A 144,179-nucleotide genomic window follows, 5' to 3' on the forward strand; every position below is an offset into this window, starting at 1 on the left:
AGGCGATTGCCACAAGCATCTTTCTTTCTCACCTGTTTTTCCTTGCTTGTGGCCTTCTTCGGAGTGCTTTCCTTCTTCCTCACTGTTCGAGACTTGTATAGGTTGGAGCGCGAGTCTTCGGGTTCCATCGTGAGGTAGTCGGCTGCCTAAGCCGGGAAGCGTTCAGTATCCAGGAATGCTAACAATGGATCCAGGAAGGAGGTGGACGAGCGTCCGATGCTCGGAAGTGCCGGTAAGAATGCGGCACCGAACACAAGACAGGATCCGGGAAGAAGGGATAAAGGTTAGCGGAGGGTTGCGGAATCAGGAGAGGGTTCTAGGATGGAAGAAAAAAGGGTAAAGAGTTGGAGACAATAGGATACATGGACTCAAACACACGCCTAACAACTCCAAGCAGTTGCGTTGAGACGCGCAGAGCCGCGGGGGCGTGCCTGTTTTCTAGGAAGCCGGGTGTTGTGTGCAAAGGCTAGAGCACAGCATTTCTGGCCCGTCAGTCATGTTGGAAGGATCACTGAGTTCATGCCCCGGTGCATCATGGACCATGAAGTCCAGAAGGGGCGAATTTGGTGGTTCATGACAGTATGCCTCCTCCTAAAGCCGGAACCACCGGGTTTGCCTTGGTGGACTTGATGAAATCTTTGTATTAGACGGGGGGCATTCATGTTTGAGACTGGTTCCCAGGTACGCCCACTGGGGGGATATCCTTTCCATTCTACCAGATATTGGAGCTGACCCCGTCTATATCTGGAATCACATATCCTGGAGACTTCGAACTCAATCTGGTCATTGATGATTACAGGGTTAGGTCTAGAAGTAGTTCTGGTGGAGTGTACATAGGGTTTCAATAAGGAACTGTGGAAGACCGGATGTATTCTTTTCCAGGATTCTGGAAGCTGGAGCCAGAAGGCCACTGGATTAATGATTTCCTTAATGGAGAATGGTCCATAATACTTGGAAGCCAGTTTATTAGGCCGCAGATGTCGAGGAAGAAGTTTTTAGGATAGCCAAACCTTATCCCCGACTGCATATGAAGGGCTCGGTCTCCACTTGGTATCAGCATATCGTTTGACTTCTATCCTGGCTTTTTCCAGTTGTTCCTTAACATCTTTGTGTACGTTTTCCAGTGTTTCAATCCAGGAATTAACTGCAGGGAGCGGTGTAGGATGTGGTAGAACAGGTGGTAGAACTGAAGGATGAAATCCCTAACTGCAAAAGAATGGACTTGTCTTGATGGCCGAATGATCGGAATAGTTGTAAGTGAATTCAGCCACGGGGATCAAAAGCGACCAATTATCCTGGATCTTGGTTGCAAAACAGCAGAGGTACTGTTCTAGGGTCTGGTTAACTTGTTCTGTTGCCCCATTAGTCTGCGGATGATATCCCGAAGATAATGCACGTTGGATGCCTAATATTTGGCATAGTTGTTTCCAGAACTGGGATATATACGGGCGTCCTCTGTCAGAAATGATCTTGGAAGGTAATCCATGAAGTCTAAATATGTGTTTTAGGAATATTCCAGCCAAATCAAACGAGGATGGTAGTTTGACAAAGGGTGTGAAGTGAGCCATATGGGTAAACAGATTGATGGTAACCGTTATGGTTGTATATCCTCTGGATGGGGGTAATTCCACGATAAAGTCAGTGGCGATGATGTCCCAAGGCCGTGTTGGTAATGCGGGTTGATGAAGGAGACCTGCAGGTTTTCTGTTATCATGTTTGTTCTGATTGCACACTGCGCAAGATTGGATGCAGGTTCTTATGTCAGCTATCATTTTTTCGGCCACCAGAATTGCCTCTGTATGAGACGGAGGGTGGTAGTGATGCCTCGATGTCCCGGATGGAAGGTGTCATGGCAGAAATTCATGATTTTGTCCCTCAGTTTTTGTGTGGGTATTCCCAGCCGTTTGTCCTTGAAAAGATAGTCGTCATTTGTTACTAAGTTCCATTGATTATTCCTGATGAATTCCTTCCAGAGATCGGAAGAAGGCGTTCTTGCACGGATGTCTTCCAGGAGAGAAATGGCTTGTGCCACAAACACGGTATTAGGAAACATCTTCGGAAAGGTCCGGACTTCGACAGGCTCATAATCAGGACGCCTAAATAAGGCATCTGCAATAATGTTATTCATTCCAGGAAAGTGATGAATTTGGAATTGATATTGAGCAAAAAAGAAGACCCAACAGGCTTGACGACTGTTTCTGCATTCTAGGGACTGTAGGACTTGCAAGTTTTGATGATCTGTTCGTACTTGTACTGGATGTTTAGCACCCAAGAGAAGATGGCACCAGTCGGTGAAGGCTTGTCGGATGGCCAATAACTCCTTCTCCAGGACGGAGTAATGGCTTTCACTGGGAGTCAAGGTGCGGGATAGGTAAGCATTAGGATGTTCCATCTTGTCTTGGAATTCTTGTTTTAAGACCGCTCCAATGGCGCAGTCTGAAGCGTCTGTTTCCACCAAAAAGGGCCGATATATGTTGGGTTGGGCTAGGATTGAAGCTTGAGTAAATTCTTGTTTCAGTTGCTGAAAGGCCGTCTCTTGAGCAGGAGACCATTTAAACGGAATATCCTTCTTTAGGAGTGTTACAATGGATGCACTATGTCAGAAAATGCGGGAATTAATTTTCTGTAGAAATTAGCAAGTCCCAGGAAGGATTGAATCTGTTTCATAGTGGTGGGTGCTGGCCAAGACAGTATGGAGCCGACCTTGGAAGGATCATTTCCGATTCCTTTGGAGCTTAGAACAAATCCAAGATAATGAACGGTTTGGACATGAAAGGGACATTTTTCTGGTTTGGCTAGGAGTGTGTGTTCACTTAAACATTCTAAGACTGCTTTTACATGTTCTTGATGGATCTGGGGGTCATTGGAGTAAATCAGTATATCATCCAGGTACAATGACGAAAAGGAACAGCATATCAGAGAAAACTCTATCCATGAACCGTTGAAAAACCGGGGGGGCGTTGGCGAGACCAAAGGGAATTGCCAGATACTCAAAGTGGCCAAAGGGAGTTCTGAAGGCCGTCTTCCATTCATCACCTTCCTTTATTCGGATGAGATTGTAAGCACCCCTAAAATCGAGATAAGTGAAGATGACAGCACCTCGAACTGCTTCCAGGATGTCAGAAATTAGTGGTAGCGGGTAGCGGTCTTTGAGAGTACATTGGTTGAGACCATGGTAGTCCAAGCAGGGTCGAAGTTCTTTGGTGTCTTTCTTAGGAACGAAGAATAGGGAAGCACCGGCTGGAGATTTCGAAGGACGGATAGTTCCATTTGCCAGGTTGGTATCCAGGTGTTCTCGTAGGGCCCTTTTTTCGGGTTCGGACAATATGAACGTCCTCCCGAATGGAATCACTGATGAAGCATCTGTGTCAATGGCACAATCTTAAGGTCTATGGGGTGAAAGAGCTTGAACAATGGCTGTTGAAAACACATCCGAGTATGTTTGGTAGATCTCTGGTACTTGGATTATGTTGGATACACTTAAGGATGACTGTTGGTGATTCTGGGATTTCACAGCAGGGTTTCGCAATGTGTCTAGAGACAAGCAATGGGACATACAAAATTCAGGAATAGGGATCCGGCTGTCCAGTTGATGTAAGGATTGTGTTTCTAAAGCCAGGGCATGCCTAGAACCATGGGGTAGTGAGTTGTCTTTATGATGTCGAAACGGAGCCTTTCCTGATGGTTGTTAATCAAGAGTAGTAACTCCTTGGTTTGATGAGTAATGGGTCCGGAAGACAATGGTCTGCCGTCAATTCCTTCAACGGGTTGTATTACTTCTTTGGGTTCTCGAGGAATGTTATGACTGACAGCCCAGTCGTGGTCTATGAAAACCCCCATAGCACCGCAGTCCACCAAGGCCAGGCTGGGGAAGGATTCTTTCTCCGAAGGTGACGAGATTGTCTGGAGAATCACTAAAGTGTTCTGTCCTGGAGTATTCAAGGAAGGAATGGATGCAGAGCAGGCATCTTTCTCCCAAAGCTGTGCTCTGCTTAGGATCGGGAGCTGGCATTTCCCGAATGTCGGGGTGGCGCTATTGGGCATTCTCTCACAAGATGTTTATCAGAGGCACAGTACATACAAAGTCCTATATTTATACTACGGATCCTTTCTTGTGGAGAAATTGGTCAACGAAAGGCACACAATTGCATAGGTTCTGGATCTGAGGAACGTGGAGCGGGTGCTTCTTTGGGACAAGGATATTCCATAGTTGTCTTCGGGGGTGTTGTCTTTGTTTTTCTTTTCTCTGCTTTTCTCTCCGGGATTCTGAAGTCTATTTGTAAGGAAAGGTCCATCAGGGCCTGGAAGGATCTCGGGCGGGCAACTCTGGCTAGCTCGTCTTTTACTTCATCATTCAATCCCCTTCAGAATAGAGTGAAACTGGCTTCTTGCGACCAATCGGCTTCTTTAGCTAGCTGTTTGAAGCGAGTCACAAAAGTAAGCATGTCCTGGCCCCCTTGCTGGAATTCAAGAAGTCTTTCTTGTGCACGTAAGACAAGTTCTGGTCGATCAAACATAGCCTTAAAGGCTTCCACAAACCCATCGTAATCATCCAAGAGTGGGTCTCCCGAATTGACTAGGGGAATCGCCCACGTTAGGGCGTTGCCCGTGAGATGAGAAATTATAAATCCAACCTTAGCTCGTGGCGTAGAAAAAGAATAGGGTTTGAAAGAGAAGTGTACTAGGCAGGAATCAAGGAAGGAACGCAGGGATTTGGAAGATCCATAATATTTGTCCACTACACCCCCTACGAGGGCGCTTTCTTTGACCGCGGAATCCCAGGACAAGACTAGCTGTTTCAATGCTGCATTTTCTGCCTTGAGGTTTTGAACCTCAGTAGTTAATTCTTGCATACCTCTCATGAGGTCTTGAACTGCGGCTTCCATGTCTACTTCTATATCCGTTTTTGGGCGTCTCAATCTGTCACAAGCGTCTTTATTTCTCGCCTGTTTTTCCTTGCTTGTGGCCTTCTTGGGAGTGCTTTCCTCCTTCCTCACTGTTCGAGACTTGTATAGGTTGGAGCGCGAGTGGGTTCCAGCGTGAGGTAGTCGGCTGCCTTAGCCGGGAAGCATTCAGTATCCAGGAATGCTAACAATGGATCCAGGAAGGAGGTGGACGAGCATCCGATGCTCGGAAGTGCCGGAAAGAATGCGGCACCGAACACAAGACGGGATCCGGGAAGAAGGGATAAAGGTTAGCAGAGGGTTGCGGAATCAGGAGAGGGTTCCAGGATGGAAGAAAAAAGGGTTAAGAGTTGGAGATAATACGATACACGGACTCGCACACGCCTAACAACTCCAAGCAGTTGCTTTGAGATGCGCAAAGCCGCAAGGGCGTGTCTGTTTTCTAGGAAGCCGGGTGTTGCACGCAAAGGCTAGAGCACAGCGTTTCTGGCCCGTCGGCCATGTTGGAAGGATCACTGAGTTCATGCCGCGGTGCATCATGGACTATGAAGTCCAGAAGGGGTGAATTAGGTGGTTCATGACAGTGATGGCTTGTAGATAACTGGAGGTCATTTTGGCAATTTTACAACACCTTTTCTAGAATGCAGAGACAAACTGAGTTCCTCGGTCTGATATCAATATTGATGGGAACCCATGTAGTCGGACAATCTGTTACAAAAACACGGTAGCCAGAGTAGAAGCAGTTGGGAGACCTTTCAGGGGAATAAAGTGGGCCATTTTGGAAAACAGATCTACGACGACTAAGATGGTATTGTTTCCATTACAGGAGGGAAGATCTGTATTAGAATCCATTGATAGCGTATGCCAAGGTGTTGGGGGTACTTCTAAAGGACGTAGCAGACGTAGTATACACAAAATTCTTGTGATGAAATGAAGATTCAAGCTCTACGCGTTTTCGGGGAACATCCCCTTCCTCAGGAGCAAAGTGATCTATAAACATACATATATATGAAGAATCCATCAGTTGAATATTCAAATGTTATTTTCCAAAAAACACAGAAATCACTAAACATATTTAGCAAACATGGATATTAAGAAAACATGCCGGAGCTGTCAACACATACTATCATCATTTCATCACAAGAATTTTGTATATACATATTCCTTTGTTTTATGATGGCCGTTTAGACCTTCTTTTGTTTATATACATGGAAATGTTAACCTAATGTTTTTGGATATAATGAGTTTTGTTCATCTTTCTTTGTGTACAATTTTATTACATAACTGTAAAAAATTCAGATATTGTCTTGACTGATTTCTTATCAGCTTTAAAGGTGTGCAGGGGACGGGAGTGTCTTTAGAATTAGACACTTTTTTTCTTGTTTTTGAATAGCTCAAAAACAGAGCTCATGCTAGTCGGGACTGAACCAAGATTGGCTAAACTTGATCCATCATACAAAGACTTCATTCTAGACAATTGTACGATCAAGGTTATGACGAAAATCAAGATGCTGGGCGTCTACTTACAAGAATCTGGCCATGAAGGCCCAGGTCAATAGTTAGTCTCATCATTGTCATATTTCATTAAACTGCTAAGGCACCTTCACCCATTCATCTCAGAGAAGAATGCACAGACTCTGGCTAGATCCATTATTGGCTCTAAACTGGAGTATGGTTGTTGCCTCTTCGTGGGCATCGCATAGAGTGACCTCCACCGTCTCCGGGTTAATCAGAACGGAGCGGTGAGAGCAGTGGAAGAACTTGGGTGTAGGGATCATATCTCAGATGCCAGAAGAAGCCTCCATTGGCTTCCAGTGCAGGCACATGTACGCTTCAGGTTGATTGTCTTCACTCATAAATGCCTTAAAGGTCAAATGCCTTTATATCTAATGGAAGCAATTAAAAAGAAACAGCACACTAGATCACTCAGATCAGATAATAGGAATGTTTTAATTATCCCTTGTTGCAAGTTGGCTAAAACTCAAAATGGAGCATTCAATGCCGCTGCTCCAGCAGCATGGAATGCCTTGCTGCCAGATATTAAAACCATTGATTCTACCGAGGCCTTTAAGAAAAAATTGAAAATCCTACTATTCCACTTGTTTACGTTGCCCAGTGCCCTGTAACTCACCCGTGTGACTGCCTGGTCCCTCAGAATAATTAGGGCTCTGTTATGCATCTGTAATGTTGTACACCTCAGTAAAGCGCTCTGTTATGTATCTGTATTGGTGTATACCTCTGTAAAGCGCTCCGTTGCTTCTCAAAGCTGGGTCCAAGCTCAATAAATACAATAATAATAATAATAATAAAATGTCTTTTGGCTCCGGCCTTGCAGCTCAACTGTACAGTTCCCAAATAAAAGTTCATGAACAATGTAGAAAAGCAAAAAAAAGTTCCAAAAGTCTTGGCTGTTGATTTCCTTTACCCAGAGCCTTTTCAGTGTTTCATCAAAGTAGGTTTCTTTATAGGTTCAAATCCGGCATAGTTAAACAAACACAATTTCCACAAAGCTTGGGGGTTGACTACCTTCCCCCAGAGCCTTTCAGGTATTGGCGCGGTGTGCTCACAGTGTGTTTTGAGGCTAAGAGGCGACCAGACGTGTTTTTTTGCAGCTCTGTTAATCCACAGTGGAACTTTGCCTGAAGACTTCCAGTAGTCCACTTTCTAATGCTCCCAATTGAACAACCTGCTTTCTTATATACACTGCACATGCGCGCAGCGCTGCGTGGTGTGCTCGCATTGTGTTTAGTGTTCTGTGAGCGGTGTAGGTGCTGGTGTCATGACCAGTAAGATTACATCCTTGTGGCGCTCTATATTCATTGTACCAGCCTGGGATACAAGTAAGAGTAAAGACAGCCTTTAATGCCCTGTGTGTAATCAGAAAGAAATCCTCTTTGTGACTCATTTCACACTGCGTTGACTGGCAATAATAGCTAAGCCATGATTCTTTTCCATTTGTTTCAGCGCGGGAGTGATCACCCATGATTCTAACATTGCTGCTGACTCTTGGAATGGTTTGGGCTGTTAACTTTTGTGCAATCTACTTTGCTGTGTGAAACCCTGATAAAGTCTCATACGTGTTTTCTGGTGGAACTAATCTGGAACTGTTGCGGTATGTCTACTCTTGTGGATCTTCTAAGCTCTTCAGCTGTATTGATAACTATGGCGTCATATCGCTAATTCATCTGAGGGACACTATGATATATGACATATATGCCAGCTTGCTGATTGTGAGCTTGTGTGTGTACTGACCCACTTTCCTGTTGGGGATAAGAATAGCTATCTACCAAAGAGATCATTCACCATTTCTGCTAGCGTTGGCAAGAAGAAAAAAAGACCTATAAATAGAAGCAGGCTTTTGGAGATCCTCAGCTCTCTTTTAGCTTTGAGGATAATTAAAAGTGGAGATTTTAAATATGTTGAGCAGCGTGCAAGCTTCACAACTAAGGTTCACTGTTTCGCTGAAGCGGTGGTTGCTCTTATTAGGGGCTCGGGTTCCGATCTTAATAGGAGGACCTTTGAACTGGATGTGAGATGCGGTATGAATTGTGATGGGAGAGCTGATATTAAAAGAAAAGAAGAGGCGGTACAACAGGCTGGAGCTAAAACTCCTGCTGTGAATAATGCCACAGTTAAATCACACTGGGAGTGCGTATGCTTGTTTCTACCACCAATGGCCATCTCTTTGGGCCTAAGGGATCATTTAGTCTCCTAAATAAGGCAGAAATTACATTTTTACAGGAGACCAGCAGCCAGTTCAGTTTGATGGTTATACATCTTATTTTAATCTTGCAAGAAGAGGAGATAAGGGTAGGCCTTATGGTGGATTAGCTATCTTGGTCGATAATGACATGCACTATAAATATCTGGGATATGAGGTGTCTGCAGGAAAAACAAGAGCGAACGAGATTGTACAGCAAAATAAGAGAGTTAAAGTTCTGGCCACCGTGGCTGCAGTCTTGTCCTTTTCTAAACATACTGCTGGATAACTTGGTATTCTTACTATCTATAAACAGAAACTCTCTGCATCATTCCTCCATGCATTTGAAACATCTTATTCAGATTGGCCTTCCTGGTCCAATCAACTAGAAGGTCTTATTTGGAGAAGAATATTGGGAATAACCAATAACCAACTATACACACATAAAATCAATAAGACCTAAGATGGGTCTAATCTCCCCGGCGGCTACTATTAGGTACAACAGAGGTAAGCTGTACATAAATATCAGATATTCTGGCTCTAGCTCTCTCTTGTTTATTCTCAAAATCTCTTTTTGCAAAAATTGGCTGGACACCCAAATGGGAGCATGGAGAAGGGGTATTGCTTAAATATTTGAAAAACAGTGTTGAAAAATGGGACTGGTGTTAAGTCACTATAACATTTCTAATCTGAGGTCCCTGAAATCCTTCTCCAGGTTGTGTTTCACATATAAAAAGCTGCAAGTCTATCTAAAACTATTGCCCTCCTTGGCCACGCATAGAATATTTCTTAATATTAGGCTCAACCGCATTGATATATTAGAGATTAAAGGGCCCGGTTGGGCATGCCATTAGAGGAAAGGACTTGCAGAATTTGCCTTGCCACTCAGATAGTGGAATCAGCTAGGAACATACTGACCTGTTGTTCGGCTATGAGACCTATATATTAATGTTACTTGAGTAATTATACTGAACATCTGGAAAGCATTAGTAGTGAATTATTCTGGATGAGATGTATGTCAGGCCATAGCCACGGTCTAACAATTGCCATTACCCAGGACTGGAAAAGTGTCAATAAGTACCTTAAAAAATGTGAAGAGGAGGTAAAATTGTTATTTGACCTTTAAGAAAATTGGTACCAGACTCTAATGCCATATTCCACATTTAAACTAAATAAGGCCACTCTAATCCTTTCCTTCTCTTTGTGGTATTAGCCTGGAAATGTAAAATGCTTCATTTGTGATATAGAAATTGGATGCAGTGGAATTAGGATTTTTATTGAAAATGAAAGTGTGTTCTTCCTCTCTTTTTTTCCTTTTTCTCCCTTTTTTCCTTAATCCTTAGTAGGTGTGAGATATTAGATATAAATTATGTATAGGAATGGATTATGTAACAGTGTGTATTCTTTGGTATTGTTTTGTATTTTATCTGAGTAAAATATGTGTTTATTTTCTCTATTTTGTGTTAAAGTTTTAGAACTAAAAATACTATTTAAAAAAAAGTATTGGACAATGTAGGTTTCTGTGTGGGTTCAAAACCAGTGTACGGAAGCAAACAAAAGAACTATAAGGCTTGGGGTTTGATTCTCCTTTTCCCAAAGCCTTACCAGTTGAATCATGATTGTTCTTTGTGAATAGGCGCAGTAATACCCCAAAAGATTGAGGAAGAAAAAAAAAGACTGACTCCCAAAAACCTGAATTTGGGATGCCCAATTTGATGGTATATATACGTGGGTGGGAAGGGAAATGTAATAAAAAATGTTCAGGAGAAAGGGGGGCATGCAGGTGATCTCCCCCCGCATATAAATGTGGTCAAAGGGGGAGAAAAAATAACAATTCAGTCTTTTGCCAATTGATGGTAAACCAACAGGCCCCGCCTTCCAGGGCTGTGATGAAACAAAATAGCTGTAACTCTTCTCCTCACTTGTTGTGGGTCCCAGACCCTTTTTACGACACCCCTCTTCTTGACCCACTCTTTTGCAAAGTGGGGTACACAAGCTTCTTCACTTCCTAGTTCTGATTCTCTGCACTCATGTTTACCCACAGCCTTGGTTTACTCTCCAGCCAAGGTTCCTGAGTGTTATTAACACGTACACAGTTTGTATTCCTGTTGAATGTAGTTTGGGGAAAAGTGTTCTGCACACATGTTCCCTGCTCACTGCACGACTAATGCATAGTCACGTGTACTCTGGGACTATGCCTACAGGCGCAGTCCTCCCCTGTCATGTTCAGCTGGAATGTGACCGCCACGGCTACATGAAAGCATCTCAAGAAGGGGGAAGGCGACCCCTTCCTCCGGCCATGGCCAGCCTAATTAAAATTTCATACACTCCATGGATTATCCTTCCTATTGTCTAAACTGCTGGTGGCAGTGCATACAAATAGGAGTTATTTTGAACAGTCCTGTGACAGGCTTGATCGCAGAATGGACAAGAGGAAGGTAGAACTAACACCTCTTGATATGCAATATGTTAACTTGAAGCTAGTTCCCACCGCTCTATATGAAGGACAGTGAATGGCATGTCTGGGTCCACTATTTACCGTGGGCCGTGGGCAGAGTGGCCCATTTTCAGATGGACGAAGTATGGGATTGTGGGGGGCAAAAGTCTGCTCTCACCACAAACTTCAGGGGACACCTGCGGTTTGATCAAGAGCCACAGAGGGCTGAGTTAACCAGAGAGACACTTTGATCTACAACAGACAGGAAGATGGGTCCTGACCTCAAGCATAAAAGAAGATTGTTGGTAGGGACTGTGAGAAACCTGAAGGTGTCTCCCTGACTAGTCCTGGGGCATCTGTCATCCAGATGGCCAGGACACGGCCATCACTATTGGATCCAGTTCCTGGGGGTGGACCAGTGAGGGATGATCACCTGGATGGTGTGTGCTCGGGAATGGAAGTGGGACACCGAAGGTTGAGACACAGTATCCCCCTTCTACTGACACTTTTTCCCAATCTACCACGTAGGATATGCAAACACTCTACCCTCCCCTTTCCGGCGCAAACACTTTTGTATATCACAAAGGACGACAGATTAACACCGAGCCATTTACCTGATATGTCCCAACACAAGGGTCAGGCAAAGTCAGACAATTGATCAGAATCACACACACACCTGCCGGTCCTTTCCCTTCCCCACAGGGATAAAAGGTGGAGCACAAGAGCACAATACGAGCAAGGCAGACTGCACATCAAGAGAGCTAACTCAGTACTGCAGTTCAAGAGGAGGAGAAAGACGGCACCAACCAGGAGGGTGACAAGGAGAGAAGCGACCTTGCCCTTTCCAACCAAAGCCCGTGAAACCTCTGCAGAAGGAATCGTAAAACCACGAACAATAGCCAGGGTGTGTTGCAGCAAATGTCAACAGTACACAGGATCCTCCTCCGCTGATAACCAAGCCTGGGAGAGACGCTTGTCTCTGTGGTACCAACCTTGACTCCAAAGAGAAGAAGAGCCAAGCGGTTCATCACAGCCGGTGAGTCGAGGGGAGAGCTGATAAGAAACCGAACTGTGTTGAACGAAAACTAGCAAACGGCTAATTGAACTGTGAAAGCGTAAAGAACTATTGATACTAAAAAAAGGGGGAAAACCAGCAACAGAGGAGTCCGTCACCACGTGGATGATCACTCAAGAAACTCTGGCCGATTACTTGATTGTGGAAACTACCATTACCGGAAGGCCAAAAGGCAAGAAAGGGGGTCATAGTGGTCATCCAGGGGTCCAGCAGAATCCTCTGTAGTCCAATGTATTTGACCGACAGATGATTGTGAAGCTAAGGGAAGTGAATACTGCCTCGTAAAACTGATGACGAAGTTGGCAAGAGTGAACCCGAAGGAGGGATGCCGATAAACAAGGGGCGAAGTCTAAAGTCCCAATATACAGTGTGTTGACAAGAGTGAACACGGCCGAGGGATGTCCACAGTGAACTGTTTAAAAAGACATTAAGATTCGTGAATGTCACAGACAAAATTGCATTGAAAGCCAAAGTGGCCCGACGAAAGGAGCAAACATTTGCGAATGGTCTGAGCCCGAAAGTGGGGGATCCAGTGGTGGAAAAGGCATCACCCAACACATGGACCAAAAAGAACTTTTGTTTATTATTTTGAAGCCCATCAGCATGTGCTGGGAAATGTTGAGCGTGTGCTGTGCTCCAGACTCCTACCTTATCCCATGCTTAAAGCTTGGGGAAGAGACACCCCAACTACTGCATCCCGATTTATTATCTGTGAACACTTCCTTCTTTCCTATGAACATTATCCCACACTTCTTTTGTATTTAGCGTAAGGATTGCCAATAGGTTTTTCTTAGTATAGGCTCTTTTATTTGACAAGACGCCACTAGGACTGACTTATTATTGTTTGATGGTCGAAGCTTGCTCCCATCTTAGATTTAGGTTTAATTTAGGCGTTTTTCCAACCTAACTATACAGTTTAATAACCACCCTTGAACTGTTATCACTTGTGTCTGTCTTTACTTTTGCCATCATGTGTTCCTTAAATATGGCCTCACAGTGGGATGTGACTCAATTGAAACAAATTGGGGAGCCCTACAGTTTAAATAACTTAGTCAGAGACCCTCTAACCCTTCCATCGCCACCAACGAATCAATAGGGTTTGATATGTGCAATAGGGAAGCTATTATCACTCTGGGGAAAAAAGGAATGATTCCTATGGACTTGGTCCTGATACCCCCCGACCCCAGAGTGTTACATACGATTGACCCCAAAATCTGGCCTAGCGTGGAAGTTCGGGATAGACGTCTTAGTGGGCGTTATTGATCCCAACTTCCGGGTTGATGTAATGGTTCTCTTACAGAATCATGGTGCGATCCCTTTTGAGATACGTCGAGGGGATCAAATTGCCTCCCTAGTAAAGGGAATTTTAGAAAGAGGATTATTCCCTCAGTTTAAAGAAAGTGAACCAGATAAAACAGACAGGGGAAACTTAGGCTATGGGGAAGCTGATAAATCTCTTAATATCGAAGAGAAACAAGGAGAACTCACCATCTATCCCAACCTAGCCTTCGCGCAGCAAAATGATCCAGCTCTCGCTGAAGCTTTTCTACAAGCAATCCCAGAAGGAGAAGACTTAGAAAAGGGGAGTCCCTTTTTCTTCTTAAAACAAGGATTGCTTTATAGAATAGAGACATTCACGAAAGATCTAGTAAAAACACAATTGGTAATACCCAAGAGCAGGGGTGCACAACTGATTTTGACAGAGGGCCGAAAATACCTTACATGAGGGCTATAGTGGGCCGAAAAGTAAATGTGGGCGGGGCGGTAGGCGGGGCAGGAGGCTTTTTAAACCCCCAATTTGTACTAAACACATGGAAAAATAATGTTTTTGAGGGGTAACGATTTTTATTTGCATTTCAAACTTACATTTTGTACTACACATTTTCCATTGTTATAATTTATTTCTAGTTAGTTATTGTATCTCGCCTGTTTAATTAACTTATATATATTTTATTGACCCTAGATTGGACATGCCGTTATTTTGGACTGCTACAGTTTGCTATTTGGGTTGCCCAAGAGGAGTATGGCCTTCGTTGAGTCAGGTTTCCTCAAAAAGCCAAATATGAACATCTCCTAACTGTGCCTGTTTTAGCTTTATTATTGGGTTCACTCTTGGAGTGCAACACTATGCCCCATGGCCCCCTCACCCCCAACCAAACACTATGCCCCATGTCCCTCACCCCCAACCAAACACAATGCCCCATGGCCCCTCACCCCCAACCAAACATTATGCCCCATGTCCCTCACCCCCAACCAAACACTATGCCCCATGGCCCCCTCACACCCAACCAAACACTATGCCCCATGGCCCCCTCACACCCAACCAAACACTATGCCCCATGGCCCCCTCACCCCCAACCAAACACTATGCCCAGGGCCCTCACCCCCAACCAAACACTATGCCCCATGGCCCCCTTACACCCAACCAAACATTATGCCCCATGGCCCCCTCACCCCCAGCCAAACACTATGCCCCATGGCACCCTCACCCCAACCAAACACTAGGCCCCAGGGCCCCCTCACCCCCAACCAAACACTATGACCCATGGCCCCCTCACCCCAACCAAACACTAGGCCCCAGGGCCCCCTCACCCCCAACCAAACACTATGCCCCATGGCCCCCTCACCCCCAACCAAACACTATGCCCCATGGCACCCTCACCCCCAACCAAACACTATGCCCCAGGGCCCCCTCACCCCCAACCAAACACTATGCCCCATGGCACCCTCACCCCCAACCAAACACTAGGCCCCAGGGCCCCCTTACCCCAACCAAACACTATGCCCCATGGCCCCCTCACCCCCAACCAAACACTATGCCCCCCCATGGCCCCCTCACACCCAACAAACACAATGCCCTATGGCCCCCTCACCCCCAACCAAACACTATGCCCCATGGCCCCCTCACCCCAACCAAACACTATGCCCCATGTCCCTCACCCCCAACCAAACACAATGCCCCATGTCCCTCACCCCCAACCAAACACAATGCCCCATGGCCCCCTCACCCCCAACCAAACATTATGCCCCATGTCCCTCACCCCCAACCAAACACTATGCCCCATGGCCCCCTCACACCCAACCAAACACTATGCCCCATGGCCCCCTCACACCCAACCAAACACTATGCCCCATGGCCCCCTTACACCCAACCAAACATTATGCCCCATGGCACCCTCACCCCCAACCAAACACTATGCCCCATGTCCCTCACCCCCAACCAAACACTATGCCCCATGGCCCCCTCACACCCAACCAAACACTATGCCCCATGGCCCCCTTACACCCAACCAAACATTATGCCCATGGCACCCTCACCCCCAACCAAACACTATGCCCCATGGCCCCCTCACACCCAACCAAACACTATGCCCCATGGCCCCCTTAAACCCAACCAAACATTATGCCCCATGGCACCCTCACCCCCAACCAAACACTGTGCCCCATGGCCCCCTCACCCCCAACCAAACACTATGCCCCATGGGTCCCTCACCCCAACCAAACATAATGCCCCATGGCCCCCTCACCCCCAACCAAACATTATGCCCCATGTCCCTCACCCCCAACCAAACACTATGCCCCATGGCCCCCTTACACCCAACCAAACACTATGCCCCATGGCCCCCTCACCCCCAACCAAACACTATGCCCCATGTCCCTCACCCCCAACCAAACACTATGCCCCATGGCCCCCTTACACCAAACCAAACATTATGCCCCATGGCACCCTCACCCCCAACCAAACACTATGCCCCATGGCCCCCTCACCCCCAACCAAACACTATGCCCCATGGCACCCTCACCCCCAACCAAACACTATGCCCCAGGGCCCCCTTGCCCCCAACCAAACACTATGCCCCATGGCCCCCTCACCTCCAACCAAACACTATGCCCCATGGCCCCCTCCCACCCAACCAAACACTATGCCCCATGGCCCCCTCACCCCCAACCAAACACTATGCCCCATGTCCCTCACCCCCAACCAAACACTATGCCCCATGGCCCCTTACACCAAACCAAACATTATGCCCCATGGCACCCTCACCCCCAACCAAACACTATGCCCCATGGCCCCCTCACCCCCAACCAAACACTATTCCCCATGTCCCTCACCCCCAACCAAACACTATGCCCCATGGCCCCCTTACACCCAACCAAACATTATGCCCCATGGCACCCTCACCCCCAACCAAACACTATGCCCCATGGCACCCTCACCCCCAACCAAACACTATGCCCCAGGGCCCCCTTACCCAGGGCCCCCTTACCCCCAACCAAACACTATGCCCCTCACCCCCAACCAAACACTATGCCCCATGGCACCCTCACCCCCAACCAAACACTATGCCCCAGGTCCCCCTCACCCCCAACCAAACACTATGCCCCATGGCACCCTCACCCCCAACCAAACACTATGCCCCAGGGCCCCTTCACCCCCAACCAAACACTATGCCCCATGCCCCCCTCACACCCAACCAACACAATGCCTTCCGGCATCAAGCCTTATGGACCACGCCAGCCGTAGTGCTGGCCCTCCATTGGTGCAGCACACACGCATTACGTGGCTCGTAGGAGCGACGTGGTGCGTGTGTGTGCTGAGCCAATGAGGGCCAGTGTTTTGTCCGGCCCGGAAGACAGCAAAGACTTTCCTAATGGAGGGCGGCCGCGGGCCGCCCTCCATTAGGAAAGTCTTTGTGCCTCGCGGGCCGGACAAAAGAGCATGGCGGGCCGCAACTTGCCCGCGAGCCGTATGTTGTGCACCCATGCCCAAGAGACACCGAAAGGTTGTGCTGGAAAGTGCGCATTCACACCTTACAAGGGGGCATTTAGAACAATCTAAAACCCAGGCGCATATTATTGGGAAGGTTTCTTGGACGGGTATCAAGGCAGACATCAAAACATTCATCCAAACATGCAAAATCTGTCAAAAGACCAGCCCACACATCCCATTGCCTGCCCCTCTGATCCCATTACCAATCATAGAAATCCCCTTTTCAAGAATTGGCATGGACATAATTGGTCCTCTAGAGGCATCCCAATTAGGCAATAAATATGTCCTTGTGATTGTGGATTATGCAACCAGATATTCCGAAGCCTTCCTGATGCGAAATAACACTACACAGCAGATCCTCAAACATTGTCTACTGTGTTTCTCCAGAGTCGATTTTCCCAAGGAAATACTACCAGACCAGAGTTCTAATTTTATGAATAAACTTATGGCCGAAGTCAAAGAGCTACTCCACATTACTACCTTACAACTTCTGTGTACCATCCCCAAACCGATGGCTTGGTAGGAAGATTCAATAAGACCCTGAAACTGATTTTACGAAAATTGGTAGACAGGGCCAGGAAAGACTGGGATCGAATGATCCTATGGGCACTATTTGCAGTGAGGAAATCCCCCAAGCTTCACTGGGTTCTCCCCCTTCAAACTACTCTATGGTAGAGAGCCCAGAGATGTCCTAGACGTGCTCTGGAAAACCTGGGAAGAACAAGAGGAGGCTCCCATTCCCATCTCGTAGACGGCCACCATAATGAGAGAACATATGAAACTGGTCCGAGACTTGGTTTGCACCCATATGGAAACGGCCCAGAGCCAAGAAAAATCTGCTTATGACAAAAAAGTGAATTAAGATAATTTTCTATAGGACAGAAAGTAAAGTACTATCCTGTCTGGTTCCCGAAGAGATAGATAACTTTGAATTAAGCCCTCCTGATCTATCGATCCAACAACAACAAGATTTAAAAGACGTGGTAAACTAATTTCCTGATCGATTCTCAGAAAAACCAGGCAGAGTAAAAGGCACATATAACTATATTAGAACACCTAAAGGTAAAGTGGTTAATTTAAAACTGCATTGACTCCCAGTAGCCCGTAAGCAGATAGTGATTGAGGAAGTCAACAAAATGTTAAGAGCCAATATTATTGAACCATCTTCAAGTCCATGGTCCTCTCCTATCGTGTGGGTCACTAAACGTGACCATTCCTGGAGATTCTGCATAGACTTCTGTCAAGGTAATGCAATTTCAGACTTCGATGCATATCCCATGCCTCGCATTGATGACCTAATTCATAAGCTCGGAGCAGTCACCTTTCTATCTATCCTAGATATAACCAAAGGGTACTGGCAAGGCCCCATATACGGGCCAGACAAGGTAATAAACGTGTTTTCAACATCTCTATGACTATTTCAATTTAAAGACCTGCCTTTTGGCTTACACAGTGCGTCAGCCACTTTCCAATGCCTCATAGATCAAATTTTACAACCCTACTCTGATTTCTGTGGAGCTTACATTGACGATATCATCATTTATAGTAAGACCTGGGAGGATCATTTCTTCCATCTTTATACCATCATGAAAGTTCTCAGAAAAGCTGGCCTAACTGCAAACCCAGCTGGCCCAATCATCCGTAAAACACCTAGGCTTCAATGTAGGGAATGGGAATGTACAACCCCAACATGAGAAGGTGAAAGCTGTCTTGGTTACACCAACTCCCAAGACCAAAAGAGATTTTAGAGCTTTTCCTGGGTTAATAGGATTTTACTGTAGGTTTATCCCCAACTTTTCGGATAGAACAGCCCGACTAACAGATAAACTTAAGAATGCCGAACCCCAAAAACTCCATTGGAATGAGGAGGATGAGATTTGTTACAACACCCTGAAACAAACTCTGTGCCAGAACCCGATCCTAAAGGTAGTCAATTTTTCTAAAGAATTAAACTTGCAAGCAGATGCAGTCCTATCTCAGATTTACGATGGATTGGAACACCCCATATTACTCACCAGTCGCAAATTGTTTCCACAGGAAAAACGTATTCTGTGTTAGAGCTAGAGGCCCTAGCCATAAATGGGCCATAATCCATCTTAGATACTACCTCTTAGGATGAAAATTCACACTCCTCATAGATCACTCACCCCTAGTATGGATTAGCCAACGCAAAGACTCTAACCCTCGGGTCATGCAATGATTTCTAGACTTACAACCCTATTGTCTCACTGTGGAACACAGAAAAGGAAAAGATCAGGGAACTGTAGATTCTCTTTCCCGGTTCTCCTGTGAAACAAATGTGGCTAAATCGCATGGAGGAAGGGTATGTAAAAAACATGAAGGTGTCTCCCTGACTAGTCCCTGCAGATCTGTTGTCCAGGTGGCCAGGACACAGCCATCGCTATTGAATCCAGTTCCTGGGGGTGGACCAGTGAGGGAGGATCACCTGGATGGGGGGTACTTGGGGAGTGGAAGTGGGACACTGATGAGGAAGATGCGGTATCCCCCTTCTATTGACACCTTTTCCCCAACCTACCACGTAGGATACACAAACACTCTTAACCCCCACCCTTTTCCGACACGAACACTTTTGCATTTCACGAAGGACGATGAACTAACACCTGAACCATTTACCTGATATGTCCCAACACAAGGGTCAGGCAAATTCAGGCAATTGACCAGAATCACACACATCTGATGGCCCTTTCCCTTCCCCAAAGGGATAAATGATGGAGCACGAGAGCACAATACGAGCAAGTCCGACCGCACGTCGAGAGAGCTAACTCAGCACGGCACTTCAAGAGGAGGAGAAAGACAGCACCGACTAAGAGCGTGAAAGGGAGTGAAGCGACCTTGCCCTTTTCCGACCAAGAAAAGAGAGAAGTGGACAGTTATAGCACACCCTAGTCGTGAAGGTTTTCTGACCAAGGCCAGTGAAACCTCAGAGGAAGGAATCGTTTGACTGTGAACAATAGCCAGCGTGTGTTGTAGCAGATGTCAACGGTACACAGGACCATCCTCCTCTGACAACCAAGCCGGGGAGAGACGCTTGTCTCTGTGGTACCAACCTTGACTCCAAAGAGAAGAAGAGCCGAGCGGTTCATCACAGCAAACGGCTAATTGAACTGTGAAAGCATAAAGAACTATTGATACTAAAAAGGGGGAAACCCAGCAACAGAGGAGTGCGGCACCACGTGAGTTCTCACTCAGGAAACTCAGGGCGATTACCCAATTGTAGAAACTACCATTACCAGAAGGCCTTGAGAAAGGGGGTCAAAGTGGTCATACAGGGGTCCAGTAAAATCCTCTGTGCAGTCGAAAGTCTTTGACCGACAGATTATTGTGCAGCTAGGGGAAGTGAATCCTGCCTCGTAAAACTGATGACAAAGTTGGCAAGGGTAAACCCGAAGGAGGGATGCCAATAAGCAAAGGGCGAAGTCTAAAGTCCCAATATACAGTGTGTTCACAAGAGTGAACCCGGCTGAGGGATGCCCACAGTGAACAGTTTAAAATGATTTGTGAATGTCACAGACAAAATTGCATTGAAAGCCACAGTGAGCCCGACGAAGGGAAGCAAGCATTCATGAATGGTCTGAGCCCGAAAGAGGCGGATGCAGGGGTGGAAAAGGCATCACACAACGTATGTACCAAAAGGAACTTTTGTTTATTATTTTGAAACCCATCAGATTCTCAGAGGCAAGAGACTTTTTATAGAAAAGAGACTTAACCACCGAAGGCCATGATTGCTGAGTGCGGCACTGTTGGCTCGTGCTGGGAAAGCTCGAGCATGTGCTGTGCTTCAGCATCCTGTGTTATCCCATGCTTAAAATGTGGGGAAGGAAGACCCCAACTACTGCATCCCGATTTATTATCTGTGAACACTTCCTTCTTTCCTATGAACATTATCCCACACTTCTTTTGTATTTAGCGTAAGGACTGCCAATAGGTTTTTCTTAGTATAGGCACTTTTATTTGACAAGACGCCACTAGGACTGAGTTATTATTGTTTGATGGTCGAAGCTTGCTCCCATCTTAGATTTAGGTTTAGTTTAGGTGTTTTTCCAACCTACCTATACAGTTTAATAAACACCCTTGAACTGGGATCACGTGTGTCTGTCTTTACTTTTGCCACCATGAGTTCCTTACAGGACCCAGGATTGGTTCATTAAGGTAGGCGTAGCCTACACCACTCAATGGGACCCATTTGGCTTTAAAAGAGGGCTGAGCTCCTCACTTAGCAGATCATCTGACGACTTCAAAAGGAGTAAGAAGAAGGACTAATTTGGACCCTGGCTGAAGGTACAGTCTGCCTTACATCTTCTACCAGAGAAGGAAGGGCAGGATTTTCAAGAGGGAAGCAAGATCCATCCCATAAACATCTCCCAAGGAACAAAGGGAGATACCAGACTCAGAGGACCCATCCAGCAGCTCCAAAACCAGTACCCAGCCAGCAGACACCATGCCCTGCTAGGTTTTGCCAGCAAGCTTCCAAGGTGGGAAGTGCCAGAGAGTCTCTGAACATAGGACAAGGGTGTAACCTGCAAACACTCTCTTCATCTTTGGGCCGTCCGCCTTGAAGGACGACACGAGCCCTGCGAAGAAACTAGGAGGAGTGCCACAATAAGCATCAACCAGCATCCATCTTTTAAGGACATTTCGAGGCAATCGAGCCTTCGAACCATGACCGGCTGCACCACTGTTGTCCCGCTGCAGTCACTAAAGCCATCCATGATGCCTCGACCAGCATTCCAGATCCGCCAACGACCACAGAGACAATGAATCTTGACCCTGAGCCCACGTGTAGGCCAGCCTGCAACCATATGTTCAGCCTCGCTTGCCTGCAGCTGTGTCCCATCTTGAACTCTGACGCATGAACTGAAAAGTGTCCTGAAACCGACTCAAAGCTGTCGAGAATCAAGATCATCTCAAGCACCAGGTACATTGTGGTTCTGTCCCCCTGGTCCTTCTCCAAACGCCCCTAGTGGCATTCACGACCCCTTGCTCCCTTGGTGCTGAATAACCATGAACAGTTAAGACTGATTGCTTTACCGACTACCCCCCTGTCAGTATCTATAGTGTTTCCCTTTCCTTCGTGAAACTGTCTGTTGTCCTCTGTGTTCCTTTACATGGTGGATTGTATTCTGTAGTGTGTTAGAAATGTCTGTTGTAATAATAATAAAGTAGATATCTTCATACAACCTTGACTGGGCAGTCCCTTTTATCATTGGGTAATAATTGTATTTTCACTGTGTGCAAATAACCAACGATCCACGACCTTGCAGAGATAAGTCTGCCGTTCCATCCACGTTACCACAAATTGGACAAGGAGGTTTATAATGTTCCAATCTGTGTTGATCCCTTCTGGTGTAATAGAGGTGTGGGGCTGATGGATGGTTTAGAAACCCATATTCATCCCTGGACCACTGGTGCCCCGGAAGTTGATTTGTCACACTCGGTTGCCCACAGATCGGCCTTCTCTATGCATGTTGTCGGCTTCTCCCTGCTGATTGTCCTTTTCTTCGTCCCAGTACTGCCCTTAGATATGTAAGTGTATTTTTCCTCAATGGGTTCTACTAGGGAGGCATTACAATAGTACATTGTGGTACTTGGTGGAGGGTACAGAGAAGGGGCTTGAGTAAAGGTGGGAGGGTTGAAAGGGTACTGCGTTCTCCCTATGTGCTCACTGCACCAGATGGGCTCCTCCCTCTCCATGAGGTTCTCCCGCTAACCTGCTAAGTGCCACCCCCAAAGGCACTATCCGATACTGGCCTCACCACCCTGACCTCATTGGGGCAGGTGGCCGGGGGGCTTACCCATCCAAAGCAGTGATGAATCCTTGGGATTTGTCACAGAACATAATATAAAAACCAGCTGGTGAGGTTTCAGAGGATGAACAAGCGAGGCTTTATTCACGATTCTTGCAAGAAATAGACAGCACCCCCTTTTGACCCATAGCACCACTAACCCATTCGGACCCCATAACTCCCCTCCCCTAATGCCTCCGCAGATCCTCAACCCCAGTAATACCTAAGTGGCTTCCGGCTCGCTATTCATGACTTCCTGAAACAATAAACTCCTCTGTATTCCTGACATAATCCATCATCTATTTTCAGCACTCATTGATCATCACATGACCTTATACATCCAGTTAGTCTCACTTCCATCTGCAACCTCTGGATTTCTACTCCTCAGGCGAGGGGTGGCCCACTACCCCTGGATGCACATCTACTCGCAAAGAAGCTCCATTGGGAGGACTGGATATAACCGGTAGAGTCCAAAGATGGCGGCTGTGTGGCCTTCACCCAGTGCCCTGAGCATCCCAAAAGTGCTGAGCATAGCACTCCCTTATGGTGCATGCTCCACCCTTGACTTTTCAAACAAGCATTGGCAAGTGCCAACGGTTCAAGGGATACCCTCAGCTAGAATCTGCTAGGATTTAAAGAAAAAGACTCGGGTTCATAATGAAATGTGTGTCAACGAGGCATCATAACATAGAAAATACCTTTAAAAAATCAATTGGAATCCTTCCTAATATATCCATTTCACTCCCCACCACCCCGCAAGCCCGGTGAAACAAGAAAATAATACCATGTTTACCATCCTACCCAGAGGGCATCACCACTGACAGTGCACACCCAGATTCGGGTCTGCGTCACTCGTGCAGGAGCCGACGGCAGCAAAGGGATTGAGGGATTATGTATGCTTGTTACCATGTTAGCCAAGTTGGGCATTGTCGTTGATGTTATCCAGAGCACTGCGTGCTGTGCCTGTAAATGCTGTAGCTGCTTCTGTTATCCAGAACTATGTGTTGATGTATCCACAATCCCTGCTCCAAAAGCAATACCGACTCTCTGTCCTCACCAAGAAAAGAGTACACATTCAAGCCCGTGTCTCGGCGGCTTCTAACAATTCAAGCAAACTCTTTAAAATGTGCAAGGAGCTGGCCAACCCTGCTGCAGTCTCTACCCCTCCTGTTGCCTCCCAGGCTCTTTGCAGTGCCCTTGCCTCTCACTTTATCTCAAAAACCCAGGACATCCTGTCCACCCTCTCCTCCCGTTCCCCTCCTCCTCCCTCTCCATCTGTGATTGCTGACCCTCCCTCAGCCACTCCCCAGCCCCCTTCTCATCCTTTCCTCTTTTCTCCCCGATGACGTCACTAGACAAGTCCAATCTATGAAAGCCTAGTCAAAACAGGTTCATCCGTGTTCCTCTAAAACCATCAAGGACCACATTGACACCCTGGCTCCGGCCCTTGCCTATTTCTGCAACCACTCCTTTGCCTCAGGATCCTTCCCCTCCCCTCCGAAGCACTCCCTTGTGCATCTTCTTCTCAAGAAACCCACAGCTGATCCTTCCTGTTCAGCCAACTATCGCCCAATTTCAATTACTCCCTTTCTGGGCAAACTACTGGAAAAGCTGGCCATCTTGCAGCTTAACCTTCATTCCAATTCTGTTGGCTGTCTCCATGACTATCAGTCTGGATTCAGAGCTGCTAGAAGCAAGGAAACTGCTCCCCTGCACATCCATGAAGATCTGCTCTCCAACCTTGACTCTAATATCCCCTCTGTCTTCATCCTCCTCGACCCAGTCAATCATCTCATCCTGCTTAACCGTCTCTGCGATAACCTGGATATCATCGATCAGGCTCTGGCCTGGCTGACCTCTTTCCTCTCTGATCGACCCTCCCAGGTCATACTGCAGTCCTTCCTATCATCTATCTCCCTCTCTACCTGTGGTGTTCCCCAAGGGTCTAACCTCTCGCCCTGGCTTTTCAACCAATACCTAGCAACTCTCGCCCACTGCATTGCCATTTTCTGCTAAAATTTCCAGTGCTACGTTGACGACACAACTCATTTTCAGGTTGCCCTCTGCCATCTCCTCTACCTCTCTTATCTCTGATTTCCTTACACCATTCAAGATTGGTGTTTTGCCAATGATCTTTGTCTGAATGCCAGCAAGCCTGAGATCCTCCTCATTGGCACGCCTTCTCGATCTTTTCCCCTCACTCTGTGGCCGGCCTCCCTTGGCCTTGCTCCTACCACCACCTGCGAGGCTAAGAACCTCTGGGTCATCTTTGACTCCACACTTTCCTTCTCTGCTCACATCTCGGATGTCTCTAAAACGTCAAACGTCCTACTGCACCTCCTCAGAGGTACTCTGCCTTTCCTCTCCTTCCCTCAGAGGCTCACTGTCTCCCAAGCTCTGGTTCTCTCTAGGTTGTACTATTGTAACAGCCTCTTTCTAAATCTACCTGCCTCTACTCTCCGCCCTCTGCAACTAATCCAGAACAGGACTGCGAGACTTGTCCTTGGCCTCAAGCCCTGGGATCGTATCTCTCCAGCTCTGAAATCACACCATTGGCTCCCAGTGGATGCAAGGATTAAATTCAAAACCCTCTGCATTGTCCACAAGGCTATCTGGGGCTTGGGTCCAAAATACCTTCAGCTATCCCTGCGCAAATACCTCCCCTCTCGAGCTCTTCGCTCCTCTATCTCGAACTCTTTCAGGGTCAGTCGTTTTTTAAAGAACCGAGCTGGGGGGAGATCTCTGTCTTCGGCTGGGTCCTCCCTCTGGAACAGCCTCCCTGCCACTCTAAAACTTGAGGAGAACCATCTCCAGTTCCGGAAGCACCTCAAGACCTTCCACTTTGCCCCCCCTCTCCTCTGCTGATCTATTCTCTCTTGGCACCGTGCACCCGGCCACCCTCTTTCCCTCAGGCCCAGGTTCCTGCTCATCCTGCCACCCTCCCGCACTGCCTCTGGGCCATCTTTTACACTGGGGTCTGTATCTGTACCCATACAGTCCCCGCCCCCCCCCTTTTTTTCTTCCTGCACTTATCTGACCTACCCTGTCTGGTGCCTTAAACTGGTATCAGGTAATAATATCGCCACATATATGGTCGTCGTAAATAATATCGCCAGAAAAATGTCGTGGCGATATTATTTGGGTGACCATATATATGGCGACAGGGGCAAAAAAAAAAACCACAATTTTTCGGCGATATTTATGGCGATATTTTTGTGGCAACATTATTACATGGAACCCTTAAACCCAGCACTTGCCACTTTCTGGCTGCACTACCATTTTTGTTGCTTTTATTATTTATTTATGTATTATTATTTATTCTGTTTTCCTTTAGCTCCGCACTTTCCACTTCTCCCCCTTCCTTGCACCTTTCCCCTACCACTCCCCCATGCACTTGCGCGTTCTCAATGTCACTGGGCCTAGTAAGACCGTTGTTTTGTTCTCCCCTGTTCCCCTCCCTTGCCTTGTCGTGCTCTGAAACACTTGTGTATGAGTGCAAAAGAAATAAAATATCAATTCAATTCAATTCACAATTGCAGTACGTGTTCAGTTTATATATTAGCTGTTGTAGATTGCCTTCTAAGAGGGGAGTTGTAGTTGCAGTTATTCAGAACAATGAGTTGTTGTATCCACATTTACTACTCGACCTCTCGGCCGCTTTCAACACAGTAGACCACCAGGTGCTTTCAGACACCGTACATCGGCGCATGGAGATCAGCAACCTTGTCCTATGTGGGTTTAAGTCATACCTCGCCAACCGCTAGCAGTTTGTTCAGGTGGACTCCTCTAGATCGCCAATGCTACCTGTCACCTGTGGAGTCCTGAAGGATTCCATCCTCTCCCCAGTGATTGTCAATCTATACATGGATCCGCTGGGAGCTGTCCAAGCCACACACAACATCCACATCCACCAATACCCCGACGTCACACAGCTATACCTCAAGATCGACTCCATCAAGGACATCTTTAGGCTCAAAACATGCCTCTCGCTGATCCAGTATTGGGTGTCCAGTGCATACTTGAAGCTCAATCCCTCCAAGAATGAATTCCTACTCCTCACCAACAACGAACACCCAGACATACAGGCCTGGATATCAACCATGAACTATGAGGGCTTCACACCTGAGCTCACCTCCTGCACCAAGTCCCTCGGGTTCCACATCAACAAACCCTTCTCCATCAAGACACGCATGGCTAAAAAAACAGAGAGCTTGGTATCAGCTCTCCCTCCTGCGAAAAGTCAAGCCCTTCCTCTGTCCGGACAGCTTTAGATCCACCGTTTAAGCACTGGTTCTATCCCACCTCGATGGGGGAAAGGCACTCCTCGAAGGCCTCCCGCCATCCTCCGTTGTGCCCTTGAGAAATGTCCTACACGCCTCATCAAGGGTCTATGCAGATACGACCACATCACCCCTGCCCTCATTGACCGTCACTGGCTCCCACTGCATGCACAAATCACCTTAAAGTCTTGCTGCATCATCTATAAGGCAGTCGCCCTCAAGTCAACCAGCTACCTCGCGGAGAAACTCTGCATCTCCGATTGACAGCGCAACACCAGAAGCCAGGACACGTGCAGACTTGAAATCTGCTGCTGCAAAAAGGAAAGAACCAGAAAACAAGCTTTCTCTGCCTACACCCCAAGACTATGGAATCAGGAGGATAGCTCAGGGGCACCCTGCCCACTTGGAAGCAAGACGACATGGAGCACCACATGTTCGATCCTCGGGTCTGCACTTAGAAACCTCTGGTTATTAAGCGCATTTTAAATAACCTATCATATCATCAGACTTGCCCCTATGCTCCTACAATAAGAACTCAAGACCAACCTCTTCAAGGAGTCTCTCCTCCTCAACACCTAGGCCATCACATTTCCGCTTGCGCCCCCTGACTCGTTAGATGACACCCAGCCCTCTCCTCCCTGCCACCCAGTACAGTTGTACCCCTCCTCTGTCCTCCTCTGTATCGTACCCCCGCTGTATATCTGTTCTGTTGTTACCACACCAAGCGCTCCGTTATGTATCTGTAATGTTGTACATCTTGTTAAAGCGCTCCGTTATGTATCTGTATTGATGTATACCTCTGTAAAGTGCTCTGTTGCTTCTCAAAGCTAGGTCAGCGCCCAATAAATACCAGAACAGTAATAATTTACAATATCTATTCAATCAAGTAATAATCCATGTGTGTACATCTTTATTGTTCCCTGTGCTGTCATCTCCTGGTGGAACTCGAACCCTTTGAAGTCAGGAGTTTTAGTTGAAATTGGGTGAGGACAACCATGTGGTGCTATGGAATAAATATGTCTACCTTCATTTTGTGCTTTGGCATTCATTCATTTCAATTTACATTGGACAACAGGGGTTCAATAAACCTTATTATGTGGACGTTAGCGCTAAGCTCGACAAGCAAGTGTCACACAAGCATACTGCAAACATGATAATGTCACACATAAGCTGTTTCCTACACCTATTTCTATGTCTTCCTCTCTGATGGGTTTAAGGTTAATTCAAAGGCACAATTCAGTGGAAACGTTCACTTCATTTCACAAATAAGAACTGCCTGCCAGTCCCAAGTGATGGCAAATCATGGTCAACTAACTAACTGTAAACTGTATGTGGGCAAACCATGACACAATAATATAAACAATCACAAAAGATATATCAAAGTGAACTGCTTTGGCTGCGATGCTGATGCAGTTTTCAATAGAATCGAATTAATTTGTGACCTTAGGTTGATGGGTGGTGTGAGAAACCAGAGGGTGTCTCACCCACTAGTCCCCAGGGATCTCTCTCTCAGGTGGCCAGGGCACAGCCATCGCCTTCGGATCCAGACCCTGGGGGTGGGCAGTGCGGGAGGATCACCTGGTTGAGGGGTCTTCAGGGAGTGGGGATGAGGCAGCTGATGGTGAGACGCAGTATTCCCCCCTTTTTTGTTCACCTAACCCATCCTATTTTTAAGATTCTCCGAGGTCCCAACCCCCACCCCCTTTTTACACAAATAATGGGCCGAGGAAGAGGGTGACTGAGTGTAACAAGACTAACTCTTGTACATCGTACTGAACATGTCCCGCTAATCGGGTCAGGCAAGGTCAGGCACTTAACTCTAAGTGCATACACCTGATACCACTTAGCTCACCTCACACAGATAAAAGGCAGAACCTAGAGATACACTCTGAGCAAGGCAGAACACAAGTACGAGCAGAACTTCCAGGGCTAAAGGCAAACCTACTGGACCAGAGCGACAGATCAATGAACGAGAGCAGTGAGTCAAAAACCCCAAGAGTTTCGTACCAGAGGTCGTTGCCTCCACCAGTCCTCGAAGGACACATGGAGAAGGCCAGATCCCACATCAGAAGGCTGCATTGTGTTTCAAGGATGCCAGCGACCCTCCCGGGTGAAAAGCAGAGTTGGGGAGGCAAGGCAAAGCCTGTGGTACTAACCTTGACTCATGAATTGGAAATCGTAAAAAAAAGAAAGAAAGCGCACACAGCTGGTGAGTTGCCAAGCGACCTGAGACCAGTGTGTGTTAAAGCAAGTTTGAAGCAGCAACATTATATCGCAAGTGAACGCTGCACACATGAGGATGAGACGCAAAGAAAGACATACCTGTGAATGAACTTTGAAGTAAGGACAGATATGAAATCAGCGATACTTAGTAATGGAGTAGTCTGGTGAAAGGAAGTAGCCCACTCGAAAATCTCTGTGAACGGTGCATTGTTTGTATCGATAAACTGAATGAACTACAAAAGCGAAGTAAGCAAAATTGACCCTGATAGAAGGGGAGAGTGAAAAGCTGAACCTTGAATTTCGAGTCGAAGTTGTCCTGCAGAGGTCTGGAAAGAGAGCCGCACACATTTGAAAGTCTTCGACATCCGAAAGCGGTCTGAGCCTCACAGAGTGAGACCCGAAGTGTAAAAAGCTTGGGTGAGCCCCCTGCAAGTATTGTTGAACTTTAGTTTTGAAGAGGTCTGAGCCCGACAGAGGTGGACCTATGTGAACTTAGTAGTGTAAGGTCTGAGCCCGACAGAGTGGGTGGGCACATGAACTTGGTTGTGAAAGGATTGAGCCCGACAGAGGGGGGGTCAATGTGAAGTTTTTGTTGCAACATTATTTGGAAGTACGAAAAAGAGACTTAAATGTGGAAGGCCAGGCAGGCCATGTTTTTTGGAACTGTGTTGTGTTGAAACCCCGAGCCAGAGTGTGTCATCCTGCCTACAGGGACCGCCTTACTCTGTGTGGTCTAACGTGGGGAGGAGAGCTGATCCAGCCATATTTATTCTTTTGAACACTGATTTTTCCTTTACATACATTTCTCCTTTTTACACTTTTTGTACAGGAGATAGGGCAGGCATTAGGCTTATGTTAGCATAGGCCATTTTGATTTGACGGACTCCACTAGGACTATTTTGTTTATCGTTTGATTCGAGGCCACTCCCATCTTAGTTATAGGGCAGAGTAGGAGTTTTTCCAACCCCAGAAACTTCAATAAAGGTTTTACAAATTGTACATATTGTGTCAGTGTCATATTTGTGATACTCCCCTACAGTAGGCAGTGCTGGCGGTAGGCGTGTGCAGCATATGCAGCTGCACTTGGCCCTGTGCCTGCTAGGGTCCGAGCTGAGGGTGCCGTTGACTCCCTACTGCAGACTGCGGCGTGGGCTCAGAGTACCTAAGCTTGCTGCAGTCAACTATGAGCGCACAGGCAGCACATGCTGCTGCATGCATGATGGAATTTCTTTTACAAAAGCGGCTGTTGACCGTCGAGGTTTGGCTCCCTTTTGTTTCTTCGTTTCTTTTGGTGAGGTCACCTGCCAACCTCCTGCTGTGACTCTGGAGAGATAAAGCCCCCCACCTGAGCAACTCAATAGGCGCTGCGGGCCTCATAAGCACTGCGGATCACGTGCTTTCTTAAAGCAAAGCGTTTAAAGTGGGTACGATTTACTATTGATGGCCTATTTAAGAGACCATTGTTGTGTTAAGAACTGCAAAAGGGCATTTTTATTTTGAAAGCACATACAAAGCAACAGTTAGCTGTCTAAAATCTGTGCCTTCCTCCAGCACAATAAAACATATTGCACAAAACCGTTTTAGCTATTTGCTTTATTTCCACATGTTTACATTTGCCAAGCCAAAAAGCGTTGTGGTAGAATGTAACATTTTCCGCACATTATACATGAAGCATGCAAGTGAGCCATGAATATTTACCACGGATGTGACAACAGAGGTTGTCATCCTGGAGAGTGGAGGGGATATTTTCCCTGGTTCTGGCCCTCTTCTGATTTTCAGGGCATAAGTCGATACATGTCCGCCCACTTTTTTCAATGGTTAGACACAACCCTGGTTCTGTGTTTTTGAGGCCAGCATTTAAAAAAAGTTTGCTTGCTCAAGTGACCAGCTACTAGGATTTCACACTGGTTGTCATGTTTACAATGCAGATGCGTGTTACAGTGTTTTCGTGTCTCCTTAAGAGACCGGCGCTGTGTCACGTGGGTAGCGTCACGTGACGGGGAACGCAAGGGGGAGGGAACGTTTCAAACCAGTTAATGTTGTGCCATGAATAAAGAAAGACGTACGCACAACCTCTGCGTGTCTGTCCTCCTTTACCGGCCCATCCGGGCCTAACAACTGGCGACGAGGTGCTTCCTAGGACCGTCGAGTCCTCCTCCGCCTTCCAGCTTCCAGCAGCGATCCCGCTTGGAAGCAAGCCGCAGGCAGCTCCAGCCGGCTGGCGCCCACGCCTGATCCCAGGCCTGCATCCTCCTCCCATATCCAATGGACCGATCCCAGCCCGCTCCGCAGTGCAGGCGTGTGTGATTCCACACCCGCCCCTCCTCCTCCTCCACATTGCGACCAGATCCTGGCCCGCGGCGGCGGATACCTGATCCCAGGCCCGCCCTCCCTCCTCGGTACACACACGGCCACGCGATTGATAACACGCTCTCCTCCGTCTCCTCCATTTGCACATGTGCAAGCCACGTGCACAGCAGCACGCCTGATCCCAGGCCCATTCAACCAAGCAGAAGGGCACACGATCCCAGGTCCAAGCCCTCCTCCATCCAGGGCAGACCTCAACTCCACGTGGCCCAGCCTCCAGTGCCAACTCCACATCTGCAAAGACAACTCGTCCAGGGTGCACGTGAAGTGCCCTCACACATCGACTGCACCGCAATCCGCCAGCGGTCGCAACCAAGGCTCAGCAGACCCCTGAGAAAGGTGGGTGATACCCCGCACGGACAGCCTACAGTGACACACACCCCGCTCGCCCCCACCACCTCAACATGAGCTCGCCCCAAGATCAGCAGGCTCCAGCCCCTCCAGCCCCTAGAGGGAACACAGCAACCATGGCATGGCGCATGCCCCCCCTTCCTCCATGATGCCTCAAGCAGACAAGGGCCCAAGGTGGGTTGAGTGGTTGGAAGACTTTCATACCTTCATAGATGCCGGAGGGAAGAAAAATCACCAAGACTATGCAGCATGTTTCTAAATCTAGCAGGAAATGACATCAAAGTCCTGTTAAAAACCATCCCAATTGCTGAACAAGCTGACTTCCCAGCACTTATCGCAGCACTGAACAGAAGACTGGTAATTGAGCCCAATAGAGACTATGAAAGGTACATATTTAATCAGTGCACGCAAAGGATCGACGAGACCGTTGACGAATTCATCACCTGCCTACGAATAAAAGGAGGGAACTGTCAATTCCATGCCTTCTCGCTTGATGAGGCCATACGCTCGAGAGTAATCGAAGGGTGCATATCCCAGACCCTAAAGAAGCAACTCCTCAAAAAAGCCGATCACCATACAAGAAGTAAGTAAGATAGGTAGGGTTTTAGAAAGGGTCAAAAAACAAGTGACACAGATAACAGGCACCACTTCGACAAAACAGGACAAGAATGAAACGATAGCGGCACTGCAGTCCAACACCATCAGACCAATGGAAAGAGGCACCAATCCCAACTATTCCATGACGCTGAGAACCCAACGCCAATGTTACCGCTGTGGGATGGTTTTCCCTCACGCAGGGACTTGCCCCGCACTGTCCCAGAGATGTGGCAACTGCAGAAGAGAGGGACACTTTCAGTCAGTCTGCAGGGAAGGCAGACCATTTCCGACGCAAAGACCACATGTTGCCCCTCAATTCAAAATACCCAACAGAAACCCACAAGCTCAAGCCTACCAAACACGGCCATATCACCAAAACCCAAGAAGGTACGTCAGAGTGGTCGAAGATGTCTACCCGACTGATGAGACCCAGGAAAGTGAAGGATACGAGCAAGTATCCCACATCAGAGACGAATATGATGGACCCCCAACACATCACACCCACTATGCAGCAGACCAACAAAGTGTTGAATATGAAATAGATCAGTATGACCAATATCTGCATGACAAATACGTCAATCTTATCATGGACAAAGGAGAAACACGTGAAGCACTCAAGATACCGGTAGATATAGGAGGGAGACAATTATGCTTCCTAGTTGACTCAGGAGCCACCGTCAACATAATGGGTGAGAAGGAGTTCCACCAAATTCCCAACAAACCGGCCCTGACGCCATCCGAGTCCAAGATATATCAATGGGGCGCAGCAACCCCTTTACAAACAATTGGCTTTTTCGGTCGTCGCCTCATCCACGACAACCACTCCACCACGACAAGCATTCACGTCATCCGCAGTCTGACTAAAGGAAGATGCCTCCTCAGTTATAGAACCGCCTCCTGCCTAGGACTCATAGAAATACATGTGCAAGAAGGTGACAAAATCCACTCGACAGAACCAACACTTGAGACAAGAGAGAGCGTGTTCATCGTCCGACCAGAGCCCACGTATACAGACACGATGTCAAAAGACACCATCATGAAAGAATTTCCTTTCATCTGCAAGGGCCTAGGGAAACTAAAAGGACCCCCAGTGAAACTCCATATAGATCCCACTATCCGACCCGTTCCACAACATCCAAGGAGGGTTGGCTTCCACCTCCAAGCCGCAGTGTCAGCCGAACTCGGCCAACTCCTGGAAGACGGAATAATCGAACCAACCACAGGCCCAACCTTGTGGGTCTCCCCACTGGTAATTGTGCCGAAGGACGACTCAGACTCTGTGTGGACATGCGAATAGCCAACACCGCTATTCAGCGTGAACGACAACCAGGCCCCAAAATCAAGGACATGATTGTCCAACTGAATAAGTCTACTCTCTTCTCCAAACTAGACCTGAACCAAGGGTACCACCAGATGGTACTTCATCCAGAGTCGAGAGGAATCACCACCTTTGCCACGCACGACGGATTATTCCGCTACAAGCGTCTAAATTTCAGCATATCATCAGCCGCAGAAATTTTCTACGAAGCCATCAGACAAATCATTCGGCCAATCAAAGGGGCACTGAACTACAGTGACGACATTCTTGTGTACGGGCGGTCGAAAGAAGAACATAATGTTGCCCTTCGTGCCACATGCAAGGTCATCCAAGACGCAGGCCTCACCTTGAATGTTGACAAGTGCCGTTTCAGCAAGACCAAGTTAAAATCGTTTGGTCACATATTCTCTGCAGGCGGAATGACCCCAGATCCCGACAAAGTGGCAACAATCTTCAACTTACAGGAACCGAGACAATTAGTGGACGTACGTTCGTTCCTGGGAATGGCAGGATACTGCGCAAGGTATATACCGCACTACGCCACAATCACCGAACCACTCCGAAAACTCCTCCAGAAGGACATGCTTTTCGCCTGGACAGCAGAATGCCACGTGGCGATTCGACACCATTAAGCAATCCTTAGTAGAAGCCAGAAAACTGGCCTATTTCGACCTCAATTGGCACACTGAAATAGTAGTTGATGCTAGCCCAGTGGGACTGGGAGCCATACTTGCCCAGACCAACGGAGTCGACACCCATCCGAGACATGTAGTGGCATACGCCAGCAGGGCACTGGCACCCCCCGAGTCTGCCTATTCCCAGGCAGAAAAAGAGAGTCTGGCGGCAGTCTAGGCATGTGAACATTTTCACAATTTCATAATAGGGAAGAGATTCACCCTTATCACAGACCATCAAGTCCTACTTTCACTGTTTGGAAACCCACGAACAAAGATGCCCCCCAGAATTGAACGGTGGGGCATTCGCCTACAAGAATACGATTACCACATCATACATCGTCCGGGGGGTGAACACAACCCAGCCGACTATTTATCTAGACACCCCACAGGAAAGCCAACACCAAGACAGCGTGACATGGAATACATAAGCTACGTCACCACAAACGCGCTACCTCCAGCGATATCGCTAGGAGCCGTCGCACTCGCGTCAGCAGCTGATCCATCCATGGCCCTGGCGATTGAACTCACTGAACACAAGTGGAAGGACTACAGGAGGTCACTGACAACACATCCAGGTGCAAACCGAGACGAACTAGAGAGGCTAGCAAAAGTCCATACAGAGCTGGCCATCAAAGACAAAACCATACTTCTCAGAGGGTGCAAAATAGTAATCCCAGTGGCCCTACGGTCAGACATAATCAAGACTGCCCACGAAGGACACCGGGGAGCGGACAACACCAATGTCAACTACGCTGCCACGTATGGTTCCCCTTCCTTGACGCTTTAGTTGACCGATGGGTAAGGAACTGCATGGCATGCCAATGCACGGCCAGAGCCGAAGCACCAATACCCCTACAGCCGACACAGATACCAGAACACCCATGGGAAAAAGTGGCGGTGGACTTTTATGGTCCCCTAGAATCAGGGGACTACCTACTCTTATTCATCGATGAACATTCAACATTCAATGTTTCCAATCGTAAAGAGGTCCTCATCCACAGCCTTTGCCCAAGTCGCAGCCGTCTTTGACGAAGTCGTGAGCGAATGGGGCATACCTGACGTCATCAAGTCAGACAATGGCCCGCCCTTCTGCGGCCACGATTTTACAACATTCGCCAAATACTTGGGGTTCAAGCACCAGAAAACAACACCTCTATGGCTGCAAGCCAATGGGATAGCCGAGAGATTCATGTCATCGATCAAAAAGACATTACAAAGAGCCAGACTGGAAAACGTCGACCCACACCAGGCCCTATGCAGGATGCTTCGAGACTATCGAAACACACCACATGAGGCCACAAACAAGACCCCGGCCGAACTCACGAACCGTACGACATCCGACAAACAAACCAGAAACAGATCTGGAAATCCTAGAGAGAGACGCGGAGAGGAAAGAACGAGCCCACATCCAGACAGACGAAAAAAGAGGAGCGCGCCCAAAAGACTTTCAAGTGGGAGACGAAGTGCTGGTACAACAGGCAACAGTCAAGAAGACCGATCCAAGGTTCGCTCCACAGCCACTACAAGTCACGGCAATAAAAGGGACCATGGTGACTGCTGAAAATGAAGAACGAGAAAAAACCCAGAACAGTTCACGGTTCAAGCTCATGGCAACCAAGGGAAATGAGGGACTACAGCCCCCTGATCCTGAACCCATTTCAATAGATCCTCGAGACACACTATGGATGCCTCCAAGATTCACACCTCGCCCAGGAACAAAGAGAACAGAGAGGCCAGAAGAGGATCCAGGAGAAGCCACCAGCAGCCGGCCCCAACGAGCCGTGAAGAAACCAGCACGCCAGGTTGAAGAATGTTGAGAACGTTGTAAGGACATTGTGTCCGGGGGTGATGTTACAGTGTTCGTGTCTCCTTAAGAGACTGTTGCCGTGTATATATGCCAACACTCCTGATTTAGCCGGGAGAGTCCCGATTTTTCAGTGAAAAATATTGCTATTTTTCACATTCTCACGTCTAAAATAACCGTAGCCCCAATGCATTCCTATGGGGAAAATGTATGTCTCCCGATTTTCTTGGGGAAATCTCCCACCCAGGTGCATTGCAATGTTGGCATGTATGGCCGTGTCACGTGGGTACGTCACGTGACGGGGAATGCAAGGGGGAGGGAACGTTTCAAACCAGTTAATGTTGTGCCATGAATAAAGAAAGACGTACGCACAACCTCGGCGTGTCTGTCCTCCTTTACCGGCCCATCTGTGCCTAACAATGCGTACCCACAAGAACACATAAAAGTGCCATTAACGAGCATGTCTCATTTTTGGATTTTGTTTTCTTTAGGATATTTCATTAAAAATTGTTGGGCATAATAGGTGGGCACCTTTTACAGACATGCCAACCCTCCCGATTTAGGCGGGAGACTCACGATTTTTAAATGAAAAATATTGCTAAATATTGCTATTTTTCACGTTCTCCCGCATAATATAATTCTAACCCCAATGCATTGCTATGGGGGAAATTAATTTCTCCCGAATTCTCTCGTGAAATCTCCCTTCCAGATGCCTCAGAATGTTGGCATGTATTATTTTATACTTTGTTAGTGTAGTTATTGGAAATTCTCATATATATATACATATATTTTTTTTTACCATGTTTTGCTGCTGCCCACATAGTAGTGGTCATTATCTTGTGATGCCACTTCCTGTCATTTTACTTCCTGTGAAGTTATCAAATTCAATTTAAGGGGCCCGTACTTAATTTGACGCACTTGGCTCCTGCAAATCCTACGCCCGGCCGTGTGGGTGGGGCTATGAAATTTACGAAAATATGCATATTTTTGGAGAGCAAGCAACAGGGATGTAAATAACACACAATCCACTATGAAAAGTTCGCAACTAGAATGCGTAATGCGTACAAGTAACGCTCGAACCATCACTCAAGTCGCGCAGCCTCCCAAAAGCAAGGCGGATCCAGAATTCTGTGGGCAACGTGACATCATAATCAAACGCCGGAAGTGCGCAGATGAGCTCTAGACAGATTGGGTTCGGCTGGGGTCTGTGGACATTGCAGACTTCTTCCTTTCTTGTTCCAAGGAAGAGTGCTCGAGGGGCGCCTGCAAGCCCAGGCCGCTCCTCTCAGCACTGCACCGGGTGTTACTCGCACCCGTAACTACAGAGTTCGGTCTATGGACACTGCAGGAGGAGGAGAAGAAGAAGAAGCGGAAGTCAACTGGGTGGAAGCTGCGCGCGGCGACTTCGAGTCTGAGAAGCAATGGCTGTACCGGCGGCAGTTCCTTCTGCGCAACACCGTGGGCACGATTGCTCCCCAAAGCCTCTGCCTGGATCAGCTGTTAGCCTACTCTATGGTGTGGGCAAACCACGTCTTCATGGGCTGCAGGTGAGCGAGGCTGAGTTGTGCCGAAGGGAGTGTTGCAGAAAGCCCAATATTGTTCTGCCTGGTTTAGCTTCTGTGTTGTTTGTGTGGGATAATCATCTGAAACTACTAATCGCTGCTGTCGGTCACAAGGTCTGGACTTGTAGACCGCATAATAAATATCCATCTGGATTTCTTATTGTATAGCACATCTCAAATGCAGTGCAAATCAGTTAAAGCTGGGGAATGATGACAGAAGAGGCCGAATTGAAGCGTCTCCACTAGCAGTTTGCTGTCTATGTTGGAAACGCAGTGACAAATTCCCTTGAAGCGAAATCTGAACTGACCTCGGGCTCTGTATTGCATTGCACTTGATCTGTTGTCGGTCTGCTTTCTGGGAGGCTTGAGTAGCTTTTCGAGGGACCGGTAGAGCATTATATTATAGTTTTCACTTAGTGGCGTATTGTTTCTCATTTGTCAGAATCCGTGATTGTTTTAGTTGCTATTTTAGGAATGTAAATGTGGCCGATGCGCTTCCTGTAGGGCAAACTTGCCCTTTGTTTCTTTGGCGATGTTGGAAGTCAACCCTTGGATATTGCCTGAAATAGCTTTTATTTTGTAACTGGGGATTTGTAAAGTGTGCCTCTGGCCGCATGCCTGCTTTTTCGACTTGTGAAATATGGATAGTGTTTGGCCTAGCACGGCACCAGTGTTTCCGGACCTGCACAGTATGACTCTGCGGGCGGTCATACCTGGCAAGTGGAACAGCCCGCCCTCAGTTTTACAAAAGCACTGTTATTAACCCTGTCAATGCTTCCTTGTTTCCCATTGAGTCCTATGGGAATAGGGAATTACAAAATTACTGGCGCCTGACTCGGAATAGCCTGGTGGCACCCGGAAGTCAGGTGTTGGTAATTAATTACAGGGCCCGGCAGTAACCTGTCGGTTTTACTGGCACAGTTACTGCCAGACCCGTAATGAGGCCCTGGTTTCATTGTATATTCAGGGGATTAACTTGCATCTCTGTGGCAAGAGGTGGCATGTCACATTTAATATAGTATGGGCGCTGGACCTATTTTCAAGAAATTGAAGGTCCAAAAAATTACTGTTTCTTTTCATTCTGATTATTTGGTATTAGTTCTTTTCTTTTACTATTTAATAGTATTGTGGCCTGTTTCCATTGTTTCACTCGTTATTCTTAAAGGGTATGTTGCAATAATTGTTTCCTAGTTTTTAGAAAACCTTGACGTCAATGTATTGTAAGTGTTCATAGGGTAACAAGTCTTTTTTTTTCTTCTTTTCCCTAGGTATCCTACGAAAGTAATGGAAAAGGTTCTTGACATGGCAAAAGGCATAAAAGTGGCTGATGCTCCCGTTCATACTTTGAGAGATGATCTGGTTTCGAAGGTGAAGAAAAGAGGGATATCAAATTGCAATGGTTAGCAGATAATTGTCCATTTATTTGTGTGGGTGTGTTCCATTTTTGGTCTTTATTTGTTGGAGCATGTGATTGTTTTTTTGGGGGGGGTATGGGGAGAATTGTAGTGCCTTCAAACTATTTGAAGTAAACTTGTCAATCGATACTATGCCTTCCAAGCTTATATACCAAGCACTGACCTGAAACTAGGTCCAGCCAAAACAGAATTTGCCCTATTAGGCCATCCATCTGAAAAGGAGGCCACCCAAGGGTCACCGAATGACATGCACCTTAATGGATTTGCACCTTGGTTTACCCTATATGCCAAATCATTTGTGTCCAGAGGAACACATTTCAAGTTGCAATCTACTAGCCTGCCATGAGCTCCCCATCACCTCTCTAAACATGCACACATCATACCAGTTCTTAGTCTCCACGAGTCAATTATCACTAGCTAGTTGGAAGTGCACCTTTTGAGCCCTGTGAAACTCTGGTTAATTAATAACTGCAATCTTGCTTTCCAACGATGTATTGACAAGCCAACCTGGTTGGTACTGACCAGCCCTCATCTTGGCGCAGGTTGCCCAGTGCGAGGGCTGTGTCTGTTTTGGCGTATCGCCTGCCCATTATCTTACAAAAGTGCACTTTAGCGTCCCTGTCTGCGAGCTGCCGGAGTTTAGTTTGTGTGGTGTGTGTATATCTTTTAGTGCAGTGGTAGCAGGATGATTTATGTGCTTTTGTTTCAAGGTGTTTAGTTTGGATTCACATTGATGCAGTTCTTTTGTGCACCAGCTTTAGAATGGCAAACTCCTTAGAAGCACACCAAGCTCTTATACACACCCTGAATGTTTCTTTTAATTTCTATTTTGAACACCAGATCTGACCGAGAAACGAGGTGTGAATCTCCAGGTTGCTGTCAAGGGGTTTCTTTGAGGGTTTTGCTATGAACCAATGAAGGAGAGTGATCTGACAAGGTATGAGCAAGGATCTCACACCTAGCAGCTCTTCTGGACATTTCTATTGATCCCAGGCACATATCCAATCTGGAGTGCTGATTGTGGACAGTGGAGTATGTTAAGTTGACTTATACCATGCATCGTTACCATTAGTATGGTCTCCAGGCTCTCGCTTGGTTCTGTAAAAAAGCAGGTTTGTTGGGTTAGTGAGGAAAAAGGAAGTAAGATGGAGGTTGTGCTTTTAGAACCAGGAGAAACTGGCATCTGTGCGAGTCGTTTTTCAAAGTATGTAAGGATTGTGCGCATTGGGGGTTATTGTGTCCGGAAGGATAACGTCCAGTGACTGGGCAGGGCTTGCAATACCTACTAGCCCACTAGCATTGACAAGTAGTTTTTATGGAGGGCGAGTATCCTTTCCATGATATTCGACCTTGCTGGTGAGTATGGGGATGTTGGAAACATATTTTCCGTTTACTGCAAAAACACTTTATTTGCAGTAAATTATACAAGTATCACTATGCATGCTTGACAGCATTGTACCAAATATGAAGTGTGATTATGGCAACATGCACCATTTTACAAAAAGCACCGGTAAATAGTTAGTCACCAGTCCCTTTGGGGCAAGTGCATTTCTCTTAGGTCTAGTATGTTTTTTTTGTTTTTTTAATGTGCAAGGCCTGCTTGGGTGTTTTTAGTTTGCAGCAGTTTTTGTTAATCTGGTTGATGTGTGAATTGTTCATTTGTGTGAGGTGAGGCGGATCCTCAGATCGTGCAGGTTATGCTTCAGAGGAGCAGGGAAGATTAGTGGCTTGTACGGCGTGTTTGATTGTTGGTACAAGAATCCATACTGTCCTTGGGTTATATTGGGAATTGCTGGAAGTCCCTGTCATATTTATTCATCTGCCGCCATTCATCCCCTTCAGTTTCTCATGGAAACACGACCGATCATGACACCACAAGAGCCTTGAACTGTTGACAAGTTACCAGTGTAATGTTGCATTTTAGGAACGCTTCTGACTACTTCCCAGGCGGAGATGTGCTAAGGGGCAATTTGAAACCGCCATGGGACACTTTGAAACAGTCAGGCGACCAGTTTCATAGACTAATGTGTGTAGTTTGCAATGTACAGCCAGCTTTCATGGCTGCTGGCAGATTAATAAAATGTGAATTCATTTCTATTGACTGGGTCTAATGTTAAGCCTTGCATACTTCTCTATAATTCAGGCCATGCTACCAAATAGGTTATTTATCTAGAACACAATTAGTTGGGGCCAGCTTAGTGCATAGGTAGGACTGTGTGGCTATCAACAAAGCCCCCTCCATTTAGTCAGCTAATCCGGCACCTGATAAGTTTATGCCTCTTTACCGCACTGATATGCATTACATCAATAACTATTTCTTTTCCTCCCCCAATCCCCACTCAGCTGCTTGTGTTATTAGGAATCCATACTCTTTTTAGTCTAGGCATATTGCCTCCACCCTCCTCCCAATTTTCCAATGGTCCCTCTATGATAATACACCCCAGCCTATCCATATCACACGAAATCCGGTCGGCCTCATAGTTTTCCACATCAGTATGTTGTTTTTACCCAATTAACTTCATCAAGAAGTTGACGAGCATGAGGACCAACAGGGGGACAGTCACTCTAAACAGTCCCGAAAGCCAGGCAGACACCCACGCGAAAATGTTGTCCCGCCGGCTGCACTCCACTAACTTCACTTGTTATCCTTTTTGTGGAGTGTCTTTATTTCACTGATAGCCGCTTTCAATGTTCGGGCACCACCGTGCAGCAACTGCTCCTAAACCTGGCACACACTCCTTCCATAGCAGTAAGAAGGTCCAGTACATGCCTATTCTGGAGAGCCGCTTAACTCTTCCTTTACTGCATTTCGGCCTTTTGCTGATGGATTGGACAGTTGCAGCAACTTGTACCATGTCAGCATGAGCCACTCCGCATTGGCAGCAGGTTGCAAACACGGAAGCATAAAAACGTGCAGAAAGTGGCTGCATTAGAAAATAGTCTAAACTCGTCAGGGATAGCGGCCACATTTTCAGCGCTCTTTACGGACCAATAATGATTAGCTCTTCTCTTACTGCTTATTAATGTTTGCTCTTTTAGCGCAAACCCCATGGCACTGCTGTTCCGGGGCACCGCCAGAGCAGGGCTGTGCAGTGTAACAGTCGCACAAACCCCACTCCAATCAGGCGGCAGCTGATAGTAGGCCTTTGATCCACAGGTCCATAATGGCAGCTGTCCCCTACGTCAGCGCCGCACTACTCATCACCATGGCACAGTCGGTGTTAGTATCCCAAATGTATGGCCCCACTTGACCTGAAACACAAAGGGAATAGTGTAAAGCTCTTGGTGTCAACTGTTTGATGAGTTTCACTAATCCAAGTCAATGAATGCAAATATTTGATGATTCGTAGACATTGGGAATCGCAACAACGGGAGACATATGGCAAGAGGGGGAAATAAAGGAATTTGAGCTGCTGGTAGAAGAAACGGGTTTACACTTAGGGCAGTACATTACTTATACCGGATTGGTGCGGCGGGTGAGAGAGACATGGTCGGAAATAATGTTGGAAGACCAACCTGCCACAGCCATTGAAATGATGTATGATGTTGCAGAGGGAGGGCATGAGGCTTCCCGAATCTATGAGCTGCTGATGTGCAGGGTGGGAAAGGAAGTGGCCCAGTTAAGACGGTTTTGGGAAGAGGAGGCAGGTTAACTCATGAATGACAGGTTATGGGACCGGGCCCAAGGGTATCACAAAAAAGTGTCTAGGAATGCGAGACTACAACAAATACAGCTATATGTAACCCCACAAGGCATACATGACCTGCCCAGAGGATAGCTCGGTTCAAGAGCGCTGAATGACAAACATGCCCTAAATGCGGGGAAGAAAACGCTGGGATGATACACATGTTCTGGGCATGTCCAGAAATGGAAAGTTCTGGGAAGAAGGAGCCCACCGATTAAACGAGAAAGGGATCAAGTTAAACATTGAGTCAGTGTGGGCATGCATGTTGGGGGGGGGGGGTTCCCTAGACCGCGTACATACAAACTTGTGAGCAAACGTAAGGACTTGGCTTATATACTTGCCAAGCGCAGAATTGCCATGGGGTCGAAAGCGAGCAACAGACTGAAGGTAGAGGTTTGGTGGAATGATCTCCAGAAATGGACCAAAGCCGAAACGACCGTGTGGAATTAAGAGGGGAGGAGGAAGCTGAAACCCTGAAGGCCTGGAAACACCTAGTGGCCACACTGTTGGGGTCTGCCCAGGACTACCCAAGCAATCATGAAACTTCTGAGAATACTGACGGAGAGGTAACCCCAGAAAGGGAAAAAGCGGGGTGCGGAGTGGAGTAGGCTCGAGTTGGGGAGGGGGGCGATTAGGGGGAAAGCAGTAGATACTTAACAATATATACTTGATGCTAAAGTATTATGACAAAAACTGCTGGTTTTGTTGATTGTTTATTGAAAAAACCAATAAAAATTGTTTAAAAGAAATGAATGCAAATATTTCCCTCAGACTGTCTGCCGCTACTATTTATTTTGGACACCATTTTGTTCGAATCCCACCAAACCTTCAGCACAGCATTGTGTTATTCCCCCCCCCCCCCATTAGCCATAGTACCACGCGGCTCCTTTTAGTAGTCTCATTAATGTTCTTGTATCACACCAGGCAATGCTGTGCCACTCTATCTACACACTGCAGTCGTTTGTGTTCACTTAACCTGCTCTCCAAAGAGCCTTCTGTTATGCGTTCTAGTATCAACTTTTTTTGTTTCTCTGTTTGTATCCCCAATGTGCATATTATGCAGCAGCCTGCAGCTCTAGTTTCCTTCAAGAGACAAGGGCAGTGGAGTAGTTTCCCTGATGGATCTACCCCCCACATGCTGTAAACGACACTGCCGATATTGGTGGATGCTGCTCCCCCCCCCGTCTTTGAGCGGCTGCATCTTTCCTCCAGCCTGTTTTACAACCAAGGCTGGAACATCCAATAGCGCACAATGTCTTTGAGGGTGTCATTTTATTGTAATCTATATAGCACCTTTTCCTAATTTGTATGGCCTCAATGCCCTTTGTGGTTGGAACGCCTTTGGGGGCCGAAATCCATGTGTGGGAGATTCTAAGTTAACGATGCGTGTGTGCATTCTGCCAGGTTAGATTTAGGAGGGTTGAATAGGCCCCAGTAAGCTACGCTGAGGTCAGGCACGTGGGTGCTTTTGGTGGATTGGGATAGAGTGCAAGTGCAGGAGATTAGATATGTGCCCAGCTAGACCACATCTTTTCAGTAGGTTGTCGCTGTGTACTCAAGGCAGAGGTGTTCAGGTACATCGGTTAGGCGAGCTGCTAAACCAGGTTTGCATAGCCATAGCTGCATTCAAGAGTACATGGATGGAGAGCTGTGCCTACCATAGTCTTAGACAGATTTCCATTCCGTGTCGTTTTCTTGGGTCTCTCAGGGTGATGGATTGGTTGTTCTGGTGCATCTTTGGCGGTGTTAGCATATTACCTATGTGGTGGACCTGGCTGTTGGTGCGATAGGAAATACATTCAATGAACTAGATTTTGCCACCTATGGACGAGACAAGTAGCATCGTGCCCGTCCCGGGCGGTAGGAACTGGCTTAGTGTGTCTCTGTTCCTTCCCCACAGCTATTAAAGTGCATTCTGGCGCCTTTCCCCACTAACCCCCGTATTACCTAGGGGTTTGGTGTTCTGCACGCTTGGGTAAGCCCATTGATAATTAGGTAGGGGCCTCCATTTGAGTGTGTGAATCCTACCTGTCCCCCTTTTTCAAACTGATCCTGTTGCTGTCTCTGGGGTCCTTCTGAATGAACATTCTGTCCCTGCATCTATAAGTTGCAACATCGCAGGTGTACCAAATTTACCTGCGCTGTTCTGACACCTCAAAGGAATGGAATGTTAGTTCATAAATAAGATAGGAAAAGGGTATAGGTCAAGGGCTAACTTGCTTCTTCCTTTTAGTACTCGTGAGAAAGTGGTCGGTGCAATGGCCTGAGCATAGGCCTGGCCTTTGTTGGTGAAATGCTTTGCAATGTTAATACCGTTATACTATTGGGTGTGACTCGCATGATTGTGTTCTTCGTGAATTGTCAAGTGCACCCACGAAGTTCTGTAGCAGCACAGAGCTGTACATCAGTCGGGGTCGCAGGTAGCCTCCACCATGTGCCGTTAGTACAACAAACTGATCCCACGCAGTGCCACGCTGGCAAGCCTAATCCAGGCCCCCATGAAGAGGTACACGTGTCTTTCTCCTCTCCATGAGCTTTGACTTGCTTGAGCTTCGTGGGCCCCGAAATAGAGCACCCCTGCAGGCCTGTTGTGGACTAAGTCATGCCTCACTGGTACCAGCGCCACAATTGGTTTACAATTATTACGCATGTATATTGTGCAAATCCTGCATGACCCCACCTGACTCACTAATCGCACAACAATCGCTTGCCGCCCATTTCTTGACTGTCTCCGATGTGCTTGCCTCACAGCACGTACCTCTAAGCTCTATGAGCCCACAGTCTCTCTTGCAGAGAAACGAGCGCCTCCAGGCCCATACCTTCGCCTCTTCTGCCCCTACTCCTGACTGACTACAGATGGCGCAATCACACCTGTCCAAACCTGAGCTCTTACCACCTAACGAATGGCTGAACAGCCTAGCCACGACCACCTCGGCTAGCTTCAACCCAAGCGCCTTGACACTACCATGACTGACATTCCCCAGCCAGATCTACTGCCTGCAAACTAAAAGGAGCGCTAATTAACGCTAGGTCTGTACTTGCGCACTCTGTAGAGATCTCCTTTTTAAAAAATTAACATTCTTTATTGTGATTTCAAAACATTGAACGTGAACAACAATGCTACAAACACTGTAACAAATAAACGGCTCACAATTGCAATACACATGGTTTTTGCACGTCTCTATAGATCATTCTCGGGTATTTGTAGTGGCTGTACGTCCATACGCCCAATCCCATAAACCAATGTTCGGATGACACCCACGGCTGGTTAGTTTTATGTTGGGGCTTTCCTCTTGACCTTTCCGGTTTGTAAGCACGTTTTCCGACTCATCAGGGTCCTCGAGATCCATGCTTTCTCTGGATCCCAGCATTTCTTCCATAAGTGTGTTCCAATCCAGAAGTTTGTTGCTACTTTCTCTGGACCCTCTCTGTACTGCGCTGTTCCACACCACTGTCTCTGCCAACGCGATTCAGGTCAGTCCACCAAGCCTCCATTCTGGGTCCCGTGTCAGTCTTCCATGACATGGCTATCCAGCGTTTTGCCAAGATGCTGGCTATGTGTATCCTCTGTTCTCACCCCTTGGGAATAGGCCCAACAAGTAGTTTTCCGGTGTCCATTGTTCATTTACACCCCACCCATAGTTGCCTTCTCCCTGATGTGCTCCCAAAATGTTTGTATCACCGGGCACCCCCAGAACATGTGGAGCATGTCTGCATTTTCTGCGACAGGTTTGAGTGAGTTTGTTCCCCATTTTAGATGGTCTTTTTGGGGTGAGGTACGCTCTGTGGGCGACCTAGAGCTGCGTCTGCCTAAATCTTGCATTTCACAATACCTTTTTTTGTGTACCTCAGTACTCTCGACAATTTCTGATCTGTAAAGGGTTTCTGAAGTTCCGACTCCCATTGGTCTCACCTGTAGTTTCTTGGTGTTTATTAGATTTCATGAGCTCTTCATACAGTCTTGATGTCGTGTGTCCACCATCAGAGATGTCGTACCACTCATCCAGTTCGAGTTGTAGTTCCTCGCCGGTGATGTCTGGCCACCTTTTCTTGATAGTTTGGACCATGCTATTGTGCAGCATGAACTGTCCTTTGTGAAGTTTGTATTGTTCTGTAAGGGTGGTGAACTCCATCCATTTTCCCTCCATCCACAGGTCTCCGATCTTTGTCACTCCTTTAGCTTCCCAGTGTGTCCTATATATAGCCAGGGCTCCTGGTCTGGTTTCTGCAAGTCCTGCCAAGAGAATCTGCCGAGAGCATGGGTCTGGGGTTCCTTGATCTTCCACGCCCTTTTCCATAATGCTAGTTCCAGTGTGAGCAGGCAAGTAGCAGTTCCGCAGTGCCAGCTGGAATAGAAGCGTGTCTATGGATTCTTCATCCCCTAACCATTGGATCACAAATTGCAGTTGTCCTGCCAAATAGTATCTCTCATAGTCCGGCACCTTAATACCCCCCCGACAGGTAGTCCCTTTGTAAAGCTTGGCGAGTCAGTCCATTCCGCCCTCCCCACCAGAGGAATCTACGCGCTATCACGTCCAGTTTCCTGAAAAATGTGGCAGGTATGTTGGTAAAATAATATAGCAGATCGGGGAGGACAGGGCTGCTCTCCCGATCATCCCCCAATGGCAACTATTTCCAGAACTCGATGGACTTAATTGTTTTTTCTAGGGCCGTCTGCGTGTTAGCTTTGTGTGTGTGTGACGGATCATGATGTACATCTATACTCCAATATCGAAAGGTGCGTCGTGCCCACATAAGACCCAGGGCTGGTAGCTGCTCCACAGGAAAATGTCTGAGTTCTGCGAGAGGGTATAGGATGGATTTTGCTTTGATGATGGAGATGCCGACCGTTTGGAAAGGCACATATTGCTTGTCGCAGGTCTGGGAGGTTTTTGCGAGGATTTGCAACGAATAAAAGCATATCATCGGCGTATAAAGGCAAAGGGTGCGTAACACCCGTCTATGCGTATCCCAGTGTCTGCATATGTTGCTCGCAGGAAGACTATCCGGGGCACCAAAGCCAATAGTTAGAGCATCAGGGAGAGCGGACAGCCCTGATTCGTGCCCCACTATATCCTCCACGCTTTCGAGATATGCCTCTGTCTTAACCCTGGCCTCAGGGTCTTTGTACAGTAGTCTAATCCATCTAAGAAAGCCCTCTCCCATACCGAAGTTTACTAACACTCTGAGCAGCCAATTCCCAGAGTCAAAGACCTTAACCGCGTCTAAAGATGCTATTACGCCTTCGCCCTGTCTACCATTGGTCTGGTCCACCACATGGTGCAGCCTCATCCGGTTCCACGAGGTGTTACACCCCGGGACATAGCCCGTTTGAGCTGGGTGAGCTAGCTTGTGTATAACTCTCGAGTCTATTGGCTAGGGATGCCATTAGTATTTTGCAGTCCTGGTTTATCAATGAGATGGGACTGTACAAGCCGGAATCTAGGGGGGGTTTACCCGGTTTCAGGATGGGTATTATGAGGGTTTCGCATGTGCTGTCCGTTAGCCGGTCCACCTCCAAACGTTTCCTCATATACCTCCAGTAGTTTGTCGGCTAGAGTTGTCTTATACGCTTTATAGAACTCTTCGGGTAGCCCACTGGGTCCCGGAGTCTTAAACGTCGGGAGGCTCTCTATTACTGCTTCCAATTCCTCTACTGTTAGGGGGGTCCCAAACATCTGTGCTTGCTCTTCGTCTCGCTTTGGGAGGTCAATCTGTTCTAGGGTGTCTGCTATGTCTGCCTCAAAAGTTCTCTAGTATAGGGTCTCATAGAATCGTGAGAATCTGGTTTATGCCCTCCTGGGTCCTCACCACTTTCCCCTCGTTATTTTTGATCACGTTGATCGGGACTCTTTTTAACTTTCTGTTTGGTAACCCAGGCTAAAAGCCTCCCCGGTTTGTCCCCTTCAGCATGTAATCTCTGGGTATACTTTGCGTAATTCAGATTACCTAGTTTCTCCCAGATTGCCTTGCACTGTATCTGAGGGATACTAGTTCGGGTGGTTTTTCACGCCCCTCCCACCCCCCCGTGACCCTGCTTGCAATTCCATCCTCTCTATTTCCTGTTCAATCTCTCCAAGTTCTGTCAGGACCTTCCCTTTTAAGTCCTGCTGTCTTCCCAATCGCTGCACCTCTAACCACCACTTTGAAGGCATCCCACACCGTTGCTGAACGGTCTACACTACCTGCGTTGAATGGAAATAATCTTCTATTGTATCCTGCAGGTGCCCTTGGACCTCCCCCTCCAGTAATGTCTCTGCTCTCAACCTCCAAGTTGGTATGGGGGCCTTACTATGCGTGTATGCCCATGTTGCTGTCACTGGGGCATGATCTGAAAGTGTTCATGCTCTGTGATGCGCACTAGTGAATTCCGCCAATGTCTCACTGCCAGTAAAGAGGTAATTATGCGTGTGAACGTACCGTGTGGGGCACTATAGTAGGAGTATCCCTTCTGGTCTGCATACAGGTTCCTCCAGACGTCCTCCAGCTTCAACTGCCCTAGCGGGGCTGGCTTCTTGCATTTGTCATCTGATCGATCCAGGAGCAGGTCTAATTCACAACCTGTATGGGGCCAGTCGTGGGCAAGAGTCTGAAAGAATGTCGTTGCATCCTGGTTCGGGGCGTATGTGTTGACCAAGCACACCTCCTTATTTTTTAGCATCCCATGCACCAGCGCCCACCTACCATCTCTGATCTCTGTCTTGTTCTTGAGTTAACAGCTGGAACAGGACCCCCAGGGCTATCCACGTAAACACCCCTCTGGCATAGGTGGAATAAGTTGAGCTGAACATTTGTCCGCCCCACTTGGTTGCTATCTTGGACTGTAGATATCTCTGACCTCCTCGCCTCCCAGCAGCTTAACCTACTAGTGATTTTGGAAACGTGGCTGCACTCGGGCCCAGCCCTTTTCATTATCCATTCCCCCTAATTACACAATCTACGGGAAAGATGTACCCAACTCCAGAGGAGGCGTGGTAGCCTTGATAGCCAGAGACTCTTAACTATTAGAGAAATCAGCAATGCCTTCCTGACCACAGGGGAATTGCTGTCTGCCAAATTAACCCTCACACATTGGTGATTCACCTTGTCTATAGGGCACCAGGCCTGATAACCGCTTTCGAAGAGGACATCTTGCATGTCATTGCCAATTCCAACCCCTCATCCAATACCATTCTCATGGGGGTCCTAAAACTAGGATTTAATAACAAACGGCTGCAATGCTCAATCCTTAGCAAACGTCAGAACAGCATTATGCTTCGCTCAACATATCCTCAGCCCTACACATACTAAGGGACTCATATTTGACTGCTGACTGACTGCAACATCTCTATCGCATCTAATGCACCCTGCCCCATGTCAGACCATAACGTGTTTGCTTTCACAATACCTAAGTCAACACCCACTACAGCTCACCTCAAGCTTCCCGCTCTAACACAGAACTCTAGGAACATAACTGAAACCAGCATCTTACCTCTGCTAGATGAGATTATCTCACCTCTGAATGTACTTACAATGTAAGAATATGTAATGCTAGCTGCAGTTCTAGGGAGCTGTTTGCTATTCTAAACGAATTAACACTCACGCATCCCACATCCAGTTGCAGCAGCAAAGACAGCACATGGTGTGTCGATATCCAAAAGGCCTTGCTTGATAAACTGGCCTCCCTAAAGTAGATGATCTCAATAAAAAAAGCTTCTTTGCCTTGACCACCATTGATGAGGCAGCTTATGCTCCATCAGCCCTTCGGGCATTTAACTTCAAACCAGTCTCGCAAACTGAAACCCTACAAATCATCAAAGGTCTCAAACCCTCAAGATGCCAAGGGGACATTTGCCTGGCATCAGTGATCAAGTACTGTGCTGAAGCACTGCGACGCCCTTCGTCACCTCTCTGATGAATGCTCCTTTCGCCACCTGCATAGTCCCAACTAACCTAAAGAATGCCTGGGACCTCCCCTTGCTAAAAAAAAAACGCACCCACTTGCCCCAGATATTCCTACACTCTGCCCTGTTTTTCCTTAAAATACGGTATTAAAAAGGGGCACCCAGCGCTTCCCTGATCCACCCAGGTATCAATACATATCAAAAAACAAAATTGATCGGGGAGATTCCAGATAATTAACCCACTCAAATGTATCTATTTCCTCCCTACAAGTACTTTTATTGAGTGCAACTCGTGTATCAAAAAGGTGCTATGTATAACATACAAACAAATCAATACTTTGATTGGTGTTCCACAGGAATACAAAAACAGTACATTACATGTGCAAACAATTTATAATTAAAAAAAATGTAGTGGGTCGTTAAGTAACCCGGAATCGCCCTGATCAAATTTGTGTTTTTGATATGCTTAACCCTTTAACTGCCATGGGTATTAGTCCCAGGGCCTTTTTTTGGTGATTTCGGTATGTTGCCATTCAATGGCTTGTAACTTTTTTGTTACATGAGATATCTCGGCCAAATTTGGCTCTTTTTTTCCCACATGTAGGCGGTCGTAACGCCACCCAGGAATCCTAGGTTGCTGTAGGGGGATGAGAGAAAACAAGCAAAAAAAGGCGAACATTTTGGATTTTTTCAAAAAATGCCAATAAAATGATGTACAAAGAAGCCTGTGGTTTTTAACTTGTAAGAGCTAGGAACAAATGGTTTGCTGTGCTGAGTTCCCCAATTTCCTGGCTTTCAAGAACAGGTTGAGTGGACACGAAAAAAAATTATTTTGATGTGGTTATCAACCGTTTTGTGAGGGGCGGTTCCTACACTTGAATCAACAGCCCCAGGCTAAGGAAGAAGGACTACGGCCTTGTGACACGCACAACCCAGCCCCGTACAGGCCAACACAGCCTCGGTGTGCCCAACTTGCTAACCCTCGGCTCTTCGGAATCCCCATTGAAGACCTCCCTGACCACACGTCGAGTCACCAGCAAAGCACTGAATTTTGCCCTGTTCCTAGAGCCCCACGTGACCCTGCAGAGGGTAAGGCCCCCGATCCAGGGGCGTGTGCCTCCTCTGACCAAACACCCATTTTATGAACATGTGACATAGACTTGCCAGATTCGCCTACACCCCACTTTGCGCGACATACTCCCACCATGTCGCTGGAGGCCTAGGAGGCGGGAGCCGCTGCCATTAGGGGGGACATCGCTGCACTACTAAGTGAGATAAAGGGCATGGGCTCCAACCTTGGTGGCAAAATCAACAAAGTCACCCAGAGAATGGACAGCTTTGAGGAGAGACTGGAGGGTGTCGAAAATAACCAGGCATCGATCGACACACTTGAGACACAAATGGACATGAGAATACGAAATATTGAGAAAAAGGAAGAGGAGATGCGTCTCAAAATGGACGATTTAGAAAATGGAGAAAGCAGGAATAACCTTCGCTTTTTTGGAATCCCGGAATGGGAAGGTGAAACCGAGAAGGTCCTTAAAGATACAATCCACAATATCATAAAAATCCTAACGGCTGATGAAGAAATTGATGAACCCAAAACTGAAAGGATACACAGAGCTGGTGGACCCTCTGGCGGTCCCCGCTCGGTCCTGGCCAAATTCCATCCATACCAGGACAGAACTAGGATTCTTGAGAAGGCCAGATCCAGAGGCCCGCTAACGATGGGAGGGGCTCAAATTACGATTTTTCAGGACCTATCCGCGCTCACGCTAGCACTAAGACGCCTCTGCAGTCCTTTGACAAAATGGCTCAAGGACCAGGGCACACGATACAGATGGGGGCTACCCGTTCTCGCTCAACTTTGAGCATGGGAGTAGGAAAATCGTCCTTCGATCAGAGGAAGACATTAGGGAATGCACAGGCCCGAAAGACAGTGAAAATGGTGAGCGTGATGGAATGCAATGGGAACACCAGGGCCCTAGGCGTAAAAGAGTGAAAGGATCCAGAAAATACAGACGCCTCAACAACACACCTGATCATGGAAAATGCGGACGTGCCTCCTGGATGCTACAACCAGAAGCACTGGTACCTATGGATGAAACACAGGTCACTGAACCTATGGAGACCGAATTTTTGGAGGTCAAGTGTCCGGAGGACGACAGATGACGAACACCCCTCTGAAGTAAGAGGGGGCACGAATTCGCGCGGGACGACCCTGGGAATGCACGTAATGTTATATTTTTGTATGATTATTGCTGTTATTGTTGTATTACATGAAGGCGGGGGAGGAGAGTGGGATAGGGGCTCACCCTTAGGTTGAGATGGAATACATGATTGGGACCGTGAGGTAACGGTTCCCACCGATGGTCCGACAGTGTAACACTGTCACCAAGTCCATTCTGGACGCTGTCAAAAGCTGCTAATGCAGCACCCTCATTTCCTGGGCTTCCTTGAGCTTCAGCAACTCCTGAGGGAAAGGGATTTTGGAATAATGATAGCACCATTTGAATTTGTCTGCAACACCAACGTTGATGTGGGCCTTGAGAACCGAGCAACTGTCTGGTCGCCAGTAGTGAAAGACACGCCAGAGACATTCTAAGATGGTATCTCTGGATAACCAAAAAGGGAGACTTACTCAGAGTAGCGTCCATCAATGTGAAAGGGCTGAACTCCCCGACTAAGAGGTCGTTAGTGCTAAGGGAATTCCGCAGATCCAACATTGGCATAATGCTCATTCAAGAGACCAAGTTTGCCAAAGGGGAAGAGAGAAGCGTCACCGGGAAGCGGGGAGGACTGGAGTTCTGGGGCTCGGGCCCGCTGAGAAAGGGTGGGGTTTGCATCTTGCTCAAGCAGGGCATCCAATTTGAGGTAGAAAAGACAGGTCGGTCCCTCCTGATCGCGGGGAAAATAGCCAGAGTGAAAGTGACTATTGCCACTGTATATGCACCTAACACTGGACAGACTGCTTTCCTCCAGAAAGTGATCCCAAAAATAATGATGGAGGCAACGGGGCACGTTATCCTGGGGGGTGATTTTAATCAATGGGCCGATCCATGTATTGATTGGAAACCAGGAAATCCAGAAACAAGAAATCAGCCTAAAGGGGGACGAACCGACCATGCCGAGATAATGGATCTGTACAACATGAATGATGTATGGAGAATAATGCACCCGGTGCAGCTGGATACACCTTTTATTCGAATCCCCGCCACACGTTTACACGCATTGACCACATATACATAACGAACAACCTCATAACCACTGCACAACACTCAGACATCATTCCGATAACCTGGTCGGACCACGACATGGTTTTGGCAGATATTTCCTGGGCTGATCTACCCATCTTGGGAGGGAAATGGCGGCGCAACGAGACCCTCTGGAAAGACCCTGTCTTCAAGATGAATATGGAGACCGAAATCGAAGAGAACTTTAAAATAAATGACGATAGGGAGGTTTCCAAACAAGAAGTCTGGGAGGCAGGGAAGGCCACATGGCGAGGGATCTTAATACGAGAAGGGTCCGCTAAGAAGAGAGAGCGGAAGATCATAGAGCAAAGGCTAAGGGCCGAAATAGGTCAATTAGAGGGGGAGATGAGAAAAGAACCTAAAGTGGACCCCGGAAAAGTGAAAACTGCACAGCTAAAAAGGGAAGAACCTCCGGCTCTTGGAACACAACCAAGTAGTGCGCAAACTGCAGTTTCTAAAACAGAAATTTTATGAGAAAGGAGATAAAGCCGATGCTTTACTGGAGGCTAGACTTAGGGAACAAAGAGCTGACCGAAGGGTGAATGAAACCATCGAGGATGCCATCCCCCCTCCCCATACCCCCTGCAATATCCCTGAATCCTATGCCAATTCTTATGAGAAACTCTATACCTCTGAGAACTCCCGGCCAACCAGACCTATCAGCCTATCTATCATCAGATCACAATAACGAACGCAGAAACTGAGTTTCTGGACTCTCCAATTACTGAACAGGAAGTTCATGAGGCGATTAAACAGCTAACACACTAGGTAAATCCCCGGGAGAAGATGGTTATACCGCTGGTTTCTATAAGACGTTTGCCAAACAACTACCCCCCTTCCTCTTGGATCTATTTAATGAAATATTAGAGACGGGACAGGCACCGGACTCCTTTAAAAAAAAAGCCTTGATAACGGTGATTCCCAAAGAGGGTAGGGACCCTAAAAACTGCAGATCTTATCGTCCGATTTCCCTTCTCAACCTTGATGCAAAATTTACTCCATGGTACTAGCGGCTAGATTAGAAATGCTAGTGTCCCGCCTGGTTCATCCAGATCAAGTTGGGTTTATACTCTGGAGACGGGGCTGACTCCATGCGCAAAACACTGCACCTCATCCACGTGGCCCGTGATCTCCCCAGGATCCCGTACTGTTGTCAATCGATGCGGAAAAGCCCTTTGATAGAGTGGAGTGGGAATTTCTGGGAGCCGTCCTGCAGAAGGTTGGAATACGCCCGAAAACCAGGAGGGGCACACAGGCAATATATACATCTCCCACAGCTTCGATATCCGTGAACGGAGAATATTCCCGTTGGTTTGAATTACGAGGGACTAGACAGGGATGTCCCCTCTCTGCGATTCTTTTTGCCCTTTCATTAGAACCCCTTGCACAGAGGATAAGAGCTGACCCTGCGATAGAAGGGATCCGATTAGGCCTGACAGAATATAAGATAGCGTCTACGCGGATGACATTCTCCTCCACATAACCAATCCCGCAGAGTCCATTCCCCATGTCCTTAGACTAATGTACGAATATGGTCAATTCTCTGGCTTAAAAGTAAATAAGGCAAAATCCATTCTATTCCCCCTTCAGGGAACCACGATAGAAAATGATCTTAAGTTTCTTCCACTAGGCCTTAAGATGGAACACCTCACACTACAGTACCTGGGCATACAGATTACTAGAGCCCTGAATGATTTATTCGAAGCCAACTTTCCTCCGCTCCTCCAGCGGTTTACCGCAGACCTTAGGAAATGGGATAAACTTGTGATCTCCTGGCTTGGCCGCATCAACGCAGTTAAGATGACGTGCCTCCCCCGCTTCCTGTACCCCTTCCAAATGTTGCCAATCGAAATACCCAAAGGGTTCTTTAGTGAACTAAAAAGATCATGAGATTTATATGGCAGGGAAAGAAACGACGAATTGCATACACCACTCTGATATTCCCCAAGAACAGGGGGGAGGGGTTGGGCTCCTGGACTTGCAATCATATTACATTGCTTCCCAGTTAGGAGTCATGATCCCCCATCTCAGAGAACATCATGACCTTCAATGGGTCCAAATGGACAACCACTACTTTGCCCCGCCCACAGTCTCAGAATGGCTATGGACCCCACATAAAAGGGTACTACGGAAAATCAAGGGCCACCCTATACTGAGCACAATTTGGAGTGTATGGCGTGCAAACAAGGAGATGCGCAAGATCACCACTTGGCCATCCCCGCTTAGCCACTTATGGTCCCCTGGCATGAACAATCACATACCGGATGTGGGCAGATACCAATCTTGGTACGAGGCGGGCTTGGAGAGAGTGGGCCAGCTCCAGAGGAAGGACTCCTATATTACTCTACCGGAACTGACAGAAGCACTGGGCATAGGCACTCTATCCACATTCCAGTTCATCCAATTGAAGGGGGTCCTGACAAAGGCAGAATGGAAGGACAAACTGAACAGAGACTTGACCCCATTCGAGAAGATATTGGACTCTAGAGTGGAGAGGAAAGGTCTCATATCAATAATGTACCAGGAACTAATGGCAGCGGGAGACGGATCCACGGAGCCCTTGAGGGCCAGGTGGGAAAAGGACTTTGGGGAAGAAATATACCCCGAGCAATGGGATTTAATGTGCAGAGTTGCTTCCAGAACGTCGTTATCTTGTCAGTACAAATTACACGCCATCAAACTCCTGCACAGGTGGCCATACGACCCCCTCAGACTATCCAAAATGTCTCAGACAATGAGCCCGACATGCTGGAGAAAATGTGGCCAAACGGCTAATTACTGGCACATGTGGTGGGGTTGCCCGCGCATCAACGTATTCTGGAACAAAGTCCTAGGGTGGATCAAGGAAATTGATGGAATTCAAAGAGACGCTGACCCCTACCTTGTGCTTTTTGCCTTAGAAAGGGACGCAGACAAATGGAACAGAGTGAAAGGCTTGAACCCTCATCTACTCCTTGCCGCCAGGGCTCTCCTGGCGATCAAGTGGAAATCCGGAGCGGTGCCTAGAAAGGATGAATGGATTGCCCTAGCCACGAATATCTACTTGATGGAAACCATAACGGCCGCCCTACATGGAAGGGCTGCTCAATGCGAAACCCTATGGATGGACTTTAAAAGTCAACACTTAACATCAAGCCCGAGGAGACCTAATGGAAATCCAATGCTCAGGCGGCAGTAATTGAACAACTCTCGAAACAAGTGATCACTGTGCGACCAGACACCAGAGTCATGAATATTGCCTTATCAACATTTCAGCGCTTCAGTAGCGAACAATAGATTGGTGCTAAAACAGAAGGGCAGAGGGGGGGAGAGTTTTTGTTTTTTGAGTATCAGGAAATGCACCTCACCTGAGAACTGAGATAATTGTCTAACACTGTGAGCTGACAGCGAGCCTTCTTTTTGTCGTTTTGTGATTGAATGTTATGATCAGTGTATTACTTGATATGTTCCTTGGGTTTTTTTGTTTCTTTTCTTTGTTCATGATAAAACCAATAAAATCAAATTTAAAAAAAAAAACAAACACCTGCACATTCACATAGGGTTCTGTGTTGGGAAGGTCACAAGGACGAAATTAATGCAAGGGCAAGCAAGTGGAATTAGGTTGATGAAAGTGATGATGGGTAGCAAAGAAATAAGCAGCATCGACATATGCAAAATACATTGACATGTCATGCACAGAAATCAATTGCAAGGAAGTCGGAGTATCGCAGTCACCATACTTACTGACATTTTTAGTCCATCAGTTACTGACTTCCCCCACGCACAATAGCGTCTGGGCAAAGGTCAAAATGTCTTTAATGAAAAGGTCCATGCCTCTTTTTGAAAGGTGGACCCCATCTCTGTGAAACATCACTTCCCCTTTTATGAAGCCATGGTGTATAGTTCGAATTCTCTCATTCCCCTTGGTCAGTCTGGCAAGCTCCCCATTGAGTTTCCTCACCGAGGAGTTGATAGCCCTTGCATTCCCTGGAGTTCCCTCCTGGGAATCATCTGGGACCAGGCCACCATAGTGTTTGCAAACCTCTGTGCGATCCATTCAAGTTCCGCCATGAGCTGCTCTCGTACCCCCTTTCATCCCACAGACGCCAGATCATTTCCTCCCAGGTGCACAACTATAAGGTCGGGGGGTGGGGGGGAACATCTCCTTTGGCCTTGACATCGCTACTGGATCCTTGGAGCTGCTGAAGGCGCATCCCCCCCTACCCCAAACCATTGCACCGCGAGGGCATCCCTTCCAGACCCAGATGTGGGTTGGCCCTTGGACAAGTCGTGCAGCCCTTTTGATGAAAGAGTGGCCGAGGGGGGAGAGGCCCCCCAAAAATGGTGGGACAGGCCCCCCAGTGGGTGGGGCAAGGTTTGGGCACCCTGGTGCCAGATGGGCACACCAATGTGCCCCTCTGCGCCAAGGGGAGTTGGGTTACCAAAGGAAAAAATTGAAAATGGTGGAACGCTTTTTAGGGGAGGCTGTGGGGAAACCCAAAGGGTCGGGGAATTTGCTAACGGGATGGGGCATTGATCCCCTACCCCCACCCGCAATGGCATGGGTGCCATGTCATGCAGCCCTCCCTGGGACCAGATATCTGCTCCTAGGAACGGATGCCTGAGCCCAGAGAGGAGTGCAGGACAGCCCCCCCCTTATCTGCCCCTGGGGAGGGCTACATGAGATGGGCTGCCCCTCCAATTGGGGTGGGGGTGGTGAGGTGCACAAAACAGAGTGCCTAAAAGGACGAGCTATCTCGTCCTTGTCAACAAGGAGGTAATCCCAAAGACGAGATAGCTCGTCCTTGGCACTAAAGAGGTTAAAATACTGGACAGAGCAGCTTATGTTCAAATCCGGACTATTCCTCAAACTGACAACCACCTGTGTCTACGACAGTCAGGCTTTAGACCTGGCCATGGCATGACATCGGCCCTATTCGACTTAAAAAACCAAATGGATGAAGTCAAAGACTCTGGCATGGTAACCCTGCTACTCATGCTGGACCTGTCGGCAGCCTTCGACCTTGTGGATCACCAAATACTATGTCAACACCAGCTCACTTCATAGAACAGGCCACTGAGTGGATCTCCTTCCTATCCAACAGTTCCTTGAGCGTCTTCTCTGACACAACTTCAGCCCCACCCACACCCATCCCCTTCGGTGTCCCTCAGGGTTCATATGTCTCACTTACCCTATATAACACTTCACCAAACCTCTTCAACATTCTAGGGATCTGCTGGCGGATTGCTGTGCTAAGCATTTTCTGCTTGCCTGTTCTTCTCAGTGCTGTCTGTGTCTGTCTGTGCGCCAGCCTGATTTGCCTGCCGGTTTTCGCTTACTGTGGCGCCCCCAAGCCAGAACTTCCTGCGTGAGTTTGGGGAGTTTTCTAGTACGCCGTGGAGTATATTTGATTGGGTTGGAGTGCTGCTTTTGTGCTTATATTTCCGCAAGTTTCAACTTTTGACCATATTTTTAATATTTTTGAACATTTCTATTTCAAGAGTTAGTGTAAAACAAGTCTCCCATCAGTACCCACACATATTAACCTGTCTAATATGTCCATTACAAGAGCCAATACTAGTAAAGTGTGTAAAGCCTCTCTTTCTTCAATGTCTATACAAAGCACTTCCTACTTAAGACCGTATTGAGTGCACGAAGGAAGCAAAGCTTGCAGGTATTGAGCCCACGTGATATCCTATCCTATCCTGAACTGTCAGAGGGTAGAGGTGAAAATACCAGTCGATTCGACCCAAGGAGCCCGACACAATGCCTGCCAATTAGGGACAGGCTAATTGGAGAAATTAATTTATGTAAAAACTTTACAGACTTCTGCTTCTGGATAGATGTGATGGATAAGCTGGCAGTGCTTCTGCAACCAGTGAAAGTGGACAAATCTTGCCAACGGGATCAGACTACAGGCCAGATATCGCAAACTGTGATTGAATCCTTGCGGAAAAATCAACCCTCAGCCGATGGGAAGAGTACAAATACGGTGGATAACTCAAGCCAGACAGATGCAAAGCTGGAGGATAAAACATTTGTGAAATGGAGGAAACCACTATTTAGTCTGCAGGTTCCGACTTCTGTTTTGCCTCTTCCTGATGGAAAGCAAGTGCAACTACCCCCGTTAATATTGCAGAACGAAGGAGAGGTTGCTCAAATCCCAATGCCCATCCAGCATAACATTACCAACTCAAAATACTGTCTCCCTAGAAATCTGTGCATTCGTAACACTTATGGCGCCAATAGCCGATGACCTCCTGAAGAAGACCGTTATGGATCATAGAAATGTTATTACCAGTAATATGGACCCGTCGGTGGGCCGTGAACCTAGGGATGTCCTGAGGAACAAAGTTCTGGCATGACTGCAGCAAAAGACTATTTCACTTCGGCAGACAAATGTGATGATGTAACGACGTCACGCTCGTATCCCGTTGCTAACTACTACTCACCATAGCAACGTGGGCTCCATTTTCTCGTCCATAACGCCTGCAGGATACTACCACAGAACACTACTTAAACTCCTGGTGAGTTTATCCTCTTTAACTTCTTGCTCTATGATGATATCATTGGGGCAAGCTCCGCTTATTCTACTCTTCATCTCATAGTTTGGACCGGTCTCCTCAGATCAGGGCCATCTATATTTTATTCAGCGTACCATATTGCAGAACGCCATGTAAGTGCGTTTGACTGTTATAATCCACCCCTCCTATTACATTGCTAACCAAGGAATGATTTAGGCCAGCCAACACGCATTCCTTTTCTTATTCTATATAATGAAGATTTCCTGAAGTCCTCTGTGTTTTCTTAACACAATACCTGGGGAGGTGAGACACATTATGTTGTGTACATCGGCCTAGGGCTAAGACAGGATGTACTTAGAATTTACATCATTACATTAGTCCCTTTCTATTTCTTTGCAGTTCGTTGGATGAGTTCCCTTGGGCCACGTCCACTGGATAGATTCTTTAGCTACACATAACTGAAAATCCATTACCTTGAAGGTGATTTAGCACGCTTTGTGTACTTTTTTGAATTTTATTCTACATGTTATTTAAATTGATAAATTCATACATAATTGTTTTTTGTCACACCACAGTTACAATCCATAATTATGAACCCCTGATGGAAGAGTATTCCAGCTCGAAACGCGTATGGCACCGTATTAAAGAAGAATTAGATTACAGAACTTTGTTGTGTTAAAAAATGTTTTCAATTATTTATGCATGTCTTGTAATGCATATACTGAATCACTCTTTTCTATTACCTGCTTTAGTATCTATTTACTCACATCAAATTGATTGATAGTCTGTTCTTTAGTACTTTGCTGTTTCCGGCCATTGAAAGTGTGCAGGGGACGGGAGTTCCCCTGTCCTGGAACTTTTTTTGCTTTGCATATTTCCAACATCCGTGTGCCAGGACCGTTCTTTCTCCCCTGCACCTTAAGACTTTAAGCTTATCATTCAAGACCAGCACATCTAATCAATACCCATTGTATTCACTAGAGGTGTGCAGTGTTTCCATGGGCAACAAAGCAGCAGACGCGGAAGCAAAACGCGTCGCCTACTTTGGGGAATTTTTTTCGAAATTGAGGCTTTGTCCCACCTGCGCACAAACAATGATACTAAAGGAAGGCTATAACAAATTACCAGTGACGCAGATTATGGAGCTTCACCCAAGGATGAAAGAGTTGTGGATAAAGAGGGGATGTACAGTCTCTGACAGACACCTTATGGCGGCAAAACGACACGGAAAGTGGGAGTGCCATTCTCATTATTGCACACTGAACTGACACAATGACACTATCCGACCTATACAGGGATGGAGTTGCTTTCGGCTCATATTTCAGAAACATGGTTCTGTCCTAACTTGGCGGATCACATGGCTGAATTCATAACTAATTGTCTAGTGTGTAAACAATTTACTGTAGGACATATGTTGAGGGTAGTGAGAGGAGCCCAGTGGCTCCATTCCAACACCTGCACGTCGATTATGTCGACATGATCCAAGTTTGCCAGGGTTACCACTACATGCTAGTGGCTATATGTCAGATTTTCCTGTTGGATTGAGGCCGGTCCTTGTACCCATCCTGACATGGCAGCGAAATTCCAACACATCACAATCTTGTTAGGAATCCAACATAATTCTCTTGTGACTATCACCAGCAAGCAAGCGGGGGGTGTGAGCCTTCAACGGCTTGCTAAAGGAAAATATAGCCAAAACTAAAAAGACTGTGAACAAAAATTGGCTCCATTGCCTTCCCTTAGCCTGGTTCGCACTGCGCAATAAGCCCGGGTCCGACCACCATTTAACCCATATGAAGTGGTAGCAGGACGGTGCATGCGCCTTCCCCTGGCTCCGACCACTAGGGCAATCAATGATGCAGAGAGCGTGTCTGATGTATTGGGTCACGAAATGTACGAGTATACTGCTTCCTTGATTGCTACTGCCTCTTTTATTTCTCGTCAACTGCAGAGACAATGGGAGAGGCCTTAAGCAGAAGAAACTGACGGCACCGAAGCCAACAAGGACTTACTTAAGCAGCCACTGTTGTTTCCGGGGGACCAAGACCTCCCACGCAATTTTTCTAGAAAGTGGGGCACACCGCATTTCATAGGACTGCATATTGTTGAACTAATCACTGAGCGAGCAGTCAAACTTGTCGGGAAGAACACTTGGAACCGCCTCCGGGACATCAAGCGTTACAAACCGGTGGCTTTCCCTAGCACCAATATCGACAGGACCAACGGCCCACAAACAGAAGAGTGAAACAATAATTTAGAATCAGCACATCCCAGCAGAGGACATCCAATGGTTACTCGCTCACTTGCAGCAGAGATAGGGCAAGCACTTCCTACACATTCAGAGTGAGGGCACGCTGTCTATTTTTCTTTCTGCACACATCGTGAAATTGCAACTGTTTTTATTGCATTTGTTCCATGATTCCCTGTGATCCTTATCCTGAAACTTTCCAAGGCCTATTTGTCCAATTCGTTAGGGGGCCCTGATGCCTGTGGGCTCCGGCGCATTATAAGTGGTCAAAAAAAAAATTGTACAGTCCCAGAAGACGCCACCCTAACGCTAATTTCCGTTTCTTCATAGCCTATTTGTCTAAAGTATATCCATATGTGGAAAGGGGGAATCCATCTGTATTGTCAGTGTTACGTGGCACCAGAATAAAAGCTGTGTGGGAACAGCTATGGCTTCTTGCTATGGCAGACTATTTTGTTCGCAGGCCTTGAATTAATACAATACTAACCCAATAACGCTTGTTTTGCGCATTGCAGGCGGGCAACCGTTCTCTTCAACTACGCAAGGATCTGGAAAGGGTGTTAAGTATTGGTGTTGGTTTTGTTTCTTTATATAGCGCCTGCACCTATACACCAGCAAGTGCTTCAAAGCACTCGAGGAGGGTGGGAAAAATAGGGTAATAAAACAGTCACCCAGAGCCCTTGAATTTCTGAGACAATGGAATGCACAGGCAGAGTAAGTGCATACAATACATTTAACAGTTGAGACCGCAAATAGGCCTGACAGCGATTCTGCAGTTTTACCAAGGCAAATTAAGGGGTGGGGACAGGGGAAAAACAGGCGATCTTCAGGCATAGTGTGGTGGAGACTGGTGCATGTGCAGAGAGAGCCACTCTCGTGGGTTGTTTCTAAAGTGCAGTGAGGGTGTGGTGCAGGGCCCTGAGGCAAGTGCGAGAGAGGACTGGCGGGGGTGCCCGGGACCTGTGAGACTCTGAGGTACACCAGGAGGGCTGTTAGCAAGCTGTAAGGAAGAGAAGGGAGAGTGGGAAATAGCAGAGAACTAGGTTAGCAAAGTAGAGGCAGAGAGAAGGAAGAGGAAGGTCTTGAGGAGTTTCCTGAACTTGAGAAGATCGGGCTCAAGACGGAGGGCAGCAGGGAGGCTATTCCAGAGGGAGGCACCTGCTGAGGGCATGGATCTCCCTCCAAATCTCCACTTGGAGAACCGGCTCACTCGCAGAAGGTTGGAGGTAGATGAGCGTAGGGCTTGTGTGGGAGAGTATTTAGGTAGGCAACGTTACAGGTAGGTCGGTCCCAGGCCACAGAAAGCCTTGTGGACAATGCAGAGGGCCTTAAACTTGATCATTGCAGCCACAGGGAGTCAGTGAAGGGATTTCAGCGCCAGAGAGATGCAGTCCCTGGGCATGAGACCGATCCGTCACATGGTTCTGGATGAGTTGCAGAGGGCGCATAGTAGAGGCAGGGAGGTTGAGGAAAAGGCTGTTGCAGTAGTCCAACCTAAAGAGAACCAGGGCTCTGGAGACAGTGAGACGCTGGGGAAAACTGAGCAAAGGTAGAGTACCTCTGCGATGGTGTAGCTGTAAGAGATGTCCGAAATGTGGGAGGAGACGGAGAGAGTAGAGGCGAAGATGTGCCCAAGGTTTTTAGCCTCGCAGGTGGGTGCAGGCGCAGTTCCAAAGGAGGCCAGCCAGAGTTAAAGTGAGAAATCTCATTCTTACTGCCGTTGAGGAAGAGGTTGTTTGCAGCACAACATGACTGAATAGCAGACAGTCAGATATGAGCGAGGAGGCTGCGGCTTTGTGTAGTCTGAAAGATAGTTGCGTGTCATCCGCATGACACTGAAAGTTAGAGGTGAAAGTGTCAATCGCATGTGCCAAGGCCAGCCATATAGACGTTGAAGAACCAGGGGGATAGATTGGATCCCTGGGGAACACCACAGGTTGAGAGATCGAGAGAAAGGTTTGGCGTTCCGCCTGGGATGGAGGTTAACCATGCCAGAGCCTCACCTGTGATTTTCAGGGTGTCACAGAGACATGCGATCGGGATGCTGTGGTTAACTGTCTCAAAGGCAGAGGAGCGGGCAAAGAGAATTGAGGACAAAGTGGGAGTTGATGTCCGGTCTTCACAGGTGTTCAGAAGAGCAGTTTCTGTCCCTCTGGATGCTCTAAAGCCAGACAGATGGTCGTGGACACATCCAATAGATTGTGTGGAGAGTCAGCTGAGAGATAGCCAACTTCTCCAGGAGTCTGTCCAGGAAAGGAGTGATGGAGATAGGGTGGTAGTTTGCCAGAATGGTGGGGTTGGCAGAGGGTGCACAAGGGAGTGCTTCAGAGCAGTTGGGAAAACTCCAGTGGAAAAGGAGAGATTGCAAAGGTCAGCCAAGGCTGGGGTGAGGGAGTCAATGTTGTCCTTGGTGGTTTTGGAGGGACATGGTCCCCCTGTTTGGATGAAGCTTTCATAGACTGGAATTGTCTGGTGACCTCATCGGGGGTGAGAGAAGAAAGGGGAAGTGGGGGGGGGGGCAAGCAAGGCTACGGTGTTGGTGTGTGTTATGGAAGGGAGGGAGGAAAGGATGTCTCCGGTTTTTGTGATGAAGTGTGCAGCCAGGGCTGAGCAACGTTCCAGGTGGGTGTGACTGAGGAAGAGGCTGCTGCAGCATTGGCCTGTTCCTTACAGACTTTGAACAGTTCGGCCCAAAAGTGACGGGCAACAGTATTAAAAGAATGATTAGTGTCTTGTTCTCATGTGGTATTTTTGCCCTTATCTTTTGGCGAGTATCTTATGTTGCCAGACACGCCGATGTATACTCTAATAATAACAACTCCAACTCTAGCAGGTGAAACAACCATGTCAGTTGGACCAGTAAGCACTGCGAGAGCACTAAGGAGAGGTAGATGCAGACATGGGGTGTGTAACTCTGTCTCACTGATACTGCTCGAGCATCTAACAACATGTGGTACAAGCACTTGACCAAAGTAGGTAAAGAAACTACTGTGGAGAGCTGCTATGTCTTCTCACTAATCCCCCTATGCCACGAGTGCCCCCAGAATGTGTATAGCATCTGAAATACCAGCAGCAAGAGCACAATTCCTTATGTACCTATCCATGGTTACAACCCGTGGAAGATTCCTAGTGAAAACGGCAACGTTGAGATGTATGTCCAAGGCAACATTTCCCTATGAAGACAGTTATATAAAGAGACTTGACATGATGAACAATTACTGGCCGCTAGACCAGTCTATACAATACATAACTGACGGGCCACAGAAAGGCGAGACAAAAATGATAACACTCCAGGAATTGCCATGCCTTAAGAGACGACCCAAGGAAACGGGAGTAGTACCGGGATGTTGGGAAAGATCGCAAATGCTAGTGAATGGCCAAGTATACACTGGTAGTAGGTAGCAAGGCACACATACTTGTAAAAGCACCAGTAAACACAGTACACAGAGAAAATGGCATGTTTGAAGGAATGGGATGCAAGCACCAACTTGCTGACCTGGGTGGACAATTAAGCTGGACCAATGCCCATAATGCCACTAAAGAAACTTTGTGTTTCCAGAACAATGGAGTAGTCCAGGTTGGAGAAAACAAGGAGTGTAGGTACACAGAAAAACATCCAGCAATGAAGACTGGGACGGCAGTTCTAATGGATCACTATTGTCCATGCAGATCTATGGTGTACAAGAAGCTGCCACCCAACTCAGGAGGAGTTTGTTCGTTGGTACACATCAATATGCCAGCACTAGTACTACCGGAGAAGGACATCAAGATGGACGATTTACCCATAATGGACAACACGAAAAGAAAGAAAAGGTCGTAAGTGAGTGGAGTGAAAAGGGACAACTATTTCTCATCCGCTTCAGAAGCATCCCGGCTGTTTAGTAGGACAGTTTTTCACGTCATTAGTTCCACCTGTGCAAACACAAAATGGTTGCAGATAACGAGATGGGAGCTGATGCCGACAATAAACTCAACCGTAAGTTGCTTTGCCGCGATAAAAGAAGAGCTCCAAGCAGTAAGGTTGATGGCTCTCCAGAAAATATATATTTTGGACCTTCTCAAAGCAGTGGAGGGAAGGGTTTGTGCCAAAATCGGGTGTTCTGTTGCACATTTGTGCCCGTAAATGACAGAGAAAATGTCACACTGAGAGAAGTAGTAAAAAGATTATCGAAAATGCATGCCAAAATGGAGGAGGAATCCAAAGGAACCGGAAAATACCAGAGTTGGTTGCCATATATATGGTCATTACTGCAAACATGAATGGCAGACAGACTAAAAGTATTACTAGGAGCACTAAATTTAGTATTAGTAGGACTGTGTGTGATTAAGATCTGCATAATACAATGTCACAAAAAGACCGAGAAAACGATGGGGATGAAAGTGTTAGTGTATATAAATATTTAAGAAGGACAAGATGGTGGAAAAGAGAAATAACCTAAGGGCAAAGATAAAGGAGTGCCCACTGTTCCCGACCGAGATCATTACATTCGACGATCCCTTTGACAACAAGTACCGGGGGGAAATGGGTATGGTGCAACCCGGAAGGGGACTGCAGTTACGTGACCTGGAGTTTCGATGACCATGCAAATTATTACGGGCATCTTGGAGGAGTGACAGTATGGTGGTTCGGTCAACAAATCGACCAGAGGACTGAAGAGGGGGGGGGTCCCTGAAACGCCCCTCCTCACCCCATGAACATGACAGCCCGAAGAATGCACAAAGCAACTCACTGTTTGAACAGCCCCCAGGAGGGCCAGTCACATCCACATATGCGAACAGATATTCTCTTAGATAGCCATTCAAACCTTATCCAGTCAATGTTTTTATGGACACAGGTGCCACTACCCTAATCATGGATCCAAATGCCTCGATTGCTGATGTCATTAGTGACCCCATGACATAGCCGCGTTAGTCATGACGCAAACTCGCAGCCATGCAAGAAGTTACAAGGGCACACACGAAGGACATGCTTACACAGTTCTGTAGATGGTGGACAGATACATATACATACTGTTAAAAGATTTTATTTTTCTCAACCAAGTGCAGAAACACTGAATGCAGGGCAAAAGATGAGATTCAGAGCAAGCTGGCAGACGCATATCGCAACTAATCCTATGGAACTACAGGATCGTGTTAGAAGCCTGGAAGAACCGAATACTACTAACCTATAGCAAACATAACACGGTATAGATGTCTAGAAATCATAGTGTAACTATAAAGAGGTTACATGAGGCCACAAGCCACAGGACAAGAGTTGAAGAAAAGCAGAACTAGGCTGCACAGAACAGCAGGCCAGGGCGTGCAGCCAAGGTCGGAGACAAACACACTCTGAAGCTAAGAGACAAGGCACCATCTGCAGAGGAGCAGAATAAATCCTCATAAATTGCAGACCTGAGAGCTCGATTTCACAGTCCTCAACCACGTGATTCAGCTGAACCAGACAATGGTCATTCACCCGCAGTGGGAAGACGAAATGTTCTCCGCAAAACAGGGATGAAGTGAAACATGGATTCTTTAACCGCGTTGCAACACCGAGGGGGCTCTTGCAGGCAAAAGTGGTAGCACTGACGGTTACATCGGGAACACATGTTATGTTATTGCAATTTATAAAGCCCAAAGGCATCATGGCGCTCGAGAAGGAGGCTGCTCGGACGAGAATACCGATGGAAGACCAGAAATTAAAACAAGTAGGTTTTCGGGGCTCTTCTAAAACCAAGATGGTCGGCCGTGGCTTTCAGTAGCGGGCGGAGTCTGTTTCACAGTTTGGGAGCAGCAATAGAGAACGCTCTGCCGCCAAGCCCTTCCCGATTAGCTCTAGGAACGGTCAGACGGTTAGAGGTCGCGGAGCGGAGGTCCCGTCCCGGTATATAGCTAATAAATTTAGACTGTAAAAATTCGGCACCCTGGGCATGAATAGCTCGGTGGACGATGCACAGAGATTTGAAATGAATTCTCTGCTTCACCAGCAACCAGTGATGTTGGCATAAAACTGGCGTGATATGAGCCCCATGGGGGGAGCCAGTGGCTAACCTGGCCGCAAGGTTCTGCATATGCTGGAGACGATGGAAAGACCAATCGGTTGTGCCAGGTACAGCGAATTACAATAGTCCAGCCGTGAGAGCACTAACGCAGCCACCACAGGAGGATGAAGGGCTTCGGGGATCATAGGCATGCCCCTCTTAAGGACCCAGATTTCATGATGGGTAGACTGACAAACGGCCGTGACCTGGTTAGCCATAGACAGAGAAGCGGAGAGGATGACCTCTAGGTTCTTTACTTTACTAACTGGGCCAGGTAAAGGGGCCAGGGAGTGAGGCCAAAAAGCAGGGGTCCACAATAGGGGATTGGGAGGGCGTCCTACCAATAATGCCTCCGTCTTGTCCCCATTTAGCTTTAACCAATTCTGATCCATCCATATCCCAACTGCCCTTAGACCATCATGGAGGCAGGCTGAAACCTCAGATTGATCCTGATCCAAGCGGATCAAGATTTGCGGCATCCGCATAGGAGTAACAATTAAGCCCATAAGAACATCTTTCTCATTACCTTGAGAAGTTGCACTGAGAAAAGAGCTGTGTCCCAGGCCTGGGCAGATCAGCTCCATCCAATCGGGGAACAGAAATCCAGGCATGAATGGCAGAGGGCAAGGGCCAATGGTAATACTGCGACCCTGCAGTGATGTTGTAATGGATCGTTTTTGGGGAAGGGACAGGCAAGCCACCTGACATGTAAGGCCCAATAGAAATAACATGTATAGGTGTAATGCATAGGCACAACCACCCCAACTACCCAATCCTGTCTTCTCGTGGGTTTTTGCCCCATGTTTTAACATAGAAATCGAACAAAATGGCCTGACTCGTACTTATGAGCCGTGAGTCTGGGATATGTTTAAAGGAATGGTTCGGTCAAAAAATGTTATTGCCTCTACGGGTCGGCCATGTGTTTTTAAGCCTAAGTTGCTCGATTTTAGAAAAAGTTCCTATGGACCTTACCCGAGTTTTCGTCCATTAAACGCACGCGAAAACAGGCACCAGGGAGCTGCCATTTTGTGATAATCCTATCATTTCCCCCATCGACCTGACTGACCTGCTTTTGCGGCACTAAATCATATCCCCCGCCCCTGAGCCTGACATTATCAAAACATTCATATTCCCCGCCTCTCTCTGTGACGTTACTGTGCTGCGTAGGCAACCCGAAACCAACACAGATCAGCTCACAACACAGCGTGCCACAATTCGGAATATGAAACTGTACTTTAAAATCAAACAGCAACACAGTAAATTTGGTAAAGTACATTTATTTGACATTAAATGTTTATAGGATATTCAGCAATTTCCATATGAACTCCGAAAGTCATTTATTTTCTTTTATCTCTATCCGCAAATCCGTAAAATTTTATCGTGAGTCACGCGCTGTTCCTTTATGGTACACAGGGTGTTGGTTTTCGTTCAAAGAAGCACTTTTGTTGCACGTTGAACCGCAAGGCTGTTCCATCAAGTAGGCACTAGGCCAGCGTAAAGGTTGATATGTTGCTTCTAGCCGCTAGTACCGCGTAAGGGCATATGGGCCCTTGGCGATCGTCCCATAAGATCATCAGAATGGTGCAGTTGTTTACATTAAGCTGCAGCTGGCGGCTGAAGAAACCGTCTGCCGGTGTCTGAAACTGGTGGCAGTGGCAAAAGGGGAGTATATACCTATTTTGAAAACATAAAATTTATAATTGGTCTCGCCAGCCGATCTTTATTAATATTATTACGGCCTAGCTGAAACTATTGCTTTCAAGGATGGTGCAATGGAGTATTTTCGGCTCTAAAATCAATCCGAAAACTAACTAAATAAATCGAGGTTAGTACACAATGAGAAACGACTTTTTGTCTACATGCGTGTGGAATGTGGACCTGCATGCCCATGTGCCCGCTACAAGGACGAGCCCACAAAGTTTTCAAAGCTCTTCATTCATTCATTTATTCATGCATCCATTCATTAATTCTTCATTCCGGTATAAAAGCGTCTAAAGAGTTACTTACATTATATTTGCAATTTCCATTGTGTCTCTGCGTAATGCAGTCCGTAAATCCCACTGTGCTCTTGACAACGATTTTTCGTATACTGAACTAACATGAAACTCGGTCTAGTTTAAGAATTTTCTGCCTTATCGTCTCTTACGTTATTGCACCCCCCAAACCCTCCTTCAAATGAAGTTCTTTCTGCATGGTCCCTGTCTCTCAAGGTAAAAAAACAATAGAACCTTATACTGCCAGTGCGAGTTGTGGGCCTCTTCAGGGCGCGAGCTGAAAATCAAAGCCGCTGACCTTCACTAGAAATGAGCATACATTCTTTCTTTGCAGCATCCCGTAGTAAAGCCATCTGTGAGAACTTGAAGTTTCAAATCCATCTACGTAGTGCGCCTCAATGTGCAAATGCAAACTGGCTTCTCTCCCATCTGCAACGGCTCGCTTGGCGCGTTCTAAGGCCCCCAATTTTGTCCTCGTTGTCTGCGAGCTTTGAAGCCCCAAAGAACCATAACTATTGAGACTTTAAATTCTTTGGGGAAGGTCAGGGAAAGTATAAAGTACCCGAGGAGTTGAGTTGAAAGTGAGATTTATTGTTTGTTTGTTTTATTATTTGCAATACGCAAGCCTCCCCTCGGTTAACAGTGCCCAGCATTTATAAGAGACTGCGAAAATTAGTTACATCAACAAAAATATATACATACACATATAGACAAGGTCAGCAATATGAGGTGAATAGAGAGAAAATTCAAAGATGACACCCAGGTAGTTCGCCACCCAGGATGGTCAAGGTAGGGGTTAGGGTTAGTGTAATTTGTATGCACACTGTACAATAAAATTTATTTACAAAAAGACAATCGTATTACAATTATTTAAACCGGGATTTGTACTTCACAACCAGCTCTCCTTTGGGTGGACATGGCACAGTGGCAATGTTGGGTGGCAATGGATCAGTGCTCTGCACAGAAACGTTCATAATTCCATATCTGTGCTTCTCTAATACAGCAACAATAAGGCTTTTGACAAAGTCGAAATCCATTTCCTCATAGACTGGTTTGATCACCCATTGCTTACTTCTTTTTGAAAAGGCCTTAGTGTAGCGAGGCATCCTTACATTACCCTTAGTCCTAGATTGTTCACGGCCGAGATTCTCGTTATGGGCCAAGACGGCAAGTAGAGTCCTATGTCTCATGCCCTGTATGCTGAAATGCAAGTGCTTTGGCCTGTACTTTAGGCACATATTGTGGAACACCTCCAAACCTCCTGTGTGACAGAATTCTGTCAGTCCCCTCAAATCTCTTGATAGTTTTATCGAAAAAATCTTCTCAATGGCTTTGTGTGTCGGTGAAGATGGATTCAATCACTTCTTCTTCAGTGCCTCCACTGGGGATAAAGGGCCATGTTCACATTGGTGGAAATGTAGGTTTTCTGACCAGCGGTGCACGTTGGTACAGTGGTGCATCAGTGACCGCCATTTTTCAAGTAGTATTTCCACTGACCCTTCACAAGTTTTGGAGCTCCACCAAAGATGGTTGCTGATAGACTGGGACCACTCTGAAATACTTTCCAAACCTTTTTTTTTCCCTGCAGCCGAGATTTTCTTATTGATTGATTTAGCAAGATGCCATACGTCAAATTGATGTTAAATATGTGGGAACTGCTCTCTCATTGTCTTGACAATTGAAACGTGTCTGTCCGTGGCTATGAGGTCGATGTGCATTCCCCTCGATTGGAGATATTCCACTGATTTTATAAATCCTAGTTTCTCCATGGCCACTGAGGATGTACATTGTGTTACCTGCACGACCACCGAACTCAGTTTTCTTACTATCCATGTCCTGAAAGTGGTAGGTGCAGTACATGGCAGAAAATCCAGGGCTGTCGCACTGTCCATCGCCAGCTAGCCTGAATCGTTTGCCTTCGAATGTACTTGCTAGAGACAATTGTTCAATTTTCCAAGCATCACAAATGGCCGGAAACAGATAATCATGTTGGTGTTTGTAGTACTGCGCTTTTGAAATGAAATGGAGTCCCACAAACTGAAAGAAATGCTCTTCTTTCTAAAACTGGAGCCACTAAAAAGTGATGCAGCTGCACACAGTAGATTGCCTGCTGGCAGTTTGCCCAGCATCGGTTGTGCAGACCATGAGAACGTATGATGTAATCTACAGGCGGCATATATTGTGACGTTACTGCCTTGTTTTTGACGAGTCACATGAATCAATAGCTTCCCACATACTTTCCCTCTGAAGGAATGCCCACATTTCAGCATACTTATAATATCCATCAAACAACTGTCGAATACTATGTATTTGCCCTCTTTCATTAGACTGTCATCCTGCGTCAAAGTTGTTTCGGCCTGTGAAATTGAGGACATATCACCACATTTGAAAGAAATATCGCTGCTATCAAGTTCTGATGCGTCGGTGAATGCTGCTGCTGGTTCATTCTCTGTCATTTCAACATCTGCTAACTCAACATTGATGGGAGAACACAACAATGTCGACAGCTTTTTTTGGTGGCAATTTTTTGGCAGGTGTAGATTGTGTGAATTGATCTGCGACTACTTCAGAGCTATCTTCAATACATCCAGTATCATGTTGTTGCGGCGGTGCAGTCGTACTGTAGCAATGGTCCAATACAACTTTACTGGATTCTCCGGACACATTAATTTCATGTTCTGGCCATTGGACATGAGCATCCCGAGTCTCAACATGCCGCGTCTGAATTAAAGGAGAGTTCCGGGACTTTTTTTTCTATTGTCCCTACGGTTCGGCCATGTGTTTTTAAGCATAACTCAGTAGATCATAGAAAACTTTCCTATGGACCTTACCCGACTTTTCGTCCATTAACGCACTCGAAATCAGCCGCCATTTTCTGATAATCCTATCATTTCCCCCCATCGCCCTGGCTCACCTGCTTTTGCGGCACTAAATCAAATCCCCCGCCCCTGAAACAGACTTTATCAAAACATTCATATTCCCCGCCTCTATCCGTGACGTGACTGTGCTGCGTAGGCAAACGTGCCCAGGCGTCTTCTACGCGACTCCACACAGAACCCGGAAATCAACACAGATCAGCTCACAACACAGCGCGCCACAATTCGGAATATGAAACTGTACTTTTAAATCAAACCGCAAGATTGTAAATTTGGTAAAGTACATTTATTGGACATCAAATTTTTAGAGAATATTCAGCGATTTGCATTTTTCTTTGCTCTCGATCCAAAATAGTTCGTCTTGAGGCAAGCGATGTTCGTGTGCAGTACACAGGGTGTTGGTTTACGATAAAATAAGCTCTTCAGTCGCACTGATAATCGCATGGCTGTTCCAACAACGAGGCACTAGGCCACCACAACGGTCTGTATGTTGCATCTAGCCGTTAGTACCGCGTAAGGGCATACTTGTACTTTGCGATCGTCCCACAAAATGGTCAGGGTGCTAACGTTGTTCACGCGGAGAAGCAATTGGCGATTATAGAAGCCATCCGCCGGTGTCTGGTACTCGTGACACAGACAATAATGGATGAAGTACCTGTTTGAAAAACATAAAAAATTAAATTAGTCTCACCATCAGATCTTTATTAAAATTATTCATTTTATATATTAGGTCGGGAAATTATTTCATAGCTAGGACAGTGCAACTGGGTTTTATACGTCAAGGGGGGGCTGTAGGATACTGAGACAGTCCCCCAGTGCAGGGGTTGACAGGGAGTGCAGGTGGAGAGTGGAAGGGCCCAGGACCGAGATCGCAGACAGTGGACCAGTTGTAGCAGGGAAGAGGGAGAGAGAAAGCAGAAGCAAAGAGGAAGGTTTTGAGGTGCTTCCGTAAAAGGAGACGGTTCTCCCCAAGATAGTGCGCGGTACAAAACAATATGCCACGTAGAACGAACAAGTACAACTTAACCCGTCTTTAAAGCTACTGTATAGTAATTAAATTGCGGTATAAACTCATCTAAAGAGTTACTTACATTATATTTGCATTTTCCATTGTGTCTGTGCTTAGGGCAGCCCCGAAATACCACTCTTTCTATGCCGACGTTATTTCTTCTAATGAACGAACATGAAATGGCTTTCGTTTCTGAAATTATATTCATTATCGTTTCTTACGTGGTCCCGGCCTGTCAAGGTCAAATAACAATAGAACCTTATACTGAATCGTGGGCCATTCTGGCACCCGAGAAAAAATCAAAGCAGCTGACCTTCACTTTGAACGAGCACACATTCCTAGTTAGCTACATTCAGTGTAAGGCCATCTCACAGGACTTGAAATTTACACTCCATCTTTGCATTTTGTCTGCGTGCTTTGCAGCCCCACAGAACCATAAATACGGAGACATTCTATATTTTTTGAAAAATGATTTATATTACTGTTTGGTTTAATTTAATGCGCAAATGAACAAGGTTGGATAGATACACATATTCAATGGGCCTGCGACATGAGGAGACTCGAGAGAACAGACAATCAAATTACAATCATTTAAACCGTGATGTGTATTTCTCAATGAGCTCTTCTTTAGGTGGACATGGAACAGAGGCAATGTTGGGTGGCAATGCAGTTGTCCCCTGCACAGGTTCGTTCACAACTCCATTTATGTGCCTATCTAGGACGTCAACAATAAGTCTCTCAATAAACTCATATTGCATATCCTCAAACACTGGTTTGATCACCCATTGTTTACTTCTTTTAGTGAAGGCCTTATTGTAGCGAAGCGTCCCTAAAGTTCCGGTCGTCCTACTTTGTTGACGGCCAACATTATGGTTATGTGCCAAGACCGCTAAAAGAGTCCGATTTATCATGCCCTCCATGCCAAAATGCAATCGTTTTGGCCTGTACTTTAGGCACATATTGTGGAACACCTCCAAATCTCCTGTGTGGCAGAATTCCGTGAGTCCCCTCAAAGCTTTTGTTATAGTTTTATCAAATACAATCTTTTCAATGGCTTTGTGAGTGGGTGATGAAGGAATCAACCACTTCTTCTTCCGTGCCTCCTCTGTGGACAAATGGCCATGTTCACAATTGTGGAAATGTTGGTTCGTGTTCCATCGGTGAACGTTTGTACAGTGTGGCATTACTGACCGCCATTTTTCCAGTAGAATTTCCAACGACCCTCCACATGTTTTTGAGCTCCACCAAAGATGGTTGCTGATTGACTTGGACCACTGTGAAATACCTTGCATATCTTTTTTTTTTACCTGCAGCCGACAATTTTTTATTGATTGTTTTTGCAAGATGCCAAACGTCAAATTGGTGATTTATATTTTTGTACTGTTCTCTCATTGTCTTGGCAATTGAAACGTGTCTGTCCGTGGCTATCAGGTCGATCACCATTCCCCGCGATTGTAGTTCTTGCAATGATGCTACAAAGCCAACTTTCTCCATGGCCACTGAGGATGTACTTTGTGACACCTACACGACCACCGAACTCACAATTTTCTTACTTTCCATGTCCTGAAAGTGGTAGGTGCAGTACTTGGCTGAAAATCCTGGGCTGTCGCACTGTCCATCACCGGCTAGCCTGAACCGTTTGCCCGCGAATGTACTAACAATAGACATTTTTTCCATTCTCCAAGCTTCGCTAATGGCTGGAAATAGATAATCGGTTTGGTATTTGTAGAACTGAGTTTTCGCAATGAAATGGATTCCCACAAACTGAAAGAAAGACTCTAATTTTTTAAAACTTGAACCACTAAAAAGTGCAGCCGCTGCACAAAGTAGATTGCCTGCTGGCAGTTGTCCCAGCATAGGTTGTGCAGACCATGAGAAAGGATGATATTTTGTACAGGTGGCATGTATTTTAAGTTTAGTGCCTCGAATTGCACGAGTCACATTAATCAATGGCTCCCCACATACTTCCCCACCAACCGAATGCCCACATTTCATCCGAATAATAATATCAATCAAACAACTATCGAATACAATGAATTTGGCATCTTTCCTTATACTGTCACTCTGCATCCCAGCTGGTTTGGCCTGTAACGTTGAGGACATGTCACTCACATGAAAGGTAGAATCTCTGATATCGTCTTCCGCTATGTTCAGTGATATTGATGGTGTTTCATTGTCGTCCACTTCATTCTCTTCCATTGCAACATCTGTTCCTTCTCCGGCGATGGGTGAATAAAACAATTTCTTCAACTTTCTCGCGGTCTTAGTTTTTGCGGGTGTGGATTCTGTGAATTGATCTCCGACTGCATCCGAACTACCAGGAGGACATTCACTATCAATGGCTGGTGGTGGTATAGCTCCGTTGTCAATCACTTCATATTCTTCCCATTGGCACGATGCATCTCCAGTCTCAAGTCCCTGCCAAAAGGTTTGACAAGCAACATCTCTCGTTCGCTTCACTGTCTGTGTAGATCTAGTTCGTACACCCACTCGCAACTAGAGGACAGATTGGAAAAGGGATGTTCAGTTTAAACACAACTTACAGTATTGAACTATTAACAGTGAAAAACAACATAATATAGTGACCAGGACACTAACCTTCTTTTGCTTTCTTTTCTTTGAAACTTTCTTGCCTCGAACTTCAACATCAGGACGCTGTTGCTCCGACTCGTGTGTGCATGTCTCCACTTCCTCTTGCGCTGCAACGACTATATTTTCCTGATAAGCACATCCATCACGCACTGACGCTCCATCGACTCCCTGAAACATAGAACTTTCATTAGTATGTATAATAATATCGAAAACACAAAATGTACTTGGGGACCAATACCCACGTACATCTCAATAGCAAAACACGAATGAACGCTTTGTGTAGAACATTCAAACGACAATTATTCACGCATTGTTGATCTAGTTAGATGGAACTGTCAAGATCCATACCTCGGGCTCCTCATAGACTTCCATTGATGATATTATTGAAGATGATGCTTCAGTGACTCCCTGAAACACAGTAATTGCATTAGTATGGTTTTCTATTTTGATAAAAAGAACAGAAACTTTGTGCAGGCGTGAACGGCTCATCTAAATAGACCTGCACAAATGATCAGTTGTCTAAAATAAATAATGGATATGTAAATATGATTCGATTTGCTCGATCGTTGGAAGTGTCACCACCCAGAGATCTGCATCAACTACTAGGGGTGATGTTCTTGTAGAAGAAGCTCCGTCATCTCCCTGAAACATAGTACTTGCGTTAATAAAGAAGGAAGTATAGCGGATGTAATCACGTCATATGATTTCGCTTGATTGAACTGTCAGTATCCATACCTCGAAATGCATAAGAACATCAAGGGACGATGTAACTGCGGTGCACACTTCTGCAAGCTGTTGCGCCGACCCGTAACTGCACGCTCCCCCTTCTTCTTGGACTAATGCTCCATCGACTCCCTGAAACATAGGACTTTCATTAGTAATGAACACAATATTGAAAAAAGAAGACACATAGGAGGACGACGACAGAAGGACATATCAATGGCTAAAAACGAAAGAAACATTGTGTGTAACAATCACGCTACAAGAATGCAAGATCTGATGATCTCCATCGATGGAACTGTCCTGAAACGTACCTCGAGCATCTGAGTGACATCAACGGTAGTCGTCAATACGTTGGACTCCTCAGCATCTCCCTGAAAGACAGTACTTGAATTATTTTGGATAACAATACTTATAACTGAAAACAAAGACTAGAGGACGAGTACAAGGGTGTACCATTAGGTAAAATAATTACACGTTAAATTAAAACTATTGATTTACATGCCTAAAACAAGTCAGTGGCAGAATAGCCAAGTAAGATTACCCGATAGGCGCTTGAAGTGGCTGATGACTGCAATAACGACACGGATGGAGAATCTTCCGCCTTCATATTGAGTGGATACATAAATGGGGAAATTATTGTTAGCTAATGCTACACACTACCGCAAGGCCGAGAGATAAATACGTAAACTTGACTCACCAGTGGAGGGATGTGGACGAATAGAGTGGGAATAGCGGTTGAGAGCAATTTTCGCCTCGCTCGCGGTGTGTTCTTCTTTATTAGCAATGATGTGGAGTACATGTCAGAGGTAAAGTGCCTGCTGCAGATGCGGTATCGATCACCCCTCTTGTCCGCAAAGACTTCTAGGACTCTACTTTCAAGCTCAGACGGTGGATATCCGCAATATCGGACCCATTCTCTTATCTGATCTATTGTCTTAGGGAAAACATGCATTATAGTACCTTCAGATTTATTATGGGTCTTCGAAGGGCAACCGCCAATGGAACAGGCAGGCATTGTGGAAAGTTCTGAAAAGTAAAGATCAACAATTCTCTATGAATACCAATGTAAACTCAGAACATGTGACTAGTTCCTTGCATGTACTGTCTTGAACGAAAAGAAATTGGACGCAAAATGATTATGGTACATGGCCTTACCTTGACGAACAAACAGATGCAGGGATCAGAGTAGTTTCTTGTCGTAGAACAGGGAGCAGTTCACAGGTTGCAAACTGAGGAGTTTCCTCGAAGTGGTCACGGAAGTTCACAGAGACGAAGAGCAGATAGCCAGCACCTTCACGGGTTGACTAGCAAAGCGTAAAGAAGTGCTCATTAGAAATAAATATGAAGTGGGTTATAAAGAATTCGAAACAGGGGTGTGTTTGTGAATGAATGACGTGTATAAGTCGTGGCATTATGCGGTTTGCAGGGGGGCGTCCAGCGTGAGGGGGATGCTTGGCAGGAGACACAGGGTCTGGAGGTAGACATGGGAACAACAACCCATGCTCTATAGACCACTTTGAAGTGTACATGGTCTTTGGCACCTCTTGGCCTTTATCGCTCCCTGACAGCTCCACTTGCCAGCGCAAGTACCCCGGTGCGAACTGCCTTTGATAGGGCGGGGGGTGGATTGGGGCGGTGGTCGTGCAGACAAGACACAGGAAGACTCGTGAATGGAGACACACTTATGTGGATTGCAGGGGGGCGTCCAGCGTGAGGGGGATGCTTGGCAGGAGACACAGGGTCTGGAGGTAGACATGGGAACAACAACCCATGCTCTATAGACCACTTTGAAGTGTACATGGTCTTTGGCACCTCTTGGCCTTTATCGCTCCCTGACAGCTCCACTTGCCAGCGCAAGTACCCCGGTGCGAACTGCCTTTGATAGGGCGGGGGGTGGATTGGGGCGGTGGTCGTGCAGACAAGACACAGGAAGACTCGTGAATGGAGACACACTTATGTGGATTGCAGGGGGGCGTCCAGCGTGAGGGGGATGCTTGGCAGGAGACACGGGGTCTGGAGGTAGACATGGGAACAACAACCCATGCTCTATAGACCACTTTGAAGTGTACATGGTCTTTGGCACCTCTTGGCCTTTATCGCTCCCTGACAGCTCCACTTGCCAGCGCAAGTACCCCGGTGCGAACTGCCTTTGATGGGGCGGGGGGGTGGTGTGGATTAGGGCGGTGGTCGTGCAGACAAGACTCGTTTGCCGCAGGGCCTCACCAAGGAGAGGCCATCTAACTGCATGTAAGAGGCTGCCTGCAGGATCTAGTACATGGAAGGCAGGGGGGTGAGTTTATAAATACCTCACCCTCCCAGGAGAATATATGGGTGCAGTTCACCCTGGAAACCCTGGATGCCTAGGCAGTTAGTCAGCAGCAGGCTGGCCTGTGGTGGCAAGGCGGCACGGGCCAGAGGTGGTCATCTCTGTACCCGGTGCCCAAAAGGATGATTTATTATGATCAACCATATTGATTATTTACCTATAACCATGTTTTGTATCAATAAAATCCAACGGCCTTCCTTTTATTGCCAACGCTTGAACAAAGTGGTGTGGTAAGTATTTTTGGGGGAGGAGGCAAGGCCGGGAGGCTTGATGCCAACCCGCAAAATAACATATGTATGTCTGCTGCATATGGGTTCAACGGTTATGTGGATTGAAGGTGGGCGGCCAGCGTGAAGGAGGATGCTGGCCAGAGACATGTGGTGTGACAAGACAAGGCACAGGAAGACTATTCAATGGAGACACACTAGATTCATTTAAAAAATCAAAACAACCATTGTTAAAATATATGTTGGGTTTTATTTTAGATCTTAATTTCAATTGAACATAAATAATAAACATTACACATTGTAAAGTTGCGGTTGCAGCACATCCAGGGAAAATCCGCGGTATTGTCCACTGTCGCTGGGGAAATGTCTAATGGCAAGTACTGCACAGGCAGGTATTACTCTCCGAACGCGGTGTCCGAGCCTCCCGTGAAGCCACCAAGTGAAGCAACGATAGGCCACCAGCCTGTACCACCTGTGAAAATGAAAGATGCAAACTGTATTAAAATGACAAAACTTTCTTATCACTGTCGATTCAGGTAAAAAATGTCATTCTGCTTTGAAAAAAATTCTATCTAGAAAATGCACAATATGGAACCAATTTACATGCATTCGAATGATATGTAGATGTAATTTTATATGTGGGAGACGACCATGACATAGTAGTGGCATCACTGACATCACAACCAGAGTATACTTACTCGTTACTCGGATTACGCGGACGAACAGTGCCGTGAAGTTCGTGCATAAGCACCATCATCATCCTCAACACGGTCCGTGAGAGGCAGGCTTCCCTGAACTCTGGCAGCTTGGTGATGCATCGCGGACTTGGCTCGCCTTCCGAAATGTAGGCCAAGCACCCGGAATTTTCACGGCAGCAGCAGTTCTCCTCCTCAGTTGCCATTAGCTCGCACCGATTGCACGTGCACCAGGTGGAGACGCCGTCCATGCGACATGGTCCAGGCTCTTCATCCGTTGACTGGTCCTCCCAACTGCCGTCCGAATCCCCATCGTTTTCGCGTGCTTGCCTTTCCAGTAGTTCTTCCTCGGTGTACTCGGGCTCGTACATATACGGCATTATTGTAGCCATTGTGTGGTAAAGAAAGTCAAATAATTTATAGCGGTGGTACTGGTATCTGTTCACACGGGCTACAATCAACGAAGGTAGCTGACCAGAGCACAGAAACGAGTCACAGAATACTCAAAGTAACACAGAGAGAGGAATCGATTCGAAAATCTGCTGCTGTGTGTTGTGAAATGGTGTGTTTATACTTATTGAGGAAAGAGGCGTCCTGCCATTTCCATGGCGACACTTCATTAGCTGAGGCGCAGCGATTGTTGACACGAAACGTGCTTTGGCGTTGGGAAATGGGCGGTACGCGTCTGCTGATGTCAGGCTCAGGGGATTTGATTTAGTGCCGCAAAAGCAGGTGAGCCAGGGCGATGGGGGGAAATGATAGGATTATCATAAAATGGCGGATGTTTTCGAGTGCGTTAATGGATGAAAAGTCGGGTAAGGTCCATAGGAAAGTTTTCTACGATCTACCGATTTATGCTTAAAAACACATGGCCGAACCATAGGAACAATAAAAAAAAAGTCCCGGAACTATCCTTTAATAGTTCCTCCATAGTGTAAATGGTCTGGCAAGCAACATCTCTCATTCGCTTCGCTTCACTGTCTGTGTATGTATAGTTCGTAGACCCACAGGTAACTAGAGGACAGATTGGAAAAGGGATGTTCAGTTTAAACACAAGATAAAGTATAGTACAATTGACTGGAAAAAAACATAGTAGTCCCCAGCACAAAAAAATTTCTAAAGTTATGAACTGTTTGTAACTAACCTTATTTTTGTTTCTTTTCTTTGCAACTTTTTTGACTCGACCTTCAACATCTGCACGCTGTTGCTCCGATACGTATCCGCATGTCTCCCCTTCCTCTTGCGCTGAAACTACTATTTTCTGTATCCGCATAGACCGCACGGAATGAGGCTCCATCGACTCCCTGAAACATAGTATTTTCATTACTGTGTATCAAAATATTGTTAGCATAAAACGCACGTGAGGACGAACACACATGTACATCTCAATAGCCAAACATGATTTAAACATTGTGTGGAACAATCAAACGACAAGTATTCGAGCTCTGATGACCTAGTTCGATGGAGCTGTCAGTATCCATACCTCTGGCTCTACATGGACTGCCACGAATGATTGTATTGAAGAGGAGGCATCAGCAACTCCCTGAAACACCAGTACTTGCGTTAGAATGGTTTTCAATATCGTAAACATAACACACACTTGGGGTCAACGGTACAGGTACATATAAAGAGATAACCACAAATGTTGCATTGTCTAAAAGAATCAAGGAATATTTAAAAATGATCAGATTTAATCGACTTATTTCTCCGATTTCTTTACATCTGCATCATCTAAATGGGATCTTGTGATTGTAGTGGAAGCTCCATCATCTCCCTGAAACACAGTACTTGCGTTAATAGGGAAGAAAGTATAGCAAATGGAATCGCGTTATATGATCACGCTCGATGGAGCTGTCAGTATCCATACCTCGTGCTGCTGAAGAATATCTAGGGCTGTTGTCAATGTGGTGTGCACTTCCGAAAGCTGTTGCGCCGATTCGTATCCGCATGGTCCCGCTTCCACCAGAATTACTTGCATGTCAGGCTCTGCATCAAGTGCGTGGGTTGACGATTCAACAACTGCCTGAAACATAGTATTTGCATTAGTAAGGATTACAATATTGAAAACACAACACACGCTTGGGGTCGACCGCACAGGTACATATCAACGGCTAACCACAAATGAAACATGGTGTAGAGCAATCAAACGACAAGTGTTCCAGTCCTGATGATCACGGTCAGTTGAGCTGTCAGTATCCATACCTCGGGCTGCTGAAGAACATCTATGGCTGTTGTCAATGTGGTGGACGCTTCAGCATCTCCCTGAAAGACAGTACTTGCATTAGTATGGATAACACTAATTATAACTGAAAACAAACACCAGGGGACGACAGCTAAGGTGTATATCAATTGGAAAGCACTAACCAAACAATTGGTAAAATAATCACACAATCCATACAAACTATTACTTGATATGCATAAAACAAGTCTGTAGCGGAATAGCCAAGTATGATTACCTGATACGCGCTAGAAGTGGTTGATAACTGCGAGCACGTGACGAAAGTAGAATGTTCTTGCTTCAGATTCAAGGGATAGTCAAGAAGTTGTAAAGGTAAATTGTTTGATAATAAAATGCAAATATTTAAAATTGCCATGTAAGGAGACAGAATACTTGAGTAATGCGCAATATAGCACAGTTCCCTGTGCCCATATATAGATTTCGTTTGTGGGTTATGAAATCTAAAATTAATGTTTTGATAAATGTCATTATTCAAAAAGCTATACACTCATATCAAGTATTACAAATTGGAAACAAAACCTAAAATATCAATGAATCCATTCGGCTACCTACACACTACCGCAAGGCCTAAAGCTAAAAACGGACACTTGACTCACCAGTGGCGGATTGTCGACGAATAGAGTGGGAATAGCGTTTGCGAGCAATTTTCGTGTCGATCACCGTTTATTCTTTTTTGTTACCCAAGATGTGGTGTACATGTTCGAGTGAAAGTGCCGGCTGCAGATGCGGTATCTGGTGGGCAGTCATAATGTCGACAGTCAAAATGTCGACAGTCAAAATTTCGAAAAATGTCGAAAAAAATGTCGACAAACAATAATGTCGACATTTTTTCGATATTTTTCGAAATTTGGTATTTATTGTATGAATAAATATATATAACTAAGATATGTTGAGTATGAGGTGTGGGGGGTGGCAGGGGGTCTTGGGTGAGAGGGGTTGGGGGACATCCCCATAGTAAATGATACTCTTTTTATTTATTTAATTATTGAATAAATAAATATATAATTACTATGTGTTGAGAATGAGGGTGAGAGGGTGGTTGTGGGGGGTGGCAGGGGGGTGTTGGGTGAGGGGGGGTTGGGGGGACCCCCCCCCCCCCCAATAGTAAATGATACTCTTTTTGGTTATTTATTTATTGAAAAAATAAATAAATATATAATTAGAATGTGTTGAGTATGAGGGGTGGGAGGGTGGTGGTGGGGGTTGTGGAGGGGGGTGGCAGGGGGGTGTTGGGTGAGGTGTTGATAGTTCTAAGTGACATTTTTTTGTCGACTTTTTTTTTTCTAAAAAATGACTTTTTACATTATAAGTATAGGATGTCGACATTTTTGTTTTCGAAAAAAAAATTTCGACATTTTTGTTTGTCGACATTTTTTTTTCGACATTATGACTATAAATCGCGGTATCTATCACCCCTCTTGTCCTCAAAGACTTGTTGGACTCTACCTTCCAGCTCATCCAGTGGATATCCGCAATGTCTGACCCATTCTCTTATTCGATCAACAGTTTTCGGGAATACATGCATTGTAGTGCCTTCAGATTTAGCCTGGGTCTTCGAAGGGCAACCGCTAATCGAACAGGCAGGCATTGTTGAAAATTCTGAAAAGTAAATATCAAGATTATTATAAAATCTTGATGAATAAAAATGTCATAAAAAAGTAAATGAACCATGCCATGCTCAATGCAAGGTTTGTTTTGGTCGCTGGAACTATACCAGTTCATCATGTGCGGCTTAGTATTTGCATAAGTTACAGACATTTTTTAAATTATGTGACTAAACTCTGAACATGTGACTCGTCCCTTAAGGAACCATGCTTACATTATAGACTGGACCCCCGAAGGATGCAATTCGATGACAATTGACACAGATGAAAATAAATAGATCTATTGATAGCATAACAATTGAAACTCCAGTCAATAGCAATGAGACCAATGACCATAGCTCTATTGGGTACTGTAATAGCAAATAGATTGAAATGTAAAAATGACCGAAATATGACTACGATACATGGCCTTACCTTGACCAACAAACAGTTGGATTCAGCAGGCCGAGCAGTATGTTGCAGGAGAACCGGTAGATGGCCACAGGTAGCACACTGACGAGTTAGCTCGAAGCGGTCACAGATACCACGGCGATGAGCAGATTAGCATAGATCTCAGTGGTTCTCAGGTAGCACGTTCAGGAGTTGACTTGCAAAGCACAAAGATGTTCTCATGAGACATATCAAGTGGTTTATAAAGTATTAGAAACGGGGGGGTGTTTGTGAATGAATGACGTGTGTATGTCGTGGTATTATGTTTATTGCAAGGGGGCGGCCTGCCTGGAGACACGGGGTCTGAGGAGGCCATGTGAGCGATGGGCCCTGGGCGTGGGATACCTTTTGAAGTGTACATGCTGTTTGGCACCTTGGCCGTTTGCGCCCGTCACAGCCCCCCATGCCAGCGCTCATCCCCGGGTGCGAACCGCCTTTTGGCGTGCAGGCAAATGTGTGGGAGCGAGGGGCCATCAGGCCCCTCTCCTTTACTTCTCAGTAGAAACTCGTACCAAGTGCCTCCAGTAGTGGGTTCGCCCCTTGCCCTTATGTGATGTTAACTTTGCATGACATTTGTGTAGGTGGGAACACTGAGCAGGACACGGGGCATCCATTTTTGTACCCCCTTTCCACTCCATTTTGGTGACCAGGCCTCACTGCGATAGCACAGCGCACAGCGCACAGAGCACATCGCCCACACCCTCGTTCCCACTCGGACTGGAAAACTCCAGAGGTATTTGCAACAGCTAATAAATGTAACACATCACTCTCTGAGATCACGGTCCTGCATGTGAACCGGCCTGAACCAAGCACATGGCTTGCTTATCTCCACAAACGTGTCCTTGCCCACGCACCCTCGTCAGTGGAAAGTTACTGCCATTCTGACCCTGTGTCCCTGCAAGGTATTCTCTTCATGTGCCAGACCACTGACCACGCCATGATACCCACCTAGCAGATCCCCAACTAACATTAGACCCCTACTGCAGTATATCGTTGCCTATCAATAACAAATGCCACATATCGGAGATTCTTGTGAGCACAGACCAACAATTCAAAGAGTGTATTATAGTGGTCAAGACCCTTGACCTAAGGCCTGTATAATCCAATGTTAATTGATAGAGTTGATATATGTGTGACTTTTATAGAGACATAACCGATTGAAAGACTTTGAACAAGTGTTATTTAGTGTATGCATTATTGATAATATATTATGTTAGCTTGGATAGTGACCACCCCGCTTCACAGCGACCTGAACTTCACCCATTCCAAGCACAGGTGTCTGACGTCCATCCTTGAATGGAGACACACTTGATTGATTTAAAAAATCGAAACAACCGTTGTTAAAATATATTTGGTTTTATTTTGTAGCTTATTTTGATGACACAAATACGAAACTTTACACATTGTACAGTTCAGGTTGCAGCACAGGGAGAGAAAATCCCCCTCTACTGACCACTGTCACTCGGGAACGTTTCTCTTATGGCACGAACGGCACAGGCGGGTATCACTCTTCGAACGCGGTGTCCAAGCCTCCCGTGAAGCCACCATGTAAAGGAACGATAGGCCACCAGCCGGTACCACCTGTGTAAAAGAATGATACAAACTGTTTTTAAATGACCAAGATAAGTTTATTAAACGTTTGTTGTCGATGACAATTCTTGTAACTAATGGCATTCTGCTCGGACAAATGCTATCTAGACACTGCACACTATTGAACGACTTTCATGCGTTAACATGATATGTATATGTAATTTTGGATATAGTAGAAGACCATGAAATAGGAGTGGCATGACGAGCAGAGTATACTTACTCGTTACTCGGATTACGAGGACGAACAGTTGCGCGAAGTTCGTGCATAAGCACCATCATTATCCTCAACACGGACCGTGTGAGGCAGGCTGCCCTGAAGTCTGGCAGCTCGGTGATGCATTGCGGTCGTGGCTCGCCTTCCGAAATGTAGGCCACACATCCCGAGTTTTCACAGCAGCAGCAGTTCTCGTCCTCGGTTGGCATTAGCTCGCACCGATTGCATGTGCACCAGGTGGAAACACCGTCCATGCGACTAGGTCCAGGCTCTTCAGCTGTTGAATTGTCCTCCCAACTGCCGTCCGAAGACCCATCGTTTTCGCGTGTTTCCCTTTCCAGTAGTTCCTCCTCGGTATAGTCGGGCTCGTACATGTAGGGCATTATTGTATCCATTGTGTGTTACACAAACTAAAATAATTGATAGCGGTAGTACTGGTATCTGCTCACACGGGCTACAAGCAACGAAGGTAGCTGACCAGAGCACAGAAACGAGTCACAGAATACTCAGCAGCACAGAGAGAGGAATGGAATCGGAAATCTGCTGCTGTGTGTTGTGAAACGGTCTGTTTATACTTATTGAGGAAAGAGGCGTCCTGCCATTTCCATTGTCAGTACTAGTACTGGGAGCTGGAACGTGAGCTGATAGTGTGACCCCCACTGGTATACCTAAGCCAACACCTTTATGTATGCCCACTTATGTATTGTCCCCGGTGACTTCCATTTACTCCCCTCCACAACTTGGTCAGAATGTCCCTCAAACGAAGCTTTGTACGAAGCTGGTTTCTTATCTTAGTATACGTTCTTTTGTGATCAAAAGAGCATTGTTCCTCCTCTATATAAATAAATACATCTTAGAAGGGGGACGTGGGGAGTAAGCCTTACCAGGCAAAACAACCTGAAACCCTACATTCCTAAACCTGGCCATTTGCAGACTACTCCAATTTCTCTAGCTCACAATTGCATCTCTTGCACTCATTCTTTCTCCCCCCCCCCCCTCTCTGATACATAGTGCCCCATGAAGAACAAAGCATCTGCGAGACGGCAGATGAGGGCTAAAGGTGGTATGGAATCTCTGATATTGGTGTTAAAAGACGCACAGGTTTAAGGTTCAGAGGATGGGCTACTTGAAATGTGAGGACCGCAAAACCTTATTTTTTCTGTCCATAGCATGTTGGTTAGCAGCCTGAGAGATGCCTCAAACCTCATTCTAAACTGCTTAGATGCTATGCTCAGTGGAACTTCTGCTGGTTTAATCTGGGCAAGTCGTTTGCCAGGCATTGGTCGGAACCGGGGTCAGAATTCAGGCTATTTTCGTTCCGAGGTCTACACTGCTGTCTCCCACAAGCCTCCAAACACTTCACACACAGTCCAGAATAAAATGTACCCCCTGCCACCAACAGCCACAACTAACCAGGTTTTGATGCAGCAGCAGGCTTTTGATATCACATTAACTGTGCAACCCTTCCGTGGGTTCTTCACAGTAAAACAAGGAGCAGAAACGGTAGGTGGCATGTGGATTCCTCTGAATAATGTGCAGCACCTTAGCTTGAAAAAGAGGACTGGGTGAGATAGCTGCAGGATGGTGAACGCTGTGGTGGCAGTGGCAGGAGTTTTAGTGGGGAAATCATGGACTTTGACTGCACTCTAGAGTGTGCAGTCTGACGCCTTGCTAGCTAAATGTCCCCTGCCCCTGTCCGCATTCTCGACATGAACAGAGCACACACTTTCTTACTTGTCACAATAAGTCAATTATATCACCAGTGCAAATTTTCAGGGATGCTGTATCTACTTCTTAAAAATTAATAATTGCTTTCTGCACCATGAAGGAGTTCTATAAAATTGTGAATTTAACGTAATTGTTTATTTTGCTCCCTATAGTAACCTTTTTGTTAGGAAAAAGTTGTCCTGAGTCACAGCTATTGGAGCATAAATGGTAGCTGGCTGACCTTTATTCATGTGTTAATCTGAACATTAAATGGATGTCGTTCCATGTGCAGCTTTTCTTCGTTTTTATGCGCACATTTTCCTATAAACATATCTATCTGCCTCTCGCTAACATTCTTTAGTAATTAGACTGATACACACTCCAAACATACTAGAAATGATATGAAACTGAAGAATGATGACAGTAGAGGCTGAATTGACGCGTCTCAATTTGGAAACTCCATTACAAATTCCCTTGGAGCAAAATTTCTTTTATGGTGTGTGTGATTTATATGCAATTTGGCACGCTTATGAGAGGATCCAAGTACAGTTTCTTACCAATCCTGGGCATTTATCAACCTGTCGTAACATCATCTTAAATTATGTTGTGCCGCACAAGGTAGTATAAAAGTTTTTACGTATATTACTGTGGTTGTTTGGGGCCCGGGATTAGGCCATTGGAATGTGACCCGAATGTGGCTTCAATATGTAACCTCCCTTGTTTTGCATGTTTCCTCAAAGCCTGGGTTAAAAACACTTGTAATTAAACATCAAGTTGAGGGTAAGAATCTTCGTTTCGTATGTTGGGTGGCTCTAGAGCACCATCTCAAAGCCAAAACTATTTCATTGGCGTACAGTGAGGTGGGCGATGGGATTTAAAGAGGGATAAAGCTTGTGGTTGTGGTTATTTACCCACTGATTGACTGGCCATGGTAATCCTTTAGCTATTCCCAACCACTACCTGCCACTTCCCTCCCAAATCATGCCCTCCTAGGATCTGTTGGAGCTAGTTTAAGGGCAGTTAACCCACAACATTTAGGTGTGTGCTCGTGTTATTTCAAAGCAGTATTCCAAAAGTTAATGACTTCATTGCAGCTCTAAATGTGCTACAGCTGTAATGTTTTAGCAAAGGCTGCCTTCCCTCATTTCATTTAAAAGCATTTTGTCTTGTTGGACTGAAGAGCTGTTAAAAACAAGCATTGGCAAAGTTAATTGTTTTGGGTTGTGACTAGGTATTTGGCGTTTGCTAGGCACTGTTATCAAAATGCCCAGGTACTCGCATCATTTTGCAGCTGTATCATTTAATGGCCAGGTAATGCCAGTTCCTAGCAAATGCCTATACCCAAAAACCAAACCTGTTGCCAGTACTTGTTTATTAGGTGGGGGATTAGCAGACTAAATCTGAACCGCTTGTGTGGGTTAAATGTAGCAATTAAATGAACCACTTTAAACCATTCTTTTTTTTTTTTTGTTTTTGTTTTCTGTTTCCCTGCTCAGAAATGCAAGAGGAACCCTGCAGGAAGAAATTATCAAAAGTCTGTGGATCTGTTGAAACTGTTCCTGGTGCAGTGAATAATGAAAGGAGCTCTGTTTCAAGGCACACACAGGACGTTATGCAGCAAGGCAGTGGTGCAAAATCTTCAAAGAGCAACCTGAATCCAAGGATGCAGTCTTTGATTTCAGGCATTAGAGAAGCACCTTTGAGTACATGCCAGGGAAGTCATTCAAATGATAAGAGTTATACAATATCTCAAACGTGTGAATCCACAGCAGTTCTTAATCTGGTTGAATCCATGACTGCATCTTTGCCTCTCCCGGAATCCTCTGCTGCAGCTTTGCCTCTCCCGGTATCCTCTGCTGCGGCTCTGCCTCTCCCGGTATCCTCTGCTGCGGCTCTGCCTCTCCCGGTATCCTCTGCTGCGGCTCTGCCTCTCCCGGTATCCTCTTCTGCGGCTCTGCCTCTCCCGGTATCCTCTTCTGCGGCTCTGCCTCTCCCGGTATCCTCTGCTGCGGCTCTGCCTCTCCCGGTATCCTCTGCTGCGGCTCTGCCTCTCCCGGTATCCTCTGCTGCGGCTCTGCCTCTCCCGGTATCCTCTGCTGCGGCTCTGCCTCTCCCGGTATCCTCTGCTGCGGCTCTGCCTCTCCCGGAATCTTCTTCTGCGGCTCTGCGTCTCTCGGAATCTTCTTCTGCGGCTCTGCCTCTCCCGGAATCTTCTTCTGCGGCTCTGCCTCTCCCGGAATCTTCTTCTGCGGCTCTGCCTCTCCCGGAATCTTCTTCTGCGGCTCTGCCTCTCCCGGAATCTTCTGCTGCCGCTCTGCCTCTCCCGGAATCTTCTGCTGCCGCTCTGCCTCCCCCTGAATCCTCTGCTGCGGCTCTGCCTCTCCCTGAATCCTCTGCTGCGGCTCTGCCTCTCCCTGAATCCTCTGCTGCGGCTCTGCCTCTCCCTGAATCCTCTGCTGCGGCTCTGCCTCTCCCTGAATCCTCTGCTGCGGCTCTGCCTCTCCCTGAATCCTCTGCTGCGGCTCTGCCTCTCCCTGAATCCTCTGCTGCGGCTCTGCCTCTCCCTGAATCCTCTGCTGCGGCTCTGCCTCTCCCTGAATCCTCTGCTGCGGCTCTGCCTCTCCCTGAATCCTCTGCTGCGGCTCTGCCTCTCCCTGAATCCTCTGCTGCGGCTCTGCCTCTCCCTGAATCCTCTGCTGCGGCTCTGCCTCTCCCTGAATCCTCTGCTGCGGCTCTGCCTCTCCCTGAATCCTCTGCTGCGGCTCTCCCTCTCCCTGAATCTTCTGCTGCGGCTTTGCCTCTCGTGCTACCCTCTACTGCGGCTTTGCCTCTCATGGAATCCTCTGCTACAGCGCTTCCGTTTCTTGAGCCCTCTCCGATGGCGCTTCCATTTCTTGAGCCCTCTCCGGCAGTGCTGCCGTTTCTTGAGTCTCCTCCAGCGACTCTGCCGCTGCTGGAGTCCTCGTCGCCCGCGCTGCCCCTCCTTGGGTCCTCGTCGCCCGCGCTGCCCCTCCTTGGGTCCTCGTCGCCCGCGCTGCCCATCCTTGGGTCCTTGTCGCCTGTGCTGCCCCTCCTTGGGTCCTTGTCGACATCCTTGCTGCAGAAAGATTCCAAGGCAATCTCCTTGCATCAGTGCGACTCCTCTGTTTCTGCTTTGCCACAGAGTGAATCCAAGGCACAAGCTTTATCTCGGAATGAACCAACACCTGTGGCTTTGCCTCCGGGGCAAACCATATCAGTGGCTTTTCCTCGCAATGAATCTTTGACATCAACATTGCCACTTTTGGAATCCACAGTATCTTCTTCAAATCGAATGGCATCCACAGTTTCGTCTTCAAATCGAGTTGAATCTACTTCAGGTTTCCGTCCGGCACAGTACACTGGATCTAGATCAGTTGTGTCACATGCAATGAAACATTCTGCCAATAACTCACAGGAATATTTTGCTAAAGAAACTTCTCAGACTGCAATTTCACTCAAGTTACCTCGCAAGTTAACGGCCGATGATACCAAACAAAAGCAGACTTTTTTCAACAAGCTGTATAAAAGCGTTGCTTGGAAGCTTGTGGCTGTTGGAGGATTTAGTCCCACTGTGAATCATGTGGAAATCCTTCGAGCAGCAATAGAGTCTCTCAAATCTACTTTGGATATAGATTTTATACCACTTAAAGAACTGACAGATTTGCCCCAGAATAAAAGTTCTCAAGAGAACATTGTGTGTGAACTGAGATGCAAATCTGTGTATCTGGGTACAGGTTGTGGGAAAAATAAGGAGAATGCAAAAGCTATTGCTGGAAGGGAAGCATTAAAGGTGTTTCTTAAAAAAAAGGTGGTTGTTACAATATGTAAAAGAAGATTTTGTGGCCATGAAATTGAAGACCTTGTGCTTCTTGATGAAGTGTCACGACACGTAAATTTACCACCTGCATTGAGGATTCCCCAAGACTTGCTGTAACTATACACCTATTAAGATAAGGTATTCGATGTGTGTGTTCAGTGTTTTTTAGGCTAAGTATAATTGAAAACTTTATTGAATTTTTTGTTTTTTTGTACAAGGCAAACTTGTTTCCAGATATTTTGTATTTGCCTCCCCTTTCCAATTTTACAGAAAGAAATATATTTTTGTTCTTTTTACTCTGTAATGGTTAATTTATTTTAAAGAATTGTTGGGCTCAATCGTGCATGTAAAGTGTTGCTCTAAAGCTTCTGCTCGCCTTTAGTTTAGTCAGCACTCTTCCTGGCTGACAGTTGCAAGTCCAGACTTCCACAATTGGGCCCTCCTCTATTTAATAATATGCCTTGATGGCACAATACTGTACATTATAAGCTAAATTGTCTATTTTATTTCCTAATTTTAATTAAGGTATGAGTAGAAGTAGTCTGCATTCAGGTGGAATGATAGTTAATGGTCATGTTTTAATGAAGCAAAATAAAATAGAATGAACATCATGATATACCCATCCTAGTGCAAATACAGAGTAACCAAAGGAGTGTAGGGCTGTCCTGGCCATTCCATAATAGATACATATCGTCGACTCAATAGCAAAGGATTGTTTGTTTCTGTTAATTTTTAAGCACAGTTGTTTGCTGTTTCAACCAAATTTATGGCAATGATTACTTGCCAGGAAATGGCATTACAGCACTACACCAAATGCAAAGATCAATTTGAGTACAAATGCCATTATCCGATTTTTCCAATAAATATCACGGTTTCTAAACAAGCAAGACCTCTTTGACGTCATTATGCAATTCAAGGTTGATGTGTTTGTTCATATGGCCTAATTTTAACAAAGCAAATTACTTTGGTAGGGCTGAAAAATAATATGGCTTTTATTAGTGGTTCTGCATGATACTATCCCAGATGACGAAATCTGTTTCATGATAAATCTAAAGTGTTAAAATCTCTCCCGGTTTGATAAATGTAAATGCACAGAGGTCTTATTAATAATGAACAAGCCAACCCCTATCTAAAACCCACCAAAGAAAATCCACAAAGGCCGCCCCATCAGTCATTAGATCTTCTCAGAAAATGTTTTCAACATACTTGAGCAGTAGTATGCGCATATCTAATAAATGTTATATTTCAAGTCGCATATCTGTTTAAAATCCATATAGTGGCGGAATAATATTTGAAGATAACTTCCAATACTTTATTTTTTTATAAATCAGCCTGGAGTTATTTTTTATTCCTGATTTTATTATAATTGGTGTTTGCCACCCCTACACCCTGCCACCGAACAGTCGTTTTGTTTTCCTGGTTTACTGTTTTTTTTTTTTTAATTATTTTTTTCTTTTGCTGCTTCTTCTGTCATTTTCTCTCCCTTCTGTTCCTCTTTGCCTAGTATTTGTTTTGCTGCTTTTTGACTATTCATCTCCCCTTACTTCAGTGAACTCGCTGCTCCTTTAATTCTCACTCCTTTTCCTAGGTTCTTGTTCCAGCCATGTTCCTTTAAATTTTTTTTTTCTGCCTTAATGCTTTTATGAAGCCCAGAGAATATTATTTGAAAAGAAACCACTCTCCTTTTCTGAACTTTCCCACAATCAGTGAGTGATGACGGAAAATGGCTGCTCAAGATGTTGTGTTCTTTGTCGCATTACTCATCGGCTGTTTAAGATTATTAGAGCTAATGGGCATTGGTTTTCACATGGCAAGCAAGTTGTGATGTCACACCTCGCTTGTTATAAACTGCACCCTTCTATAGGGCAATAAGTCGTGTGTGCGTCTAGAGTAAACTAACCACTTCAAAATATTTCCCACATTCAATGAATGCACTTTCTCATTGTGCACTAATTAGTAATTTTAATGGTTTGCTCCTGAGATTATTTATTTTGCCCAAATTCATTGTCCAGTACGTCTACATCAATCACTGCATCTCACATCTAATACTATCTGACAAGATAATACTATCTTACAAGATAAGGCAGAATAGGTAATATTGACCAGGATATGAGAAATTATCAAACATAGATAGTTGCCAAAAGCTCGTTGATGACCACTGGCAGGTGATGATAAAATTGACATCTGATTTAAAAATGACAATTATTGTTGCAGATTAGCAAAATGGTCCAGACACCTTTGCGCTATGGATTGGTTATATAAAGAAAAAGGGATAAAGATGGCCTTATTGTGCATCCATTTTATAACAATCTTAAAGGATAGTTCCGGGACTTTTTTTTTATTGTCCCTATGGTTCAGCCATGTGTTTTTAAGCATAAATCGGTAGATCGTAGAAAACTTTCCTATGGACCATACCCGACTTTTCGTCCATTAACGCACTCGAAATCAGCCGCCATTTTCTGATAATCCTCTCACTTGCCGCATCGCCCTGGCTCACCTGCTTTTGCGGCACTAAATCAAATCCCCCACCCCTGAAACAGACTTTATCAAAACATTCATATTCCCCGCCTCTATCCGTGACGTGACTGAGCTGCGTAGGCAAACGCGCCCAGGCGTCTTCTACGCGACTCCACACAGAACCCGGAAATCAACACAGATGAGCTCACACAACACAGCGCGCCACAATCGGGAATATGAAACTGTACTTTTAAATTAAACTTCAAGATTGTAAATTTGGTAAAGTACATTTATTTGACATCAAATGTTTTGAGAATATTCAGCGATTTTCATTTTTATTTGCTCACGTTCCAAAAAGTTCGTTTTGAGGCAAGCGATGTTCCTTTGCTGTACACAGGGTCTTAGATCATCTCACAATACAGCGCCACAATTCGGAATATGAAACTGTGGTTTAAAAGCAAACGGCAAGATTGTACATTTGGCAAAGTACATTTATTCGACATCAAATGTTTAGAGAATATTCTGGGATTTGCATTTTTCTTTGCTCTCGATCCAAAATAGTTTGTCTTGAGGCAAGCGATGTTCGTGTGCAGTACACAGGGTGTTGGTTTACGATAAAATAAGCTCTTCGTTCGCACTGATAATCGCATGGCTGTTCCAACAACGAGGCACTAGGCCACCACAACGGTCTGTATGTTGCATCTAGCCGTTAGTACCGCGTAAGGGCATACTTGTACTTGGCGATCGTCCCATAAAATGGTCAGGGTGGTAACGTTGTTCACGCGGAGAAGCAACTGGCGGTTAAAAAAACCATCCGCCGTTGTCTGGTACTCGTGACACATGCAGTAATGCATGATGTACCTGTTTGAAAAACATAAAAAATGAAATTAGTCTCACCATCAGATCTTTATTAAAATTATTCATTTTATATATTAGGTCGGGAAATTATTTCATAGCTAGGACAGTGCAACTGGGTATTATACATCAAGGGGTGGCTGTAGGATACTGAGACAGTCCCCCAGTGCAGGGGTTGATAGGGAGGCAGTGCAGGTGGAGAGTGGAAGGGCCCAGGACCGAGGTCGCAGACAGTGGACCAGTTGTAGCAGGGGAGAGGGAGAGAGAAAGCAGAAGCAAAGAGGAAGGTTTTGAGGTGCTTCCGTAAAAGGAGATGGTTCTCCTCAAGATAGTGGCGGTACAAAACAATATGCCACATAGAACGAACAAGTACAACTTAACCCGTCTTTAAAGCTACTGTATAGTAATTAAATTGCGGTATAAACTCATCTAAAGAGTTACTTACATTATATTTGCATTTTCCATTGTGTCTGTGCGTAGGGCAGCCCCAAAATACCACTCCTTCTATGCCGACGTTATTTCTTCTAATGAACGAACATGAAATGGCTTCATTATCGTTTCTTACGTTATTGCCCCACACCCCCAAAAAGAAGTCTTTCGGGATGGTCCCGGCCTGTCAAGGTCAAATAACAATACAACCTTATACTGAGTCGTGGGCCATTCCGGCACCCGAGCAAAAAATCAAAGCAGCTGACCTTCACTTCGAACGAGCGCACATTCCTATTTAGCAACATTCAGTGTAAGGCCATCTCACAGGACTTGAAATTTACACTCCATTTTTGCATTTTGTCTGCGTGCTTTGCAGCCCCAGAGAACCATAAATACGGAGACATTCTATATTTTTTGAAAAATTATTTATAATACTGTTTGGTTTAATTGTTTAATTTAATGCGCAGATGAACATGGTTGGATAGACACATTGCATGTACACTGAGCAATCACTTTAATTTACACATTACATAGATACACATATTCAATGGGCCTGCGACATGAGGAGACTCGAGAGAACAGACAATCGAATTACAATCATTTAAACCGTGATGTGTATTTCTCAATGAGCTCTTCTTTAGGTGGACATGGAACAGAGGCAATGTTGGGTGGCAATGCAGTTGTCCCCTGCACAGGTTCGTTCACAACTCCATTTATGTGCCTATCTAGGACGTCAACAATAAGTCTCTCAATAAACTCATATTGCATATCCTCAAACACTGGTTTGATCACCCATTGTTTACTTCTTTTAGTGAAGGCCTTATTGTAGCGAAGCGTCCCTAAAGTTCCGGTCGTCCTACTTTGTTGACGTCCAACATTATGGTTATGTGCCAAGACCGCTAAAAGAGTCCGATTTATCATGCCCTCCATGCCAAAATGCAATCGTTTTGGCCTGTACTTTAGGCACATATTGTGGAACACCTCCAAATCTCCTGTGTGGCAGAATTCCGTGAGTCCCCTCAAATCTCTTGTTATAGTTTTATCAAATACAATCTTTTCAATGGCTTTGTGAGTGGGTGATGAAGGAATCAACCACTTCTTCTTCCGTGCCTCCTCTGTGGACAAATGGCCATGTTCACAATTGTGGAAATGTTGGTTTGTGTTCCAACGGTGAACGTTTGTGCAGTGTAGCATTACTGACCGCCATTTTTCCAGTAGAATTTCCAACGACCCTCCACATGTTTTTGAGCTCCACCAAAGATGGTTGCTGATTGACTTGGACCACTGTGAAATACCTTGCGTTTCTTTTTTTTTTTTACCCGCAGCAGACATTTTTTTATTGATTGTTTTTGCAAGATGCCAAACGTCAAATTGGTGATTTATATTTTTGTACTCTTCTCTCATTGTCTTGGCAATTGAAACGTGTCTGTCCGTGGCTATCAGGTCGATCACCATTCCCCGCGATTGTAGTTCTTGCAATGATGCTACAAAGCCAACTTTCTCCATGGCCACTGAGGATGTACTTTGTGACACCTGCACGACCACCGAACTCACAATTTTCTTACTTTCCATGTCCTGAAAGTGGTAGGTGCAGTACTTGGCTGAAAATCCTGGGCTGTCGCACTGTCCATCACCGGCTAGCCTGAACCGTTTGCCCGCGAATGTACTATCAATAGACATTTTTTCCATTCTCCAAGCTTCGCTAATGGCTGGAAATAGATAATCGGTTTGGTATTTGTAGAACTGAGTTTTCGCAATGAAATGGATTCCCACAAACTGAAAGAAAGACTCTAATTTTTTAAAACTTGAACCACTAAAATGTGCAGCCGCTGCACAAAGTAGGTTGCCTGCTGGCAGTTGCCCCAGCATGGGTTGTGCAGACCATGAGAAAGGATGATATTTTGTACAGGTGGCATGTATTTTAAGGTTAGTGCCTCGAATTGCACGAGTCACATTAATCAATGGCTCCCCACATACTTCCCCACCAACCGAATGCCCACATTTCATCCGAATAATAATATCAATCAAACAACTATCGAATACAATGAATTTGGCCTCTTTCCTTATACTGTCACTCTGCATCCCAGCTGGTTCGGCCTGTAACGTTGAGGACATGTCACTCACATGAAAGGTAGAATCTCTGATATCGTCTTCCGCTATGTTCAGTGATATTGATGGTGTTTCATTGTCGTCCACTTCATTCTCTTCCATTGCAACATCTGTTCCTTCTCCGGCGATGGGTGAATAAGACAATTTCTTCAACTTTCTCGCGGTCTTAGTTTTTGCGGGTGTGGATTCTGTGAACTGATCTCCGACTGCATCCGAACTACCAGGAGGACATTCACTATCAATGGCTGGATGTGGTATAGCTCCGTTGTCAATCACTTCATATTCTTCCCATTGGCACGATGCATCTCCAGTCTCAAGTCCCTGCCAAAAGGTTTGACAAGCAACATCTCTCGTTCGCTTCACTGTCTGTGTAGATCTAGTTCGTACACCCACTCGCAACTAGAGGACAGATTGGAAAAGGGATGTTCAGTTTAAACACAACTTGCAGTATTGAACTATTAACAGTGAAAAACAACATAATATAGTGACCAGGACACTAACCTTCTTTTGCTTTCTTTTCTTTGAAACTTTCTTGCCTCGAACTTCAACATCAGGACGCTGTTGCTCCGACTCGTGTGTGCATGTTTCCACTTCCTCTTGCGCTGCAACGACTATATTTTCATGATAAGCACATCCATCACGCACTGACGCTCCATCGACTCCCTGAAACATAGAACTTTCATTAGTATGTATAATAATATCGAAAACACAAAATGTACTTGGGGACCAATACCCACGTACATCTCAATAGCAAAACACGAATGAACGCTTTGTGTAGAACATTCAAACGTCAATTATTCACGCATTGTTGATCTCGTTAGATGGAACTGTCAAGATCCATACCTCGGGCTCCTCATAGACTTCCATTGATGATATTATTGAAGATGATGCTTCAGTGACTCCCTGAAACACAGTAATTGCATTAGTATGGTTTTCTATTTTGATAAAAAGAACAGAAACTTTGTGCAGGCGTCAACGGCTCATCTAAATAGACCTGCACAAATGATCAGTTGTCTAAAATAAATAATGGATATTTAAATATGATTCGATTTGCTCGATCGTTGGAAGTGTCACCATCCAGAGATCTGCATCAACTACTAGGGGTGATGTTCTTGTAGAAGAAGGTCCGTCATCTCCCTGAAACATAGTACTTGCGTTAATAAAGAAGGAAGTATAGCGGATGTAATCACGTCATATGATTTTGCTTAATCGAACTGTCAGTATCCATACCTCGAAATGCATAAGAACATCAAGGGACGATGTAACTGCGGTGCACACTTCTGCAAGCTGTTGCGCCGACCCGTAACTGCATGCTCCCCCTTCTTCTTGGACTAATGCTCCAGCGACTCCCTGAAACGTAGGACTTTCATTAGTAATGAACACAATATTGAAAAAAGAAGACACATAGGAGGGCGACGACAGAAGGACATATCAATGGCTAAAAACGAAAGAAACATTGTGTGTAACAATCACGCTACAAGAATGCAAGATCTGATGATCTCCATCGATGGAACTGTCCGGAAACGTACCTCGAGCATCGGAGTGACATCAACGGTTGTCGTCAATACGTTGGACTCCTCAGCATCTCCCTGAAAGACAGTACTTGCATTATTTTGGATAACAATAATTATAACTGAAAACAAAGACTAGAGGACGAGTACAAGGGTGTACCATTAGGTAAAATAATTACATGATAAATTAAAACTATTGATTTACATGCCTAAAAAAAGTCAGTGGCAGAATAGCCAAGTAAGATTACCCGATAGGCGCTTGAAGTGGCTGATGACTGCAAGAACGACACGGATGGAGAATCTTCCGCCTTCATATTGAGTGGATACATAAATGGGGAAATTATTGTTAGCTAATGCTACACACTACCGCAAGGCCGAGAGATAAATACGTAAACTTGACTCACCAGTGGAGGGATGTGGACGAATAGAGTGGGAATAGCGTTTGAGAGCAATTTTCGCCTCGCTTGCGAAAATTTATTATTAGCAATGATTTGGAGTACATGTCTGAGCTAAAGTGCCTGCTGCAGATGCGGTATCGATCACCCCTCTTGTCCGCAAAGACTTCTAGGACTCTACTTTCAAGCTCAGACGGTGGATATCCGCAATATCGGACCCATTCTCTTATCTGATCTATTGTCTTAGGGAAAACATGCATTATAGTACCTTCAGATTTATTATGGGTCTTCGAAGGGCAACCGCCAATGGAACAGGCAGGCATTGTGGAAAGTTCTGAAAAGTAAAGATCAACAATTCTCTATGAATACCAATGTAAACTCAGAACATGTGACTAGTTCCTTGCATGTACTGTCTTGAACAAAAAGAAATTGGACGCAAAATGATTATGGTACATGGCCTTACCTTGACGAACAAACGGATGCAGGGATCAGAGTACTTTCTTGTCGTACAACAGGGAGCAGTTCACCGGTTGCAAACTGAGGAGTTTCCTCGGAGTGGTCACGGAAGTTCACAGAGACGAAGAGCAGATAACCAGCACCTTCACGGGTTGACTAGCAAAGCGCAAAGAAGTGCTCATTAGAAATATGAAGTGGGTTATAAAGAATTCGAAACAGGGGTGTGTTTGTGAATGAATGACGTCTATATGTCGTGGCATTATGCGGATTGCAGGGGGCCGTCCAGCGTGAGGGGGGATGCTTGGCAGGAGACACTAGGTCTGGAGGTAGACATGGGAACAACAACCCATGCTCTATAGACCACTTTGAAGTGTACATGGTCTTTGGCACCTCTTGGCCTTTATCGCTCCCTGACAGCTCCACTTGGCAGCACAAGTACCCCGGTGCGAACTGCCTTTGATAGGGCGGGGGGTGGATTGGGGCGCTGGTCGGGCAGACAAGACACAGGAAGACTTGTGAATGGAGACACACTTATGTGGATTGCAGGGGGACGTCCAGCGTGAGGGGGGATGCTTGGCAGGAGACACGGGGTCTGGAGGTAGACATGGGAACAACAACCCATGCTCTATAGACCACTTTGAAGTGTACATGGTCTTTGGCACCTCTTGGCCTTTATCGCTCCCTGACAGCTCCACTTGGAGAATATATGGGTGCAAAGGTTATGTGGATTGAAGGTGGGCGGCCAGCGTGAGGGAGGATGCTGGCCGGAGACATGTGGTGTGACAAGACAAGGCACAGGAAGACTATTCAATGGAGACACACTAGATTCATTTAAAAAATGAAAACAACCATTGTTAAAATATATGTTGGGTTTTATTTTAGATCTTAATTTCAATTGAACATAAATAATAAACATTACACATTGTAAAGTTCCGGTTGCAGCACATCCAGGGAAAATCCGCGGTATTGTCCACTGTCGCTTGGGAAATGTTGTCTAATGGCAAGTACCGCACAGGCAGGTATTACTCTCCGAACGCGGTGTCCGAGCCTCCCGTGAAGCCACCAAGTGAAGCAACGATAGGCCACCAGCCTGTACCACCTGTGAAAATGAAAGATGCAAACTGTATTAAAATGACAAAACTTTCTTATCATTCTGCTTTGAAAAAAATTCTATCTAGAAAATGCACAATATGGACCCAATTTACATGCATTCGAATGATATGTAGATGTAATTTTATATGTGGGAGACGGCCATGACATAGTAGTGGCATCACTGACATCAAAACTAGAGTATACTTACTCGTTACTCGGATTACGCGGACGAACAGTGCCGCGAAGTTCGTACATAAGCACCATCATCATCCTCAACACGGTCCGTGAGAGGCAGGCTTCCCTGAACTCTGGCAGCTCGGTGATGCATTGCGGACTTGGCTCGCCTTCCGAAATGTAGGCCAAGCACCTGGAATGTTCACGGCAACAGCAATTCTCCTCCTCAGTGGGCATTAGCTCGCACCGATTGCACGTGCACCAGGTGGAGACGCCGTCCATGCGACATGGTCCAGGCTCTTCATCCGTTGACTGGTCCTCCCAACTGCCGTCCGAATCCCCATCGTTTTCGCGTGCTTGCCTTTCCAGTAGTTCTTCCTCGGTGTACTCGGGCTCGTACATATACGGCATTATTGTAGCCATTGTGTGGTAAAGAAAGTAAAATAATTTACAGAGATGGTACAGGTGTTCACAAGGCCTAGAAGTGGCGTAGGTAGCTGACCAGAGCACAGAAACGAGTCACAGAATACTCAAAGTAACACAGAGAGAATAATGGAATCGAAAATCTGCTGCTGTGTGTTGTGAAACGGTGTGTTTATACTTATTGAGGAAAGAGGCGTCCTGCCATTTCCATGGCGACACGTCATTAGCTGAGGCGCAGCGATTGTTGACACGAAACGTGCTTTGGCGTTGGGAAATGGGCGGTACGCGTCTGCCGATGTCAGGCTCAGGGGCGGGGGATTTGATTTAGTGCCGCAAAAGCAGGTGAGCCAGGGCGATGCGGCAAGTGAGAGGATTATCAGAAAATGGCGGCTGATTTCGAGTGCGTTAATGGACGAAAAGTCGGGTATGGTCCATAGGAAAGTTTTCTACGATCTACCGATTTATGCTTAAAAACACATGGCCGAACCGTAGGGACAATAAAAAAAAAAGTCCCGGAACTATCCTTTAAGATCGATTCAATAGCAATAAACATTTAATCAAAGCAGAGGCATAATCACAAGTCGGTCTCAACCCATGAAGTACATTTCTATAATCTAATCCATAACATACAAATTTACAAACGCATACTTCATAATCCAAACACATAAATCACAATCTATTCCAATCTATTCCAATTTTTCAAACATATAAATCATAACCCACACTCATAATCACTATCTAATCCAACAATAAATCATTGGACAGCACATGCCAGTGTTTTGCCCTACTCGGCTTTTTCGAAGTCATTAACCAAACCTGTTATTAATGGTCATTTGCTTGTCAACTCTTGATACCAAATTTGTCATTTTATGTAGGCATCTTTCTTTGCATTGTCTTGAATTACATTTGAATGTGAATTTAACACAGCAGCCCCTTATACACATGAATAGAGCAATTCTGACATTTTGATTAAAGGATCCATCCAACATTGTATTGTCACCAACTACTTTGGATCTGGCTTGGAACATCACCCTGCACCCATGCCATCAACGCTTGACCAGAGAGTAACTACTACTTCGAGTCTAGCTGACATATATGAAACACTTGTCACATTATCAGCTTTTATCCATATGTTCCCATGCTCCATCGGCCACATTGTGTACCATTTGTACACAAGTGCGCTTATATTGCTGTCATCCACCAATCCTTTATAACCACCAACCTTGTTAAAATATGGTGATACAACCTCCATATTATTACTGAGTGATCTTAAAAGTATTCAAAAAGTGAGTTTTACCTGTATTTGTACCTTGGTCACATTAGCGTTATATTATAAACATCAAGTTAAATTCAGTTTTCCCCTAGTGCTTCCAGCTCTTTATCCATTGGTTATCTAAACCAAATGTCTGAGACCAACACAATATAAATTGGGTTAACAGAAAAGATGCCTATCATCTAATTTATATTGTTTACCAAGAAATGACCTGTGATCCATCAATCTCGGCTTAATCATTTGGATGGTCTTATTACTATGGCGTCAATCATTGGTTCCTTATTTTCTTTCGTTTAGATTCACATGCTATTTCAACAATTGTTCTAATTGGGATAACTAAGAAAAATGGATATGAAATAGAATTAGTGCTACGTGTTAGCATATGTATCATTACAAGAGAAAAGCTAAATATATGTGGGGGGTGGGCAATACATTGTAAATGAAACACTAGTTACCTGTTAGTCATATTGGTCTGATCATGGTATGCCGATTCAGTCCCAGAGTAATTTTCAATATTAGCCTCATTAGGGTAGCTGTAAGAAATTCCATACAAGAAACCGATTTCTTCTCATGGCTGATTGATATTTGCCCAGAGAAAAAGAGAGACCGCCCTGCTATATGCCTTACCTTTTTCAATGTTGCTCCTCACACAGAGCACCATGGATCCTGTAGCTTGATAGCTACCTTTGCCTAATCTAGAGATGTCAGCGTGCCGATTTGTGTGCAGTGACGTCATCGCGCTACCCTCGTCATGACGTTGTGACTTAACTTGTGGCATGATTGCAAGATGCCTGCCTCATTCCTGAGCGCTTTTCAACCCATAAGTAAATCATTCAGTTATTTTGGTGCTATTCATTTACACTTAACGCTTTTGAAAGCATAAGTACATTTTATTATTTACTTTCAGTGATTGTAAACGTGACCCATCATGAAAAAAGTTTCGTTGTGATGAGGCATGGTGGTTTGTTCTAGAAGGATTTGTGCATTCTGTTGATACAATCATGAGAGATAATTTAAATTAAGTTGGAGATTTTAATTTAATATTATCCCCTGGGAGAAATTATTAACCCTGAGGTGTAGTTACCCCCAGAAAGAGATTACATATTGGCCCACCTTGGCCCTAGGTGTGATGCAACAACCTGGTTGTGGCTATTACTCCGATAATTATTGGCATAATGATAAAGAATATTTTGTTTGAAGAATGTTTTATGGGTGATATCACCTACTTTCTGTACATCGACAAATGGTGCTGGATACAGGGTCCAGCCAAAGCCAGATCGTTACACATAATATTTATTTACAATTCACATCCTCCTAGTGTAGTCTCAAAATATGCGGTTGTTAAAGGAATATTTCCATTTCATTGTCCCTCTTCAGCCCAGTAATGGTACTTTGTAATCTGCATTAGTCTGGATTTGCATTAGTCTGGATTCTTCCCTGTCTGAGATTTTTCACGATCCCCGAGTTTGTTACTTGGATGGATGTGTTTTACACCAATGAACTTCATTTCCTCCTTGGCATCCATCTGATGCCACTTGTCCCAATGTTCTTGTAATGGTAGCCTTCTCCGTGTAGTGATTGAATTATTTAGGTGTTCGCGAAGCTCTCTGACGGTTGAACCAACATACATTTTATTGCAGACACATAGGATGTAAATGACATATTTGGTTCTACAGTTAATTAGGTCCTTAATCTCAATGGTTCGATAAAAAGGAGGAAATTAAGTTCACTGGTGTAAAACGCAACCATTCAAGTAACAGACCCGAGGACCGTGAAAGAAATCTCAGACAGGAAGAATCCAGACTAATTTGCAGATTACGATCGGGCTGAACAGGGACACTGAAATGGAAATATTCCTTTAAGAACTGTATATTTAGAGACTCCACTAGGAGGATGTGAATTGTCATAAATATTGTGTGTAAGGATCTGGCTTTAAATGGACCCTGTATCCAGCATGATTTGACGACATCCAGAGAGTAGGTGCTATCACTCATAAAGCTTTGTTCTAACATATTCTTTGTTATGCCAATAATTAATGGCCACAACCAGGTTGTTGCATCACAACTAAGGCCAGGTGGGCCAATATGTAATCTCTTTCTGGGGGTAACTACTCCTCAGGATCAAAAATCTCTCCCGGGGGATAATCTTAAATTTAAGATCTATTATCTTAATTTGTATTATCTCTTTTTATTTATTTATTTGCATTTATAAAGCGCACAGAACTGCCCTTGGGCATCGTGGACCTGTTACAGCAGTCTTGAACTTGAACATAGCATAGGTATATAGTACAGTAAAAGAATAAAACAGTTATTTGCAGTAGGACATTGAGAGTCGGGGCTTCTACTTGCTGTGGTTACAGTGCAAGCCTAGCTGTGCTTGGGAACATTCACCTTAGCCTTGTGACAGTGAACTTAGGTTATGCTATGCTGTGGTTACAGTGCAGGCATAACTGTGCCAGTGGATAGACTTTAGTGGAATAGAAGGGTTTTTAGGTTTTTGCGGAAGGTGTGGTATGATTTTTCATTCTTTAGTGAAGTAGGTAGGGAGTTCCAGTTTTTAGGTGCGAGGTGTTGGAAGCTGGATCCTCCTGCCCTGGATCTTTGAAACGTGGGCACATGGATCATGTCAGTGAGGTGAGCTCTAGTGGGTCTGATGGAGGCTTTAGGTGTGATTCTTTCTGCGAGATAGGGTGGGGCATCCCGTGAGAGGCATCTATGTGTGATGGCCATGGCTTTAAAGAGTATGCATTCTTTTACCGGTAGCCAGTGACCATCTTTCCTTGCTTGAGAGATGTGTTCCTTTTTGGGAATGTTCAGCGCTGCTCGGAGCGCGTTGTTTTGCGTGATTTGGAGTTTTTTAAAGTTTTGAGTGGAGGTGCCTAGGAAAAGGGCATTACAGTAGTCCAGTTTGGTACCTATAGTGGCTCTAGCGATGGACAGGCAGTTTTTGGTGGAGAGAAAGGGCTTGACAGCGTTTATCACCTTGGTGGTAAGCGCTGAGGTGGAAGCTATGGCGTTGACCTGGCGGGACATAGATAGTGAGGCATCTAGGTGAACACCTAGGGTTTTAACAGTCTTGGAGACTGTGATGGTGGAGTTGTTGATATCGAAGGTTTTGTATTGAGGGGGTAGTTTGTTGAGAATTTCACTGGTCCCCTACTATGAGGATTTCCGTTTTGTCCCCGTTTAAGCAAAGGCCGTTGGCCGCCATCCAGGTTTGGATGGCTGTGTAGATTTTAGTTAGTGCTGTCGCATCTTCTTCATAAGTCCCAGTTAGCGGGAGTAGTACCTGCGTATCGTCTGCGTAATTAGTGTATGCTATGTTACGACAATCGAGGTCGTTGAAGAGAGGGAGGGTAAATATATTGTAGAGAGTGGGGGCGGTGCAGGAGCCTTGGGGGACGCCGCAATGGATGATGATAGGGGTGGCCGAGGCAGTGTCTGAGAAGACTTTGATGAGTCTACCATTTAGAAATGAGGCCACCCATGCAATGGCTTCCGGGGAGAAGTGTGCCTCATTTTTGTAGGTGCATGCCTAGGATATCGTGGTTGGCAAGGTCAAAGGCGGCAGATAGATCTAGTAGGAGAAGGAGTGCCGATTTGCCTTTATCCATAGTGTCTGCAAGCTGAATTTTTGAGTAGGGCTGACTGTCCCATGACCAGGTCGGAAGCCTGACTGTCTTTTGCCTAAGATATGGTTGGTTTCAAGATATTCCTGGATTTACGTGTAGGCAACTTTATCCAGGATCTTAAGCAGGAAAGGCACGGTGGTGAAGGGCCTATAATTGGTAGCCACTTCTAGGTCTAGAGTAGGTTTTTTTAGAAGCGGGCGCACCCAGGCTTCTTTTAGGCTGTCTGGAACTGTATTGGCGTTGAAGGAGGCATTAATGAAAGATTTAAGGAAGGGGGCGGGTGTTTCAGTGCAGTCTTTGATCAGACTGGCAGGGCATGGATTTCCTTTGCAGTTGGATGGTTTGATCTTGTTCATTATATCAATAACTTTGTGTTCTGTGACCTCCCTGAATTTGAAGGGGGTGGTGGGGCTTTTAGCGGAGGGGGGCACAATGCGGAGGGTAGGTATGTGGCTCGTGGTGTTGGTCGATTTGAGGTGCTCTGATAGATTTTTGTGGTGCTCCTTAATTTTTGCTTGTAGTAGTTCGATTTTGTTTAACAGGGCGGATTGTATGGAGTTGCACCATGTTTGGTCTATCACAATGTCTTGTGATTTAGTGGCTGGTGTGGTGAGTTCTTTGAAGATGGCGAAGAGTTCTTTAGATTCGGAGCTTGCATTAGTAATTCTTTCATTATAGGAGACTGACTTAGCTGCGATAATGGCTTTTTTGTATAGGGCGGTGATTTTTTTGTAGGAGGACAGGGTGACTGGAGAAGGGGATTTCTGCCAGGAGTTCAATGCTTTTCTTTTCTGTGAGCAGAGTTCTTGGAGTTCAGTGGAGAACCACGTATTTGAGTGTTTAATTGTTTTGGCTTTTTTTGTCTGAAAGGGGGTGATGGCATCGATGGCAGTGCTTATGGTGCTTTTGTAGATATCTGCTAGCTCTGTCGGGTCAGATGACTCGAGATCTGTGGAGAGGATGTATAGGTGAGGTGTAATCTTATCTTTAGTAAGATTTTTTTTTGCGCATCTTGCCATTGCTGGGGGGCTAGGGTTGGGCTTTTTTGTGTTGGATGTGATGGGAATGAAGAAGTGAATGAGGTGGTGATCTGACCATGGAGTCGGGGTGATGGAGCTAATGTCGACGTGACAGTTGTTGTCGGCTATCCAATCCAGGATACGGCCTTTGTTGTGTTAGGCGATGTATGAGGTTCTCATGGAACTCCAGTAGTGGGCCAGGAGGGCGGTAGACTAGGTTGAAGGTGATGGTGGAGTTGGGTAGAGGGCAATTTTTATTGCTAGGGAGTCTATGGTGTCACCGAGGTTAGAGGTGATTTGTCTGGCCTCAAGATGATCTTTCTGGATGAGTGCTACCCCGCCTCCTATTGGCGAAAGACGGTCTTGCCTGATGATGGAGTAACCCTGTGGGATGGCAAGGTTTAGGGCTGGCCCTGCAGCGCTATGAAGCCAGATCTCGGTGATGGCTAGGATGTCGAGGTCCAAGTTAATTAGGAGTTCCTGAATTTCAGTGGCATGGGCAGGGATGGATCGAGTATTGATAAGGGCGCACTGTAGATTGTGTGTGTGTGTGTGTGTGTGTGTGTGTGTGTGTGTGTGTGTTGGGGTGGGGTATGGGTGGTGTTGAGTGGTGCAGGTGAAGCAGGGTTGGGTGGGTGCGTCATGGCAAGTTAAGGTGGGGGTGGTTTGACCGAAAGGGCTGGCGTGGAGGGAGTGTTGGGTGTGGTAAGTGGGGCTTGGTGAGCGATACTGGGGTATCTTGAACGGAGACCCAGAAGTTGGTTCCTGATGTTGGTGGGTCTAGTGTAGGAGGTTATGTTAGGTAGGGGATGATGTCCTCTGGTGTTACTTTCTGTGAAAAATTATGGTAGGAAGTAAGTAGGAGGAATGTTGGAGGGGAATGTCTGTGGGGCAGCTGGTGAGCTAATGGATTGGGGATGAGGCATGGCGAGAGTAGGTAAGGGCTGAGGTTAGATATGTAAGAGCAGCTAGCAGTATAAGCCCGGCCTTCAGGGGCTGGTATTTATGTCTGGGTATGTCCAGGTGCAACAGGCATCTGCTAATGCGGTATGGGCCGTTAAAGGAGTGGTGCCGCTGGATGTGGAGTGCAACAATTTATGGCAAAAAAAGTTGCAATAGTGTGTGGGTCAATGACTCGGGCACAACTCGGGTAATGCAATGCAATATGAGCTGCGGGAAAGGCATAAATTATGGATCACGTTGCAATATGGGGTCAAGAACTAAGGCACATCTAGGTTGCGGAGGCAATATGCGGGGCTTGCAGCACTGACAAGAAGGTGCACTTGCGTGGGCTATTTGAGGCTGTTTTGTTAGATGGGAAGGGAGGTGGCTGGCTGGGTCACTGTGTAGCTTGTTGTACGCAATTACTGGGTGGGCAGGGTTTGCTCTGCGTGCAAGTCAGCACGTTACTTGCTAAGGATAGCAATTCCAACGGAGGGTGGTGGGGCCAAGTCGTAGTCTTGCGTGTGAAGGAGCAAAAAGGGGGAGCAGAGGAGGGGCAGGACCAAGAGTCAGAGAGCCATACCTGATATTTTGGCTGATAATCTCAGCTAAGTGCAAACTGGCACATAACAGGCGTATAACGGGGGCCTTATCCGAGCGGGCCTTGCCGGATGCGGGCCGGCTTCCGCCTGCCAGCGGGAGGGAGGGATTTAAATCCCTGAGGCGTTGCTGGGCAACGCAATGCTTCTCGTGGCGAACGTGCGGGTGGCCATTTTAGAGGCAGGCGAGGGGTCGGCTGTAGATTCCTTCAATCCTTCTATCATAAAAAGCTGCAGTATGGGCTGCTATGCGGGCACGCTTGGGTAAAGATCCTCTTACCTCCAAGCTAGTGCCCACCTGGATAAATCGGTGCTTGATTGCCGTGCATTTCGTTTTGCTGAAGAAGGCGGCCTGGAACAGCTGTTGCAGAGAGAGCTCCTGCTCCCTCTGAGGATCGTCTGGGAATAGCGAACAGGCGTATAACAGGGGCCTTATCCGAGCGGGCCTTGCCGGATGCGGGCCGGCTTCCGCCTGCCGGCGGGAGGGAGGGATTTAAATCCCTGTGGCGTGGATTGTATCAACAGAATGCACGAATCCTTCTAGAACAAACCACTATGCCTCATCATTACTAAACCATTTTCATGATGGGTCACTATTACATAGTCAAATGTGGATGAATAGCTCCAAAATGACAAAGTAAATAATAAAATGTACTTACGGTTTCAAAAGTGTTTACTGTAAACAAAAAGTACCAAAATCACTGACAGATTAATTAAATCTACTTATGGGTTGAAAAGTGCTCAGGAATCGGGTGGGCATCTCGCGACCATGACGCGGATCACTTAATGATGTCATGACGCAGGTAGCGCAATTACGTCACTGCATGCAAATCGGCGCCTTCGCATCTCTAGATTAGGCAAAGGTAGCTATCACAGCTACAGGATCCATGGTTTGTTTATTTTATTTGTAGGGCGCACCAAACCCGGAGGTAACTGGCCGCAACAAATGCATAAGTAAATTTACGGCTTAGTCACAGGCAAAGGAAGTTATGTAGAAGTACAATCTAAAGTCAATTTACAGTTTAGTTACAGGCAAGGCAAGTTATATAGAAGTACAGTCTAAAGTCAATGTACGGCTTCATACAAGCAAAGGCAATTTGCATATAAGTACACGGGATAGGTGACAGTACAGGTTCAACAAAGATATAGAGCATAGTAGGATAAACAGAATTAGATACTTTACATAAGTATTGGCAGTACAAATAGGAGATGGTAACTGGGCTGTGTGCCGAGAGGCAAATCGGATGTCATTTGAGCGCAGCCAGTCCAAGATTCTACGCCTGAAGCTGGAGAGGAATTTGTCAACTCTGAGATCAATAGGAAGTGCATTCCAAGATTGGGCAGCTTTCACTGGGAAGTTGATTCCTCCAGATTTTTTTAATTTAAATCTGGGGATGTTGAGGCAGAAGGCACTCGTTGTTCTAGAAGTGCAGGAAGAGGTTTTTCTTACCATTCTCTCTGTTAGGTAAAGGGGTGCTGCCTTGTTGAGGCACTTGTAGGTCAGTGTCACTGTTTTGAGCATGAGTCTATCCTTTATAATCATCCAGCGGTGTTCTCTTCTGAGTTATGACATGTGCTCTCTAATGGGAATGTTCAAGGCTGTTCTTAACGCATTGTTTTGTCAAATTTGGAGTTTATCTAAGATGTGCTTGTTAGCACCCAGGTAGAGGGCGTTGCAGTAATCTATTTTTGACAATACTAATGCGTTGGCGAGAATAATACAGCTATTCTTCGATAAGAAAGGCCTGCATGCCCTGATTAATTTGCATGTGTAAGCAGAAGAGGAAGCTAGGGAATTTACTTGTTTGCTGAAGGTTAACGCAGAGTCAAGGTAGAAGCCAAGAGTTTTAACCTCTTTCATGACCTTGATCATGTTTCCATCTATATTGAAGGCAGAGTAGTTGTTGTTCACTTTATTTAGGTTGGCAGTTGATCCCAGGATCGGGATCTCTGTTTTGCCGTCATTCAGGTATAGGCCATGGGTTGCCATCCAATGAGGAGGTAGATTTTATTTACCAAGGCTAAGTCATTGTCATAATTGCCTGAAAGGGGGATGAGGATCTGGGTGTCATCTGCATAGTTAGTGTAGGTGACACCCAGCCTGTCCAATTTGTCGAACAGAGGCTTGGTAAATATGTCTTACATGGTTGGCGAGACACAAGAAACTTGTGGCACGCCGCATGTAGTCGGGATAATGTCTGCAGATGCCGACGGGGAGAAAACTCATTGTTCTATTATTTAAGAACGATTGGACTCAGGCAATAGCCTCTTCAGAGAAATGGGCAGCTGATGCCAGATGTCTGCACAGCACTTCGTGGTCCACCAAATCGAAGGCAGCTGACAGGTCAAGGAGGAGTAACAAGGCCGTTTTCCCCTTGTCTTTTAAGCTCATCGATTTGGGTTTTAAGGTCGATTAATGCCGTTTCCGTGCCGTGTTGTGTTCTGAACCCGGATTGGCGGGAGCCTCGGAGGTGATTAGCCTCAAGGTAGGACTGTATTTGCAAATATGCAACTTTGTCGATTATTTTAAGGAAAAACGGCACTATGGTAATTGGCCTGTAATTCGTTGGGATGGCAGGGTCTAGAGTCTGTTTTTTTTAGTAAAGGTAAGACCCAAGATTCTTTTAAATTACTAGGGACAGTGTTGGTCACAAAGGAGGCATTAATAAGTTTAGAGATGAAAGGGGCAAGGTCTCTCGCTGCATCTTTGATTATTTGTGCGGGGACAGTTGTCACCTTGGCAATTGGACGGTTTTAGAGAGGAGAGGATTTCTTTCAGTTTCTAGGATGGATATTTTGGTAAATATAAATGGTTCTAGTGTTCTGTTGGTTTCTAGTGGATTATTCGGATGTGGCTCAAGGTTGTTAAGGGAAGCTTTTTTGTTTGCAATTTTGTTTGGAAGTAACGTTATTTTATTGGCTACGGCATTCTGTATGTTTGCACACCAGAATGTATCCTTGGGGGCATTGTCTATGGGCGGAATTGGGATTCCATTTCACGTAGTATTACAAATTATTTTGTTTAGAGCTTGCTTTAGAGATTCTTTCGTTATAGAGCTCTTTCTTGGTACGGATTATTTCCTTTTTGTATTTGTTGGCGAATTTGGTTGAGGTCAATTTGTTTTCATTGGTGGGGGTATGTTGCCATGTGGACTCTAATTTCCTTTTTTGGCGTCTCAGGTTTTTTAGGTCCGGTGAGAACCAAGCATTAAGGTGTGCATGTTATTTGCTTTTGCACAATTTCAGAGGAGCGATGGTGTCTAGCGCTTTAGACATGGTGTTAGTGTATACTTCAACCATGAGGTTGAGGTCGGAAGTGATAGGGACTGCGTTAAGCGATGAAGGATGTGACGGAGTAGACTTTCCAGGGTAATATCCTTTTTGCTTCTAGTAGGAAGGGGAGGTGCATGGCATTATTTTTAGGTTGTTGGTCAGGAGTGGCTAATGTGAAGGTGATCAGATGGTGGTCAGTCCATGTTGTGAGGTGACCTTAGTGATAGAGGTGTCTCAGTTGTGGTCCGCTACCCAGTCTAGGGTCCCACCTTTGTCATGGGTGGGAGAGGATACTCTTTGTGTTAGTCCTTGTTCTCGCAGGATATCAGCTGCTTCCTGGGCATTTTTGTCTGCTGGGTCATTAAAACCAAGGTTGAAGTCACCCAGAAGTAAAGGTTGTGAGGACTCTTTGGTGGTGTTGGCTAGGATACTTTATATATCTTTTTCAAAGGTGCCGATAGGCTGCGGGGCTCTATAGAGTAGGTAGATAGTTAGGGTACGTCAATTGGATATGGGGAGTTTAGCAAAACGCAGTTTGCAGGATTTGATAGAGGGTGAAGGTACAAGTCTTATGGCGAGGTCAGATTTTGCTACCCAGGCTAAACCACCTCCTTTGGCATTTGGTCTATCTGCCCTGAATATCTGGTAATTTTCAGGGACTGCTAACGTGAGGGCTAAGCCCGCAGCATCATGTAACCATGACTATTGTGATGGCTACGATGTCCAGATTCTCATTGGAGATAGTATCTGCTATTTCAGTGGCATTAGCCACTAGTGATCTGGCGTTGATGAAGGCATTGGAGGAAGTAGTTACGTTTTTAGGGTCCTGTGGGCTGTTGTGGAGGGTTTTAGATGGCGAGGTGTAATGTTTAGTTTTATAAGGCTGGCAAGGCTTTGCGATCAGTGTACTGTGTAAGTTCTCAGTATCACGATTCGGTGAGGATTTAGTATCCAAGGTGTTAACAGACTGTTTCTGGTTGGGTATTATAAGCTTACTAATTGTTATCTTGTATAGGCGAGGTAGTTTGGCCCTAAGTCTGCAGTTTCTGTCCACTGGCGGGCAGGTTGTGTAGCTGGTGTAGATTATAGAAGCCATGAGATGCAGACTAGTTAGTGCTAACGTCAATAATGAGGGCCGCTGGATGAGCTTTGGGATCATAGTTGTCCGCGGACTCAGTCAACCTGGTAATTGATAATACTGGGTTGGAGAGCAGTAGAGTTGGAGTCCGAGATGGTGCCAGGTGGGACTGATAAATCAATGCTATAGGCGAGTGTTTAGCAGTAGGTATGTGTTGGTGGGAGGCGTTCCAACAATCGAACTGGGCACTAGGTGGTAGGGGACATAGTTCAGCGGATCTGTACCTAGTGACTAATCGTGAATCTGTGGTGCTCTGTGTGAGGAGCAACATTGAAATAGTTAAGAAATACAGCAAGGCTGTCTTTTTCTCGGGGCAAATGGCCACTTAAGATTTAGAACCATCAGCCATTACAAGAATCTTTCTTTTATGGAATTTCTTACAGCTACCCTAACAAGGCTAATATTGAAATATTACTCTGGGACTGAATCGGCACACCATGATCATACCAAGTCAATATGACTACAGGTAACTAGTGCTTAATTTACAATGTATTGGATTTGGATTGCCCTATGCCCCACATATATTTAGCTTTTCTCTTGTAATGATACATACGCTAACAAGTATCACTAATTCTATTTCATATACATTTTTCTTAGTTATCCCAACTAGAACAATTTTTGAAATAGCATGTGAATCCAAACGAAAGAATATACGGAACCAATGATTGATGCTATAGTAATCAGACCATCCAAATGATTAAGCTGAGATTCTGGGTTAGATAACAAATGGATGAAGAGTTGGGAAGCACCAGTGGAAAACTGAATTTATCTTGATGTTTCAAATGCAATGCTAATGTGACCAAGGTACAAATACAGGTAAAACTCAACTTTTTGAATACTTTTAAGATCACTCAGTAATAATATGATGGTTGTATCACCTTCTTTTAACAAGGTTGGTGGTTATAAAGGATTGGTGGATGAGACCGCAGTATAAGTGTACCTGTGTACAAATGGTTCACAATGAAGCTGATGGAGCATGGTAACAAATGGATATAAACTGATAATGTGACCAGTGTTTCAAATATATCAGATAGACTCGTGGTCAAGTGTTGATGGAATGGGTGCAGGGTGATGTTCCACGATCCAAAGTAGTTAGTGACAATAAAATGTTAAATGTATCCTTTAATCAAAATGTCAGAATTGCTCTATTCATTTGCATCAGGGGCTGCTGTGTTAAATTCACATTCAAATGTAATTCCAGACAATGCAAAAAATGATGCCTATATAAAATTGCACATTTGGTATCAATTTAACAATATATTATATTTATCCATATTCTAAAAACATCTTTTCAATTTCTCTCTATCCATCGCAACTCATATAGAGAAATCATCTTCTAATAATGTACTTCAGGGTTGACATGCAAATGACCACTAATAACATGTTTTGTTAACCTCAAAAAGCAGAGTAGAGCGAAACATTGGCACGTGCTGTCCAATGAGTTATTGGATTAGATTGTGATTTTGAGTTTGGATTAGGATCTATATGCTTGAAAAATTGGAATTGATTATGATTTATGTGTTTGGATTATGAATTGTGTTTGCAAATTTGTACATTATGGATTAGATTATAGAAATGTAGATTATAGAAATGTGCTTCATGGTTTGAGACTAACTTTGAGTTTTGGACAAATGCGACTATGCCTCATGTTTTGTTTAAATGTATATATATTGCAATTGAATCGATCTTAAGATTGTTATAAAATGGATGCACAATAAGACCATCTTTGTCCCTTTTTCTTTATATAACCAAACCACAGCGCAAAGGTGTCTGGACCATTTTGCATATCAGTGTATTTTTCAGGTTGGGCTGAGTGTCCCAATTACCAGACTATTGTAGCTTTAGTGGATGCAATCCTTTTCTCTTTGAAATAGTGGATAAAACATAAGTCAATTTAGGAGAGCGCAGTGTCCCAATGGTTTAGCACTACAATATTGTTGCAGATTATTTTCAGAGATTGGTAGTTTTAACCCATTCATTAATGTTCGTTCATTTTGTCATTTGTATAGCACCTTTCACCATAATTATGCTCCCAACGCGCTGGTGGTGTCCAAAGTATGGGAACATTCGGAGGTGCTATTATGCGTGTGTGCATTTTGACCATTAGTTATAGGGTGGCCAAGGCCCTGCTAGTCACCCATGTCTGAATGGCATGTGGATGGGTGAAACGAGGTTACTAGGAGCTAAGCAGGAGGGTAGATATTTGAGTAGATATAGTTAAAAACATTTTGCTGTGAAAGGTAGCTGCATCGTTAAGGCACAGGTGCTGTGCAACTCTTACATGTGAGAGCAGATGTGTGTGGGAGTGAGGCCGTGCCTTCGGTTAAGTTCCAAAGGTGCAAAGTAAGAAAGGAATAAATGGGTTAACTATACATTCAACATTGTCCACCCCCTGGGTTCCATTTAGGTACATAGTAGTGCTTAACCTCGCATACGATCTTCAGTGCAATAAATACCCACCCTCTGTGTGAGTCTTAGAATGATACATTGCCCATTCCCCGGTCCTTCAAGTGTGATAACATTCTTATCTTCTGTCTAATTGCAGCAGCAGTGCCCACCCTTGGATACCTCAGAGTTGCATACAGTGCCAAATTCCAGTGATGATTCAAATGCAACTAATCATCCTCCCAATGTATCCAATTGCTTTACCTAAAGGTGTGGAATTCATTGCCCCCCCACAATTCTTATCAAGTGCAATTTCCCGGATGCCCTCTTGACTCCTCCAGACACCAAGCCCTGTCTGCATTTCTTGGTGTGTGTTAGGGGCGCAGAGCTCAGAAGGTAAATGAGGCCAGTTAACTAAATGGCAGTCAGGCGGGATGGGGTGAGCATGGGAAGTGGTCCGACTGCTGGTGTGTGGGTGGACGCGGGGGTTCAGGAGGCCAGAGGAAACAGCCAGGTATTGAGGGCCATCCTTAAAGCCAGGTGATTCTCTTTGCGAGGGGGAGGGAGTTCCAGCAGGTAGATGCAAGGACGGAGAAGTCAGCCTCTCCTAGTCTTGAGACCTTGAAAGTGTGGACTACCAGGAGGTGTTCTGAGCCTGATAGAAGGACTCCGGTGTGGTGTTGGCGTGTGAGTTTGTTTTGGAGCAATTTAGGGTCGGTCTTCTGGATGGCACAGTCTCTAATGCACATGGCTTTGAACAAGGCCGGTTGGCTAATGGGCAACCCGTGGAAGACCCTCCGTGCAAGGGAGATGTGTTCTCTAGGGAAGAGTGCATGGAGAAGCCTTGCTGCAGAGTTTTGGATCAGTTGGAGCTTTGAGTTGGGATGCAGGCAGAGATGGAGGGAATTAGAGTAGTCTAGTTGAGAGAGGATGATAGCCATGATTGCAGAGACTCTGGGGTTAAGAAAGATATGGAAAAATTAGCTTGAGAATGCGTAGGTGGAATGTGCATGATCTGACATTGATGTGGTGAGAGGGGGTCAGGTCAGAGCTGAAGGGGCATACTAGGATGTTGACAGAGGGCGATGCAATGGATGGGGGTCCCAAGGAAGATGGCCAGGGGGTAGGTTGGGAAAGGAGAGATGTTTTGCCGCAGATTAGGATTTCAGTTATTCCAGTATTCAGGAGGGAAGTGGTTGTTTGTCATCCAGTGGTCTGTCTGAGAGGCAAGATCTAGGTGGGTCCAAGACTGGGAGTTGGGGATCTTGAAGATGATCTGAGTGTCATTGGTGTAGTAGCGGGTGTGATTGTGGGAGCGGATAAGAACGGGGAAAGTTGAAAGGTAGAGGTTGACGAGCAGGGGGAGGCTCCCTGAGGGACTAGGCAGGGGGGCAGAGGAGAACGGATGGAGGAAAATGATTTGGGAGCAGTCCAAGAGGAAAGAGTAGTACTCCTACGTCCCGTCCCCTTTCCTCCATACTTATGGGACATCCCTCCGTCCTGTGGGACGGGACCGGAGCGCTTTGTAAAAGCATCCAAAATGTAAACATTTTTTAGTCCTTCCCCTCATCGCCCATCAGTCCTTTTCTACGCTTGTTCGGGACTGGACGCGCTTGCATCCTCGGAAGATCTTCCCATTTTTTCCTCTCGGGCTCTCGCTAGCGATCGTTTACTAGTCTGTCTGTCGTTCAAACTAGACTTTCCAGATTGTTCATCGTGTCACTGACGCTTCGCGAGGGTGGATCCCCATCCTCTTTGTCTAGAGTGTTTGGGTCCGGATCACCGTTGGGACTCCTGTTTTTATTGCGACTCCCTTTCGGTCTGGGCATTTCAACGTCGGTTGGAGCGGTGGGAGGTGGTGTTTTGACGTACTCCTCCTTTGCATTTTCAGGCGTTTATCGACGAAAAGAAGAAACGTCCGGTAAGTTCTTTACTTTTCAGAGCACCCTGGCTGAGAGATACCTTTCCGGGCTCTTCCCGAGCCCGGAGGAGCGTTGATCGCTCTGTCACCGGGGATTGCCCCGAGGTGCCTTCTAGACCTAATAATTGTACCAGAGTTTTCTCCGAGGGTCTCCGTAAGGGGTCTGTGGATACCGGAGCACGCTCCGAGGCCCCTCCTGTGGGGGCTGCCTGTAGACCCTGTTCTACTGAGTCGTGGGGTACCGGAGCTCGCTCTGAGGCCTTATCGGCTTCCCTCAAAAGTACTGGGGTGCACCCCGAGGCCTCGGCTGGGCTTGGTGTTACCGAAAGGATGTTCGAGGCCCGCGCTAGTAGGGCTGTTACCGGACATGGGTCTGAGGTCCCTCGTGCAGAGGCTAAAGCGACCAACATTTCGGAGAGGCCTGCCAAGGCCTTATCGGTGAAAGTTGTTCCTCACCGTTCCCGCTCGTGTGGCAACGCCAGAACTGTTGAGGGGGCAAGGAGTTGAAAGTTCCTCCTTTACCGGCAGTGCCGAGGTCCTTCCATTGGAGGCTAATTTGGCCGCTGGTATGTCACAGAAACATTCCAGGCCACATAGTACCGGCTCGGCCAAGGTTCCTTATGTTAAGGCTAAAATTAAGACTCCTGACCCACCGACGGGGACCCCTGCCTCACTTCCACACGTGTCGCAATTCCCCTCAGGTGATGGCAAAATGGCGGCCGTTCCCGCTACGGCGGCCATTTTGGGCGCTCTTCCTACAACTACGCCATTGGCCTCAGGTGTAGGAGTTGGTTCCGCGGGTGAACATAAAATTCCTTGTGCGCATCCGTTTCATCCAGTTTACGATTGGAACGCGCGGATGCCCCTTCTGCACAATGTCTCTTTGCCTTTGGGTTCGGCACCTTTGATTTTTGTGGACACTTCGGAGGATGGGCCTGTGTGGCAACCCTCCCCTCTGCGTCCCTGGAATTATCCTCCTCAGAGAGGCCTTCTCCGGCAATTCCGAAACCGTCTCCGGAGGACGCCTTTTTCGGCAAATTTCAGACGCCCATGCGTACCGACCCCATGAGAGAGTATTTCAAGGGTCTTTTTAGGGAAATATGCCTGCCTGGGCCTCCGGCTCCAGTGGTTCCGCCGGTGCCACCCTTGCCTACGGTGCCTCCACCGACCCTTCCGCCCTTGCCCCCATTGTACCCCGTTGACAAGACGGTACCTGACACGGTTCAGCAGGATCCTGACATGTCGGATGATGCGCAGGGCGAGCAGGACAGCGAAGACCAGCCCCATTCTATTAGAGCTTTTATGATGTGCCTGTTGGATGTTCCAGCACCTGAGGCACCCGCTCCGCAGGAGGGGGTGCTTTCGGGGGGGTTCACCTTGTCTCCTTCGGAGCGTACCGGCCTGTTCTTGCAGGAGGACGGTTTGGCCGAGGTCCGCAGGGTCTGGTAAAAGCCACACTGGACTTTTCGTCAATAAGAAAATTGATGCGCGTTACAGGCTGCATTCTTCGGGAAGAGGTGGCCCTGTCATCTTGTCCGCCCTCTCCTCCACGGTGGTGGGCATGGCCACTTTGCAGTCCAGGCCTGCAGCGTCCTCTTCTACGTTGGCGACTCAGGTTCTGGGGAAAGAGGACAAACTCCTGGACTCTCTTGGGAGGAAGATTTTTGTTAACTCGTCCTTGCAGCTCCGGCAGGCCAACGCGGAACTGGTGTTAGCGGGGGCGAACATGAAGATGTGGAAAGGTCTGTCAGAGTTCGATGAGTTCATTCCGGTCGAGAAGCTGGAAGACTTTAAGGCGGGTTTATCTGACGCCAGAGTCTTGGTCCAGGATCTACTGGAGGCCGCGGCTCATCACGTTGACATGTCGACTTGGGGCCTTATGCTGGGTGTTGACACCTCTCGACAGGCGTGGTTGCATGCCACCAAGTTCTCGAAGGAGTTACAGGACAAGGTGTTGGACCTGGCGTTTGACGGTAAGGAGCTTTTTCATTCCACAACGGATGTGGAGCTCACCAAAACGAAGGACAGCACCCAGACAGCTAAGTCCTTGTCAGTCCTGCTTAAAACCCCTTTCAGGACCCAGAGACCGCTGTCACAGAGCCGGCCCTCCTCTGGTTTCAGGGGCTTCCTAGACCGGAAATCCTGCGGAGTGGATACTCCTTTGGGTAATAACCCTTGGAGGCAGCAACTGACTCGGTTTTTCTCCCACTCCTCAGCCTCCTCCACAGGTTCAGGTGGTAACACCACTGAAAAGCCTGCAAAATGAGGGTTTTCCTCGCTCAAGACCCCGGTGGGAGGACGCATTGCGTCTCATTGGGAGGCGTGGCAGACCATCACCGAGGACAGGTGGGTCTTGTCAGTCGCTCGGGCGGGCTTCCACTTACCCTACCCCACCCTTCGATCCTCCTTTCCAGCAGTCGGGATCGCCCTCCCTAAAAGCTGAGGTGCAGAAACTACAGGACCTCAGAGCTGTGGAACCTGTTCCTCTTGGTGAGCGAGGGGAGGGCTTCTACTCCATGCTGTTTATAGTGCCCAAACCCAACCAGGCTGTCCTGCGCACCATCCTAGACCTTTCCCAGTTCAATCTTTTCCTACCCCAAGAGAAATTCAAGATGATCGCGCCTGGCCAGATACGGTCTTCTCTGCAGATGGGCGATTGGCTCAGCATGGTGGATCTTCAGGATGCCTACATGCATATCCTGATCTGAGGTCCACACAGGAGATAGCTCCGTTTCTCTGTGGGAGAGGAGCATTTCCAGTTTCGAGTGCTTCCTTTTGGCCTAAGTTTGGCACAGCGTGTCTTTACGAAGATGTCGGTGATCGCGGCCTATCTTCGTCTGCAGGGTATCCATGTATATCCGTATTTGGACATTAACAAGGGGGGTCCTGGGAGTCCCTCTGCCAGACATTAGTCCTGGTTACGAGAGGCATACCCAGAGTCTTTAGCTCACTATCGTCCACAGAGAAGAAATATCCCAAACATATCAGTCCTTGTCGTGCCCTGGGGCAGTCCAGCACTGAAATGCTAGGCAATTCTCCTCTGAACAAGAGTACCAACAGAAACCCCAGACACGTGTTTCGGTCTGGTTGAACCTCATCAGTAGGGTGGATCTGTGCCTCTAAGAATAGTGAGCAAGGGGTCCACGTCTGAATTCCCCTAGTAACTTAGGGTGAGACCCAAAGTTACTTGAATATGCAAATTAACAAGGGGGGGTCCTGGGAGTCCCTCTGCTAGACATTAGTCCTGGTTACAAGAGACTTACCCCTTTCAGGACCCAGAGACCGCTGTCACAGAGCCGGCCCTCCTCTGGTGTCAGGGCCTTCCTAGACCGGAAATCCTGCAGAGTGGATACTCCTTTGGGTTATAACCGCCGGAGGCAGCAACAGACTCTGTTTTTCTCCCGCTCCTCAGCCTCCTCCTCAGGTTCAGGTGGTAACACCACTGAAAAACCTGCAAAATGAGGGTTTTCCTCACTCGCACGAGACCCCGGTGGGAGGACGCATTGCATCTCATTGGGAGGCGTGGCAGACATCACCGAGGACAGGTGGGTCTTGTCAGTCACTCGGGTGGACTTCCACTTACCCCTACCCCACCCTTCAACCCTCCTTTCCAGCAGTCGGGATCGCCCTCCCTAAAAGCCGAGGTGCAGAAACTACAGGACCTCAGAGCTGTGGAACCTATTCCTCTTGGTGAGCGAGGGGAGGGCTTCTACTCCCGGCTGTTTATGGTGCCCATACCCAACCAGGCTGTCCTGCGCACCATCCTAGACCTTTCCCAGTTAAATCTTTTCCTACCCCAAGAGAAATTCAAGATGATCACGCCCGGCCAGATACGGTCCTCTCTGCAGTTGGGCGATTGGCTCAGCGTGGTGGATCTTCAAGATGCCTACATGCATATCCTGATCTGGGGTCCTCACAGGAGATATCTCCGTTTCTCTGTGGAAGAGGAGCATTTCCAGTTTCGAGTGCTTCCTTTTTGCCTAAGTTTGGCACAGTGTGTCTTTACGAAGATGATGTCGGTGATCGCGGCCTATCTTCGTCTGCAGGGTATCCATGTATATCCGTATTTGGACGACTGGCTCTTGCGCAGCCCTTGTCCACTGAAAGCTGCCTGCAATCTTCAGTCTCTCCTCCAGCTCCTGTTCCACCTTGGGCTGTCGGTGAACTGGTGAAATCTTCCATGATGGTCTCTCAGGACTTGATCTTCCTGGGTTTTCGCTGGAACACGATCGACTGCAGAGTGTACCTGACCGTGGACAGAATGGCGGATCTGTTGGCCACGTGTCAGATGTTTGCGCATTCGAAGAGCATGTCGGCCTAGTGGTTCAAGAGGCTCATGGCCTCGTGCGTTTTGGCGCTTCCTCTTGCTCGCCTCAAAATGAGGCGGACTCAGATGGCTCTTCGGAGTTCTTGGCTTCAGGCTGTGGATCCGGACTCCAAGTTGATAAAGATTCCGGCTTCCATGAGAGCGGACCTGGACTGGTGGTCGTTTCTCAGCAACCTGTCAGTGGGGGCAGGGTTTCAGGACCCAGCTCCGACGGTAACGGTCATGACGGACTCCTCCCTTCTGGGTTGGGGTGCGACGTTGGAACTTCTTCAGGTCTCGGATCTTTGGTTGCTTCAGGACAAGCTCCTCCACATAAATCATCTGGAGCTCCTGGCGATCTTCCTAGCGCTCAAGGCGTTCAGACCGATCATAGCCAACAAGGTGGTCCGGATTCGCATGGACAATGCGGTGTCGATGTTTTGCATCCACAAACAAGGGGGCACCAAGTCTCCCCCGCTCGTGGAACTGTCCATTCAGATTTGGGAGTGGGCGGTTCAGCATGGTGTTTGGCTAGTTGCAGTACACATTCCGGACCAGCTGAATGTCACGGCAGATGCCCTCAGTCGGTGGACGATAGTCAGCTACGAGTGGGAACTGAAGGCGGAGGTCCTCTCATGGATTTTCCTGCGCTGGGGCAATCCGGAAGTGGACCTCTTCGCTACGGCAGCAAACAAGAAGCTTCCTCTGTATTCCTCCAGAAACGGACTGGGAGCCTCCTCTCTGGGGGATGCTCTCAAAAATTCCATGGCACCACATGAGGGCTTATGCCTTCCCGCCTCTGCCTCTAGTTCATCGGACGATTTGCAAATTGAAAAACTCAGTGAACTGTTCTCTTCTGCTCATTGCCCCGTGGTGGCCGACCCGGTTTTGGTTCTCAGAACTTCAACACCTGTCAGTGTATCCGCCGATCAGGTTACTTGTGACCCCCGATCTTCTTCACCAGGGGGAACAACTGTGGCACCCCTCCCCACAATCACTCAGCTTGGCAGCGTGGTGCTTGAGTTCAGGTCTTTAGAGCATCTTGGCCTGTCCGCGGATAACATGCACATTATCCAGGCAGCCAGAAAACCTTTGACTAGGTCCCAGTACAAAAGCAAATGGCTTAGGTTTGTCATTGGTGTTTAGACAAGCAGATGGACCCAAGGCGGGCTACAATTGACATGGTACTGTCCTTTGTATCCCACCTAGCAGATTCGGGAGTTCACGTTCTGTCATGTAGAACTTATCTTTCGGCGGTTTCCGCCTACCTATGACCAATGTTCTTACTCTGTCTAATCCAGTGGTTAAGAGACATTTTGCAGGCTTGACGCTCCTTTATCCTCCGATTCGCAGTCCGCACCCAGCGTGGGTTATAAATGTGGTCCCGACAGCGTTGTGCCATAAGCCTTTCGAACCAATGGCCAGGGTGGACCTCAAGCACCTCTTATGGAAGGTGTCCTTTTTGGTGGACGTCACTTGGGCAAGGCGCGTGAGTGAACTCCAAGCTTTGTCGGTTGAACATCCCTTTTTGGCTTTTCACAAGGATAAGGTGGTCCTACGGACAAACCCTGCTTTCTTGCCGAAGGTGGTTTCTAAGTTCCATCTGTAAGTGGTTTCAACCCAGTACTCCAACTTAGTCAATGCTTAGCGTGAGATGCCCTGCTGAACCCTTATTTATATATTTTTATGTCAAGTTATTTTATTTCTGAACGGTGTACCCTTACATAACGCCCCTCTCTTTGAATCCCCCCCTGGTCTCACTGAACCAAGAAGTAGGTTTGTTTTGCAAAGTTAAAAGATTTATTTGAAGAATTGCACAATATATATATCACACTTTTATGAATATGAACAATATCTAAATATCACACTATTATGAATATGAACAATGATCAGCAATGGGGAATATCACAACAATCAATCTCTTTAATCAATAGGAGTATGGGTGAGAAGAATAATGTAGCAGAGAATAACTTTGTATGGGTTCAATGAATGCAATGAGATGAAATTAATGCAGCACAGAATAAACTTGATATGAATTCAATCAAAGACAATGTAATCACTCTTCCCCCCGTTACTACTCAATCCCCCATTATATGCAGTATGAAGAGATGGAATGAGGGCACACAGGTTTCAGGAATAACAATCAACCATTGCAGTTTCAGTCCTGATTCCCCCAGCAAGCTTAGAGAACAGGAATGATTTCAAACAGGTCCAATGCTTTTGAATGTAATAAGAAGTGATGGGAAAAATGCTAAAATGACTTTAATTCTCTAAATTGATTCAGACGTAGTGAGAGTTGCTTTGGATAGGTTCAGGTAGACACTAGCAAGGATTGTTGAATGATTGGCAGATTGAAAACGAAAATGCAAGAAATAGCTATTCCACATGGAGTGAAATTGAGCCAAATGCAAACCGCAGCAAACTTTTCAGCGCGCGAGAAATGCGATTGCAGAAAAACTATAAGGACGTGCGGTTCTTAGCTGAGGATGTTAGCTTCAAAATGACAGTTAAATTTCGTTCCTAGCATGTACGGTTCAGAAGTTAGAGGTTTTAGTAAAGGTAGATTTTTCTCAGAAAAGTCAAGATTTCAAAATGAAAGATGCGCTGTTGAAGATTTGGAACAAAGATTTCTTAACACTAAGAGGCTATGAAGATGCAAGATACCTGAACGGTCAGCCACCAGAACAGGGCGCCTCCGCTCTGACTTTTGCCCGCCGAGACACTTGTCTTTCTCCAACAAATATATTTAGCGCAAAGATGATTATCACTACAATTATCACAGAAGTATATGGATTAGAGAACGATTCAGGATAGACAAAAGAGATTCTATAATGCAATCTGGATTTGTTGGTATGGGTTGGATTGAATTACTTTATACTAAGAGATTTGCTATGGGCTGTTCTATGCTAAATACTCACAACTATGGTTTGGAATGGAATAGGCCCGTCAAAGATCTGGTCAAAGGTTTGGCTGGAATTCGCTCACCACCAGACAGGTCTCAGGCGCTTGGTTCTGCTCTCAGCAAGGCACTCTGGTCTGCACGGCTTCTTGGACTGGATCTGACGGTTGGTTCTGGGTACAGCTCTGCTCTACTGATCAGGATCTCGGGGTTCTAGCAAGGGTTCTTAGCCAGAAGCAGCCAAAACAGCACAGCGAGGCTGTTGAATTGGTTAGGCCTCGTGGAAGTTTAGGGGTTAAATCAAGTTGCAAGATTTCAAAGGCCAGCTGAGAAGGGTTTAGCTTTTTGGATTGGCACTTTGCTTCAGGGTTCTGGAGTCTGGCTAGTTCTGGAGTCTGGATAGTTCTGGATTCTTCCTGCAGGGTGCTTCGCCAGTGAATCAGTTGATGAGTGAATGTGTGTTTTTTCTGTCCTCAGCAGTCCCTATTTATGTATTTCCCAAGGGGGTGGGTAGGCTGATTATACTATGCCCAACCCTCTAAGAATCTGATAGGTCAGAGAATTCCCTCTCCCCTGATTTGAGAAGGGAACCGTGTGTCATGATGTGTCAGTGACACTGTGTTTATGGTCCAGAGAAAAACCCTCCCCTTTGTTTTACCCAGAAAGTCTATTTTTCATTAAAAAAACATATTTCCAGTATCCCCAACCTGTTCAGAATACATATTTACATTACAGATTAACTAAGGTACGTTTCTGTCAAAGTCTCATCTTCCTCCGAGTTTTGGTTCACAAATGACAGTTTTTCGTGCCTTTGGTTGGTTACCCATTGTCGGATTTGTCCAATTTATTTTACATATATGCACATAACATCTGAGTATATTCCTGTAAATTTTCATATTCCTAACATCACAATTGCTACAATCTTGACATTTTCATGGTTCAGTCTCTGAACATTGCACAGATTCCAGATTAGTTAACTGTGAGCGACCTTTTCATTTTAATGACCTCTAAATTCCATATTTTTACCAGTTCAGCACAATTTGCTATAAGTCTTTTTCTCAAACATACAAGTACTTCAGTTTCAAATCCACATTTTCAGTCTGGCCCACCTCCAAGGCTTGGCTGAGCCAGAGAGTAACATGAGCTTGTTCCTGTCTGGGCTGGTTTCTGCTGACGCCCTAAATTAGCATTTTCTTTCAGTTCAAGAAACCCATTGTCTCTTTACCAGAGCAGCAGAACATGTCTCCTCCTCTTCTCATTAGCATCCAAATGAGAGATCCTCTCCTTTCGGTGGGAAGGAAAAGGGTACTGTGTTCTCAGTGGGGGAAAACCTCTTTGAAGTTCAGCTGAATAAGGGTACCTTACAGTAAATTGTGTCATTGTTGTTTGTGAAATTTAAAGTTACAATTTTAAAAATAAGCAAACATATCTTCAATTCCAGTATTTTCCAACATGAACATTAAGAAGTGGCAACCTATATTGCCTTTGATTGGAAGTCTCTTCTTTCCCTACACTTAGATTTTGAGACACAAGTTTAACATGACAGGTGTAGAGATCGCCAGCTTCTGACACAGGCGAGTAGCGGTATTGCGCCCATTTTCAACATATTTTCCAAGCAAGCATCTTTAAATGTGGATTTTCTTCTGATAAATGTACTTCTGCTGACATTGTATTTATGTGGATTCTTGAAGTAGAATGATTAACACCCAACAAGGAGGTTGGATCTTTTGTGTGGTTTGTGAACCATGATTTTTGCAAATTTGACTGCCAAGAAAAACGGATTTTCAAACGGCTGTGTTTCTTTTGCAATGCAGCCTTACTTTTTCCAGTAGTTTCCTTTTGACTTTGTGGGTAGCCAAATGATAGGTTTTGGCAGTGGTCTTCTGTGTTACCACTGACATAGGCAAAGAGTGGATTGGCGGCCTATTCTTCAGGTTTTCCTGCACACTTCTGGGTGATTTTTAGCACGCATCATGCTTTCTGGAGGCCATTCTGATGTTACTGATGCAAGCAGCGCCCAGGAATGTTGCAGGGCATGGACTAGTGGGTTAAAACATCCCACAAGCCCCCCCTCTTGCGATTTGGCGTTGATCAAACCATCAATGGGAATTCGCAAGACTGGGATGTCAGTCTCATCTCTCCTGATTCCATAAATGGCAAAGTTCATCATCTTTTCCTCGATCAGGGGTGGATCTTTCCTCCCGGTTCCCGGGTAGCCCTCCTTGGTTAGTCTCCAGGGTTTCCAATCCTAGGATGACAAAACAAAAACATATTTATTTCCCCACCGCTATTAATGTAGTGGGGCGGACACATACATTTTGATAAATCAGGACACATTTTTATATGGTAAATCATGGACTATATATGCAGTATTTTATAGTTGGAGTTTTATGGAGCTGGAGTGACCCCCTCTGGCGTTCCAAAAGACTCCTCCAGTTGCTGCAGAGTGTGCCTAGGATGGCAACACTTTAGTCTGTTAATATGGACCCACTTATCTTCCCCCTCTGCCAAACTGCCTTTGGGGATGCAGATTTTGTAGGCGACTGCTGAGATTTTGTCTAAAATTTCAAAAGGACCCCTCCAGGTAGTCAAAAATGTGTGCTGTTTGGCCTGGTTCCTTTGGAAATTGTATAAGTAGACCCGGTCTCCTACATTGTATTCTTTCCTGGTAGTCTTTAAGTCATAGTGAGTCTTCATGCTGTCTGCTGATCTTTCTAGATTTCGCTTAGCATAGGCAAAAGCATATTGAAGGTGTTTTATTAGATTTTCAACAATGCCTCCACAACTCATGAGTATGATCAATGTCTGCTCTTGGGTTCTGTAGAGCAGATGCTGGAAGCACCATCCTGCGTCCAGTCATCAGCTCAAATGGTGACATTTTAGTTGCAGATGACGGGGTAGATCTGATGGCCATTAGGACAAGAGGTAATCGAATATCCCAACTTGGCCCAGAATCTGCCACAAACATTTTTAATATGCTCACAATTGTTTTATTATATCTCTCAACTGTACCACTAGAGGCTGGCCGGTAAGCATGTGTAGCTTCCTTTTTACCCCAAGTATCTCCCACATCTTTGTCATTACTTCGCTGGTGAAATGGCTACCTCGGTCTGACTCGATCCTTTGGGGTAGTCCAAAACGCAAAAAGATGTGGTTGATCTTCAGGGCAGCTGCTGTTTCTGCCTTGCAGTTAGGGGCCGGGAGACATTCCACCCATTTAGTAAGCAAGCATGTCACGGTCAACATGTACTTGTTTCCCCTAGAGGAGCGAATCACGGGCCTGATGAAATTGACTTGTAAATCTGACCATGGCATTGTCATCCCCCTCTTTTGGAGAGGGGCACAGTGCATGAGGGATGTTGGCTGAAATTGTGCACATACAAGACACCCCTTCAAGTATTGAGGTCCTGCCCCATGTGTGGCCAGTATGCAACCTCTCTTAAGATTTCAAGTGTTGTATGAAACCCCCTATGACCGGCTGTGACCGCATCATGGGTGTGACTTAACATCAGGCTTCGGAATGATGTAGGGACCACCTACTGATCATGGCCAGCTAGGGATCTCTTACCAACAAACCGTCTTGGATTCGGAACATTTTTGGACATTTCATCAACACTCTGAGGTCCTCTTTCCCAATGTAATCAGTATCCGTCAGGGGAAAGTTCTCAGGGTCCTCAATATGTTGATAAAACTTACCAATTATTGGATCCCCTTTTTGAGCCATAATCAAATCAGCATCTGGGGTCTCCTTACTCCATTGTGCAGTTGAGAGTTCATTGTGAGCATTTGTCTGGGACCTAGTGATAGCAGTGACCTGGATTTCCCCCAACAGGGACTCGATCTCAAGTAGATCCCTTGGTTGGTCCCGGTTTTGGCCAACTGATCAGCTAAGTCATTTGCAGTTTTGTCTGGTCCCTCTACTTTGGAATGACCCTTGATCTTTTTCCAGTAGCTGGTCATCCCATTCGAGTTGACCAGACCATCAATGTTTTGAATTAATTTCCCATGTTTCAAGGGTTTGTTGTTAGCACATAACATGCCTCTGGTTTTCCAGTTAACCAGGTGCTCCACGAACCCATTCCGTACATAATCCGAATCAGTGATTATGACCAGTTCGTGGAGTTGATGTTGGACAGCATTGAGGATGGCTTGATGCACAGCCATGAACTCTGCCACTTGACTACTTCGGGGACCAATCTTGTACCCAGCGGAGGGTTCTGGGGTCTCATTCACCCATGCATTCCCTACGCCGGCCACACGTTTTTTCCCAGTTGTTGTCAACATGGTAAGAGCATACATCCACATAGACAGTGAGCATTCCCTCCAACTTGTTGTCTTCAAAGATTATGTGTGGAGAATTGAGGTATGCCTCCATGTTGTCCTTGATTTTTAGACTTTCGTCCTCGAGACAGTTTTCTCAGGCACAATCATGCAAGTCAGCCAGACCTTGCGTAAGGGGACTCTTCTTGTTTTGGCCATATCTGATCTCCACAGGAAAGCCTTGTATTGACAGAATCCAGGAAGTCATTCGGTAATTACTCACATTTCCGGCCCGGATTTTGTCACTTTGGAGATTTTGCAGAGGCTGGTGTGGAGTCTCCATTATGATGTGTTCCCCCTGGATAAACGGGCAGTAATTCTTCAATGCCCACACTGCTGCCAGCAGTGCCTTCTCGCAATCATTGAATTGTTCCTCCACAGAGGATAAAGTTTTACTCGCATAGGAGATTACTTTATTGACCATGTCATGCTTTTGGTAGAATACTGCAGTCAAGCATGTATTGGAGAACCCTGTCTCCAAGAAGAACTCCTTGTTTTTGACCGGGTAAGCTAGGCAAAACGCTTGTGAGAGGCTTCTTTTGAGTTGTCTTACTGCCTCGGCTTGTTCTGGACCCCACTTTCACTTGGCCCCCCCTTCAAAAGATGAATTAGGGGTCTTGTGATCTCTGCGTAGCCCTCAATGAACTTTCTACTGTAATTAGTCAGTCCAAAGAGGCACCTTAGTTCCCGCAGAGTTGTGGGGTCTTTCAATTTCTGGAGTGCTTCCACTTTCTTTTCCTGGGGACAGAGACCCTGAGGAGTAATCTCATGCCCCAAGAAATTGACACGGGTTCTACACCACTGTGCCTTTTGAAAGGAAAGTTTTGCTCCGGCAGCCCTCAACTGTGTCAGAACATAACAGATCTCCGCTATGTGTTCCTCCACAGTTGAGCTTTTGATGAGAACATCATCTACATAAGCCATGTTACCCCTCTCACCCAGGTCAGGCATGGCCTTATGTAGAAAAATGTTGAACTCATTGCCAGAGTTGATGTTTCCGAAGGGAGTCCAGGTCCATGTGTACTGCTGCCCTTCAAAGGTAAAGGCCAGCTTGTATTGGTCCTCCCTACTGACAGGTACAGTCCATTACCCATTGGTCAGGTCTATTGCAGTGAATACCTGTGACCCCTGGATCTGGGCCAGCCCTTGGTCAATGTAGGGAAGAGGCCATTGGGAAGTATGGACCCGTTTGTTGAGCTCCCTAAGGTCAGCGCAGAGTCTCCACTGGCCGTTTGGCTTCAATATCCCCAGCACCAGATTATTGAAGGTGCTGTGGACTGGACGGATTATCTCACGGGACACAAGGTTCTTAATTTTTTCAGTAAGGGACTCCATTGATGTGAGAGGCAAGCGATATTGCTTCACAAACACTGGAGTCATGCCAGGGTCCGTGGGAATTGTTGTTGTGTGGATGCCGGTGCGACCACAGTCATATGAATCCACCGCAAAGAGATCTTGAAAATCCAAGAAAACTTGTTTCAGCTTTTGCTTCTGCTCCAGAGTCTCACAGGCATCAGCTAGGTTGACTCTCTCTTCAACCATCTGCCTGAAGCCTGGAAAGACTTCTGGTTTCGTTATCTCAGCGGCCTGCTCCACCTGGGTGGAGAAGTCCCTGGTCAAAGTGCTGATTTGGACTGGTGGCTTCAGGTGGGGAAGGCAATCCTCACGGACCTGGACAATCACCTCATCACTCCTGAAGTCACATGTCACATCTTCCTTACCATAAGGGCTGGAAGTGTACACCAGGAAGTTCCCCCCCATGCCGGGTAAAGATCCTGTCTGGTGTTGTGGTGTTATCACTATCACTGTCAAAACAGTCCTTGGGGATTGGTCCTAACAGTTCATTACCTAAATCTATGGAAAAATGTGGGTCATCAACCGCCATTCCAATAATGGTGCCTGCGGCTAGAGTGATGCTCTTTAAGTCGCTGTTATCCTCCTCTATTGGAATGGTGTCATGTTCTATGTTGACTAATGGTGTTGGGTTTACCCCCAACCCTTGCTGTTGGAGAGAAGCATTTAGATGAATATAGGCATCAGGGTTTTTCAATTTCTGTCCTATTTTAACTTTCACTTCCAGGGAGAATTGTTGGGTCCTTTCTGGGATGGTTACTTCCTCTCCAATCTGAATTTCAACTGCATAAGGCAGCAGTTGAGCTGACCTAAATGCTTTCCCTAGATCATCAAAGCCCATGGGATTATCCGCTAATCGGGACCAAGCTTTGAAGTTTATTAGGTCCAAACTAATGGCAAAGCAATTGAGAATGTCACTGCCTAAATAAAAGGCGGCAGTGACATTTCACACGACCCAACAATTATGGAATATGCTCTTGTTGCCTATGGAGATTTTGAGCATACACCTGCTTGGCAGGAGATGTTTGGAATTGGGTGCATCCAGATCCATTTCCCATTTGTCTGAGTCTAAATGTGGGAATGGCTGGATCTTTTGGGAGTTGGCGGAACATGGCTTCGCTGATGAAGCTCTTATCGTTGTTCACACACACTCTGGCGAGAACAGAGTCCTTCCCTTCATTTAACTGAACAGGGATGAACAACTGCTCTCCAATTTGCTGAATATCAGCCAGGCTCTGAGCTGATTTCTCATCTTTCTGGACTGTAGGAGTGGGAACGTCTGATTGTGGATTGGTAAAGAATTTCAGAGTGTTTCCTTCCAGTGTGGAATGTCACCTTAAACTGGAAGGAAGGTTGATTTTCAGAAATAGAGAGGACCCCCCATCACCAGTTTGTTGTCCTACTGCTGTTACTGTCGCGTCTGGAATTTGGTTGTTCTGGAAGTGAAATTCTACTTGGTAAAATTTTTGTTCAACCATGTGGCAGGTGCCGTTTAAACTAACATGGTTGACACACTGTTTCAATTTTATTGGTCGGCTAGTCTGGGCCCAGAGGACCTTGTTTACGCAATCTATTAGGGGTGACAACCTTCGCAGGTCATTCCCTAGTAAACAAGGGGTGCCCTCTGGAGTCACAACTATGACCGGGTGTTTCACCTTGTGTCACCCAATTTTAATGTCCAAATCCGCAGTCCCCTCGATGGAAATGTACTTCCCGTCAAAGTTCTGAAGTTGTCTAGGAAGAAGGGTGAGAGGAATTTGGTAATTCTCCCCCCCCTTCCTGAATTCAATTTCTCAAAGGCCTTTTTGGACAGAAGGGTAGCTTGGGATCCAGTGGCCACCAGTGCCAAAATTGTTTAAGATTTGGGCAGAATTCTGTTCGGAGTCTAGGGAATCTGAAAAGAAAAGGTGCCAACTGTAGATGGGCGAAGTTTTGGGTTCCCCTGGTTCTGGGCTGCCCTCCCCCCCCCCCCTTTTTGGAGGCAGTCACCAGGATGGGTTTGAACCAGGAGATTTTCATGTTGTTGGTTCTGGGGTTGTATGATGGGCGGCGCTAGCTCAGTCCCCACATCTACCCAGTCTGGATTTGAATCCTTTGGGACCCATTTTTCTTTGGGAGGAGTTCCCCCATCTCTGGAGGAGAAGTTCCTTTTCCCAGGATCCTCTGAGGATCCCTCTCCTTCAAATTGGAAGATCTGTACCTCCTCCACAAAATGGGTCTGCTTGGGTTCTTTGTTTCTCCTACCCCCTCTCTGCTCCTTGGGTGGCAGACTTTCAGGGGCAGGAGATTTTGGTTCCGGTTCCTGGGTTTCTGGGGTCTTTTTATAAGTGGGGAAGGAAGCTTCCTTCAAGGCTTTACACCCCCGCCCTTCCCCTTGTGCCTCCTCCCTGGGAACTGGTGGGTTGTCGGGGTGCTGACCCCGTCATTGTTCTGGAGCACCAGGTCCGGAGTTTGAGGCATTCTGTGCCGGCATGCTCATCTGAGGGTTCTGCTGAGCCCTCAGCATGCGACCCAGATCCTGTGCCATATTTTGGACCTGGCGCTCTAGCTGCGACACCCGCTCAGGCTGATACAGGGTTCTCATTTCTTCCCTGGGCTGATACCGGGAAGGGTAGATATCCCTTCTCTGATAATACCGCGGGTTTAGAAGATTTGGGTACCCCTCCACCCTTGGCCTCCCCTCTCCCGGATTAGGTTGTCTGGGCTCAGGAAATTGGGGAAAGAAGGATGGATTGTTCTGGGGTTAGGTTGTCTGGGCTCAGGAAATTGGGGAAAGAAGGATGGATTGTTCTGGGGTTGAAAATTTTGTGGGTACCTGGGGATAAAGTTCTGCCCAGGATTTTGGGAATTTCTGCCCTCCTGGGGGAAGTGAGGAGGGAAGTTCCCTGGGTTAGGTGCTGCTTTGTTGGATCTCCCCCCCCCCCCCGTTGGGTTGGAGGGGTCCACACATAACCCAGGATGGGTCTGTTCCCCTTGTAGCGGGGACTAACATAGTCAGGGGAGCGAGGGATCCCACTTGTGGGACTACCTCCTTGGCTCCCTGCCCGTGACTGGCCCGAGGGCCTTCTGGGCTTGGGATTGCTCTGCTGACTTTGTGCAGGTGGGTTTTTAGGCTCCCCCATCACCAAATCCAAAATGGGGGCAACCTTCACCTTTGCCACCTTAGCAGCAGCAGGAGTGTTGGTTGGTTTGGGGTTTTAGGATTGTTCTTGTTTTCTATGGGCTTTTGTACCTCATAGATTCGGGTGGCCTGTTCAATGACCCAGTCTAGTGATCTTTTCTCATGAGAATCTCTCACTAGCTGGGCCATGATGTACTTTGGTAGAGCATGGAAAAAAGTATTGACAAATTCTTTGCTGTCCGTGTGCACCCTTCTGGTAGTCTGCGCAAAGGCACGCTTTAATTCCTGCACAAATTCTTGTGGGGCCTGATCCTCCCCACATTGCAAGTTGTAGGCTGCCTTGCGAGCCTCTTGGGGATTTCTGTGAACAGAAAAATGCTTCAAGATGGCCGCCCTACATCGGGACCATCTAGAATGATTTTGGTCCTCCAGCCCCGCAAAGAAGCTGGAGTATTCTGGTGAGAAGGTCCATTTCACATACTGAATGCAGCTACTGCTGTCTTTCAAATGGAAAGTTTCCATCATCTGCTCAAAGAGGTCGAAGTGCTCCCAAAAAGAATACTTAGCGTTCTTATGATAAGGCGTGATGACGCTCCTTATCGCCTTGATTTCCTTTAAGGGGTCCTTAAGCAAGGCCCTTTTTTGCCTTATTGGCCTTCTTGGTTCGGGTAACCCTGGTCCAATCCTCCTCTGACTCAGAGGCACTGCTCCCAGAGGTGCCCGTCTGGTCTTCTAGGTTCTCCAGGATTCTGCGAGCCTGGGAATGGCCGGCAGAATGTGAGGACTTAGTCTCCTGTGTCCTGGGGCGCTCAGAGGAGTCTTCTGATTGCTCCTTGCTCCCAGGATTTGATGGGTACCCCACCCTCCTACTGTCCTAGCTGGGCAGAGGTTTTTAGGATGCCCTTAGTGGGCCTACTCTCATGGGGTTCCCCACTAAATTTTACAGTACTTGGGAACTCATACCCAGATGCCCGCCCATCCATTCCTGGAAGGTGCTGGTCTATGAGCCCCATACTTCTGATTGGATTGAAATCTGCCATCCCCGTGGTCCTGGGCTCATGTGCGCCAGTGGACATGGGGTTGGCAGAGTCCAGGGATTGGGAGAGATGAAGGCCTCTGGTACTAGGGTTCCTGAGGTTATGCTCAGGTGTTTCCCTTTCCCAGCGAACCTCATCTCTATCAGCCCCTGCTCCCTGTTGCCATGCAAGGACCTGAGCTTCCTGTTCCTCAATCAAGGCCTTCCTAGTCTCTTATCAGTCTCTCTTGCATGGCTACCTGCATGTGGAGCCTGTCATTGTTCTCACAGAGAGCCTCATTTTCTCTCTGTGCTTCCTGGGTTGTCTTCAAGTACTGCGCCAGTCTTTGCTGCAGGAGGGTTACCTCCTGAGTCCTGTCCAGACTGGCCTTGTCCTTCCTGGCTAGAGCCTCTTCCACCCTCCTGGTGTGCTCTAACAATCTTTCATGCTCTTTTTGGAGGTCACCCAGTCCCTGAAGGGCCAGGTGATTTTCTTCTACTTTCTCTTTTAAGTGAGAGACTTCCTGGCCTAAAGTGTCCCTTTCCTGAGCAAGAGCCTCCCTCTGTGCTGCCAGGTCGTCCCTCTGTCTTTGAAGCGCACCAGCTTACTAGCGCTCTTCATCAAATTCTGCCTGGGTGTCCAGACCTTTCAGAATTAATTTGTTGCTCTCTGCCTTCTCTCTATCTAGGTGGCTTTGCAGGGTGACTACCTGCTCTGCGCATGCCCTGTTAAAGTTTATTTGTTGCTCCATCTTTTTCTGGCTCTGCAGTAGGGAGTCCAAACTTTCTTGGTACCCCTTCTGCAAGGCCAGAATTCTGGTATCCTGTTCTTCCTTTTCCTGTTGCAGGATACCCATGTCCTCTTTTATTTTGACTATATACTGCCTGCTTTCATTTTCAGACTCCTTGCTCCTATGCAGCCTCTGCTCAGAAGAGTCCAGATCAGTTTGGGCCCTTTCTAATGCCATCAGTTGCCTACTTGCCAGATCTTGGCCTTCAGCATATTTATCCTGTGTGGCTCCAATAGATAAATATAGATATGCCGCTATCTTGGCAATCTTATTTTGCTCATCCTTGGCCTTGGGGCCATATATAGTTCACTCAGGGCCGCATGCAAGGGACCCTGGTCTTTCCATATATCGAACCCTGTTGCAGTGATCTGTTGTGTGATTGCCTGCAACCACACATTCTGGTCCTGCTCTGTCCATTCACCTCTTACAAATAACTTATGTAATGTAAAAGGTGTTCTCTAGCCATCTTGATGTCTACCAATGTCACCATTTTGGAAATATTGATTTCCTTCGTGACTTACAGAAGTTTTTTATTTTATTTTGGCAAAACAGACCATTTCCTTAGAGCGGTCCCTTTCGAGGGGTGCTTTTACAGTGTAACACAGCGTAGTAGCCCAACAGGATTTATGTATCCTGTCAGTTAGCACACTGTATTAAGCTGCACAAGTGGTAGATCTAATCCAGAAATCCTGGATGAGCCCCCAATCTGTAAGTGGTTTCAACCCAGCACGCCAATTTAGTCAATGCTTAGCATGAGATGCCCAGCTGAACCCTTATTTATATATTTTTATGTCAAGTTATTTTTTTTCTGAACGATGTACCCTTATATAACGCCCCTCTCTTTGAATCCCCCCGGTCTCACTGAACCAAGAAGTAGGTTTGTTTTGCAAAGTTAAGATTTATTTGAATTGCACAATATATATATATATATCACACTTTTATGAATATGAACAATATCTAAATATCACACTATTATGAATATGAACAATGATCAGCAATGGGGAATATCGCAACAGTCAATCTCTTTCATCAATAGGAGTATGGGTGAGACGAATAATGTAGCAGAGAATAACTTTGTGTGGGTTCAATGAATGCAATGAGATGAAATGCAGCACAGAATAAACTTGATATGAATTCAATCAAAAGACAATGAAATCACTCTTTCCCCCTGTTACTACTCAATCCCCCCTTATATGCAGTATGAAGAGATGGAATGAGGGCACACAGGTTTCAGGAATAACAATCAACCATTGCAGTTTCAGTCCCGATTCCCCCAGCAAGCTTAGGGAACAGGAAGGATTTTAAACCGGTCAAATGCTTTTGAATGTAATATGAAGTGATGGGAAAAATGCTAAAATGACTTTAATTCGCTAAATTGATTCAGAACTAGTGAGAGTTTCTTTGGATAGGTTCAGGTAGACACTAGCGAGGATTGTTGAATGATTGGCAGATTGAAAACGAAAATCAGAGGTTGAATGCAAGAAATAGCTATTCTACATGGAGTGAAATTGAGCCAAATGCAAATCGCAGCAAACTTTTCAGCGCGTGAGAAATGTGATTACACAAACACTGCGTTCTTAGTTGAAAGCTGAGGATGTTAGCTTCAAAATGACAGTTAAATTCCATTTCTAGCATGGACGGTTCAGAAGTTACAGAGGTTTTAGTAAAGGTAGATTTTTCTCAGAAAATAGTCAAGATTTCAAAATGAAAAATGCGCTTTTGAAGATTTGGAACAAAGATTTCTTAACACTAAGAAGCTATGAAGATGCAAGATACCCGAACGGTCAGCCACCAGAACAGGGTGCCTCCGCTCTGACTTTTGCCCGCCGAGACACTTGTCTTTCTCCAACAAATATATTTAGCGCAAAGATGATTATCACTACAATTATCACAGAAGTATATGGATTAGAGAAGGATTAGATTAGAGAAGGATTCGGGATAGACAAAAGAGATTCTATAATGGAGTCTGGATTTGTTGGAATGGGTTACTTAATACTAAGAGATTTGCTATGGACAGTTCTATGCTAAATACTCACAACTATGGTTTGGAATGGAATAGGCCCTTCAAAGGTATGGCTGGAATTTGCTCGCCACCGGACAGGTCTCGGGCGCTTGATTCTGCTCTCAGCAAGGCACTCTGGTCTGCACGGCCTCTTGGACTGGATCTGACGGGTTGGTTCTGGGTACAGCTCTGCTCTACTGAGCAGGATATCGGGGTTCTAGCAAGGGTTTTTAGCCAGAAGCAGCCAAAACAGCACAGCCATTTGAAACAAAATGGTGGCGTCCTGCCACATACATTTACGTCAGTTTGCATTATAATTTCCTGCAAATATTATCTCATTTGTCATGCTGAATATCAGAGACACTGTATACTCGTGATTATAAGAGATATAATTACAAAAGGAACCCCAAGTTTGACTTTTAGCTTATTTATTTGACTAAGGTCAAAACAAAAAGGTAGAGCAAGGGTTCAGTTTCCCTTAATATTTAGTGCTTTTTACAAAACAACACTTGCCTCTAGGTTGGCAAACATGTTCGAAATGGAGTGAAACAGAAAGCAAATTATAGACATAATTCACAAACTTATTGTACATAGTCATAACATTGTTAGTGCATGAGCATAAGAGCAAGACAGTTATTTCAGCAATTATGATCAAGACAATACATAGGTGTGAGTCATGAACTGGAGTTAGGTTTTCACATAGATCATCCTGGTAGTTGTTTCCAAGCTGCATTGGATTATTTTGAGGGAGGTAACCAAGTCTTTGGCCTACGTCTAGATGTTGATCAGGTGGTGTGAGGGGTTTTTCCCTTGAAGAAGGCGCTTCCCGCCGAAACATCACGGGACCACACCCCCTCTGGCTCAGACATGCCGGTCCCCTCACACCACCTGATCAACATCTAGACGTAGGCCAAAGACTTGGTTACCTCCCTCAAAATAATCCAATGCAGCTTGGAAACAACTACCAGGATGATCTATGTGAAAACCTAACTCCAGTTCATGACTCACACCTATGTATTGTCTTGATCATAATTGCTGAAATAACTGTCTTGCTCTTATGCTCATGCACTAACAATGTTATGACTATGTACAATAAGTTTGTGAATTATGTCTATAATTTGCTTTCTGTTTCACTCCATTTCGAACATGTTTGCCAACCTAGAGGCAAGTGTTGTTTTGTAAAAAGCACTAAATATTAAGGGAAACTGAACCCTTGCTCTACCTTTTTGTTTTGACCTTAGTCAAATAAATAAGCTAAAAGTCAAACTTGGGGTTCCTTTTGTACTTATATCTCTTATAATCACGAGTATACAGTGTCTCTGATATTCAGCATGACAAATGAGATAATATTTGCAGGAAATTATAATGCAAACTGACGTAAATGTATGTGGCAGGACGCCACCATTTTGTTTCAAATACTTGTAGCTCTGAAGTCCTACCACTTGCTTTGAGCAGTCCCTCCTGTTGCCCACAAAACAGCACAGCCAGGCTGTTGAATTGGTTAGGCCCCATGGACGTTTAGGGGTTAAAATCAAGTTGCAAGATTTCAAAGGCCAGCTGAGAAGAGTTCAGCTTTTTAGATTGGGCCTTTGCTTCAGGGTTCTGGAGTCTGGATAGTTCTGAAGTCTGGATAGTTATGGATTCTTCCTGCAGGGTGCTTCGCCAGTGGATCAGTTGATGAGTGAATGTGTGTGTGTTTTCTGTACTCAGCAGTCCCTATTTATGTATTTTCCAAGGTGGTGGGTAGGCTGATTATACTATGCCCAACACTCTAAGAATCTGATAGGTCAGAGAATTCCCTCTCCCCTGATTTGAGAAGGGAACCGTGTGTCATGATGTGTCAGTGACACTGTGTTTATGGTCCAGAGAAAAACCTTCCCCTTTGTTTTTACCCAGAAAGTCTATTTTTCATTAAAAAAACATATTTCCAATATCCCCAACTTGTTCCGAAGACATATTTACATTACAGATTAACTAAGGTACGTTTCTGTCAGTCTCATCTTCCTACGAGTTTCGGTTCACAAATGACAGTTTTTCGCGCTTTTGGTTGGTTACCCATTGTCGGATTTGTCCAATTTTTTTTTTACATATATGCACATAACATCTGAGTATATTCCTGTACATTTTCATATTCCTAACATTATCACAATTGCTACAGTCTTGACATTTTCATGGTTTAGTCTCTGAACATTGCACAAATTCCAGATTAGTTTTAAACTGTGAGCAACCTTTTCATTTTAATGACCTCTAAATTCCATATTTTTACCAATTCAGCACAATTTGCTATAAGTCTTTTTCTCAAACATACAGTTACTTCAGTTTCAAATCCACATTTTCAGTCTGGCCTGCCTCCAAGGCTTGGCTGAGCAAGAGAGTAACATGAGCTTGTTCCTGCCTGGGCTGGTTTCTGCTGATGCCTTAAATTAGCATTTTCTTTCAGTTCAAGAAACCCATTGTCTCTTTACCAGAGCAGCAGAGCAAGTCTCCTCCTCTTCTCATTAGCATCCAAATGAGAGATCCTCTCTTTTTGGTGGGAAGGAAAAGGGTTGTGTGTTCTCAGTGGGGGAAAACCTCTTTGAAGTTTAGCTGAATCAGGGTACCTTACAGTAAAGTGTGACATTGTTCTTTGTGAAATTTAAAGTTACAATTTTAAAAATAAGCAAACATATCTTCAATTCCATTTTTTTCCAACATGAACATTAAGTAGTGGCAACCTATATTGCCTTTGATTGGAAGTCTCTTCTTTCGCCACACTTAGATTTTGAGACACAAGTTTAACATGACAGGTTTAGAGATCGCCAGCTTCTAACACAGGCGAGTAGCGGTATTGCGCCCCTTTTCAAAATATTTTCCAAGCAAGCATCTTTAAATGTGGATTTTCTTCTGATAAATGTATTTCTGCTGACATTGTATTTATGTGGATTCTTGAAGTAGAATGATTAACACCCAACAAGGAGGTTGGATCTTTTGTGTGGTTTGTGAACCATGATTTTGGCAAATTTGACGGCCAAAAAAAACGGATTTTCAAACAGCTGTTTTTCTTTTGCAAAGCAGCCTTACTTTTTCCAGTAGTTTCCTTTGACTTTGGTGGGTAGCCAAATGATAGGTTTTGGCAGTGGTCTTCTGTGTTACCACTGACATAGGCAAAGAGTGGTTTGGCGGCCTATTCTTCAGGTTTTCCTGCGCACTTCTGGGCAATTTTTAGCGTGCATCATGCTTTCTGGCGGCCATTCTGATGTTCCTGATGCAAGCAGCGCCCAAGAATGTTTCAGGGCATGGACTAGTGGGTTAAAAAATCCCACGCATCCAAACCAGTCTATTTCCTTGCCGGTCTTTTTCCCGAACCCTGCTTCAGAGGCAGAAAGGGTTCTACACTGTCTGGATGTTAGAAGGGCTCTAAAGTTCTACTTCCGAACTTAGGAGCTCTTCTCAACTGTTTGTCACTTTTGGTAATCCACAAGGTAAGCAGGCCTCTAAGGAAACCCATTGTCTCTTTACCAGAGCAGCAGAGCAAGTCTCCTCCTCTTCTCATTAGCATCCAAATGAGAGATCCTCTCTTTTTGGTGGGAAGGAAAAGGGTTGTGTGTTCTCAGTGGGGGAAAACCTCTTTGAAGTTTAGCTGAATCAGGGTACCTTACAGTAAAGTGTGACATTGTTCTTTGTGAAATTTAAAGTTACAATTTTAAAAATAAGCAAACATATCTTCAATTCCATTTTTTTCCAACATGAACATTAAGTAGTGGCAACCTATATTGCCTTTGATTGGAAGTCTCTTCTTTCGCCACACTTAGATTTTGAGACACAAGTTTAACATGACAGGTTTAGAGATCGCCAGCTTCTAACACAGGCGAGTAGCGGTATTGCGCCCCTTTTCAAAATATTTTCCAAGCAAGCATCTTTAAATGTGGATTTTCTTCTGATAAATGTATTTCTGCTGACATTGTATTTATGTGGATTCTTGAAGTAGAATGATTAACACCCAACAAGGAGGTTGGATCTTTTGTGTGGTTTGTGAACCATGATTTTGGCAAATTTGACGGCCAAAAAAAACGGATTTTCAAACAGCTGTTTTTCTTTTGCAAAGCAGCCTTACTTTTTCCAGTAGTTTCCTTTGACTTTGGTGGGTAGCCAAATGATAGGTTTTGGCAGTGGTCTTCTGTGTTACCACTGACATAGGCAAAGAGTGGTTTGGCGGCCTATTCTTCAGGTTTTCCTGCGCACTTCTGGGCAATTTTTAGCGTGCATCATGCTTTCTGGCGGCCATTCTGATGTTCCTGATGCAAGCAGCGCCCAAGAATGTTTCAGGGCATGGACTAGTGGGTTAAAAAATCCCACGCATCCAAACCAGTCTATTTCCTTGCCGGTCTTTTTCCCGAACCCTGCTTCAGAGGCAGAAAGGGTTCTACACTGTCTGGATGTTAGAAGGGCTCTAAAGTTCTACTTCCGAACTTAGGAGCTCTTCTCAACTGTTTGTCACTTTTGGTAATCCACAAGGTAAGCAGGCCTCTAAGGCGGCCATCTCCCGATGGATCGTGGCCTGCATTACGGAGTCTTACACCGTTCAAGTGCTGAAGCCTCCTAAAGGTATTCATGCACACCTGGTGCGGGGCAAGGCAGCCGCAGTTGCCTTTCAGAAATATGTCCCCTGGGAGACCATCGCAAAGGCAGCTACTTGGGCCTCCACATCGGCTTTTTCTAAACATTGGCTGGTCAAGTGGCACAGCGAGTAGAGCGCTCGCTTTGACATCTGTGCAGAGCCTGTTAATGCAGGTTCGAATCCCGGCGGGGCCAAACTCAGCCTTTCATCCTTCCGAGGTCGATAAATGAGCACCACACACCGTGGGTAATAATAAGCAGCGCTCAGATACCTGAGGGTTCGTAGCGCTATATAAATGGCAAATTATTATTAAAATTATTATTATTATTATTATTGTCTAGACCTGTGTTCAAGAGCTGATGCCGTTTGGTCAGGCTGTGCTGAAGAACATGTTTCAGTAAGGGTTTTATTCCATCCACCCATGTTTCCTGTAAGGAGTGCTTGGGAATCTCCCATAAGTATGGAGGAAAGGGGACGGGACGTAGGAGTATAACCAGGTTACTCACCGTAGTGACCACCTTACTCCTAGTCCATAGTCCCCTTTCCTCCATACGCCTGCCCGGCCGCCGTCCCCTCTAATAAGGTTCCTCTGTTATTGCTAAAAGGTCTCTGACCTGGCGATAGAAAAGGACTGATGGGCGATGCGTGGGCGGAGCCGAGATGGGCGAGGTTACGGCCGTGCCTCGTGTAGAAAGAGAGGAAGGACTACACATTTTTTAAAAAATTTTGATGCTTTTACAAAGCGCTCCA

At 46.0% G+C, this 144,179-nt stretch overlaps 1 protein-coding gene and 1 non-coding gene across 2 annotated transcripts; both read left to right on the forward strand.

Moving 5' to 3' along the window:
- Positions 1-37,484: 37,484 nt before the first annotated feature.
- On the forward strand, positions 37,485-93,826 carry CDKN2AIP (CDKN2A interacting protein). Its single transcript, XM_069631473.1, has 3 exons — positions 37,485-37,855; positions 39,139-39,269; positions 90,602-93,826. Exons 1-3 carry the CDS (start codon positions 37,644-37,646, stop codon positions 93,058-93,060), a joined length of 2,802 nt encoding a protein of 933 aa, XP_069487574.1. The 5' UTR covers positions 37,485-37,643; the 3' UTR covers positions 93,061-93,826.
- On the forward strand, positions 38,070-38,184 carry LOC138517148 (small nucleolar RNA SNORD89). The gene has a single exon (XR_011282398.1). It is a non-coding gene; the product is annotated as a small nucleolar RNA SNORD89 (small nucleolar RNA).
- Positions 93,827-144,179: the final 50,353 nt, after the last annotated feature.

Source organism: Ambystoma mexicanum, chromosome 6q, assembly GCF_040938575.1.
Source record: "Ambystoma mexicanum isolate Mex_15411 chromosome 6q, UKY_AmexF1_1, whole genome shotgun sequence".
Lineage (NCBI taxonomy): Eukaryota > Metazoa > Chordata > Amphibia > Caudata > Ambystomatidae > Ambystoma > Ambystoma mexicanum.

Excerpts from the sequence above, each read along its gene's own strand:
- CDKN2AIP (XM_069631473.1), top strand. The coding sequence starts at position 37,644 with ATGGACACTGCAGGAGGAGGAGAAGAAGAAGAAGCGGAAGTCAACTGG. Across the intron at positions 37,856-39,138 it reads CACGTCTTCATGGGCTGCAG|GTATCCTACGAAAGTAATGG; the intron begins GTGAGCGAGGCT and ends TCTTTTCCCTAG. Across the intron at positions 39,270-90,601 it reads AGGGATATCAAATTGCAATG|AAATGCAAGAGGAACCCTGC; the intron begins GTTAGCAGATAA and ends TTCCCTGCTCAG.